This window comes from Polypterus senegalus, chromosome 4 (assembly GCF_016835505.1).
Source record: "Polypterus senegalus isolate Bchr_013 chromosome 4, ASM1683550v1, whole genome shotgun sequence".
NCBI lineage: Eukaryota > Metazoa > Chordata > Cladistia > Polypteriformes > Polypteridae > Polypterus > Polypterus senegalus.
This window is the reverse complement of record NC_053157.1, coordinates 16,151,976-16,296,154: the sequence shown is the minus strand read 5'-3', so window position 1 is coordinate 16,296,154 and position 144,179 is coordinate 16,151,976. Positions and strand designations below refer to the sequence as shown.

The 144,179-nt window shown below is 40.8% G+C and overlaps 2 protein-coding genes across 3 annotated transcripts; both read right to left on the bottom strand.

Moving 5' to 3' along the window:
- Window positions 1–4,042: 4,042 nt before the first annotated feature.
- LOC120527163 (tryptophan 2,3-dioxygenase-like) lies at window positions 4,043–38,711 on the bottom strand. Its single transcript, XM_039750294.1, has 12 exons — window positions 38,622–38,711; window positions 38,415–38,514; window positions 31,157–31,247; window positions 26,096–26,166; window positions 17,153–17,280; window positions 16,810–16,996; window positions 14,115–14,222; window positions 13,921–14,032; window positions 10,022–10,079; window positions 7,801–7,880; window positions 7,554–7,644; window positions 4,043–4,543 (listed from the first exon to the last, which is right to left on the bottom strand). The coding sequence occupies exons 1-12, from the start codon at window positions 38,654–38,656 to the stop codon at window positions 4,390–4,392; spliced, it is 1,215 nt and encodes a 404-aa protein (XP_039606228.1). The 5' UTR covers window positions 38,657–38,711; the 3' UTR covers window positions 4,043–4,389.
- A 31,595-nt stretch (window positions 38,712–70,306) lies between these two features.
- Window positions 70,307–130,624, bottom strand: gucy1b1 (guanylate cyclase 1 soluble subunit beta 1). 2 transcript variants are annotated; one of them, XM_039750291.1, is made up of 13 exons: window positions 130,490–130,623; window positions 130,275–130,348; window positions 124,985–125,085; window positions 123,042–123,160; window positions 118,137–118,334; window positions 112,962–113,192; window positions 106,260–106,376; window positions 104,852–104,985; window positions 96,323–96,520; window positions 91,159–91,396; window positions 80,684–80,824; window positions 76,717–76,871; window positions 70,307–72,258 (listed from the first exon to the last, which is right to left on the bottom strand). In XM_039750291.1, exons 1-13 carry the CDS (start codon window positions 130,490–130,492, stop codon window positions 72,126–72,128), a joined length of 1,842 nt encoding a protein of 613 aa, XP_039606225.1. In that variant the 5' UTR covers window positions 130,493–130,623; the 3' UTR covers window positions 70,307–72,125. The 2 variants fall into 2 exon arrangements, with proteins under 2 accessions (XP_039606225.1, XP_039606226.1); XM_039750292.1 differs by lacking the exon at window positions 96,323–96,520 and having other exon boundaries at window positions 130,490–130,624.
- Window positions 130,625–144,179: the final 13,555 nt, after the last annotated feature.

Here is a 144,179-nt window from a genome sequence, read left to right as displayed (position 1 = left end):
GTTTTTGTTTGTTCTCCCTTAATGTTTCTTAGTGTTCTTGGTGTTAAATGAGGTTCACTGGGAGACCCCAACCCTTTACTTTGTAGTGTCTTCTTCTATATCTTCACACCATATACCATGTATAATGGTAAATCTGCACCTCCTTCTCAAAACGCTGTGGTAATAATGATATTGCACACAACATCAACGCAAATCCTTCCATCCATCCATTATCCAACTCGCTATATCCTAACCACAGGGTCATGGGGGTCTGCTGGAGCCAATCCCAGCCAACACAGGAAACAAACTCTGGGCAGGGCACCAGCCCACCACAGGGCACATACACACACACCCACACACCACAGACAATATAGGAACGCCAATGCACCTAACCTGCATATCTTTGCACTGTGATAGGAAACCGGAGCAAACCCACTCAGACACGGGGAGAACATGCAAACTCCATGCAGGGAGGACCCGGGAAGCAAACCTGGGTGTCCTAACTGCGAGGCAGCAGCGCTACCCACTGCGCCACCATTCCCCCCGTCAACGCAAATCCTGTTCCCCATAAAAAAATCTCATGAGAATAACATGAACACACAATGGTGGCACAATAACAACATCAACATTTATTTCTATAGCACATTTTCAACTCAATTTCATGTTGCTCAAAGTGCTTTACAAGATGTCAAAGAGAAAGTTACAAGAAAAAGAAAAAAGATTATAATAACAATATTACAAGAACACCATGAAAGTTATGACAACCACTTTTACCCTAAAGAAAAATTAAATAAACATGAAAACAACAAAATTTGATTCAGGAAGGCGGGACAAGGGACAAAAACTAAGATTTACAACAATTACCCGAAAACGTAGGTAGGGATTTACACCGATCAGCCACAGAATTCAAAGCACAGTCAGGTGAAGTGAATCCCATTGATTATCTCGTTACAATGGCATCTGTCGAGGGCTGAGATATACAGTATGGGGCAGCAAGTGAACAGTCAGTTCTTGAAGGTCATGTGTTGGACTCAGGAAAAATGGGCAAGTGTAAGGATCTTTAAGGACTTTGACAAAGGCCTAAAATTGTGATAGCTAGACAACTTGGACTGAGCATTTCCAAAATGGCATATCTGGTACGGTGTTCCTAGTATGCAATGGTCAGTACCAAGGAAGTGCAGTGGTTAGTACCTACCAAAGTGGTCCAAGGAAGGAAAACCAGTAAACTGGCAACAGGGTCTTGGACACCCAAGACTCATTGATGCACCGGTGGCATACAGGCTAGCCTGTCTGGTCCAATCCCACAGAAGAGACACTGTAGCACAAATTGATGAAAATCTTAATGCTGGTCATGAAAGAAAGGTGTCATAACACACAGCGCATCACAGCTTGCTGCGTATGGGGCAGCAAAGCCACAGACTGGTCAGAGTGCCCACGCCTACCCCTGATCATTGGTGAAAGCACCAACAATGGGCACATGAGCATCAGAACTGGACCATGGAGCAATGAAAGAAGGTGTCCCGGTCTGATGAATTCAGATTTCTCTTAGATCATGTGGATCATTTACCTTTGGAAGAGATGACACCAGGATGCAGTATGGGACAAAGCTTAAAAAAAATTACTATTCATCCATTTAGAAACACAAGTAAGACATAGCTTACATTATGCCCCGAGATAATCTGACCTAATGGAAGCATGTAGATCGAAAAGAGCAGCGGGCCCAAGATAGACCCTTGTGGAACACCGTATAGGATATGTGTCTTTGAAGTATAATTACCACAACTAACAAAGAATTTTCTACCTGCCAGGTAGGATTCAAACCAATTTAAGACCCTGCCAGAGAGGCCCACCCATTGACTAAGGCGATTTCTAAGAATGTTGTGATCAATGGTGTCAAATGCGGCACTCAGATCTAAGAGGATGAGAACAGATAAATGGCCTCTGTCTACATTTACCCGCAAGTCATTTACTACTTTAACAAGTGCAGTTTCTGTGCTGTGATTTGTTGTGAAACCTGACTGAAATTTATCAAGAATAGCAGGTTTATTGAGGTGGTCATTTAGCTGCATAATGACTGCCTTCTCTAGAATTTTACTTAAGAAGGGCAGGTTAGAAATGGGTCTAAAATTTTCAAAAGCAGAGGGGTCAAGTTTATTTTTCTTGAGTAGGGGTTTAACTACAGACAGTCTGGGAAGACCCCCGTATCTAATGACGAGTTTACTACGTCAAGAATACCATCAATTAGCATGCCCGATACTTCTTTAAAAAAAGTTTTTGGTATTGGTTTGAGGACACAGGTGAAGGGTCTCGGTTGAGAAATTATTTTATGTAAATCGGGTAAATCTATCTTGATGAAAGAATTTAATTTGTTTATAATGCAGTACTGGGGCTCAGGAGGATCTGCAGTGTTGGGGAAGATATATTATTTCTAATATCATTAATTTTTTGATTGAAGAATACAGCAATAGCCTCACAGGTTTCACTGTAAGTATTTTGGAGACATTCCTTTGTGTTACCTGGGTTTAGCAGACGATCAATCGTCGAGAATAAGATTCTGGGATTACTAGCATTGACTAGCAAGAGAAGGCAAACTGGTGGCCACAGCATGCAGCAACAGAAGTTTTTTTTTTATTATTTATGTATGAAACCATTCCTTTGTGTGCTTTTCAGAAAACTGTTTTTTGGAAAAAATATTCAGCCCCCAAAGAGTTCAGGATATCTTTCTACTTTGCTCCATTCAGCTTTGCCTCAGCCCTGTCTAGTCTCCCAGTCCTTTGTACTTTGCTCCATTCAGCTTTCCCTGCGTCACTGTCAGAATGGTAGGGCGTAGGTGATGAGTGGTGTCTGGTATTCTCTAAACGTGATGTTAAACTTGATTTAATCCAACCAGAAGCTTATTTCTCTCAGTCTGGGGTCCTTTAGGTGCCTTTTTTGAAAAGTTCAAGTGGGCTTCCATGTGTCTTTTTAAGAATCTGGCTACTCTATTATAAAGCACAGATCGCTGTAGTGTTATGGTGATGGTTGTCCTTCTGGAAGTTACTTCCATCTCTACCCAGGTTCTCTACAGCCTAGCCAGAGTGACCATCACGTTCTTGGTCACCTTTCTTATCAGGGCTCGTCTCCAATGATTGCACAGTTGAGGTGTAGAAACATCTCAATGATTATCAATAGAATGGGATGCAACTGAGCCAAAGGAAAAGGTCTGAATAGTTGTGTCAATGTCAGTCATTTTCCAACCTTTTTAGGTTTCAGGGGTCTGCTGGAGTCTATCCGAGCTAGCACAGGGCAGAAACAAACCGCTAACACACACACACACACACACACACCCATAGCCAATCCACCTAACCTGCATGTTTTTGGACTGTGGGAGAAAACCAGCACACTGTGAGGAAAACCACACAGACATAGGGAGAACATGAAAACTCCACAAAGGGAGGACCCGGGACATGAACCATCACTGCTCCATCGTGCCATCCCTTGTGTCAATGTGATATTCCTATTTTTAATAAATTTAGCAAAAATTCCTAAAATCCTGTTTTCACTTTGTCATTCTGGGGTATTGAGTGTTTCTTAATGAGGGAAGAATGAATTTAAATGATTTTAGCATAAGGATGCAACATAACAAAATGTAAGAAAAAAGTGAAGGTATCTGAATATTTTCTGAATCCACTATAATGTAATCCATCCATCCATTCTCCAACCCGCTATATCCCAACTACAGGGTCACGGGGGTCTGCTGGAACCGATCCCAGCCAACTCAGAGCACAAGGCAGGAAACAAACCCTGGGCAGGGCGCCAGCCCACAGCAGAGCACACACACACGGGACAATTTAAAATTGCCAATGCACCTAACCTGCACGTCTTTGGACTGTGGGAGGAAACCCACGCAGACACGGGGAGAACATGCAAACTCCATGCAGGGAGGACCCAGGAAGTGAACCCAGGCTTCTGTGAGGCGGCAGCGCTACCGACTGAGCCACTGTGCCACCCCTATAATGTAATATATTGTGTTAATATATTTTACAACTATTATATCATTTTATTCAGAAAAATGTACAAGTACAGTACAAATGTATAAATACATCCTTACATATTGCATAGAAGACAAGAAATGACGATTATACTGTTTTATAATAAATGTGCAGTTACTATTTATATTTATACAAATGCCAGCGCAGAAAATAATTTAATGCAAAAGATTAGTATTTATACATTGCAGCCAAATTGTTAGAAAAATATTACATTATATATATTCAATCACTTTTAATGTTTGCAGTATAAATACTTTGTTACCTACATATACAGATTTACAAGTATATTAGATTGGTAATGCAGGTGCGCTCTCCTGATCTCCTGGTTGAACAAATTCCACTCTGGACATCTGGACAGTGCGCTGGCTTCCCAGACGCCTTAATCCGAGTCTTCACTGCTGCAGTAAGAGCTGTCGCAGCACTCCGCCGTGTACAGGACCTTGTGGACGTTGGGGTTGAGCTTCGGTATCCAGTGACGGGGGACTAAGTAATTTGCAAGGTTGAACAAATCCACAAACACTTTGTATCGGTCACTGCAAAGAAAAAGAGAAGCATTTCAAGGCTCATGTTGGCAGCATGGTGCAGGGGCTAAAACAGGGGTGACCAACTCAGTCCCTAGAGGGCCATGGTGGCTTTGGGTTTTCTGCTGCTAACTGAACTAACTTTTCACTGCCGGGCTGTATCTACAGTGCACTCCATAATGTTTGGGACAAACTTCATGAACAGAAATACAGAGGCCACACTGCAAGATGCAAACCACAAAAACAAGATGGTCAGATTACAGCTTGATAAAAAGGACTTAAAAGAGCCTGCAGAATTCTGGGAAAAGGTCTTGTGGACAAACAAGACCAAGATGAACCTGCAGCAGAGTGATGGCAAGAGCGAAGTGTGCAGACAAAAAGGAACTGCCCGAGATCAAAGCAGACCACTTCATCTGTTACACATGGTGCTTAAGGGTTTTAAGGCTTGGGCATGTACCGCTGCCATAGGTACTGGCACACTTCTCTTCATTGATGTTGGAACTGCTGACAGCAGGGGCATAAAGAATATGCAGATGTACAGAAACATCTGATCTGCTCAAGTTCCAGTAAAGGCCTTCAAATTCACTGGACAGCTGCTGCGATGACACAGGAATCTTTCGAAGCTAAAAAACAGAAAATTTTGGAATGGCCAAGCCAGTCACATGATTTAAATCCAATTGACCAGGCCTTCCATATGCTGAAGAGAAAACTGAAGGGAACAAGTCAACGAAACAATCAGGAGCTGAAGATGGCTACATTAGAGGCACGACAGAGCATCACTAGAGAAGACCCTCGGCACCTGGTGATGTCTAGGAATTACAGACTTCAAGCAGTCATTGCATGCAAAGGATATGCGACAAACGACTAAACATGACTGCTTTAGTATTAGTAGACCTGTGTGCCAAACATTATGGTGCTCTGAAATAGGTGGACTGTGTAAAAAAGTGTTCTCATTTCTACATGCTGTGATCAAAACGTATACACATCCCTTTAAAGGAATTTCTACAATGTGCACTTTAATCATGTCCAAATTGTTTGATTTATAATTCTAAACTGTGGAGCAGAGGGTTGCATAAATCGGCTTTGTCCCAAACATTATGGTGGGTACTGCATGGATATGCATCATATAATGTCCATTCAGACAACATCTGCAGTATGCCTATGTGGTCCCAAATGGTTACAACAGAATTCAGCAATACCAATTTGAGAACTGGACATAGCAGACAAAACTGGACATTGTAAACACAACAGCTTCCTATACACTACAACAGATGTAGCAATAACGGGAGTTTTACTGAACAGTCAGCATGGGGTCAGAAGATGGACTAACATGCTGGAATTCAATGAGGAAGCAACAAAAGGATACAATCAGAGTAGGTCATATGATCTTGTTTATCTTGACATTCAGAAAGCATCTTAAATGGTGCCACATGAGAGGGTGGGCATCAAAATAAAAGAAGTGAGAGTTTAGGATGTCTTGTGTAGATGGGTGCAGCATTGGCTCAGACACAGGAAGCAGAGGGTGATGGTTTGAGGAACCTCATCAGAATTGGCTGATATTAAGATTGGTGTCCAGCAGGGGTCAGTGCTGGGGTCACTGACATTTTTTTATATATACTGTATATGGAAATGATTTGGATAGGAATATAAGTAACAAGCTTATTAAGTTTGCAGATGATACCAAGCAGATAGTCTTGAATCTGTTCAATCTTTACAGAGAGACTTGGACAGCAGACAGGCTTGGGCAGCTTTGTGGCACATGAAATTTAACATAAGAATATAAAGCATTACAGGTAGGAAGTAAAAATGTTAAATTTGAATACACAATGGGAGGTCTGAAAATCAAAAGTACGCCTTATGAGAAGGACTTAGGAGTCACAGTGGACTCATCACTATCAACTTCCAGACAGTGTTTAGAAGCCATTAAGAAGGATAACAGAATGTCAGGTTATATAGCGCCTTGATGTGTGGAGTACAAGTCACAGGAGGTTCTGCTCAAGCTTTATAACACACTGGTGAGGCCTCATCTGGAGTCCTGTGTGCAGTTTTGGTCTCCAGGCTACAAAAAGGACATAGCAGCAGTAGAAAAGGTCCAGAGAAGAGCGACTCGGCTGATTCAGGGCTACAGGGGATGAGTTATGAGGAAAGATTAAAAGAGCTGAGCCTTTACAGTTTAAGGAAAAAAAGACTAAGAGGAGACCTGATTGAAGTGTGTAAAATTATGAAGTGAATTAGTCCAGTGGATCAACACTGTTACTTTAAAATGAGTTCATCACGAACACAGGGACACAGTTGGAAACTTGTTAAGGGTAAATTTTGCACAAACAAATTAGGCCGAGTCCAGGGCTACAGGGGATGAGTTATGAAGAAAATTTACAGTTTAAGGTCTTTGGAGTCTGCTGGTGCCAATCGCAGCCAACACAGGGCAAAAAACAAACCCCGGGCAGGGCACCCACACACCAAGCACAATTTAGGATCATCAATGCACCTAACCTGCATGTCTTTGGACTGTAGGAGGAAACCCACACAGACACAGGGAGAACATGCAAACTCCATGCAGGGAGGACTCGGGAAGTGAACCCAGGTCCCCTAACTGCGAGGCAGCAGTGCTACCCACTGCACCACCATGTACACTACAGGTACCCATATAACTTTGTTAAGTACTTTATATTACATGGTGTTCACACAACATCAAATCATATAACATTGCGCTTCACAGAACATATCATATACATTAAGTGATGCATACCTGTACAGAAAAATAATAACACTGTGGAAGTGATATCACAAATCCAAAATTATTTGTCTGTATAAAATGGTCTCATCATAGAAAAAATATTATGTCATGTTGTTCTGAAAAAAAATTAAATATTCATATAGTACAGACTTTACTAAAGGTTATAAAATGGCGTTTGTGTTTTTAAAGAGTGTTGAAATGGCATTAGCTGGAGAAAAGGCCAAGTTGGTTGATTGCAAACACATTGAGATGAATGGGTGGGTGGATGAAAGCGAAGGTTTTTACCTGACAGTAGAACGAAGGTAGTGGTACCCTGAAGAGCCACCTGTACCAGACTTGCTGCCAATCATCCGGTGCACCATACAGGTATGATTGTCTGCAATGAAAAACATTAGCATTCTTCTATTATTTTTTGTTTTCATTTCAGTTATTTGTCTAAATAATGAAATATTATTTTTAGCTCTGCTAAAGCAGAGAAAATGTATAGATGACTGCTAAACTGTATACAGTACTATATGGTGGTAAGTCTTACATCTCCACTTGGTGATTAGGGTGTCAATATCCATTAGAGATGTCAACAGCTGGAATGGGACGTGGAAACGGGGCACCTCTCTAAGAAAAATAAAATCAACTCTGAGTTGTCTGTTGTAAGATAAAGTCATAATATTAGTCATAATAAAATGCAACCATGAAATGATCTTGATACCATGCAGTTTCAGATTATCAAGATGATGTCAATGAATATGAAAGAGCTAATTACAAGCAGACAGTGAAATAAAAAATGCTCTAATTTTCATTGTTCTGGACTTCACGTGTGTGGAAGTGGATAACCTCACAATGGTAACAGGGACTACTAAGGAAGTACTGAGTGATTTGGAAATTGTAGGGGGAGAAGTGTTGTTGAGATTAAGTAGGCTGAAATCTAACAAAGCACCAGCGCCAAACAATGTTTATCATTGACGGTTTAATGCATATTTTTAGGGGGTCACTGCTTAGTGGGAAATTCTGAAGGACTGGAAATATTATCCTGTTATATAAAAGGGTGATTGGGCAGATCCAAGGAACTATAGGCCAGTCACGAGTAAATTAATGGAAGGAAGAATTAAGGAAATAATAAGCAACACGTGGCAAGAACAGGAGGCATGACTGAACAGTCAACATGGGTTCAGACGAGGGAGGCTGTGTTTTACCAACATGCTGGAACTCTATTAGGAAGCAACACATGGTTATGACGAAAGTGGATCTAATGATATTATTTACGTTGACGTTCAGAAAGCATTCGATAAGGTGCCACATGAGAGGTTGGGCATCAAACTAAAAGAACTGGGACTTTAGGGTGTTTTGTGTAGATGGGCACAGAAACGGAGCAGACACCAGAAGCAGAGGGTGATGGTGTGAGGAACTTCATCAGAATTGTTAAGAGTGGTGTCCAGCAGGGGTCAATGCAATGTTCTTTTTAATATATATAAATGATTTGGATAGGAATATAAGGAACAAGCTGGTTAAATTTGCGGATGATACCAAACCAGGTGGATTGGAAGATAATCGAGAATCTGTTGAAGGTACACCTTATGAGAAGGATTTAGGAGAGGTAGTGGACTCATCACTATCAACTTCCAGACAGTGTTCAGAAGCCATTAAGAAAGCTAACAGAATGTCAGGTTATATAGCGCCTTGATGTGTGAAGTACAAGTCACAGGAGGTTCTGCCCAAGCTTTATAACATACTGGTGAGGCCTCATCTGGAGTACTGGGTGCAGCTTTGGTCTCCAGGTTACACAAAGACATAGCTGTGATGGAAAAAGTCCAGAGAAGAGCAACTAGGCTGATTTCAGGACCACAGCACATGAATTATGAGGAAAGAATAAAAGAGCCGAGGCTTTTCAGTTGAAGAAGAAGGAGATTAAGCGGAGACTTGACTGAAGTTTTTTAAAATTATGAAGGATATTAGTGCAGTGGATCTAGACTGTGTGTCTCAATGGAAGGGCCGAGGGTGTAGATGTGAACATGGCACTGCCTCCTACTTAGGCTGCAAAGGTATGGCTTGCCAGTATTCACATTGCATTCTGCTTCCTGAATATCTTTGGGCATTTTATCAATAACACATAATTAAACATGTAACTTAACTCCTGACTCTTTCTTTACTCTGTCTAATTGTCTGACATTACAAATGTAGAAGGTAAGTGGGGAGTAAGTGCTAAAGGACCTGACCACAAAGTGGTAAGTGGATGGGATTTTAGACATTTTATTAAGGTCTATACAATAAAGAGTATAAAGAGGAAAACAGGGTCACAATAGACCTCACATGATAAAACAGCCTCAAAGTGAGTATGTCTCAGGAAAAGTGGCTGTCCTGTGTGATGCTGGTCAAAAAATGGAGTGTTCAGCAAACACTGTTGTATTAACAGGATCCCCTGATTACAATGACGATTTCTTTCACTGCATTCAACCTTAAAATTAGGTTACGCAAGTTCACTAAATTACCAGATTCACAAAAATGAAAATACAGCGAAATACAACTAAACATAGTAGAACTACAAACAGCCTTACAAGGTAATATTAGATATCCACAATTATTATAAGGAATGCAAATACAATCATAGTTTTTATTTTTCTGCACAATTTCATATGCCCAAGGTCTTCATTTTTGACAAATTAGACTAAACACTTTAAAAGACATTGTGTCTCCATACCAGTGGGGTGTGACCCCTAATTTTAAACTATAGCAGCTATCGATTGTTAAACGAGTTTTACCTGTAGAAGTAGATCATGAGAGCACCCTTCAAAGCTGTATATGAAATCCGTCTTTCTCCTACAAAAGAAATCATGAGTTTATTTATTTATCATTACATGCGTTGGAGTGGCTCTGTGATAATATAGAAAGTAAGAAAGGCTAGGGCAGATTTGTGGCAGATGAAATTTAATGTCAGTAAATGTAAAGTATTACATATAGGAAGTAAAAATGTGAGGTTTCAATACACAATGGGCGGTCAGATAATCAAGAGTACACCATACGAGAAGGATTTAGGAGTCATAGTGGACTCTAAGCTATCGACTTCCCAACAGCGTTCAGAAGCCATTAAGAAGGCTAACAGGTTATATAGCGCCTTGATGTGTGGAGTACAAGTCACAGGAGGTTCTGCCCAAGCTTTATAACACACCGGTGAAGCCTCATCTGGAGTCCTGTGTGCAGTTTTGGTCTACAGGCTACAAAAAAGGACATAGCAGCACAAGAAAAGGTCCAGAGAAGAGCGATTAGGTTGATTCAGAGCTACAGGGGATGAGTTATGAGGAAAGGTTGAAGTGTTTAAAATTATGAAGGGAATTAGTACAGTGGATCAAGACTGTTATTTTAAAATGAGTTTGTCAAGAACACGGGGACACAGTTGGAAACTTGTTCAGGGCAAATTTCGCACAAACATTAGGAAGTTTTTCTTTACACAAAGAACAATAGACAATTGGAATAAACTTCGAAATAGTGTGGTAGACAGTTAAGACTTTAGGGACTTTCAAAACTCGACTTAATTTTTTTTGGAAGAAATAAGTGGATAGGACTGGCGAGCTTTGTTGGGCTGAATGGCCTGTTCTCGTCTACAGGGTTCTAATGCTCTAAAGTAAAACAGAAAAGCCTGGAAAAGGAAACTATAACCAACAATGTGAAGATAAAACAGGGAACAATCTGGTTTAAATGGACTCTAGAGTATCACTCACCTTCAGCCAATCTAAGAGCCTTGAGCATGCGAAAGGCGGTATATAAATAAAATATATATATTTTTTTATTATTACTTTTAAACTTTGCCTCATGTCCTCATAAACCAGGAAGTGCCAAAAAAATGACTCATAATCCTCCATCAGAAGGCCACTTTTTCTGATCACAAAAACATGTGGAGAATCCTATGAGGTTGGACAAAAAATCCACATTTCAATTTCTAAGGCAACCCTGTTTTTTTTTAATATATTTTTTTTAAAAATGTGAAAATCAGTGATGTCAGCATCAAACTTTAAAGGTAATCAGTTAAGGGTCAATGACAGTCCCAGAACAACAACTTTACTATGTGAATGAGAATATATAAATCAGTTCATAAGGTATTTAACCTCCTGTGCGTTAAGCCCGAACATCACTTGTGCTCAGAATTCTGTATAAAAATGGTTAACCCTGAACCCAGGAGCCTTGTTTTGATGGCATGTACAGTTTGAAGCCTGAATAATGCTTGGACAGTATTTTGCTGCCACCTTGTGAATGAAATAACAATGTTCTGAAAAAAAAAACCATACAGGCTTCTGTGTGTTCTACCACAATATACTAACTCATCAACATTCATGAGTTGAGTGGAGCCTTCAACCCAAAGGATGTGTAAATGAGAAGCTGCAAAGGCAGTTTCAGAACAAACTGAAATTGAACCAGTAGTTAAATCCACTGCCAGTGATGATAATGTGAATTGATCATCAGAGGTTGACAACAAATAGTAAAACCAGTACAGGCATACCACACCGTATGAACAAGCTGCCACGATATGCCTGGTGAATTTGCTCACATGAAGCTTCTCTGTGGTGCAAGTAGTAGCAAGAAGGCAAAAGGATTGTGATCAAGTGGTAGGAAAAGAAAGGGATGAGCGTCCTAAGTGCTGTTCACAATGCAGCAACTGTCAATGTTTGTGTAAGGGGTAAACGAGGAAGTCACCATGCCTTACATTGCAGTAGCCTACAATAACACATTGGGCAGTATGGATTGTGCAGATCGGGCACTGACATTCTATTGTCTCATTCACAAGCAACAGAACAAAAAATAAGCAACTCGTTGCTACTGTCCTAATTGTGACATTGAGCTGAGTGATGGTATCTGTTTTAAAAACAAATCATACAAAGGATGTTTACAAAATCTGCATCAGTGCAGCAATGGACACTCAACATAACTTTCCTACTGTACGAGGTGTGATCAAAAAGAACGGTGAATGTTGATGCAGATCACCATCCACGAACAATGCAAAACATTTCAATGCAGGTTCTGACATGTCCATCCTAGAGCCGAGTTTGTGACAAGTTTCAACTTGTTTGATCCTGTCAGTCGTTTGTGAGCCACTGTTTAGTTCAAGTGTGTTTTTAAGTTTGTCGTTAATAATGGATATCGAGCAACGCATTAACATGAAATTTTGTTTCAAATTGCAAAAAGCTCAGGAAACCCATCAGATGTTAAAATCGGTTTATGGTGACACTGCACTGACAATTACAGTAAGACTGTTTACAAGTGGTTTGATCGATTTCATAATGTACCGTATTTACTCGTGTACCACGCGCCCTCGTGTAAGATGCACACCCTAATTTTTACAAAGAAAATCGCGAAAATCATTTTGCCCCGTGTACGATGTGCGTTGTGATTGTATGGGAAGTGTTTAGAGAAAGAGAGAGCATGAGTGCGCGAGGAAGCGGACGAAAGAGTGAGAGAGCACGAGTGCACAAGCAAGCGAGCGAGAGAGAGCGCGAGTGTGTGAGCAAGTGAGTGAGAGAGAGAGCGTGCGAGTGCGCGAGCAAGCGAGCGAGATAGAGAGCATGAGCAAGCCCAAGCAGAAGAAGTAAACATTACAGAATTACATTTCCTCGTGTATGACGTGCACCTGATTTTCTAATGCTAATTTTCAGGAAAAAATGTGCACGTGGTACATGCGTAAATACGGTATCTGACTCGATTGAAGATGAGAAAAGATCAGGACGTCCTTCAACATCAATAACCGAGGAAAATGTTGAAATGGTTTCATTCTTTATCATGACAATGCTCCTTGTCACACATCCCTTCTAGTAAGACAATTTCTGTTGAATAAAAACATTACGCTGTGTCCGCATACACCTTAATCGCCAGATCTGGTACCGTGTGACTTCTGCCGGTTCCCTAAATTGAAAATGACCATGAAAGGCAAACGAATTTACTCCACTGAGGACATCCAGGCAACCATGACAGCCCAACTGAAGACACTCTTGAAAAAGAAAACTTCCAGAACTGCTTTGAAAAGTGGCAGGAGCATTGGGATAAGTGCAATCGAAGTGGAGGAGAGTATTTTGAGGGTGACTAGTAGTTGTACATCTTTTACTGCAATAAACATTTCTTTTTTAAAACATTCACTGTATTTTTGATCACACCTTGTATTTATGGCAACATGTCAGTCATTTCCCAACCCTCTATATCCTAACACAGGGTCACGGGGGTCTGCTGGAGCCAATCCGAGGCAGCACAGGGCACAAGGCAGGAACACATCCCTGGGCAGGGTGCCATCCCACCGCAGCATGGTGACATGTGCCTGTCACATATAATATTTCTTCTTGTTGTAACAAATTCAGCATTTTGGCTCATTTATCTGGGGTGAACATAACGATAAGGAGGCTAAACTACCAGATTGCAAACAAAATGTTATATATGTAATACCTTAGGAACAGGTAGAATAGGAATAATCCTACATATATGACACTCTTTATGTTATATAAGGAGTCAAATGTCTGGTGTATGGGGTTGCCATTTACAGCTGCAAAAATAACACTCACATAAAGACAAACTTCTCTCCCTAAAGGCGAATTGAAACATCGGCCTTTCCCATTTTTGAACAATCAACAAAAGTAAAAGCATCTTTTCCATCCATCGATAAGCGTTTCAAGTGCAAGCGTACCTTTACACAGCAGGTGCTCGTGACGTTTTTCATCAAACAGTGACAATAACACCTCCTTCTGCTTTAGGAGTTCGGCTAGGGCTTCCTCCTTCTTCTCAGAATGTGGCTGGGCCTGGTGAGAGTCCAACATGTTTAAATCTCTGATATCATTAACGAAGTGAACCCTACAGGCGAGAAACACTCTGGAAGCCCACCTGAGTTGTTTGCATTTTTTCTTGCAGTCCCCTCTCAATGTTTTCTTGCAGTCTTCCCCAGAAGTTGAAATCTTCTTCTGTGAGTCCAGGGGTTCTTTCAAGCCATTTCTGAAAAGTAAAGAAATCCACTCACTGATCAAGTTGTTAGGCACACCTGACTATCCATGCAGTTATTTAATCAGCTAGTCATGTGGCAGCTGCACAATGCAAAACAATCCAGCCGATACCGGTCAGGAGCTTCAATTAACATTCACATCAAACACCAGAATGGGGAAACAATTTGGACTGGTTTGGACTGTGGCGTGACTATTGGTGCCAGTTGGGCTAGTTTGAGTATTTCTGTAATGCTGATCCCTTGGAATTTTCACACACCACAATCACTACAGAGTTTAATTAGAATGGTGGGAAAAACACAAAACATCCAGTCAATGGCAGGTCTGTGGACAGTGTCACACACGTGTGCTTGGGGGAGACCGTTTACGGCCTCAAATAAATGCATTTACCCGCCGAACCAGGGGTTGGCGCAGCCCTCTAACTCTTTCTCCTCTCTCTCTGCAGAACATCCGTCGAATCCACAACTTAACCAGCACTTCCAGTCCTCAAACAACAACATCACTTCTGGCTCCAGTCCTCAATATTCTGCCTTCTCCTGATGTCATTCACTTGCTTCCATCGACTATATATACAGCCTGCATTTTGTCATTTTCTCCGTTTTGAACTCAAGTCTGAATTTTTCAACTGCCCTACAATATACAGGGGTGGATCCCCCAACCTTTGATAGTGTTTGTGTCGTTATCTTGCAACAGAAACACCTTGTTGATGAGACAGGTCAGAGGAGAATGACCAGAATGGTTTGAGCTGAAATGTTCAGATAACCACTCTGTACAACTGTCGTAAGCAGAAAAGCATCTCAGAATTCACAACATGTCTTTGAGGCAGGTGGGCTACAACAGCAGAAGATTGTGTTGGGTTACACTCAGCCAAGAACAGAAAGCTAAGGCTGCTGTGGGCACAGGGTCACCAAAACTTGTTCAAAAAAGTGTAGTCTGGTTTAATGATTCTCGATTTCTACTGAGGCACACAGATGGTAGGCTCAGAATTTGGCTACAACAACATGAATCCATGCACCCAAACTGCCTTGTGTTAGCAGAGGTTACTGGTGGTGGTGGTGGTAGTGTAACAGTGTGGGGAATTTAACTTGTCTCACTTTATATCAATCAATCAACAGTTGAATGCTGTGGCCTATCTAAGTATTAATGCTGACCACAGGCATCCCTTCATAGCCTCTGTTTAACAATCATCTAATGGCTACTTCCAGCATAATGCACCATGTCACAAAGCAAAAGTCATCTCAAACTGGTCTTATCAACAACATGATGAGTTCAGTGTTCTTCAGTGACCATTCCAGCCACCAGATCTGAATCTAGTAGAACATAATTGGGATGTGGAAGGATGGGAGATTTGCAACATGAAGGTGCAGCTGACAAATCTTCAGAAATCATGTGATGTAGTCATGTCAACATGAACCATCATCTCAAAGCAATAATTCCAATATCTTATGGAATCCATGCCATGAAGAACCGAGGTGGTTTGGAGAGTATAAGGAGGCCCAATATCAGTATAGTGGTTCTAAGAATTTGTTCATGCTCATGATTAGTCCATCTAATCATCCATTATTAAATCAACTCTATCCAATGTTCAGCAACAGGGTTGTGGAGCTCCATTCCACTACCATTAGGTCCTAGACAGGAACCAGCCCTGGACTGACACATTCATGCACTTAATCATACAAGGTCAATTTCTAGTCACCAGCTGACCCCACTGGAATATGTCTACTTAAGAAAATTGTAAAATATGTACAGCATTGTATTTTTGAAGTGCCTTTCACTTGAGTTATAAAGGTGTTGCATAAATTATAAATGAAGATGGTTCACACAGCAGCCTCATGGATCCAGACTGAGCAGGAACCAGTCCAGCACCAGACCCTGACTGGTTATGCGCCCTCACACCTCAACAATCCAATAACTGACAGCATGACTTTTTTGTGAAATGTAGAGAACATTTTAAAGATTTGCAAATTAAGCAACCTTAGCAAAGACACAAGCCCCGTAATCATCCCCTCAGCCATTTTGATCCACTCATTTAATTTATGGTATCCACGTTCTACTCTTTGAAGTCATGGGGGCCAAAGGATTCTTAAAGAAATGGTATTACTTTACTGGTATTAAATCATGGTGGAGCTCACCATCTACACCAGTTCGAGCTTCTTGAGACTGTGGTGTCAGATGAAATGAGGATGTTTACCAGTCAAGTCAAGTTGGGGAGCATGTACTGGTACAGTGCGTTGCCGCACCCACCACATGACAAAATAGCTCGAGATCCCGGTTGGCAACCCCCCAGGCAGACACACTATCCAGTCCCACCATCCGGAAATGACCTTCTATCTGCTGCAACCAAGTGTTACGTGGGCGATCCCTTGGCCTGCTCCAGCTACTTGGGTCCCCAACAATGAGGATCCTATGAGTTGGATCACCCTCGGGGAATTGCACCACTTGGCCGTAGTGCCGTAACTGACGCTCCCTCACAATGCAGGTAATGTGCCTCTTTCGTTGCTCCATGAGCAGACATGCTATAATTTCTCTAGAGTGCAGTCTACCAGAAGGTCTTGTGAACTTCAACTTTTCTGCAGACGTACCTCCACCAGCTGCAGCAAGGTCGGCTCCTGCTCGGAGCGCAGCAGGACCTCACTTTCACCTCCTTTAAAATTATCCCGGTAATGTTTTTTGTTGTAGGGAACTCTCAAGCTGTCCAGGACCCCAATTTTATTCTCCAGCAAGCGAAACTGAAGGCTTTGGAATCCCGAGGCGGTGGACAAGTAATCCCTACAAAGACCAAGAAGCATTAAAGTTAAAGTGGTGTCTACATGGAAGAGTGAAACACCGAAATATTTGTAAAGGAAAACATTCTTCTGTAGAAGGTCATGTGTTTATTGTTAATTCCAATTTTTTTAAATTTAAGAATAAATATATTATTATTACCGAAACTCAAAGAAGTCCAGTGATGACATTGTCTCGAGAACAGAAAACTGTTCCACTAGCAATTTCAGAATGATTGAAATTCTATGGATCCGGGAGATAATCTTTAGCATGTTCCGCTCATCTCGCACCTGTCATGAGAAAGGAATTTCTTTATTGTGATGAAATAAAAAATATATTAGAAAAAAATCATCAGTTAGGAAAAAGATATTGCACAAGATTAGTAGAGCCTGTAAGAAAACAGAAAAACGTAATGAAGAAAAAGAATAAGGCATGGCTGACCTGTAGGAGAGGGAATTGGAAATATTCTCATGTTTCACAATATCTCACAATGCAACTTATTGATTTTGATTTTATTTGAAATTGACTTTCATTTTAAAAGGACTTCTGTTTATCCGTACAAATAAGTGAGGACAGTAGTTTTAGATAGATAGATAGATAGATAGATAGATAGATAGATAGATAGATAGATAGATAGATAGATAGATAGATAGATAGATAGATAGATAGATAGATAGATAGATAGATAGATAGATAGATAGATACTTTATTAATCCCAAGGGGAAATTCACATAATCCAGCAGCAGTATACTGATACAAAGAAACAATGTTAAATTAATAGTAATAAAAATGAAAAGAATTAAAATAAAATTAATGTTAGCATTTACTCCCCTGGGTGGAATTGAAGAGTCGCATAGTGTGGGGGAGGAACGATCTCCTCAGTCTGTCAGTGGAGCAGGACAGTGACAAAAGTCTGTCACTGAAGCTACTCCTCTGCCTGGAGATGATCCTGTTAAGTGGATGCAGTGGATTCTTTATGATTGACAGGAGTTTGCTTAGTGCCCATCGCTCTGCCACAGATGTTAAACTGTCCAACTTTAATCCTACAATAGAGCCTGCCTTCTTAACAAGTTTGTCCAGGCGTGAGGCGTCTTTCATCTTTTTGCTGCCACCCCAGCACACCACCGCGTAGAAGAGGGCACTCGCCACAACCGTCTGGTGGAACATCTGCAGCATCTTACTGCAGATGTTGAAGGATGCCAACCTTCTCATAAAGTATAGTCTGCTCTGAGCTTTCTTACATAGAGCATCAGTATTGGCAGTCCAGTCCAATTTGTCATCCAGCTGCACTCCCAGATATTTATAGGTCTGTACCCTCTACACACAGTCACCTCTGATGATCACAGGGTCCATGAGGGGCCTGGGCCTCCTAAAATCCACCACCAGCTCCTTGGTCTTGCTGGTGTTAAGGTGTAAATGGTTTGAGTCGCACCATTTAACAAAGTCTTTGATTAGCTTCCCGTACTCCTCCTCCTGCCCACTCCTAATGCAGCCCACAATAGCAGTGTCATCAGCGAACTTTTGCACGTGGCAGGACTCCGAGTCATATTTATTAGATATAAATGCGGCATTTGACATGGTGGACCATGGGGTTTTGTTCAAATGGTTTGAGGATGAAGTCAGCATTCAAGGCTGTGCATTGAAATAGTTTTGAGTCCAACCTTAAAGGCTGCTCTATGTCTGCTACCATAGACGGGACCTTATCTCAGCCAGCTCCTCTCACACAAGGCATTCCACATAGTTCTGTTTAGGCTCCACTTTTATTTTCCGTTTGTCTGCTCCTTCTAAGGACCGTCTTTCAAAAGCATGATGTCATTTATTATTGTTATTCTGATAATATGCAGCTATACCTCAAAGTCAGTCCTGATGTCATTTCATCAGTAAAAAAGCTGAGGGAGTGCTTAGAGGATATTAAATATCGGATGGCGCCAAATTTCTCACAATTAAATGAAAAGAAAGCACAGGTCATTATTTTCAGTTCTACTACATCTGCAGTTGAAATCGGCACTCAGTAAGGCTCCTCGTCAGAAATGATTCATGATGATGTCAGGAGTCTGGGTATCATATCGTATGCAGATGACACCCAGTTATACCTTTCTTTTAGATCAAATGAAGTTTCTCCGATGTTGTCTTTAATTAGTTGTGTTAGTCAATTAAAGGAGTGGATGAGAACTACTTGTCTTTAAACACAGATAAAACAGAGATATTGACAGATAATTGTTGGAGGGAATGACGCTGATCACAACAATATTCTGTCATCATTTAAATCAGCTGGAATCACCATTAATTTTACTGAATCAGCCCGCAATCTAGGAGTTATCTTTGACTCTAGCATGTCATTTACAGCACATACTACAAAGTTGTCCAAATCAGGTTTCTTCCATCTTAAAAATGTTGGGAAATTAAGGCGCTTTCTAAATAAACAGGAGTCTGAGAAATTAATTCATGCATTTATTTCTCGTAGGATTGACTACTTCAATGTGGTGTTCACTGGCTTTTCAAACTGTTCTTTATACAGCCTCCAGTTAATCCAAAATGCTGCTGCAAGAATTATTACAAGAACAAGAAAATACGAACACATAACTCCAGTTCTTAAATCCTTACACTGACTCCCGTTTAAGTTAAGGGCAGATATCAAAATCCTTGTTTAACATATAAAGCATTAAATGGCCGAGGTCCCTAATTACTGGTCTGAATTTATTGTGACTTACAAACCAGAGCGCACATTATGATCTCAAGATGTCGATCTGCTTATGATTCCAAGAATGAATAAAATAACAGTGGGAGGTCGAGCTTTTAGTTTACAGGGCCCCTAAACTGTGGAGTGGTCTGCCCGCTACTATAAGAGATGCCCCTTTGGTCTCAGCATTCACATCCCGGCTGAAGACTCACCACTTCAGTTTAGCACACCCTGACTAGAGTTGCTGATTAACTGTGCAGACTGTATCTCTGTTGTTAGTCATTAGCACTAAAACATAAGTAACATGATCGTTATAATTTGTTACTAACCCTCACCTATTCTGTTTCTCTTCTCGGTACTCAAATGTGGCACTTGGTGCCACGGCCCAACTGCCAAGTTGTTTTGCCTGCCTAAGGTAAAGTCCTCCCTGATGGAGGATCGCAGGAATTGTCTGATGGAGGATCGCAGAAATTGTGGGAAAGAGGGGTCCTTTCATTGGATTAGCGCTATTTCAGCTGTGGAATGGCCAAATGGGGGAGGCAGCTTGATGAATGAGGTCTCCAGGACTCTAAACAAATCCAAATCATATTACGTGATGTCATCTACTGTTAAATTCTAATCCACTCTTCTAAAGTTTTTATTTTTATGCTGTATTGAGGATTTGTTCCGTTCTGTGTGGAAAGGGGTCTCTCTTTGAACTGCCTTTCCCAAGGTTTCTTCCATTTTTTCCCTACTGGGGTTTTTTTGTGAGTTGTTCCTTGTCTTCTTAGAGAGTCAAGGCTGGGGGGCTGTCAAGAGGAAGCGCCTGTTAAAGCCCTTTGCGGCACTTCTTATGTGATTTTGGGCTATACAAATAAATGAATTATATTGTATTGTATTGCATGTTTGACTCATCACTAAGCTTTGATAAACCAATTTCTTTGGTAGTAAAGGCCAACTCTCCCAAATCTGCTCTGTCACACCTTCATGTGGTTCAAAAGGCAGCAGCTAGATTTTTAATTGGGTCTAGAAAGATGTATCATATCTCCACCCATATTAGCCTCTCCCCACTAGCTACCAGTGAGATGTCTCATTGATTTCACAATGTTGTTATTTGACTCCAAGACCAGGCTGTTTCTAATGAGTTTGCATGCAGTTTGTGTGAGGAACTTTCAGATTTGGGTACGACTGCTGATCCTAATGTGATGTGGGAGACCTTCTGTGACAAGACCCTGAAGGTTGCTGAGGGTTGTGTTGGTGTTATTGGTGTTACCAGAAGGAGGTGTTTCATCTCACAGGGCACCCTGGATATCATCGAGAGGAGTCGCAGCGCATGGCTCAATGGCAACTCTGGCCTATACTGGGAACTGAGAAGGATGGCTGCGAGGGCTCTGAGGGCAGATAAAGAGGCGTTTGTTAGAGGAATCTGTGAGCAAGTGACACACCATCTGTGGTCTAGTGACCCACCTCCTGCTTATAGAGGAATCAAAGCATTACGCACATCTCAATCTGTTCCTCGGAGAGTCGCAGTCAGGGCAGCTGATGGAATGGTCCTTACAAATGACACTACAGTTGTGAGCCGCTGGGCTGGCTACTTTGAGCAGTTGTTCAAAGCTGATCCTCCAGCTCGGATTTTGGATATCTTGACTTGACTTGTTATTTGCTTTTTAAAGCCTTGCATGGTCTCGCTCCAAAATACATCTGTGACCTCCTTCAACCCTACTCAGCATCGACACCATTAAGGAACAAGAATGTAATACTGGGAGTTGAAGTCTGGCAGGACAGTCCTGCTGGGGTCTGTGGGTGCCACAAGGGGGCGCTGCAGGGAGATGTGCTCCCCAATTCATGGGACTTCCCGGAAGTACTCCTGGGAAGTAGCCCTGGCACCGGAAGTACTCCCAGATCCTCAATGACTGTGAGCGCATTGCACTCCCTTATCCAGGCGAGTCAGAGCTGGGAGTAAGGAAGGTAGCACTCAGATGGATGAGGAGGGCAGTGTGGTGGAGAGATGAGACGAATTGTGGGGCGATTGTAAGAGAGATTACTTGTACTTTGTCACTTTTGAAGGGAATTTTGGTTAATAAACCATCCATTATTTGAACCCGGGATTGTGTTCGTGTTGGGGTTTAGGGCACAGTGACAGCCTGGTTCCATCAATATATATGAGGGGGTGTCAAGCTAAAGTTAGAAAATGGGATTTATCAGAAAATGGAATGAACCTTAACATAACTGATCATGTCATTTCTCAATGTCGTCTCCACTCTTCTGAATGCACTTGCGCCACCTAACTGGATGCCAGCAGAATAAAAGGTTTTGTCTTGCCCTCGCCACCACTCATGCACCCGAGTTATTGTCGAACACTACATGCCGAGGGTACTCCAGTCACTAGTCCAAGTTACTGTGACTTGCTGGAGACCAATGTGAAGCCTGCTATTTGATCCAAGCAGCAGGGCCTGCTGTCTCAAGGAGTTCTTTTACAGTAAGGCAATGACACACTGCTAAGAACACCAAGGCCTATCTGGAGAAACCGTAGTTTGAGGTTTTGCCACATCCTCCTTATTTGCCAGATTTAGCACTGTGTGATTTCCATCTTTTTTGGACTGCTAAAAAAAAATCTGGGAGGTCGTTGATTCAAGACAGATGGCAACGTGAAGAAAGCGGTGCATAAGTGGTTGCGAGAAAAAGACAAAACCTTTTATTCTGCTGGCATCTGGGTAATGCCAGGCAGGTGGCGCAAGTGCATTGAGAAGGGTGGAGAGCACACTGAGAAATAACATGATAAGTTTTGTGAAGGTTCATTCCATTTTTCTGATAAATCCCATTTTTTAACTTTAACTTGATTCCCCCTCGTATATAATGGTAATGATGGTGACCAGCATCTTTAGTCTCAAGGAGAAGAAACAGCTCTGGATGAAGCAGCAGACCATTCTCAGAGCACACCAATCAACACACCCACCCTTGTTCACAAGGTGCCAACTGAACTTAGCCAATCAGCCTTACAGCTTGCGTTTGGACTGTGGCAGAAAAGCCCATCATCCTCAGATTAAAGCCATCGTGGATCTGGGAAGAACATTCACACTTCACATTGATGCGGTTCCACTAAGATACTTAAATGGGCTTCCACTTCTGTTGGCGTCCTTCGCTACCATTACTATTTTAATTATTTTAAAATCTGTACTTTTTATGCTAATTCTAATATTAATTCATTCATGTGTCCTTGTTAAGCTGAAGAAGAATTAGACTTAGGAATCACACATAGTGTTTTGCCATGTTAGAAGTAAAAAGAGTTCATGCATGTCGGAAACCTGCTCAGCCATAAAAAAGGTATGCAAAAAAAGGAAAGCAAAGGTCAAGTGAACAACAAAGACAAGAATGTACCAGGAGCAGGTCTGATGTAATACAACAAATGTACGATTGAGAGATCAGCAGATGTCCTGTAAACAATAAATCTGGACAGTTGTCACATTTACGGAGATTTCAAGGGTAATGTCTAAACTAAGAAATATTGAGGAACAAGGATATAATGGGAAAAGACTTTTTATTTAGGCTGGTTGTGCCCTGTGCTAAACACCTCATGCCTTTTAACCAATCAGAGTATAATAAGTAAGCATTAATCAGCACTGTTATGTAAATTCAGTTATCAATAAATTAGCTTCTGTGTTTATTCTCTGATCATTCTGACATGATGTCACAGACCGTTTCTGCAGAATGCTCCCTCTAAGGCACTTTACCAAGGAGTAATTAAAAGATACAATGAACAGCTTGTCTCCTGCCTGATTACTGATTTGTCCCGTTAGGGGATAAGTTGCTTTCTTTAATTAAGATGTTGATTTCTAGCACCATTTATATCTACAGTTGACATTGTATACTGTATTGAGGATTTGTTCTGTTCTGTTCTGTGTATTGTATTGTATTGACCCCCTTCTTTTTGACACCCACTGCACGCTCAACCTACCTGGAAAGGGGTCTATCTTTGAACTGCCTTTCCCCAGGTTTCTTCCATTTTTTCCCTATTGGGGTCTTTTATTGGGAGTTTTTCCTTGTCCTTCTTAGAGCAGGGGTGCCCACACTTTTTCGGCTTGCAAGCTACTTTTAAAATGACCAGGTTGAAATGATCTACCTACATTAAAAATGCTTTATATATATATACTCAGCAAAAAAAGAAATGTCCCTTTTTTAGGACGGAGTATTTCAACAATAATGTTTTAAAAATCCAAATAACTTTCCAGATCTTCATTGTAAAGGGTTTAAACAATGTTTTCCATGCATGTTCAATTAACCATAATCAATTAATTAACATGCACCTGTGGAATGGTCGTTAAGACCTTAACAGCTTACAGAAAGTAGGCATTTAAGGTCACAGTTCTAAAAACGCAGGACACTAAAGAGACTTGTCTACCGACTGTGAAAAACACCCAAAGAAAGATGCCCAGGGTCCCTGCTCATCTGCGTGAACGTGCATTAGGCATGCTGCAGGGAGGCATGAGGACTGCTGAATAAATTGCCATGTCCGCACTGTGAGACGCCTAAGACAGCGCTACAGGGAGACAGGAAGGACAGCTGATCATCCTCGCAGTGGAAGACCACGTGTAACAACACCTGCACAGGATCGGTACATCCGAATATCACACCTGCGTGACAGGTACAGGATGGCCACAACAACTGCCCGAGTCACACCAGGAACACACAATCCCTCCATCAGTGCTCAGACTGTCCGCAATAGGCTGAGAGAGGCTGGACTGAGGGCTTGTAGGCCTGTTGTAAGGCAGGTCCTTACCAGACATCACCAGCAACAACGCCGCCTATGGGCACAAACCCACCTTCGCTGGACCAGACAGGAGTGGCAAAAAGTGCTCTTCACTGATGAGTCACGGTTTTGTCTCACCAGGGGTGATGGACGGATTCGTGTTTATCGTCGAAGGAATGAGCGTTACACCGAGGCCTGTACCCTGGAGCGGGATCGATTTGGATCGATGGCTAGGGCCATTCCCCCCAGAAATGTCCAGAAACTTGCAGGTGCCTTGGTGGAAGAGTGGGGTAACATCTCACAGCAAGAACTGACAAATCTGGTCCAGTCCATGAGGAGGAGATGCACTGCAGTACTTCAAGCAGCTGGTGGCCACACCAGATACTGACTGGTACTTTGGATTTTGAGCCTCCCTTCATTCAGGGACACATTGTGAAACATTTTTAGTTTATGTCTTATGGTGTTGACTCTTTTAGTGTTCATACAAATATTTACACATTAAGTTTACTGAAAGTAAAAACAGTTGAAAGTTAGAGGACGTTTCTTTTTTTTGCTGAGTATATATATATATAATAAAATGTATGTTGTTGTACCTTGCATAACTGAATAACCTTTATGGCACAATAACAATTCAATACATTTATGGTCACTACAGTATTTGGATTTAATAATCTTCATGTGGGAAAAGGCTGAATCGCATAAACAAGTAGAGCTGAATAATGCAGTCTGGGAGCTTTTGAATTAAGCTGAGTGAAAAATGACGGCTGTCTGATTAACTGCGATTTTAATTCCCTCTCCTTTCTCTTTCTCAGATCGCTGTTTGGAAGGACGTCAGTTTCATAGTTTTTATGAACAGTTCGAAAGTGCCTTTCCACATTTTCCTTCTTTGAAAAGATCAGACAAATGCACTTCGATTGTGACATTGTGAGAAAAAAATCATCTTCCAATTCCACATCCAGCCCATAACCTCCCCAAACATTTTTTTTTAAATCCCTGAGATGAGATCTCAGACTGGCCTGTATGTCAATCAAGTGGCAAATGCCATAGGGAAGATACTGTATATGATAAGACTAATGTTTAAAAATCATTTTTTTTTAATGCAACGTGATCTACCTGCACTACCTTTGCGATCTACCGGTTGATCGTGATCGACGCATTGGGCACCCTTTTCTTAGAGAGTCAAGGCTGGGGGGCTGTCAAGTAGCAGGGCCTGTTAAAGCCCATTGCGGCACTTCTTGTGTGATTTTGGGCTATACAAAAATAAACTGTATTGTATTGTACTCCACCTGTAATTTGCACACAAGATTCAGTCCTAGAATGGATCATGTGAAATGCTCCCATGCTGACTCACACAGATCCAGATTAAGATCCCTTGATTGACCTCACAGAACTGTAATAATTTATCCTTTTTTTCAGTTCACTGTTATGAGAAGCCGCATCTTATTGCAGCACCAGGTGACATAATGTAGGAATTGACTTCGGATGGAATGCCAAACTACTGGAGGACACGGAGACTTAGAGGCAGCAAGCTGCCAGTCTTCGAAGTGGGACAGCAAACCAGAACATCCATACATAGATAGAACATGTAAACACCACGTGGATGGCGGGCCAGGTCATAAACTCATCCCAAGTCCCTTAAAATCTGCAGCCTTGAAAGTAATAATAAAGGTATTACTAAAAATACAGCAGATATACTTACATGATCATTTGAGAATATTTCTCTCACAGAATCAAGTTCCCAGAGAATCTGCTTAAACCACAGTTCATAAGCTGAAACACAAATATATATATAAATTTAGAGCATGTATGATTTTCAAACCTTAATTCAAGTGAGATTCACGGCGAGGAGGAGTCCATCCTAGAAGAATTGGACACAATGCAGGATAAAGTCATGGACAGAGTGCAAGTCTGTCACATGACACGCCCACACTCACTTAGTGTCACCAATCACAGCGTTTTCATCTCCCACATGACAATGAAGGCCCTCAAAGCCACACCCCACTCGGTCACAGCAGAATAGCATTTCTCATTGTTTTTCACTAAGTTCTACAAATGACTATGTTCAATTGGCACATTTATCACTTGTATTAGTCATGTTTTTTTTGTTCTTTATTTCACCTTATCCAGTTTCTTGTATTAGGAATTTGTTAGTTTTTGCATACCCCTTGGGGTCAGAGCGCAGGGTCAGCCAATTGCAGGTTAAGGGCCTTGCTCAAGGATCTCCTTTGGCAGTGACAGGGATTCGAAACAGCAACCTTCAGGATAACAGCACAGATCCTTAGCCTCAGAGCCACCACTCCACCCCATAAATTGTTACAATTAGAAGAACCATTTGTTATACAATTATGGTCATGTTAAACTGATAGAAGTGTTTTCTTAGTTATGTTAAAATGTTTGCTTATATATTAATGCCGTCCATGGGAGACTCTATTAAAACCCCCTCAAGCTGAATTAAAATGGAATATTCTCATTATTTCTTGTCCCTCTGACTACAGATTAGTCCCAGTTTATGATATGCCTTGCAGTTGGTAAGTCATGGAGGGCAAACAGTTTTTGTATTGCATACTCTAACACAGTGGTTCCCAAACTCGATCCTGGGGACCCCCTGTGGATGCAGGTTTTTGTTCCAACCAGATTCACAATCGGTGATAATAATCGATAACAACTGATCTCATTTAATTAGCTCATCTCTTTTACTCTTCTCTTATTCTGCATTCAGAAATCTTTTCCTGTGTAGTTTGCTCCCTTCTAACGGTGACAATTAACAACCGGCACAGCAGACACCCAGGATGATGAAAGTAGCAACCACTTCAGTGTCAGACCCGCTAATTAGTAAATAATAAATGAAATAACCTGAACACCTGGAAAAGCAGAATGAAAATTAGCTTAAAAATACTGTTAACGACTTAAAAAACTACATATTCCCTATATAACTTGCTTATTACATTTTAATAAAAATCTACCAAACTTAGTTTGTAATTTCTACATTGACCCCAAAACACAGAAACTGGGAAATAACGACTTACTTAATTAGGCTAAGAGTCCAAAGAACAACAGAAGTTGGCTGGAATAAAAACCTGCAGCCACAGGGGGTCCCCCAGGATCGAGTTTGGGAAGCACTGCTGTAACATATTGTATTGGCCATACTGAATACGCCATACATATAAAACATACTAAATGTATTAAGTAAAGCCTAAGTAAGTTTGCCACAGAGAAATAACACAGCCTTTAAGTATAGAAAGTAACTGCAGTTTAACAAGAAAATTTAAGTGTGTGGCTTTTATCCTGCAGGTGTAATTACTTTTTTCTCTATTTCAGCATGAACTGTTTTGCTTTGAATTTTCACTAAATCTTTTAAAAACTTGCTTTATTGGACTGAGAAATTTCTTTTGCTACGCATTTAACTCATGCTGGATCCTACTTTGTCAATTCAGTAGCAGCTGGATTTTGGGAAGCTGGGAAGTACACAGCTATGACAATGGATTACATTTTTTCTCAGAAGAACAATTTTAATTTGACTCTGAAATTTTTTTAGGTGTCTCCACTCTTAAAAATCGGGCAGCACGGTGGCACAGTGGTAGCGCTGCTGCCTCACAGTAAGGAGACCCGGGTTCTCTTCCTGGATCCTTCCTGTGTGGAGTTTGCATGTTCTCCCCGTGTCTGCGTGGGTTTCCTCCCATAGTCCAAAGACATGCAGGTTAGGTGCATTGGTGAACCTAAATTGTCCCTAGTGTGTGTGTGTGTGCCCTGCGGTGGGCTGGCACCCTGCCCAGGATTTGTTCCTGCCTCGTGCCCTGTGCTGGCTGGCATTGGCTCCAGCAGACCCTCATGACCCTGTGTTAGGATATAGCAGGTTGGAAAATGACTGACTCTTAAAAATCCTGGCTTTAATGGCACTTTATGGTTCTTTACAGGGTGGTGTGGTTCCTATTACTTGACCAAACACCATTTCAATCTGGGTGGGGTTTTTAACATATGAATTGGGTTCTTTATGCTTTGGTAAACTTCCTAATATATAGACCAAAAGATAAAAACTTAAATCTCACTCTAACAGATTAAGAAAACTTGGATTTGGCCTGTGGTATTGCAAACAGCCAGCGTCCTTTTACAATCACAAGCTCCTAGCATTTCAAAAATCTGTTGCCATCTAGTGATGGTTATTTCCTGTAGAAGCCTGTTATACTGTAGATCTAAATAAATAATGAATCTTACAGACAGACAGACAGACAGACAGACAGACAGACAGACAGATAGATAGATAGATAGATAGATAGATAGATAGATAGATAGATACTTTATTAATCCTAAGGGGAAATTCACATGACAATTCACAAATTTGGTCGGCATGGAGGCGCAGTGGGTAGCGCTGCTGCCTCAGCAGTAAGGATTTTGCATGTTCTCCCCGTGTCTCCGTGGGTTTCCTCCTACAGTTCACAGACATGTAGGTTAGGTGCTTTGGCGCTCCTAAATTGTCCTTGGTGTGTGGGTTTTGTGTGTGTGTGTGTGTGTGTGTGTGTGCTCTGTGGTGGACTGGCGCCCTGCCCGAGGTTTGTTTCCTGCCTTGCACCCTGTACTGGCTGGGATTGGCTCCGGCAGACCCCGTTAGGATATAGCGGGTTGGACGATTAATGATTGACTGACATTTCCTTTGCCATTGTCTTTTTAGTTTGCTCTTTTTCGTAGGATGGTTAGGAGGTCTTTTGGCCTTGGAACCACTAGAAGTTTATTTTTTGATTTTCTTCTTCTCTCTGGCCATCTGACCATAGCAACAAATCAAATCTAATAACCATTAGATGAGTTTAATTAAAAGTAATTTATTCCACACTTAAGAACTCATTCATCATTTCTTTGTCTGTATTGTGTATTTCTATTTAATTTTTATTACAGTGGATTCAGTACGTATTCAGACCCTTTCACTTTCTTGTATTATAGATGTCATTTTAAAAGGATAAATTAGCCATTTTTTTCCCTTCAAGCTATATATCCCATATAATTTTATAACCCGCTTAAACCAGACTAGTGGTGCGTGAGAAGCTGCAGCATTGAGTTCAAGGCAGGAACAAACCCTGGACAGGGTGCCAGTCCATCACATGGACATCACATGATGTTCTTTGGACAGTAAGATGAAACTGGAGCAATGGAAGGAAACCCACACAGACACGGGGAGAACATGCAAACTTCGTGCAGTAACAACCCAGGATGTGAACCCTTGTCTCCTTACTGCAAGGCAGCAGCGCTACCCACTCAAAAAACAGTCAGTCAGTCAGTCAGTCATTGTCCAACCTGCTACATCCTAACACAGGGTCACAAGGGTCTGCTGGAGCCAATCCCAGCCAACACAGGGTGCAAGGCAGGAACAAATCCCCGGGCAGGGTGCCAGCCCACCGCAGGGCACACACACACCCAAACCAAGCACACATTAGGGACAATTCAGGATCACCAATGCACCTAACCTGCATGTCTCTGGACTGTGGGAGGAAACCAGAGTACCAGGAGGAAACTCACGCAGACATGGAGAGACCTTAAAAAAAAGGATTTATCTAATAAACCTCATTGAATTCTGGACAGTGGTTCCATACAATTACTTTAAGAATTTTTAAATGAAACATTATTTTTAGGTTGATGCAGGTAACTTTGTGTTTAGAAAAAAAATAGTATAAGCGAAGTAAATTAAATGAATGGCTTTGTGTGGAATTAAAGTAACTGAAAGTAAAGTAACCGCCATTGTGCTGCCCCTCATTAGAACACTCTAGATGAGAACAGGCCATTCAGCCCAACAAAGCTCGCCAGTCCTATCCATTTATTTCTTCCAAAATAACATCAAGTCAAGCTTTGAAAGTCCCTAATGTCTTAATGTCTACCACACTACTTGGTCGCTTATTCCAAGTGTCTATCGTTCTTTGTGTAAAGAGAAATGTCCTAATGTTTGCGTGAAATTTCCCCTTAACAATTTTCCAACTGTGTTCTTGACGAACTAATTTTAAAATAAGAGTCTCGATCAACTGGACTAATTACCTTCATAAATTTAAACACTTCAGACATTCAGGTCTCCTCTTAAATCTTCTTTTCCTTAAGCTGTAAAGGCTCAGCTCTTTTAATCTTTCCTCATAACCCATCCCCTGTAGCCCTGAATCAGCCTAGTCGCTCTTCTCTGGACCTTTTCTTGTGCTGCTATGTCCTTTTTGTAGCCTGAAGACCAAAACTGCACACAGGACTCCAGGTGAGGCCTCACCAGTGCGTTATAAAGCTTGAGCAGAACCTCGTGTGACTTGTACTCCACACGTCAAGGCGCTATATAACCTGTTAGCCTTCTTAATGGCTTCTGAACACTGATGGGAATTCGATAGCTTAGAGTCCACTATGACTCCTAAATCCTTCTCATAAGGTGTGCTCTCGATTTTCAGACCTATCATTGTGTCTTCAAACCTCACATTTTTACTTCCTATGTGTAATACTTTACATTTACTGACATTAAATTTCATCTGCCACAAATCTGCCCAAGCCTGTCTGCTATCCAAGTCCTTCTGTAATGATATAACGGATTCCAAATTATCTGCTAATCTACCTATCTTGGTATCATCTGCAAACGTAACCAGCTTGTTACTTATATTCCTATCTAAATCATCTATTTTGATATATAAAACAGAATGGCCATTTGTCTGTCTGTTTCCTATACACTCCTACACCCTTGATTTTGTGAGGCTCTGCCATTAATAATGCAGGGGTTTTAATTAGCAAACGGCGGAAAAAGTCCCCTTACCTTGATGAGTGACGATGAAGAGGTGCTCATCATGGATCTTGTTCCCCTTTGCCTCACTTTGAAGTACTTGGGCATTGATGATCTTGTCCAGCTTAATTCAAAGATGGACACATGTAGAGGTTAACTTCAAAGAATGAGATCAGCACATTAGTTGTTAAAAATGCTCAAGTCCTAAATCTCCCCTTTCAACTTGTACTGGTTCCATTTTGATTTACATTCTACTACTTGTTACATTTCACCATGTGTTGAGTAATAGCCAGGAGATCCATAAGGATTGTCTGCCAGCCAGTTGTTCTAGCTCTTTAGAGTTACACAGACTCTTAATGGCATCTTACTCGGGGGTGAGGTTCTTTGCAGACCCATTGCTTGACAAAGAGCCATTGAAATCTGGGAAGAGTTCTTTACATATGCAACTGATTCTTTGGGATTTGGAAGGGTTCCTAATATGTGGAAAAACAGAAATCTTTGATGTATAGTAAGCTACAGGGCAGCACGGTGGTGCAGTGGTAGTGCTGCTGCCTCGCAATAAGAAGACCTGGGTTCGCTTCCCGGGTCCTCCCTGCGTGGAGTTTGCATGTTCTCTGCGTGGGTTTCCAAAGACATGCAGGTTAGGTGCATTGGCGATCCTAAATTGGCTCGTGTGTGCCTTGCAGTGGGCTGGTGCCCTGCCCAGGATTTGTTCTTGCCTTCCACCCTGTGGTGGCTGGGACTGGCTCCAGCAGACCCTCGTGACCCTGTTTTAGGATATAATGGATATATATATATATATATATATAGATCAATATTAACAGATCAGGAATATCTGATCTTAGATGAAGTGAGAGTCCTTCTAAAACCATAAACTAACTGGTATTTCACAAGTCTGTTATCATCTATTTCCTATGTTACAGATCTAAATATGTGAAAATGTTTTTTTTTGTTGTTTGTGATAAAGTTAACTTTTTATACTAATAAAGCTCTTTGCAATGAATTAATGTACATCTGCTTGCTCTGCACAACAGTCTAAAAATGATGTGAATTGCCACCACAAAATCTGAAACTGCAAATTTTGCAAAGCACAACATTTGTGTCACTGCCAAAACTTTTTGCCAACACTGTAGACCAATACATCTGTGTGTTGCCCACCACATTGTGGCAACCCTCCCAGTTACCAAACTTGAGCTAATCACAAAATACTGTATACTTGAGGTCATCCATGGGAGCTTGTATCATCAGCATCAGCGCAGACCTGCACAGAGGCCGTCGTGAGATGACCTCATAGGGGACTTTGCCTTCAGAAAATGTAGATGTGTGCTGTTGTGATAAGCAATGGAGAGAACTGAAGAAACCCCTAAATATCCACTTTCAAGTTTTAAAAACAAAAGTATTTGTGTTAGACGCTAAAAGTTATAATTAAGTTTGTGATGCATGCTCCTTTATTTATATATGTATTGTTCAAATTAAAGTTATTACAAGAAATAGTAATGTAGTGGATTCAGGGAAGGGTGAGGGTGGTGGGGGCTCCAAGTAGATTCTGCTTGGGACCCCAATTTGGCACTGAGTATAGGCTATTGATTGCATTTTATGTGTAATCTGATAATTAGGGTGGCGCAGTGGGTAGCGATGCTGCCTCGCAGTTAGGAGACCCGGGTTCACTTCCCGGGTCCTCCTTGCATGGAGTTTGCATGTTCTCCCCGTGTCTGCATGGGTTTCCTCCCACAGTCCAAAGACATGCAGGTTAGGTGGATTGGTGATTCTAAATTGTCCTGTGTGTTGGCGCCCTGTCTGGGGTTTGTTTCCTGCCTTGTGCCCTGGGATTGGCTCCTGTGACCCTGTAGTTAGGATTCAGCAGGTTCGATAATGGATGGATCTGATAATTAACTGTTGTATTGAAACAGAAAAAAAGAATGCTTTTGTGATGTAGCCCATTGATGCATTCCATGCGTGACTTTGGGTTAAACAAGAAATAAATTGTTCTTGTTCATGATGTATGTTGGGTATGAAATTTGCCAGCACACTTGGGTTTGCTGCCAGCACTACTCCAGAGTATTCATCTATCCATCCATTATCCTACCCGCTATATCCTAACTACAGGGTCACGGGAGTCTGCTGGAGCCAATCCCAGCCAACACAGGGCGCAAGGCAGGAAACAAACCTCGGGCAGGGCGCCAGCCCACCACAGTATATACTATATAATGGAAAATCTACAACCACTCTGCTGCCAAATGCCGAAGGATTACCCAGGCCACCGATGTGTCTGATATTTACTTACCCCCAAAACAAGCGGCACTAAAGTTTCCAACTTCCGTTATAGCAGGTGAGACGCCTTGCTTTGTGGCAGATGCTCGGATTAGGCTTTGGGAAAAAGAATTGGTGCGTGTGTGGATGAAGGGATGGTGCTACTGATAGGCGGAGTTTGACATTGAGGCTGGCCGGGGCAAACGAACCATAAAAAATATTTACTGTTTCTGCCGTACGCGCATATTTTTACATCACAGCACAAGTCACACAGTGGCGTAGTCAGAGTTTTTGTCACCCCGGGAGGTCTTTGAGGTTGCCGCAACTTACAAAATAAAACATAATACAGATCATACAAAAAAAAAATTAAAACTGAAAAATGTGATTGCCTTGAAATGATTAATAACAATTACAATTTAATTTCAATGTACACCTGTTCAAAAAAAAAAATATACAATACTACTTTGCTTTCTTTTATTTTGGCCAAATCGTCGATACATTATCGAAGTCGATTTCGTTTATCTTTGCTGCTCTATAGAAAGTATGTCAAAGTTTCTTAAACGCAAAGTACCCATTGAAGATCTTAAATATTTTTTTACAAGTTTCAGCTTGGAGAAACTTCTCTCACTGCTACCAACACTAATAATAGCAATTGTGAGGAAATTTCACAGATGTCTTACGGTATTTTGAACTGAATGTTGGCGCACATATCCGTGTGTCATCGTTAATTTTGCTTGGCCAAAGACTGCTATCTGTTAGGTTAACAGCCGGAATGTTTGTCGTCATACATTTCATTGCTTGAAGATGAAGAACTGCTTGAACTTGAATATGGCTTTAGTTCCAAAACATCTTCACGTACAGTAACAGTAGTTTATTCATGAATGAGGTATTACGATGATGCCCCTTCATTCTTTTTTTAATGCTTCTTCTCCTCGTCTTTTTATTATTATTACCACGCTTCTTTTAACTTCACCTGCTTGTTGCCTGGTAGAAATCTTGTAATCGATATTTAACCCACTTCCTATTGTCCAAATGACTTGACATTTTGCACACTTACTCACTTCCGGTGACAATACATGAATCAATAATCAGTTTTATTAATTGATCAATTATTCCATGCTAATTAAGAAATGAAATTTTTATATGAAAACTAGTTAAAGATTTCACCAATAGATCGATATTGAAATGACAAAAAGATTGCGCCCGCTGCTTGCTGGGTTAAGCCCCAACTTCCTTGAGCCCCTGCTGTGGATTAACTGGTTTATAAATCTGATAGAAAGTTGGAGCAGTTTCAGTTTTTGATTAACCTAATCAAAGAGCGCGGACACGTGCGCGCGACTTTGCGCTCATTTCATTTGCTGTACATGTGAGTTTGTTTTGCTGACAGCAGCGTTACGTGACCTGTAAAAGAGGAAGATATGGCGTAAAAAATATAAATATCGAAGTGACCTCACTCAAGCTAAATATGAAACAGCGAACTAATCCAGGAAATGTGTGTATTTAAAGGTATGTGACGTTAAATTATCTTATTCGTTGAATATTAATATATTTATATTTGTTGGAACGTTAAAAGAAAAAAAATCTTTGGAGGAAATAATAAACAACCCTTTATTGCAGATTTATTTTAATAACATACTGCATCTGTTGGGTTGGGGGAAAACCTCAACCCACCCCCCTTAAAATACGCCTAAAAGTATTAGCGGCTGGAATGCAGGACATCCAAAGGTGCGATTTTGGCATTTTGGTGACCGAATAATGGAGGACACATTACGCATGCGTCAGGCGCAGGGACGGATTAACATCTTTAAAGACCCTAAACGCTTCAAAGCTCTTTGGTGCCCACCCCTCCCCCCACATATATATCTAATTTAAAATATAAACAACGACGTCCAAAGTTCATGCGAAAAGACAATTTCTCCTAGGAGATTAATACAGTGTACCAAATACCAAAATACCATGTAAAATAAACTTTCGAAATGAAACAAAATGTACAGTAAGATGGAAAATATTTATTTTTGTATACTTCCACTTTATTTAGACTGTATTTAAAAGGATTTATGTTACTGTCCTAATTTCAAAGCCTTCGATCAGATCCTGAAATCAAATCTTATGTAACATGCCTGCTTCTATACGTAGTAGCGCTAAGTCATCCAGGCCGCCTCTATTATATTTTATTATTCTACATATACCGCATGTTTGTGGCACAGTGGATAACGCTGCTGCCTCGCAGTTAGGAGACCCGGGTCCTCCCTGCGTGGAGTTTGCATGTACTCCCCGTGTCTGCGTGGGTTTCCTCCCACAGTCCAAAGACATGCAGGTTAGGTGCAAGCGATTCTAAATTGTCTGGGATTGGCTCCAGCAGACCCTCGTGACCCTGTAGTTAGGATATAGCGGGTTGGATAATGGATGGATGGATACCGTATGTATTTTGCTATTCATTTAATGTGAGAACCCCTTTTTGGGGAACGGGATTCAGCTGCACCATTTGCAGTTTTGTACCATATGGTCCCAGGTAAATCCGGCAATGGGAATTGTCTGTGGTACCCCCCTTCCCTTGATGCCCTAAACACGTGCTGATTTTTCTTAATTGTTAATCCAGTCCTGATCAGGTGTGAATCATTTTGATCGAAACATCGAGGCTCGTAAAATTCAGATCGGGCAGCGCTTTGTAAATACACAAACTACAAGGAATGCCAACAACGGTAAAGTGACCGGTCAAAATTATTTGGCCGTTGGGCTGGGATTTCAGAAGTTTCGATAAAAGGTAGGTATAGTCAATTTTTTTGCACCATTTTTAAGTGGAGTTAAAATTAGTCATGTCATGTTCTGACTCACTTAGTGCTGAAGAAAGTCGCGGGGAGGGGTGCTGTTGCCAGTTCCAGTTAGCTTAGGGTGTCGCAGGAGTAAACCCAGGACAGGGCGCCAGTCCACCTCAGGGCAAACACACACCAAACATACACATGGCCAATTTAGTATCGCAAATCCACCTCACCTGCTTGCCTGTGGGAGGAAACCCACCAAGACATGGGGAGAGCATGCAAACATCATGTACAGAGGATGTGGGATGTGAACCCTGCTTTAATTACTTACTGAGAGGCTTGCATTGGCGGTCCTAAATTGTCCCTAGCGTGTGCCATGCGGTGGGCTGGCGCTCTGCCCGTGGTTTGTTTCCTGCCTTCCGCCCTAAATTGGCTGGGATTGGCTCCAGCAGACCCCCGTGACCCTGTGTTAGGATATAGCGGGTTGGATAATGACTGAGAAATAAATCAATAAAAGAAGAAAGACAGATGACCCCCTTGTGCGTTTGAACTTATAAAGTGCTTATATATTTATTTTTGAAAATGTACATTTAACAAAAATAAAAATAGCATTAAACTCACTCATAACAAACTGAGGACCTAAGCTGCGTTCTTAAAAATAAGGAATCGCTTTTGGTTCCAAACAACCCATCCACATGAAGGCTCCGGAAAGACCGTTTTATTTATTTAGATCCATAATAGGCTCCTTACAGTGAATAACCATGAATGGATGAGAACAGATTTGTGAAATACAAGTGGCTCATGATTTTAAAAAGACTCTTGCTGAATTCAGTACCACAAGATAAATCCAAGATTGTCTTAATTTACTAGTATCCTGCTATAGGTACCTATTATACTTGGAAGATTTCAGTTTTGTATACATATATTAGGACTTTTTTTTTTTTAAACCACAAAGGACCAATTCCATATGCAAAGAATAAAATGGTGTTTTGTCAAGCAGTCAGTCATTGTCCAGCCCACTATATCCTAACACAGGGTCAAAGGGCGTCTGCTGGAGCAAATCCCAGCCAACACAGGACGCAAGGAAGGATCAAATCCCGGGCAGGGCGCCAGACACACACACAAACACACACACGGAACAATTTAGGATCGCCTGCATGTCTTTGGACTGTGGGAGGAAACCCACGTAAACACGAGGAGAACATGCAAACTCCACGCAGGGCGAATCCAGGTCTCCTAACTGCGAGGCAGCAGAGCTACCACTGCGCCACCGTGCCGCCCTTTTGTCAAGCAATAGTTTCTTTTATTGTACAGAGCTTTGTGACCTCTTGTCTGCGAAAGGCGCTTTATAAATAAAATTTATTTACTTACATACTTACTTATTTAGTTACTAAAGAACCATAAAGTGCCAGGAGTTTTAAGACTGGTTTGGATTCTCTAAATGGCAGCGTATTTCCCACTAATTAGGAGCTCCGGTATCCTTAGCTTTATCGGCTCAGATGTTTTTTTTTTCTTTTTTCAATGAATATCAGGCTGTCTGAGCTATCTGTGGGAATTCTTCTACAGCCAAGACATAGTGTTTGTTAACCCTTAAATAAACCGTGTTTAAATCACATGGACAGACCACCGGGAACAGAACTAGATGGAGTTGTCGGTGGAAGGACCCAACAAAATAAAAAAAAAAAAACAAACGAACGCGCGATTTATTTGCCCACTCGTTTGCTTTGTATCGCTTTCCGCAAGAACTTTACTATTAAATACACTATACAAAGTCGGTCATCACAAAATTGATATTGGGACACATAGATACACTCGATTTATCAAGAAAACAATTTTTACTGTTTTCTTAAGAATATAATACAATCACTACAAACGGCAATATTCAAGTTACACCATTCGTTGCTCCCGATCCCGAGACTTGTACACCAGGCAGCATTATTTAGTAGTGGTGGGCAAACTCAACCAAACCCCTTTAAACTTCAATAAAACACTTCGATTGCCAAAATCTATAAATCAACATTTAACACAACTGTTTGAAACCCAACATTAAAGAAAAGAAAATGTAACAAGTCACATTTTAGGTAGGCTACAGCGCCGCAGAGCCAACTGGGATGTCAGTTCGTCCATCACAATATATTTGAGTTCTTATGTTTTTAAACATAATCCATAACTAGTTCACTGCATTTTGACACCTGTGTTTTTGACCAGTTCCTCTTTCTATATAACTCCTCAACCACCGCGGGAGATGCGAACAAAACCGCACAGCAGATAAAGCAACTTACTTGCAGATATTCCCCATACAGCAAACCTCCCTTGGATGCTTTGTTAGTTCCCTCTTGAGACTGGTCTTCGTTTTCTTTTGACTTAATGTTAAAAGTCAATCTGTGTAAAAATAAATAAAATAAAAAAAATAATTAAAACCAGTGATAAACTTTGCATTCCTGACTCCGAGAGCGATCTCCACTAGCGACAAGGACGATGACACCTACGAGTAACTACTTCCAGTGTACGGACAACCACTCATATTTCCTCGGTACTCGTTTTTCTTTCTTTCTTTCTTTGAAGTATTTAGAATCCCCTTTAGCTGCTGTCGCGCGGTAGTCCCTTTATAAGAACGTCCACTTTCAATTATATCCAATCACAGTGCTATCTTTAGACTCTGCCCACCTAACCGCCTCAAGGGAAAACAGGTTGATCAAAAAAAAAACTTTTAACATCTTCATGTGCCATCCTCTTGTCATGTAGATATCTCAAATAAATAAATACACAAAGTGAGAACCATCAATTGTTCATGCTAGCATGATTGAAACACACAAATAATGGAGTTCATCCATTTGCCCTTTAGAATTAACCCCACCATTAACTCTGGCAAACAAATGGGATTCTGGCTTCTCTTACATTTCTTCCTTGTTGCTGAGGTTGTGAGATGGCAGCATTTGTGTCTGTAGGAAGTGGTTGGTGGCAGAATGTAAAGGGCCGGGGATGAATCACTTGAAATCACTAGTGCACATTCACACACAAGGTACACAACACATTGTAAGTTTGAGAACATCGCAAAGACATTAACTTTTGTTTTCCAATTCATGAAGCCTCTTAAACAAACTGCAGCAGCAAGGGGCAACAGCATAATACGTTGAGCAAGGATTTTCTGAGAATTTGACTTCACGTTGAAAGCAAATTTTTCCACTTAAACACACACAGACACACAACAGACACAGCGTTCTTCTTGTGTAATCCACAGCGGGTCACAGCTGGCATGTGTTGACAGTCAGCGTCCTCTGTGTCCAGTCTATTATATATATATATTTATATATATAACCCCAGTTAAAATGCTGGGGTTTTTCTAGTCACATTATACTACTAGGAATTCATTTCTCTAATACATAAAACATAATTTATACCTAATTTCTCCAAAAATATTTCTAATTGATTTATTAGTTTATAATATGCAAATTCAAGTTTTACTCGTCTAATAAGAAAAAGAATAAACATGACAGACAGACAGATAGATATAGATAGGCACTTATCAGATACATAGAAATGAATGGCACTACATAACTAGATAGAGAGACAGATGTTGAAAGGCACTATATACTAGATAAATATGAAAAGCACTATTTTACTAAATAGATAGATGTGAAAGGCACTATAAAATTAATAGATAGTCAGATACATAAATAATAATAATATATGAAAAGCACTCCTAAAATTAATAGTTCAGTAGATAGATATGAAAGGCACTATAAGATTTCTATATACAGTATATATTTATAAATAGATACCAGAGGCCCTGTATAAATATAGATGTGAAAGGCACTAGATAGACAAATAGATAGAATCATATGAAAAAGTTTGGGAACCCCTCTCAGCCTGCATAATAATTGACTCTACTTTAAACAAAAAAGATAACAGTGGTATGTCTTTCATTTCCTAGGAACATCCGAGTACTGGGGTGTTTTCTGAACAAAGATTTTTAGTGAAGCAGTATTTAGTTGTATGAAATTAAATCAAATGTGAAAAACTGGCTGTGCACAAATGTGGGTCTCCTTGTAATTTTGCTCAGTTGAATGCCTGTCACTGATCAATGCTGATTACTTGCAACACCAAATCGGTTGGATTAGCTCGTTAAGCCTTGAACTTCATAGACAGGTGTGTCCAATCACGAGAAAAGGTATTTAAGGTGGTCAATTACAAGTTGTGCTTCCTTCCCTTTGACTCTCCTCTGAAGAGTGACAGATAGCATGGGATTCTCAAATAACTCTCGAAAGATCTGAAAATAAAGATTGTTTAGTCTTATGGTTTAGGGGAAGGCTACAAAAAGCGATCTCAGAGGTTTAAACTGTCAGTATCAAGTGTAAGGAATGGAATCAGGAAATGGAAGGCCACAGGCACAGTTGCTGTTAAACCCAACAGGTCTGACAGGCCAAGAAAAATACAGGAGCGGCATATGGGCAGGATTGTGAGAATGGTTACAGACAACCACAGATCACCTCCAAAGACCTGCAAGAACATCTCGCTGCAGATGGTGTATCTGTACATCGTTTTACAATTCAGCGCAATATGCACAAATTACATCTGTATGGCAGGGTGATGAGAAAGAAGCCCTTTCTGCACTCACACCACAAACAGAATTGCTTGTTGTATGCAAATGTTCATTTAGACAAGCCAGATTCATTTTGGAGCAAAGTGCTTTGGACTGATGAGACAAAAATGTAGTTATTTGGTCATAACAAAAAGCACTTTGCATGACGGAAGAAGAACACCACATTACAAGAAAAACACCTGCTACCTACTGTCACATTTGGTGGAGGTTCCATCATGCTGTGGGGCTGTGTGGCTAGTTCAGGGACAGGGGACCTTGTTAAAGTCGAGGGTCGGATGAATTCAACAGAATATCAACAAATTCTTCAGAATAATGTTCAAGCTTCAGTCACAAAGTTGAAATTACACAGGGGTTGGATATTCCAACAAGACAATGAGCCAAAACACAGTTCGAAATCTACAAAGGCATTCATGCAAAGGTAGAAGTACAATGTTCTGGAATGGCCATCACAGTCCCCTGACTTGAATATCATCGAAAATCTATGGAATGATTTGAAGCAGGCTATCCATGCTCGGCAGTCATCAAATTGAACTGAACTGGAGAGATTTTGTATGGAAGGACGTCAAAAATACCTCCATCCAAAATCCATACACTCTTCAAAAGCTATAGGAGTCATCTCGAGGCTGTTATATTTGCAAAAGGAGGCTCAACTAAATATTGATGTCTTAACTCTGTTGGGGTACCCAAATTTATGCACCTATCTAATTTTGTTATGATGCATATTGCATATTTTCTATTACTCCATCCATCCATCCATCCTCTTCCGCTTATCCGAGGTCAGGTCGTGGGGGCAGCAGCTTAAGCAGAGAAGTCCAGACTTCCCTCTCCCCGGCCACTTCTTCCAGCTCTTCTGGGAGAATCCCGAGGCATTCCCAGGCCAGCCGGGAGACATAGTCCCTCCAGCATGTCCTGGGTCTTCCCCGGGGCCTCCTCCCGGTTGGACGTGCCCGGAGCACCTCACCAGAGAGGCGTCCAGGAGACATCCTGATCAAGTGCCCGAGCCACCTTATCTGACTCCTTTCGATGCGGAGGAGCAGTGGCTCTACTCTGAGCTCCTCCCGGATGACTGAGCCTCTCCCCCTGTCTTTAAGGTAAAGCCCAGACACCCTGCGAAGGAAACTCATTTCAGCCGCTTGTATTCGTGATCTCGTTCTTTCGGTCACTGCCTATAGCTCATGACCATAGGTGAGGGTAGGAACGTAGATCGACTGGTAAATTGAGAGCTTTGCTTTATGGCTCAGCTCCTTTTTCACCACGACAGACCGATGCAGAGCCCGCATCACTTCGGACACCACACTGATCCGCCTGTCGATCTTATGCTCCATTCTTCCCTCACTCGTGAACAAGACCCCGAGATACTTGAACTCTTCCACTTGAGGCAGGATCTCTACCCAACCCTGAGAGGGCACTCCACCCTTTTCCGGCTGAGGACCATGGTCTCGAATTTGGAGGTGCTGATTCTCATCCCAGCCTCTTCACACTCAGCTGCCAACCGATTCACAGAGAGCTGAAGATCATGATGAAGCAAACAGGACAACATCATCTGCAAAAAGCAGTGACCCAATCCTGAGTCCACCAAACCGGACCCCTTCAACACCCTGGCTGTGCCTAGAAATTCTGTCTATAAAAGTTATGAACAGAATCGGTGACAAAGGGCAGCCCTGGCAGAGTCCAGCTCTCACTGGAAACGGGTTTGACTTACTGCCGGCAATGCAGACCAAGCTCTGACACCGGTTGTACAGGGACCAAACAGCCCTTATCAGGGGGTCCGGTACCCCATACACCCGGAGCACCCACCTCAGGATTCCCAGAGGAACACGATCGAACGCCTTTTCCAAGTCCACAAAACACATGTATTCTGTTAATCTAATAAACTTAATGTCACTGCTGAAATACTACTGTTTCCATAAGGCATGTCATATAGTAAAAGGAAGTTGCTACTTTGAAAGCTCAGCCAATGATAAACAAAAATCCAAAGAATTAAGAGGGGTTCCCAAACTTTTTCATATGACTGTATAGACCAGGGGTCTCCAACACGTCGCCCGTGAGCTACCGGTAGTTCGCAACCCCTTTCCAAGTAGATCACCAAAGGGTTAATTCGTTTCTCTTCTCGATATTCAAATGTGGCCCTCCTGCCAAGTTGTTTTGCCTGCCTAAGGTAAAGTCATTTCTGATGGAGGATCGCAGGAATCGTGGGAAAGTGGGGTCCTTTCATCAGATTGGCTGGCCCAGCACTGTTTCAGCCGTGGAATGGCCAAAGGGGTGGGGGGGGTAGCAGCTTGATGGATGAGGTCTCCAGGACTCAAAACAAATCCAAATCATATTATGGGATATAATCTACTGTTAAATTCTACTCCGTACTTCTAAAATGTTTATTTTTATACTGCATTGAGGATTTGTTCTGTTCTGTGTATTACAGTATATTGTATTGACCCCCTTCTTTTTGACACCCACTACACGCCCAACCTACCTGGACAGGAGTCTCTCTTTGAACTGCTTTTCCCAAGGTTTCTTCCATTTTTTTCCCTACAAGGTTTTTCTTTGGGAGTTGTTCCTTGTCTTCTTAGAGAGTCAAGGCTGGGGGGCTGTCAAGAGGCAGGGCCTGTTAAAGCCCATTGCGGCACTTCTTGTGTGATTTTGGGCTATACAAGAAAATAAATTTTGTTGTATTGTATTGTATTAATGAATCCTACATAAATTTGAAAACTTGGTTAGTCAAATTGGCGGTGGGCGATCTTTCCAAAAAATCATATCGCAATCCTTTTAATACAAAATCACGATCCACAATCTGAATCGCAATCTATCTTTTCATTGTGGCATACACTTAAGAGGATATCCGGACTCAAACGTATCAAGAGCTAAGTAAAACTTTATTTTAAATATCAAACAAAGTTGAATTCAATTGTTCTCTCGTTCACTAGCTAAGCGGATGTAAGATACACCTCGAGGCTGGTGCGTGAGTGACCGCCCCCTCCTCTCACCCACTGCATGTCTCTTGGATTTGTGCAAATAAATCAGTACTATAAGCGAACTGTGATACATAGCAAAATGAGAGAACTCAAAAATTATAGAAAAAAAAAAACAATCTAAATCTGTTAAGTAGTTCTCTCGTGAAAAGCTGACAGACGTACAGTCAGACAGACACTGTATTTTATTAATTATATATTAGTAAACCTTCAAAATCATGTGCAGTTAAAGTCTCAACAGCAGTCTCCGCATTTCTGGAGCTTAGTAGAGCCACATAACTTTAAGAATCTTCACCAAGCAACTCTGAAACTCGGTCTGCTTTGTTTGGGTCTCCATAGCTCTGTGAGTCTGACGTGAATGTCATGAAATCAAAGTTCAGAACAAAACTGACAGACGGACATTTAAATGACTCTACGGTCAACCCTTGTTTATCACGGTTAATCCGTTCTAGACTCTGCCGCGATAAATGAATTTCTGCGAAGTAGGATTCTTTATTTATGAATTGAATATTTTTGCAGTTAGAGCATAGAAAATCTGTTTACCTTCTAAATACATTTTCTAACATTATTAGAGCCTTCTAGACATGAAATAACACCCTTTAGTCAAAAGTTTAAACTCTGCTCCATGACAAGACAGAGATGACAGTTCCATCTCACAATTAAAAGAATGCAAACATATCTTCCTCTTCAAAGGAATGCGCGTCAGGAGCAGAGAATGTCAGAGAGAGAGAGAGACAGAGAGAGAAAAGCAAACAATCAAAAATCAATAGGTGCTGTTTGGTCTTTTAAGTATGCGAGGCACCGCCGGACAAAGCAGCTACAAGGAAGGCAGCAATGTGAAGGTAGTCTTTCAGCATTTTTTACAGGAGCGTCCGTATCCTCTAGGCCAGTGTGCGAACACCCTCTCTGCTCACACCCCCTCCGTCAGAAGCAGAGAATGTCAGAGAGAAACAGAGACAGAGACAAGCAAACAATCAAAAATCAATAGGTGCTGTTTGGGCTTTCAAGTATGCAAGGTACCGCCGGACAAAGCAGCTATAAGGAAGGCAGCAATGTGAAGGTAGTCTTTCAGCATTTTTTAGAGGAGCATCCGTATCCTCTGGGCCAGTGTGCGAACACCCCGTCTGCTCACACCCCCTCCGTCAGGAGCAGAGAATATCAGAGAGAAACAGAGACAGAGACAAGCAAACAGTCAAAAATCAATACGTGCTGTTTGGGCTTTCAAGTATGCGAAGCACCACACGGGAAGCATATCGTATATCATTGAGGAGTTTTATTTAATACGTAATACGTGCTCTGATTGGGTAGCTTCTCAGCCATCTGCAAATAGTGTCCCTTGTATGAAATCAACTGGGCAAAGCAACTGAGGAAGCATGTACCATAAATTAAAAGACCCATTGTCCGCAGAAATCCACGAACCAGTAAAAAATCTGTGATATATATTTAGATATGCTTACATTTAAAATCTGTGATATAGTGAAGCCGCGAAAGTCGAAGCGTGATATAGCGAGGGATCACTCTATAAGAATGAACCTAAGTGGCTCCACTCCACGATACACCTCAGTGCCAGTCATCTGACTAAATAAAAAACACATCACACATGCAACTGGACATGTGAATAAAGTGACACAGTGACATGTGACAAAATGACAAATGAATAAGGAAGATCTGTGTGTATTTGGAATTGCATTGTTTTGCTTTGACAGCATTCATGTTTTAATTCAACAGTGTGAGATACGCTAGAAAATGCATACAGACATACAAAATGTACTTTGAGGTGAACTAAATATTTTTTTGTGATGTTTTAATGTAAAATGTGAGTTGTGGACACCGTCATTTTGTAAATGTTCAGGCAAAACAAGCTTATTCAGTTTGTTTCGGTTGAAATAAGCTATGAGAATAAACGTTAGAAAACATGAGGAGCTCTCGGCCATTTTCATTTTGTAAAAGTAGCTCTCAAGGGAAGAAAGTTTGGAGACCCCTGCTAAGACGTATGTAATGCCAGTTCATTCTTTGTGTGACTCATCCCTGGCTGATGTAACTTTTTCAGTGCTGTTGCAATAGTGAAGAGTGGAACATGCTTAATGTAGCAGTGAGGACACAATGTACAATGAGCCCCTTCAGAACAATGACGTATTTTCATAGCATTCTCATTATGGCCAATTAACCCTATAAAGCCTGCTATTTAAATGAATAGTCCGAAAATTCAGTTTTTTCAGGATTGAACTGTTTATTGGATCCTTTTGAGAGTTCAAAAAAAAATTTTCAAAGGAATATGTTTTTTTTTTAGTATCACATTTGGAACACCAGGTGTTTCAAGTCAACAAAAAACTTTAGAAAAACCTTAGCACACACAAATATGTTTTACAACATTTAACAACTTTTTACAACAGGTTTAGTATATTTGGCAACTTGTTTATGTTTCGTGAAATGCCAAAAAACAGTTTCTGTCTTTGTTTAGACAAAGGTAGATTTTGCACTTCTCACAGTAGACATGTGAGAAGTGACTTCCTGGGCAGAGCTTGCACCTCTGTCTTGTTTTCCAAGTTGGTAAATTGTCAGTGCCATCCTTTCTCACATCAGGGGGTACAGCAACAACTCGTCTTTTATGTGGGGGTAATTTCTCATGTTCTGGAGAGGACAGTGGTCTGCCATACTGGATCTTACCTTTTCCTGCGTTTGTGAGAGAAGTCCCAACAGAAGCTTGAAATCTTCGCAATGGCATTGGTTTCTTCCTAGGTTCCAGTTCTTTCCGGTCTCTCTTGTAAAGATTCCATGCAATTATCACTGTCACAGTGACTGAGTGCCACCAAATGTACTGATACCATCTTCTGGATCTAAAGGAGAACTTGTAAAGAGCAGACAACATGTCAAGAAGGTCAATGCCACCCATAAGTTTGTTGTATGTCTCCACAATAGTGGGTCTTGGCACCATTATGTACATTTTGGATTTTCGATCCCAGCGTTTCACATTTGTCACTGGTTCAACTCCAACAAATGAGGAGAGTAGATTCACAGCCTTGTTGTCACACCATCTCACAATGATAGTGTTTTCCTGATTCACTCTGAAATCCCATGACCCTCTTCAAATCATTTTCTTTCATCATACTGCAGTTCTTTACCCTGTTCATTCGAATTGTTTCCAAATAGTAGAGTCCTCGTTCTTTCAGGTGATCCACCAGAGGTACTGATCTAAAATACTTGTCAGCAAAAACCTTGTGATTTTGTCCTGCTGGAAGGGTTGAGGTCAATTTCAGGATAACATCTCCCGAAACACCAACATCAGATTTCTCCTTATCTGGATTTTCCGCACCTTGGCAGACAGCAAAATTATACAGGAACCCACTTTGTCCAGCACGTGCCCACATCTTGAACCCCCATTTGTGAGGTTTTGGTGGCATGTAAACACGCAGGTTAGACTTGCCTTTGAAAGGCACCATTACTTCATCCACCGTATGAAATTCTTCAGGGGGTATGAGAAGAAACTGTTGGCACAGTTTTTCTAACCATGGTCTGATTTTCACGTTTGTCTTTCTTCTGGTCGTCAGACACACTGAGGTTGTCTTGAAAATGAATCAGTGTCAGCAATTTAAGGAATCGTTCTCGAGAGATCACATCACACACTGTGGGGTACCTTGTCTCCATCTCCCAATAGGCTCTAACATTGGGCATCTGTACTCATCCCATGTGCATGTACATGCCAAGAACCTGTTCAATTTCTTTGGCTGTTTACTGATGTTCCCAGTTTCTGTACACTGTACAAGTTAGTTTGTTGTGCAATATCCTGAATCATTTCATCAGTAACAAACTGCTTGAAATACATGTATGGTGTCTGTCGCTACCCGATCTGCGGTGCCTACCCAATTTGTGCGTGCATGCGCACACATGCGCAGAACTTTACTATTACAACCCTACCCAATCTGCGTTTTTTTACTTTGCGACACGAGTCCCCATCTGATTTGTCTCGCGCACGCGCTGTCTGCTTAATTAAAATTAATTTCACAACGCTGCCCGATTTGTTCTGCGCATGTCTAATGTTTTACGACACACGTCACTCGTCAGGTTTGACTTGTACTTGTGAGTCATTTTTGTGTTGTCGTTTATCTCTGTTTGTAAGTGGACTTGTTACTGGAAAAGATGGCAACTTTTGAATTTTATAACGTCTTGGAAGATGTGTCGCCTGAAAAATTTAACTCCAGTCAAATGAAGAGGGAGCGAAATGAAATGCGACGTGTGTCTGTGAACTTTATAATGGACATGTACAGGTTTTTGTAAGTACATCAGTACTTCGTAATCTCGTGGTTTAATCGTAAAAATCACAGCATTTTCCGTGTTTGGGTTAATGGATTAATAGATGTATGTCATTTATTTCGTAACACCCTATTAGCATTTGGTGGCGTGTTTCTTTTAACATTTGTCCACATTTTTTATCTTAAAGAGCAAACGGCATGCTAATAATTAAGCAAAACAATGTAATCGAGGTGTCGAATTAGGAACATAACTAGGAGTGCACGACTGACACTCGACCGGTGTAAAGTGTGCCCTCCATAGCCATTGGTATTTTTTTATTATGTTGATATCAGATTACATCAATGCAATAGTTCTCCATAATAAAGTTAACAAAATACAATGATGAAGGCTATATTACATACAAGAGTAGCAACAACTAAGTTATTACAAGAAAGCAGGATGCAGATAATAGCATTACAAATTGTTAATGGATTTCTTTAACCTTATTTAGTAGAAAAAAATTCCATGGTTGAAAACAGGCAATTTTAAAATTTATATCCAAAGCCATCAGAGAAGTGTGGTGTGCGTCTGATGTGGCACAGTGACCTGCTGTTGACATGTGTTTATAAGCTTATAGAAGTACACATACATACATTTAACTGAATATAATGGAGAAGGCTTGCTCCTTAGAAATAAATGTTCTTATTCCTGCAGTTAGAAAGACAATGCCCTTTTATTGTATTTTTTTTCTAGACCCTACAGGATGCCCGGTGGTAACCAGCCTTCAATGTGGCTGAACAGATGCCAGTGTACCGAATTCTGAGACACAACTGGATGTTCTTTTCTTCTGCTTTTAAGATTTCCAGTTCAAGATGATGTGCAGTTCATGTTAAATTTGCTATTTCTACAGGTAAGACTACTGAGGCTTTCTGTTTCAAAAATAATGTGTGCACAATTCCTGCAAAGCCTCCCCATATTTATTACTTGATCTGTAATATTTTGCTGCCTTGAATACTGTACTGTATGTCTGCTCACTCTGTCCAGTAACTAACACGGCTTTTTAATTTTAGACAGAAAGCCTCAGAGTGTGAATCCTCACAAACACAGAGACTGAGGAGCATCAGTCCCAGCAGTCACTAAACAGGGATATTGTTCTGTTTTGCAAAATAACATTTATTTCTTAAGTTAATGTGCTTTGTTGTTGGAAATTTAAAAGAGCTGAGACTTAATTTTAAATTAAAACAAAACGATGGCAGGAGAGAAAAACGAAGATGTTTTCATGTAAGTACTGACACCTGAGCACATCACATTAGAAGTTCAGATATACAGAGATTGTAACACAATGTCTACTGTATGCGTAATGTAAAAGGAAAAAAATGATGCTACATATAATGACAGTTAAGTTGGGGTTCTTTCAAAATCCAACAAAAAACCACAGTAATTTAAAAAAAAAATATTATTAGTTAGACTTTACTCTAAGCAGACCTTTATCTATTGTGATGGTTTACTTTGGTAATAATTGATCTACAGGTGAACCAAGAAAGGAGGCAGAACAAGAAGTAAGAGTACACTTTATTAATGTTTGAACTCTGTGAGTGAACATCGTGTATCTACTGTGTTTGTGTTTTTAACAGTTACAGTGAAGTAGAAGAGTCTGGTCATGTTATGGGGCAGCAGTTAAAGAAGAAGGATGGAGAGATGTGTGCCATGTTGAAGTAGCGGCTGCCCCTCCTGCCCGGCACTTCTAGAATCCTCCATCTCAATCCATGCTTTGATCTGCTGTGCCTTTGCCAAATGATCACGAGGTATTGGCCTTTTTGGTTTTTCTTCTGAAAACTGTCTCGGTCTCATTACACTGGCTGTCTGTCTCACTTAGAATTGATTTCAAGGTTCTATTAAATAATTAGAAAGCTTTGAGTATTTTAGACCCTGCCTGTATTTTGGAGTGTCTGCTCCCAACATTTCTTTTCTCAAACGTTGCTTTGCTTTTTATTCCAAGATCAACCATAAAAACTGGCAGCTTTCTGTACTCTGGAATGCTTTGCCAATAGAGAAGTGCCAGGCTACAAATGTCAAGCATTTCAAAAAACTTCAACAAGCCCACTTTTCTAATTTGGCTTTTTCTTAATTACTTGCATTGGTTGTAATAGATTAGAAATGGTACTGTGTACACTTTGTAAGCTCTGCACTGGGCACTAACCTCTACGGTTTTTCTCTGTTGTTTTTTTCTAGTTTATTGCAATGAGGACCCCCTGCGTCTCCACCATCTGTTAAATCAACTCCAACTGCCTGTGATAGAAGAAAAGTTCACAAGACGTCCTGAAATGGAATTGTGATTGGACTGAGACGGCCACAATTATGTATGCTGGGATGTGCAGAGGGGCTGTGTGGGCTTTGGCTTGGGACCCCCAGAGGTTTATTATCTCCAGTATCCTTGAAGGCTGCAAGTTTGTCTTTGTCCCCGGCCATTTGACCAGGCAGTGTATTTATTACAAAGGACAAGGACCCCTCCATTTGCTTCTTATTTACTTTTATAATGCCTTCAATTTTCTTTGTAACTGTATATTTTTGTAGAGCAATTTGAGCTACACTTGTAAGCAAAGGTGATAATAAGGTAAAATATTATTAGTGAATAAATATTAAGGGACAGATCAGGAAAAATATCAGTTTAAATAGAACACATTTTTAGGAATATTGCTGGATAATAACTCTTTGACTCTGAGTAGCATCTTGTTCATAAAGCTAAAATAGCATTTTTTCTTTTTTGACAAATTTAATGATTCATTTTTATTTTCTTCGAAACCTTGGCTAACATTTTTTTTAAATACTGAGGTAAAAATCTGTAAATATATTTGTGTTCTCCTTCCTAATAGTTTTAACACCTCCCTTGTTGGCCATTTTCATTGTAGTTGTGTTCTAGTTAAATGCATTTACCATTTATACATCTTTATGATATTTTCTAGTAATAATATATATACAGTATATATACATATAAATATGGGTATGTGTATAATTTTTTTTGAGAAACATTGTTCACAGATCTTTCACTTTTATTTTTAAACATACCATTTATTTCTTCAATAAAAAAAGGTATGATAAGTGTATTGTATTTCCTTTTTTTAAAGTTATAAAAATGAACTGACTCTGTGTCAGTATGGGTGGATAAAATCATTGACATGAGACGAGTCAGCACACAAAGTATGGAGGAATATTTCGGACAAAATGAAATAAATAAATAAATGCGTAAATAAATAAAAGTACTGTGAAATCTGAGCATAAATAAATAAATGTGTCATGAAATGACAGCCTTAATAAATAAATATGTCATGAAATGAGAGCATAAATAAATAAATGTGTCACGAAATATGTTTTTCGTTGCTTATTTATTTATTTCATTTTGTCCGTAACATTCCTGCAAACCGTCATGAAATACGCTTGAAATAAAACTGTCACTTTCACTCATCAAAGTTGAGAGGGTGGGCTCTAACACGCCCTCTAGTTACTGATTGGTGAATCGATAGCACAAGAATTAATTAGAAAAATGCTTACTACTGCCGATGAAATGGATTCTGCCGAAGATATTACGTATTTCAGAGAGAATTGAAGATTTATCGGAAGAAATTACAATGTTGGCGGCCCTTTTAGAACTGAGTATTTGACCCTTGTTTACGAGTAGAAAGTCAGTTGCATATTCGCAGCTACTTTTTCAAACAACTGTACAGCTCTGATCAGTGGTAAAGTTGTTCAGTTCAAAATATTAGGTGGAGCTGCTTTGGGCATTCCATGTCAAAGTACCTAAACTAATACAGCCGTTGCAGCTTACCGTATATCAAACTGGCTCATTCGTCTTGTGATCGTCTTCTCTGATACATCATACAGATCTGCAATCTGTTGTACTTTTTAAACCGCATAACAGAAGGTGTTCTATTGACTCAGCTGGAATGTCAAAGGATGGACATCCAGAGCAGGGTACTGCATCACCTGAACTGCAGTGTAGTAGAGTCCGTTCCACCTGTTCTTCGATAATTTCAAAACAGTTTCATCTATATCGGAGTCTAAAAGGGCCGCCAACATTGTAATTTCTTCCGATAAATCTTCAGTTCTCTCTCTGAAATACGTAATATCTTCGGCAGAATCCATTTCATCGGCAGTAGTAAGCATTTTTCTGATTAATTCTTGTGCTATCGATTCACCAATCAGTAACTAGAGGGCGTGTTAGAGCCCACCCTCTCAACTTTGATGAGTGAAAGTGACAGTTTTATTTCAAGCCGTATTTCATGACGGTTTGCAGGAATGTTACGGACAAATGAAATAAATAAATAAGCAACGAAAAACATATTTCATGACGCATTTATTTATTTATGCTCTCATTTCATGACATATTTATTTATTAAGGCTGTCATTTCATGACACATTTATTTATTTATGCTCACATTTCACAGTACTTTTATTTATTTACGCATTTATTTATTTATTTCATTTTGTCCGAAATATTCCTCCATAACAAAGAGCAGTGTGTTATGTTGATTAAACTTGTAAGAAAGAATATCACTGCCCTCTGTCCACATGCTGTTTATCATAAACTGAACTATTTCATGCTGTTTAAATTCTGCTCAGTTAGTGAAGAATATTTTATTTCACAGCTGTTAAATTCAGTTAAGTTTTACTATATTAATAGGTAAGTTGGTTTCTCAGGGGGATTTACAGAGACACCTTGAAATAAAATTAAAAACACATCACTAAAAATAAACGTATTACAAATATGAACTATAGCAGCAAGCAGTTACTGTAAAGAAAAATAGATCAAATAGGTTGATTCAAATGATAACAGCTCACTTCCTTAATTTAAGTCTGTGGATATAAAGTTAAACGTCTTTGTAAGATTAATAGCCATTGGAATAAATGAGGATTTTAACCAGTGGCTTTATGCTCTTCATTTCTTCAGCATCTGACCTGATTGCACAACTGAGAATGAATTAAAGAATTTTAACAAGTGGACAGTCACAGTTGATACTAAGGGGGGCAGTCGGCACAATGCAATGCAACACAGGGTTAATTCCTTTCTTTTTTTGAAAAAGGACCATATACAGTATTTGTATAAAACATTAGGTTTTGTAAACCTGATGCCTTAAGACAAATGGCAATTTTATTAATAATAATTGATGTGTAAACATATTTTTAAACAAACACAATTTGCTCATAAGAGGGAAATTGCAACAATAGATCAAAACGGAAAGGAAACTTTATATGATTCATTACGTGAGTGGGAAAATAAAAAGACTACATACTTTATATAACATATATATAGTACCTGCCAAATAATACAAAGAGTACACCGCATGTGTTTCGCCCTAATTGGGGCTTATCAGGTGTGCACACCTAAGCTTCCTCTTACGGTGATCGAACATTGGACATTAACGTTACGCCACAAAGGCTGCTTCGTTTATTTTGCAGGATGAATATTTTCATTATGGTCAACTAATGTGGAACTAAAATGAATAAACCGTAATGTCAAGTTGTACTGCATGCACAGTTCCGATCGGGCCGTGCTGTAAAGTGGATGTTTTTGTTTTTAATGTTTTTTTCATTAAGCGCATGCGGTGTGTGTGTCACTACCTGGTCCCCGTTGCCGGCCCGATCTGTGTGCGCGTGCGTATTGAAAGGCTACGTCATCACACACTTTACGGTGCTGCCCAATCTGTTTAACACATGTGTGAACACTTTACGGCATCTTAGGCTTTTAATACACCTGCGTGCGCAAATCGGGTAGGCACACAGATCAGGTAGCGACAGCGTCCATTCTGACCTTTCTGTAGAGACTTCTTCAACATGTCTATCAAAATCAACACTTGGACTTTTAAATGGCACTTTTCTCCATCTGTACTTTTTCTTTTTTACTTTGCAATTTGCTGACTGCTTTGTTGTGCTCTGTTTCATGTACAGGTTCATCTTCTTCACCACTACTATCTGATCCCTCTATAGCAGCCATTCCCTTAGGAGCAATTCCTCATCACTACCATCGTCATCTTCATCCCCTAACTGTTCTATGTCGCTTGAATTTCCACAAATTATCATATATAAGACATCTTCTACACTGTACTTCTTTGCCATCTAAATATTCAAATTATAATCATAAAAACAATACATTGTTACATTTACAGATTATATACTGACTATTTACAACTGACATAAACATAAAATTATACTCAAAATATATACTGAAAGAAATATTCAAGCTTAAATTGAATAATATATTTAGTGCAGTTTGAATTACTGTACATATAATACTAATTTAATCAATAAATGCACTAAAACAACAACTGATGCACTGACTCATGAAATACATTTATATACCCATAGTATCATATTTGATTCACACCTTTTCCTGACGGTTTTTCTTTAAAATATTTAATGAAAAATTAAGTTATTATGAGCTTTTTCACCCTAGTAAAGACTTATTTTGAAATATAATCACATTTTTTTTTTTCATTTCACTTACCGTAACTGTTTTAAAATTAGAGCATCTTATCATTTGAAAACAAAGCTAACTTCCACCTTGCCTGCAGCCATCTTGAAAAAAAAGTTGCGTTTGCCACCTGTGATGCATAGATCATCCACCAGGGGGAGAAGACATATATATTATTGTATACAACTGGTTTTTGAGGAAAATGGTAATCCTGTTACTAAGGAACAGGCCTTAGAAATACCTGTATCCAATATGATACATATGGCGTTATAGGGTTTTAATATACCCCTTAAATGACAATATGGGTTTTTTTTTTGTTGTTGTTTTTTTTTAACACAACCAATTGGGTAGTGACATCACACATGAACTTATATGCCATAAATCATTCACACACATGCAAAGCAGATAGCAGATTGGGCAGCTCCATTAAGTGTGGTGGTGTTAACACTCAAAGTACACACGTGTGAAAGTTCTGTGCATGCACATTGTAAAATGAGTGGGTAGTGCAGACTGGGTAAAGATATCCCCATCAAACATGGCTGAAACAGGTCTGTAATATCATGCATGCCTGGCAAAGCATCATGGGGTGCTGTGAAGTTAAAAAAAAAATAAGCCTAGGCAGGCCACACATTGAGTTTTCAGGAACAAAATCAGTGAACAAGGTAATCAAAAAACTGAGAAAATTTGCTGTAAAAAACACTTAGGCCAATTTCACTGATTGCCATTGATCACAATATTTACCGAAATGTTGAACTTGATAAGCCTGGCCTTGTTTTATACTCCACACTACTTTTTTAGATCTAACTATCCACCACCAAATAGGACTCTCTCCATAACAACCAGAATTATTCAAAGTGTTCATTCATCTAGGTCCTGAAAAAATTCCTTTGGAATTTTGGTTTGATTTGATAGCATGACCTCCATCCTACAAATTGTGTTTTGGTCGGTGCTTTAAACCTTTCATCTCATCTCAAAGGTGCTCTAGCAGAGTAAGATCTTGACCTAGGTAGGTCACTGCCATGTTCACAGAACCAGTCTGAATGACATGTGACGTGTCTCATAAACTGTTTGAGAAGGAAGGACTGAGGTGATAAAGTGATGCACATGGTTAGTCACAGGTATTTTGTAGGCTTTTGAATTCGATTGATAATGGAGGTTTGAAGAAAACATTCCAAAGACACAACCGTCACCAGTCTAATTAACCCAAGCAGGATGGACTCCTACATTCCTGAGGTTCTCTTCAAATTCTTATCTTTATGCTGCAGATACAAATTAAAATTTGTCAGACCAAGTGACAGTTGACAACTCTTCAATCATGCAGTTTGGTCAATCACGTTCCCACTGTAGTCACATATTCTTGTTTTTACCTGACTCTAGTGGAGCCCGGCATGGTCTTTTGGAGGTGTAGCCCATCTGCTTCAAGGGTCCACCATATTGTGTCTTCAGACATGTCCTTCTGCTCACCATTGTTGTTAAGAGCTGCTATTTCAGGATTTGTGACCTTTCTTTTAGCTTGAACGAGTTTGTGACTTTTCTAATGATCTCAGTTCTCCCAAACTCCAACTCACTGGATGTCTTTTGTTCATCTCTCCATTTTCTTTGTACTACCTGAAAATCTTAGAAAGGTAGATGTTTGGGAGGGGATGGACCATCAAGTCTAGCATTGCCAATCATCAAACAGTCAGTGTTACCTTCTGTCCCACTCTAATATTTGGTGTAATGGCAACAAAAGAGTCTGATTGTGTCTTCAGTGTGTTTTTATTTACAGGCAGCCTCATAATTGGCTGTTTAGAAGAGCAGACGTTTTGCATTAATTGATGGGTGGATTGAGTAAAGTGGCCACTTGATATACAGAATATGAACTGGATAAGATTCCAGTTCTTTTGAGGGTCAAATTAGAATTAAAAAAAAAAAAAGAAAAATGGCACTGGGATGTTTGTGTTCGGACACAGGGATTAAAGGCAAACTGGCAACAGGGACAAGAAATGAACCTGGATTAATAGAGCAGTGCCAGCTATGATCAAGAAATCCAAGAGATAAAGAAAACACTAGAAGTCCGACATGCCTGCCCGTTACCTAATACCTAATGTAACATGACATTGAGCGGTAACCTCGGGGTCAATGTTCTTTCAATGTTTGATTATTTTGTGTTTTGTTAGCAGTGCTCCAACTGTGGCTCACGTTGCATAATCCCAAATTTACATTTGTAGCATGTGAGGTTTAGTGTCTGCCACATAGGGAATATCAAATTAAAGTAAAGAAAGGGGTTAATAATCATAATACATATGCTACTGTAAAACTCAGAATATTCTGCCATGAATATGCGGAGAGTCATACAGTACACTTATAAAAAGTATTCTCCACCTTGGAAGATTTCACATTTTATTGTTATGCAACAGTGGATTTAACTGTGCTTATTTCACACTGGTCAACAGAATAAGACTCTTTAATGTCACCATGAAAAGAGATCTCTGCAAAGTGGTCTAAATAAATGACAAATATAAAACATAAAGTCATTGATTACATAAGTTTCCACCCTTTTAATATGACACCCCTAAATCATCACCAGTGCAGTCAGCTGCTTCTAGAAGAATGGGTTCAATGGCGGTCACCTGTCTGGGGGTTCAGCTTACCTGAAGGTGAAAGGGCCTACTTGTGGTGAGGCAGTATGGTGAGCTAACCTTCATCTTGAAGACACAATAACACAATGAACAACTCCAGGTTAAGGTGATTGAAAAGCACAAGTCAGAGGATGGAAACGAACAAATATCGAAGTCACTGAATATTGGATCAGATTAGATTAGGTAAACCTTATTGATCCAAAAAGGAAATTCAGGTGCATACAGCAGCAGAAACATAATATAGCAATCAATCAATAGTAGTATATTATGCAGATTTTTCAAATTAAATGTAACAATTAAATTGGGGGGAAGCATTGAATTGCCTGATAGCAGCAGACCCTCAGAGGCCTTCTTAGTACTCTGTTTTGGAATACGCCTCTGGCTAAAAAGGTGATTTATTTCATATAATCATTTCTTATCATCTTGACCTCGTTTGTAACAATGCCTTTGCTGTCTATTCTGACTCACTGCTCCAGCTGGCTTCTCACGTGCCTACCATGGCCATCAGCATTTTCTGTATTTTGTCATTGGTATCATTCCTTGCTTCCTGGCCTTCAAACAACAGGTTTTCTCCTTATCCCCCCTTCTTTTGTCCTTGGATAGTTTCTGTACGTCATTCTCTTCCTGCTCTATCTTTCCAAGTTACCCAATATTGGTAATTTTGCTTTGAGTTTAACTGATGAAATATGATTAATGCCTTTATTTAACTATTTGCTTGACATATCTAATTTACACTAAATTTAATTCTTCAGAAGCTGTTAATTACTTTTATGTCTATTTATGCTAATACATAAAATTTTATTTTCCATAGTATTGAGAAGAATTTATATTGATAGCTTTCGTATCTGAGGGCCTCTTGATATACAATATTTTTGGTTTTGCTGTCAGGGAAGAGAATGTAGCTGTGATCTCTTTGGCAAAAATGTAAAAAGTTGACAAGGTATCTCTGGCCAAGCAGAAGGTCGGTACGCTCTAACGTCAACCATTGGCACTGTATCTGGTCGTGCTCAGCTCTGATGGGACAGAGTCCCCCGTGTGGGGAGAAGAACATGGGGCCATGATATCTCTGCCAATGAGCAGGGGCCCTCTAAACACACGTAGCTGTGATCTCTCTCTCTCAAAAACGTCAAACATTACTCTTTAACAAACTGTAGATGATTATATCTGGTGAACAAACAGGTATCACTAGCTAAGCAGAGGCAAGGTACACTCCAACACATGGCGAGAGGTAAAGTGACTCAAACAGAGGCGGCGCATGAATGAGGAGGAGTCTGCCCGGCTCCCTACTCTTGAAGTCCCGCCACCCCCTTCCCTCAGCCTGCAGCCTTTCTCTCTCGGATTCACACAAATAAATCGGTGCTGTAAGTGAACTATGATAGCATGATGAGAGAAGTCACAAAATCACCGGAATGTTCAAGCAAATTATAGAAAAATACCCAATCTAAATTTGTTAAGTAGTTCTGAATGAATATGTTTGTCACGTCAATGCACATAATAATAACAACTTGGAGATTTTAATTATTATACACGTGAGATGTCATTTAGCCGGTTTGGCTGCATTTACTTGATTGATTGAGGGTGTCGTCACTTCCCAATTTCTCCAAAATTTTGAATAAACATGGCTCAGAGTTGCCATAAATAACTTTCGAGTGGAAAGTTGCGGGCCACTTTTTGTGCATATGCAAATTTTAGAAATCGGAACCCTGGTCACCATCTTTGTGAAGTTTGCATATTCTCAGACACAATCAAGTCTCCATGGGCTTTGGGACTCTGGCACAGACCACTGCACTCTCTCTCTCCCTAAGTGATGCTTTTATTTTACTTCTTTCTTCCCTGAGAAGTGAAATACAAAATGTCCAAAAAGTTGCCATTGGCCTCTCTGATGTGCTTCTGTGTTTAGATTTTTTTGAATTGAACAACATGTGACCTGAACAGATTGTAAATATTTAAAATGTCACATCAGCCCAAATATTTTGGTCTCATATGAACCAAATGAACTTTAGTTCATGGACTTGGAATGAGATCAAAGCAGCATCTTTGTTTTTATTTGATAGTTTCTTAAATGAGGGTGGCACAGTGGTTAGTGCTGCTGCTGCTGTCTCATGGATCCAGTGCTGTGGGTTCTGATTCTGTTCATAATTGTTGCCTGTATGGAGTTTCATGTTCTCTCCATGCCTGTTAATGTTAATTGGAAATAAGAAACTGGACCTGAATGATCATCTGAGTGTCCCCAGACTTGGTGTCCAAAATACACACCAAAGATCCAAAAAATCCAGAAGACTGTCTGCCAATCACAGCTCCATATTCCACTATCGGCCACAGTATATAGATAGATAGATAGATAGATAGATAGATAGATAGATAGATAGATAGATAGATAGATAGATAGATAGGTAGATATGAAGGCACTATAAAATAGATAGATAGATAGATAGATAGATAGATAGATAGATAGATAGATAGATAGATAGATAGATAGATAGATAGATAGATAGATAGATAGATAGATAGATAGATAGATAGATAGATAGATAGATAGATAGATAGATAGATACTTTATTAATCCCAAGGGGAAAATCACATACTCCAGCAGCAGCATACTGATAAAAACCAATATTAAATTAAAGAGTGATAAAAATGCAGGTATAATAGACTATAACTTTGTATAATGTTAACATTTAGACAGGGTGGAACTGAATAGTTGCAGAGTGTGGTGGAGGAACGATCTCCTCAGTCTGTCAATGGAGCAGGATGGTGACAGCAGTCTGTCACTGAAGCTGCTCCTCTGTCTGGAGATGATCCTGTTCAGTGGATGCGGTGGATTCTCCATGATTGACAGGCGCATGCTCAGCGCCCGTCGCTCTGCCACGGATGTCAGACTGTCCAGCTCTGTGCCTACAATAGAGCCTGCCTTCCTCACCAGTTTGTCCAGGCGTGAGGCATCCCTCTTCTTTATGCTGCCTCCCCAGCACACCACCGCGTAGAAGAGGGCGCTCACCACAACCGTCTGATAGAACATCTGCAGCATCTTATTGCAGATGTTGAAGGATGCCAGCCTTCTAAGGAAGTGTAGTCAGCTCTGTCCTCTCTTACACAGAGCATCAGTATTGGCAGTCCAGTCCAAGTCCCAGGTATTTATAAGTCTGTACCCTCTGCACACAGTCGCCTCTGATAATCACGGGGTCCAGGAGGGTCCTGGGCATCCTAAAATCCACCACCAGCTCCTTGGTTTTGCTGGTGTTCGGTTGTAGGTGGTTTGAGTCGCACCATTTAACAAAGTCCTTGATTAGGTTCCTATACTCCTCTTCCTGCCCAGTCCTGATGCAGCCCACGATAGCAGTGTCGTCAGCAAACCTTTGCACGTGGCAGGACTCCAGGTTGTATTGGAAGTCCGATGTATAGTCTATAGTATATATATAGTCCAGTATGCCCACTAACACTTCGAGACTTTGCCCAACTTGAAGCTGAAATGTTAACTCTTGGGTGTTTTACACTCTATGGCCAAAGGTACTGGATGTGGACACCCCTCAAAATGATTGAGCTCAGGTGTTTCTTTGAAACCAGGTGCATAAAATCAAGCACCAAGTCCTATAATCTCCATTGACAATAGAACGGGTCGAACCGAAAAGCTCAGTGACTTTAAATGTGGCACTGTCATAGGATGCCACCTTTGCCACCCTTTTGCCAAACTTTTACCATAAAATTGAAAGACTACAATGATCTAAAATGTCTTTGCATGTCGTATCATTAACATGACCCCTTGCTGGAATCAAGAGTCCTAGCGCAAACCTTGCCGTTATCCCTCCTCCTCCAAACTTTATAATGGGTACCATTGACCACACAAGGTAGCGTTCTCTTGCCAAACCCATATACTGTAATAATAATAATAATAATAATAATAATAATAATAATGATACAGTCCAAAGACATGCAGATTAGGTGCATTGACGATTCTAAATTCTCCCTAGTGTGTGCTTGGTATGTGGGTGTGTGTGTGTGCCCTGCGGTGGGCTGGCGCTCTGCCTGGGGTTTGTTTCCTGCCTTGTGCCCTGTGTTGGCTGGGATTGACTCCAGCAGACCCCCGCGACCCTGTAGTTAGGATAAAGCGGGTTGGATAATGGATGGATAGAACATTGTAGATAAGAACAGGCCATTCAGCCCAGTAAATCTCGTCAGTCCTATCCACTTAATTCTTCTACAAAAACACCAAGTCTGCTTTGAAAATCCCTAAAGTCTTATTGACTTGCCACACTACTTGGTGCCTTATTCCACATGTCTGTGGTTCTTTGTTTAATGAAAAACTTCCTAATGTTTGTGTAAAATCTACCCTTAACAAGTTTCCAACTGTGTTCTTCAATTCAGAGGGATTTGCCATCTGTCAATAACTATAGACGGGAGGCATGGTGGCGCAGTGCTAGTGCTGCTGCCTTGCAGTATGGAGACCTGCGTTCGCTTCTCGGGTCCTCCCTGCGTGGAGTTTGCATGTGTCTGCGTGGGTTTCCTCCCACAGTCCAGACATTCAGGTTAGGTTGGGTGTGTGTGTGTCTGCCCTGCGGTGGGCTGGCGCCCTGCCGGGGGATTTGTTCCTGCCTTACAACCTGTGCTGGCTGGGATTGGCTCCAGCAGATATAGTGGGTTGGATAATGACTGTAAACAGACATTACATTAGCACTGGGATTACTGCCGTCTGCTGTGAATGTCTTCCATGGTAAACGTGTGTAGCGATTTGGAAGTTTCCTTCATGTTTAGAAATATTTGTGGACTTTCATTATACTTGGTTTTAGTTTGTTCGGATCATTTTTCAGCTTCTTTTTTGCTGTTTTGCCAGCAGCATAAGCCAGATCTTTGCTGTCATGTTTTCTAGGATCGATCATTTTAAATGAAGTTAATGTTTCAGAAAGGACACCGATTTAGAAAACAAAATGAGTGTTTAGCAACAGTGAAAGCTGGAATAGGGTAACTATTTAGTCAGAGATGTATTTACTGTCAGTTAACCTTCGGCTCATAAAAGTTGAGGATGGCCTCTCCACACCCATTTGCTTATCCTGTAATTCCTCCATTGACCTCTGCACCTCATCCTACCCCCTCAGCGGAGAGGGATTTTATAGAAAAATGTTCAAATACGCCTACTGCACATAGTCCATGTTAGGTCAGACAGTTCTTGCTGAACTCTTTTAAAGTCACCGTCTCGATCCACTGGACTAATTCCCTTCATAATTTTAAACACTTCACTTAGGTCTCCTCTTAATCTCCTTTTGTTTAAACTGTAAAGGCTCAGCTCTTTTAATCTTTCCTCATAACTCATCCCCTGTATCCCTGAATCAGCCGAGTTGCTCTTCTCTGGACCTTTTCTAGTGCTGCTCTGTCTTTAAGGAGATCAAAACTGCACCCAGTACTCCAGATGAGGCCTCACCAGTGTGTTATAAAGCTCGAGCAGAACCTCCTGTGACTTGTACTCCACACATCAAGGCGCTATATAACCTGACATTCTGTTAGCCTTCTTTATGGCTTCTGAACACTGATGGGAATTTGATAGTGATGAGTCTTGCGATGACTCCTAAATTCTTCTCATAAGATGTACTTTTTGATTTTCAGACCTCCCATTGTGTATTCACTCAAAACACATTTTTTTATGTAAAGAAAAGGTCTTAAAAGTACAGTTTTATAGGCTTATATTATCATTATTGTCCATAACAGAATTTCTTAAACTATGGGTCACGTAAGGTTGCCCGTCATCATTGTGTTAAAGGGTCACTAATGACTTGTGAGGTGTGTTGCAATATGTCACCACGGTTTATTCAATGTCATTACTCCACTGGGACGATCGGCGGTGATTCTCCAAGGGGGATACTGCTCTGGCGATCAATGCTGATTATCAATGGCAAGCACTTTTAATGATAGCCATGGCTCTTAAAGACACAAAGATTGGGTTTGTGGGAAAAAAACCTTTAGAAATCTCCTGGTATAGAGTACAAAGAAATTCTTGTTTTCATGTGTAATGTAGCATTTGTGTGGAGTTTGCATGTACTCCTCATGTCTGGATGCTCAGGTTTCCTCCCACAGCCCAAAAAACAGGCGAATTGGCGAAACTAAATTGGCCCAAATGTGTGTTAGGTTTGTGTTGACACATTCACCCTGCAATGGACTGGAGCCCTGTCATGGATTTGATCCTGCCTTGTGCCCTCATGCTACCTGGGATAGATTCCAGCACCCACGTGCAGTGACCCTGGTCTGGATTAGCTGGGTTAAAAAATGACATGACATGTAATGTAAAAGTTGGCACTGTCCTCTTATTACCTTACTGCCCAATGCGCTGTAGAGAGCAGGAGGACCTAAGTCTAAGTCTTATTGTCTTCATCAAAACTTTAGGTTATTTTGTGAGTTTTGTTACGACCAGTCATGAAATGAAACGACCTGCATTCTCAAAGACATTCTGTATGCTTATAAAGTTAAAATACACAACTCACATCACCATGTCCATCCATCCATTCATTTTCCAACCCGCTGAATCTAAACACTGGGTCACGGGGGTCTGCTGGAGCCAATCCCAGCCAACACAGGGCACAAGGCAGGAACCAATCCTGGGCAGGGTGCCAACCCACCGCAGATCACCATGTTTAAAATGTATTTAATATCAGTATGTATAATATGAAAGAAATGTAGTTCTAGTCATGTTATTATTTATTATTAAAGGTATTTATTACACAGGGTAGCACCAAGGAGATCGGTGTTCATGTCCTGGATCCTTTCTGCATGGAGTTTGCATGATCTCCCTGTGTCTGCATCGGTTTCTTCATGCAGGTTAGGTGGATTGGCGATGCTAAGTTGGCTGTGTGTGTATGTGTTAACGCTATGGTGGCCTGGCACCCTATCCAGATATTGCTTTCCTAGATAGTGTCTAGTTTCCCCACGACCCTGAAAAATGGATGTACTGTATTTATTCCTACCTATTAAATGTATTTATTATTAACTATGAAATATTAATATTACTTGAATATTTTCATATTTCAAATTACCAAAAGTTTTCAATTAAATCGTTACTAGCATTTCTTTTTCACTTATAGAAAACTGAGTTTTTACCCCCACCCAAGATAAAACTTGTTTGTCCAGGAGTGGCCTTAGGGGTGTGCAGAGCCTAGGGCTGACCAACCCCACACGGAGCCGGTTACGTCAAACTCTATTACCGGTATGTGTGGACTGTATAAACTTGCATGCAAATTTAGTAAAAATAATGTTTACATACACCGGATTTTCTCATTATAGTATTCAGCTAAATTTTTGCAAGATAACACGCGGACTTTATCAAAATATAACAATATTATCTATTAAAAAAGTGCAATTCATAATTCATGACAATACCATGACAGTGTGAAATGCGATGCAGTGTGGCATGCAGAAATTAGCAGGGCCTCTTCTAGAAAAGTACCCAAATTGCAAGTATACTCTGAGTCTTGATATGCAGGATGTCACAGTCATAACTCACGTTGATGTCATGTCAGCTGGTTATCATGTTTTTGTGCATTAATATTCGGACATGTTCATGGCCTACAAATAAAATGTGTTTCAACAGGAAGTGTGAAATTAACGTAGAGGTATCATCATTAAATCTCCTACCGGTTTACATTTTCAGAGACGAAAATCCACTTTTCTTGTATTCCGATTGGAAAAGTTGTTGACGACATCTTAGTATTCTAATCTGGATTTGCAGTGTCTTTCTCTGCAGATAGGAGAAGCCAACCCAGTGACTAATGGGCTATACCTATTTTGGGAAGGGATTATACTGGCAACCCTTTTCGGGCGATGAAGGTGGACTATGAAATGTTTTCAAAAACGTTGTGGTGGATGGCTGGGGGTTTTGCCCAGCTGGGTCACTTGGAGGGCCCGGGAGAGGAGCAATACCTTCCCTGGGCCATCAGAGGGCAGCCACCCTGGTCTGCGTTGGGGCCATGGGAGCCGAGCTTGGAAGCTCATCCCAGTTTGGGCCCGTGGTCACCGCCAGGGGGAGCCCGGATACTTATGGAGCCCTGAAAATTCCAGGTACACCCGGAGTGCTTCCAGGTGCAAGAGCAGCATTTCCGCCACACCAGGAAGTGTTGCTGGGAGAAGATCAGGAAGCACCTGGAGCACATCTGCGGGATGTATAAAAGAGGCCGACTCACTCCAGCAAGGGAGCCGGAGTCGGGTGGAAGTGGACAGAGTTGCCTGGAAGGAGTTGGAGGCAATAGAGACAAGAAGAAGAAGAAGAAGAAGGAAGTCTAAAGGACTGTGTGTTGGTGATTACTGCACTGATTGGATTTGTAAGTATGGGTTGCAATTAAATGCGTGTGTTTTAAGACATTCTGTGTCTGTCTGTGTGTTTCGGGTCCAAGCATTTCCACAACGTACATATACAGAATTTGACCTTGAAGAGGGATTTTAAAAGGGTTCCTATTAGGAGCATCTCAAATAAATATAAATATAAATATATATACACTGTGGAGCCGACCTGGACACAGACAGGCGGACATATTGTTAAATACCACCACACGTTTATTATTTACACTATTTACAAAGATTATGTCACTCAGACACAGTCCCGTGCACACCACAAACCCCAATATACAGTCCTGGCCACTCAATGCATTTCTTCGGGCCGCCTCCACTCTCCTCTCTGCCTTGTCCTTCTTCCACCCGACTCTAGCGCTGAATGAATGGAGACAGCCCCTTTTAAACAGTCCCCGGGTGAGCCCCAGGTGTTCCTGGCATTCCTCCTCTGGCCACATCCCAACGTGGCGGAAGTGCCGGCTGTCCTCCCGGCAGCTCTCCGGGTGCCATCCTAAATCTTCCCCCCAGCACTTCTGCCACACCAGGAAGTGCTGGGGGGAAGATTTAGGATGGCACCCAGAGAGCTGCCGGTAACAGGTCCCCAAGGCATTGGGGCGCCTCCTGGTGGTGACCACGGGCCTCTACAGGGTGAAGCTTCCATGCCCTGTACCCGTGGCCCCCAGAGCAACCAGGAAGGTGGCCCCCACGTGATCCAGGGTGGGCTTTGACCCTCTTCCGGTCCCTCACGGCGTCCTGGCCGGGTCGTTGCCCTGGCATCCCTGATATATATATATATATATATATATATATATATATATATATACAGTATATATATACACTGGAGAATATAACTTGACAAATCCACTGAAACGGGACATGTGGACCTCAAAAGCGGGGCCCCCTTACACATGGGGCCTGCTGTGGTTGCCTCACTTACAACCCCCAAATGCTGCTTTTGTGTTACTTTTTAAATGCTTTAATAAATTTGTAAAGGTACCCTAAAAACAGAAATATTCCCCAACATCCCAACCACACACACCCACTTCTGGTGCAGTTAACAGAGTGGAGCAATAAGCAGCCTGCCCTGATTTGGGCAGTAGAAGTAGTCAGGAGGACGTCCTCATGCACAATGTGTTTCATTTTGTTAGTGCTGTTGGAGAAAAAAGAGAGAGGATAACGTCTTCACTGGAACAGCGTGATTTGACCATGGAGCTGAACGTTCATACATTCAACGGGATGGATTCGTGACACAGAATCCTGCTGTGTGAGCTCCTGTGAGATTCACAGTGCAGCAACTGGTGAGGAAGAGGGAGACATCTGGGTCTTAAGAAACTCTGTCAACTGTCCCCCTGACAGCTCAGTGATCCCCTGGTGATCACACCAAATGAACGTGTCATAAAGGTGACGTCAATGCACTTCAAGTTAGTTATACATTTACGTTGTAAGATAAATTGTGTCCAATACGTACATATGACTACCCTATGCATACCCTATATACAGTATATACTTTAGGTATAAATACACCGTTATTAGAAAAATGACTGCTAAAATATTTTAAAGACTGAAATGGACTGTGATGCACAACTACATGCAAAAGGCATGCATGACTTTCTTGCCTTGGGGGTTATTTACAGTTTGGCAGATAACAGCATTTGTGATCGCAGCAATACACTCTTATTAACACATTAATAGAAACAAAAATAAACCACGTACAGCTTTATAGTGTATAAACAGATATATACAGTCCCATCCGTATCTTTTTCATTGTCATTTATGTTTTGTAAACAAAAATGTATGAAGAATAAAGCCACACGTCGCTAAATAACTGACTAACTGACATGATGTTCTTGGCTATTTACAGACAACCTAAGGGAAGACGACTTTTACAGGTGGACCAACTTCAGGGCCTTGAGGCCAAGGAAAACCTCATTAAAAAATTGACTTAACAGTGAAAAAATCCAGATAGTTGGGAAAAGACATTTTACTGCTGGTGTTCATTATATGCAGAATAGCACAGAGGGCTGCTTGTCAGACTGCAAAGTAGTGGCACTGTGGCTCAAGTCTTGCCTGTTTCTCTTTTGTACAGAATATTATCTGTTAAATTTCTCTGTTCCAATTTCCATTAGAAAAATTAAACAGCCAACATTCTGCATGAGGTGAGGTGATGATTAGTGATCAGCAGTATCGTTTCATGCCAAGAAAGAGCACCACAGATGTGATGTTTGCTCTGAGGGTGTTGATGGAGAAGTATAGAGAAGGCCAGAAGGAGTTGCATTGCGTCTTTGTGGACCTGGAGAAAGCACATGACAGTGCCTCGAGAGGAACTGTGGTATTGTATGAGGAAGTCGGGAGTGGCAGAGAAGTATGTAAGAGTTGTACAGGATATGTACGAGGGAATTGTGACAGTGGTGAGGTCTGCAGTAGGAGTTACGGATGCATTCAAGGTGGAGGTGGGATTACATCAGGGATCGGCTTTGAGCCCTTTCTTATTTGCAATGGTGATGGACAGGTTGACAGACGAAATTAGACAGGAGTCCTTATGGACTATGATGTTTGCTGATAACATTGTGATCTGTAGTGATAGTAGGGAGCAGGTTGAGGAGACCCTGGAGAAGTGGAGATATGCTCTGGACAGAAGAGGAATGAAGGTCAGTAGGACCACCAAGACAGAATACATGTGTGTAAATGACAGGACGGTCAGTGGAATGGTGAGGATGCAGGGAGTAGAGTTGGCAAAGGTGGAGGAGTTTAAATACTTGGGATCAACAGTACAGAGTAATGGGGATTGTGGAAGAGAGCTGAAAAAGAGAGTGCAGGCAGGGTGGAATGGGTGGAGAAGAGTGTCAGGAGTGATTTGTGACAGACGGGTATCAGCAAGAGTGAAAGGGAAGGTCTACAGGATGGTAGTGAGACCAGCTATGTTATATGGGCTGGAGACAGTGGCACTGACCAGAAAGCAGGAGAAAGAGATGGAGGTGGCAGAGTTAAAGATGCTAAGATTTGTATTGGGGGTGACAAGGATGGACAAGATTAGAAATGAGGACATTAGAGGGTCAGCTCAAGGTGGACGATTGGGAGACAAAGTCAGAGAGGCCAGATTGTGTTGGTTTAGACATGTGCAGAGGAGAGATGCTGGGTATATTGGGAGATGGATGCTGAGGATAGAGCTGTCAGGAAAGAGGAGTAGAGGAAGGCCTAAGAGAAGATTTATGGATGTGGTGAGAGAGGACATGCAGGTGATGGGTGTAACAGAACAAGATGACGAGGACAGGAAAAGATGGAAGAAGATGATCCGCTGTGGCGACCCCTAACGGAAGCAGCCAAAAGAAGAAGAAGAATTCTGCAAGCCTTACAAATACTACAAGTATACATTATAGGTTTATTATGGTCCTTGTTGTCACACATTCAGAGTGCATATACATGTTGCGCATTCCTGGGTGGTTCTGGGGTAGCCCAAAATAACAAACAAATACAGGTATGGTGTTGTGGCAAATGGCAGATATTTTCTACTTTTCACTTTACCATAAAAAGAAAAAAAAAAGTTATTTTTAGCATCCCTTAAGTTCAAATCCTCTATCTGGGTTTATACTTACTAAAAATCTATCCAGGAAAAGCGAAACAAATGTAAAAAGACTGCTAATCATACCAAGAGCTCTCATCTTTTATATCCCAGGCTGTGTGATTGTTAGTCGTAGTGATAGGAGCTCAGAAGACACAGGGAGAGTATTATACATACTCTTGTTCCTGCTTTATTAATTAAAGTTATTATAAAATATTACCTTATTGATTGATTTGACTTCATATATTCAGACTTTGACTTTTTAACTATGATAAACGAAACCACAGTAATACAGCAGTTAAAAAGTCAAAGTCTGAATATATGAAGTCAAATCAATACTTATATGGTAACACTTTATAATAACTTGAATTAATAAAGCAGAAACAAGCATAATGTAATGTTTAACAGATCATGTAGTTATAAATGCCATTAAATAATAATTCATACATTAGGTGATGTATTTTTAAACATTTACAAATTATTTAAGAAATGCAGGTTAAGAGCACACACTGATACAGCGCATTGCCGCACCCACCACATGACAAACTAACTCAGGAACCCAGATTAGGGCCCAAGTACAGCCATGTGACGGGTGACACCTCAGCACCACACTAGTTCAGACGGAGTGGAACCAGTATAAGGGTTTTTTATGGTGGCTGGAGTGCCAATTCTGCCACCAACTCCTTGGTTTTTCCCTTCAGGTTGGAGGGCCTACATGCAGGGCTGAATGCAGATTAACGTCATACCCAGGACGGAGCAGTTGCAGGTTAAGGGCCTTGCTCAAAGGCCCAATAAAGTAGAGTCACTTTTGGCGTTTAAAGGATTCAAATCGGCACCCATCCAATTGCCAGTGCAAATCCCTAGCCTCAGAGCCACCATTCTACCTCAACAAATGGCTAGTAAGGTATTCTTTACCACTTGTTAGCACATTACTCATGTTGAGACTGCATTCACTAATGTCTAGCTGAATACTGATCTTTAAATATTAGTTACACGTGTTTTATTTATCATATGCCAGTGTGTTGTTCATGAGATGTACAGTCTGTAAAACTGGATATTTCACAATCTGACCTACCGGCAACGCTGCAAGAATTTTTGCCGGCTTCCACACTTGTTTTTAAATAATGTTTTCTTTAGTTGTAAATGTTTTCCAGCACTCAGTCTAAAGTTGAGACTCTTTATGCATTATACAGGACTGCACATGTTTATAAACCATTTATTCATTAGTTGTGGAGGTTTTTGCAGTACTGGTTGCAAATATTCATGACTTATAAAGGTGTATAAATGGGTAGTTAATACATTAATGGGCACTGGGCTGCCACATGATTAGGTCTGTGCCCTGCTCAAGATAGCAATGTGATGTAAGGAGCTGTTGGTTGAACAGTTTATTTTTATACTACAAAATTAACGGCAGGAACAACTCAGTTTGAATCGAAACATCATGTTTATTGCCTAAATAACAGATTTATGATAAAACATTACACTACTGTGTTATCAACAAGCAATTATGTTTTTAGCAATGGTATTTTACAGCTTTTCCTCAATCTTAATTTATTTTTTTAATTTATCAAAATTGCAAGGAACAGCAAATACAATTGAAAAAATATTCCAATGTTTTATTTTTCCTAAACATATGTAACATTAATACTAACACACAAACACATGCATACACAAATAGAAAATACAAACTTATTAGTTAAAAAGAAGTGGTATTTATCAGTCAACGTTACATCAAATTTTACTACTCTATGAAATACTATTACTTTGGTGAAAATAGGCAAAAGAAATTTTTATCAAAAAATGTATAGTATATGTTATTTTAAGTATGAACAAGCTAATCCTTAGACAATTAGAACATAGAAATTGGTGCATTTAATCCTTATTTGTATTGTCTTGAAATAGACTGCACAATGCTCAATTATAATACATAATATATTAGCTAATATATGAATTATCATTTAATGACATTTATAAGTATTTGAATGAACATGAACTCATGATCTTATAAACATTATACAATGCTTGTTAATGCTTTATTAATGAAAGTTATTATAAAGTGTTACCGAATACGTGTGTGTATAAACTACTTGTTGATGCCCGTGATCTCTGATCCCTCAGACATCCCTGTCTAAAAACCATCATGCTTCTGTAATGGACACAAAGACATGGAATTGCTAAGCCTTTGTCAATCAACACCATTCACCACTGCACCCACAGGTACACGTTAAGGCTTTAAAAATGTAGAGCAGAAGCCCTACATCAACACTCTCCATAAGATTCACCTACTTCTCTGAACTCAGGCTCATCTAAGATGCAAAATAGCATAGAGCAGTTGTGTTCTGTGGTCCAACAAGTCAACATTTCAAATAACAGTCAGAAAAAACACAAAAACAGGGGTCTGGGCCAAAGGGTGAAAGGACCATCCAAGCTTTTATTAGAGTCAGGTCCGAAAGCAAGCATCTATCATGGTATGGGAGGGTGGTCAAGGCCCATGGTATCTGTAAGGGCAACGTTATGGGAAATTTTGGAATAACACATGCTGCCATTCAGACGTTGTCTTTTCCTACATCTTCCAGTAGGACAATAGCAAACTACATTCTGCACGGATTAAAAGTGCATGGCTGCATATGTATGAGAGTGGCCTGCCTGCTGTCCTGACCCATGTGGTAAAATTACTAAGAGAAAAATATGGCAATGAACACCCGAATCAATTGTGCAGCTGAAGACCTACATAAAGGGGAGATGGGAGAACATTTGGCTTGCTAAACTCAACCAACTTGTGTCTTCGGAGCGCAGACACTTAATAAGTGCTATTAAAAGAAACAGCGATGTTAACAGCAGTAGACACTCGACCGTCCCCGCTCTTGTGGAGCGTGTTGCAGTCATCACATTTCAAATGAGTGTCTAATAAAAGGAAAATTATATTCTGAAGGTAAAATATCAAATATTGTGTTGCTTTAGTGCTTTCAGTATAGCACAGAGTGAAAACAATTTACAAATTGCACCTGTTTGTTTTTATCGGAATTTCACATGCTATCCCAACAATTTTTTTGGAGTTGGAGTTGGTATACTGCATATGCAACATATTTGAATTTATTTGAAGAATAACTATCTTCAGCACATTAGTTAAAATTTATAACATTTTACATGAGTCTCTCCAATGAAATATTAGCACACGTCTCTTTCTTGTGTAGTTAACCTGCCCACCACACTGCCATACAGAAGACTGTCAAAGGGCTACAGATCAGATCTCTTCCTCACTTGATTTTCTGGTTAAGAACCAGACTTTCATGGGTTCTTTTCTTCCTTTCATAGCTACTGGTCCTCTGTATTCAAGATGAAACTGAGGGTCTGCATTCTCAGCAGATAGTAAACACCTGAAAGACAGAGTTAAAAAAAAAACAGAGGTGACTATTTTATTTTACAATCAAAACATATAATGTATGTTCTGTAAGCTTAGTAAATATAGTTGGCCCTCAGTATACACAGGGGACTGGTTCCAGGACCCTCCACAGATACCAAAATCCATGGATGCTCATGTCCCCTGTATGCAATGTCATAGTATTTCCATATAACCTATGCACATCCTCCTGTATACTTTAAATAATTTCTAGATTACTTATTGAATAGTGTGGTGCCGAGGTGTCATCCGCCATATGGTTGTTCTTGGGTCCTAATCTGGGTTCCTGAGTTGGCTTGTCATGTGGTGGATGTGGCAATGCACTGTATCAGCGTGTGCTCCTAATCTGCATTATAATACCGATACAATGTAAATGCTATATATTAGATAGATAGATAGATAGATAGATAGATAGATAGATAGATAGATAGATAGATAGATAGATTCCAACACAATTATAATGCTAGTCTACAGACCACCAGAGCCATATTCATTGTTCATGACTGAATTTAGCAACCTTTTATCTGATTTGGTTATAAATTCTGATCACGTAGTACTGATGGGGGATTTTAATGTATACTGACACTTTTAGCAAATGTTTTACTTATTTGTTAAATTCAGTAGGATTTTGTCTGAATGTCAAAGGTCCAACTCATAACCACACATTAGATTTAATTATAACTTACAAAGTTGAAATTCAAAATTTAAATATTACTCCATTAAATGAAGTTATATTCCGATCACTACTTAATTACATTTGATTTAGTCCTGCCCTTGCCAACGCACTCACAGATTAAAATAAAGACAGTGTGACATCTAGATTGTAATTCTGTTTCAAAATATATAGATACTTTGAGTAAGTCGATTTGTGGAAAACCATTTACAGTAGATCAGCTAACATCACATTATAATGTGACCTTGAGAGATGCTCTGAACACAGTGGCTCCCCTTAAAACAAAAGTGATCAAAGCACATAGAAACTCTCCCTGGTTTAATGAAAACACTCGAGCTCTTAAATTAGAGTGTCGAAAACTGGAGCACAGATGGAGAACAACAAAGCTACATGTCTTTCAAATTGCATGGACAGAGAGTGTTAAAATATATAAAAAAGCTCTCTTTAAAGCTCGCTCAGAATACTATTCTACAATAATAGATAGCAATAATAAAAATCCTTGGGTACTGTTTAGAACAGTGGCTAAATTAACAAATGGAAATTCAGATCGACAGTGCAAAATACCAACAGATATTATCAGTACAGATTTTATGAACTTCTTCAATGAGAAAATTAAAAATATAAGATCTCAGATCTCAGCATCACAGTACAAACCAAATACTAGCTTAACAGACCCTGCCTCACATTGCATTCAGCACTTTAGTAATTTTAATCCTGTTACTGAGCAGGAAGTCTTAACTTTAATTTCTAAAATGAAGCCCACTACTTGTTCTCTAGATCCAGTGCCAACAAAACTAGTAAAAAGTGCAATGGATGTTCTTGCAGTGCCTATTCTAAACATTATCAGTAGTTCATTATTGCATGGCACAGTACCTGATGCACTAAAAGTGTCAGCCATTAAACCATTACTTAAAAAGTCAGACCTAGAACCACACATACTAAATAATTATAGGCCTATTTCAAATTTACCTTTTCTCTCTAAAATACTAGAGAAAGTAGTCGCCAGTCAGCTTCAGTTACACCTTACGCATTACAATTTATTTGAGAAATTCCAGTATGGTTTCCACACTGGTCATAGTACAGAAACGGCACTAACACGGGTTATAAACGACATTCTGATATCCTCTGATGAAGGAAACTCCACTGTAATTATGTTGTTATGCTTTCTAAATAAACAGGATTCTGAGAAATTAATTTATGCATTTATTTCTAGTAGGATTGACTACTGCAATGCAGTGTTCAATGGATGTTCAAACTGTTATTTATACAGCCTCCAGTTAATCCAAAATGCTGCTGGAAGAATTATTACAAGAACAAGGAAATATGAACACACACTGGCTCCCTGTTAAGTTTAGGGCAGATTTCAAAATCCTCCTTTTAACATATAAAGCATTAAATGGCTAAACCAGAGCGCACATTAAGATCCCAAGATGCCGGTCTGCTTATGATTCCAAGAATTAATAAAATAACAGTGTGAGGTCGAGCTTTTAGTTACAGGGCCCCTGAAATGTGGAATGGTCTGCCTGCTACTATAAAAGATGCCCCTTTGGTCTCAGCTTTTAAATCCCAGCTGAAGACTCACGACTTCAGTTTAGCACACCCTGACTAGAGCTGCTGACTAACTGTGCAGACCGCATCTCTGTTGTTAGTCATTAGCACTAAAAATTGCTAGTTATAATTTGTTACTAACCTTAACTTATTCTGTTTCTCTTCTCAATACTCAAATGTGGCACTTGGTGCCACGGCCCACCTGCCAAGTTGTTTTGCCTGCCTAAGGTAAAGTCATCCCTGATGGAGGATCGTAGGAATTGTGGGAAAGAGGGATCCTTTCATTCGATTAGCGCTATTTCAGCTGTGGAATGGCCAAATGGGCAGCTTGATGAATGAGGTCTCCAGGACTCTAAACAAATTCAAATCATATTATGGGATATCATCTACTGTTAAATTCTACTCCGTACTTCTAAAATTTTTATTTTTATACTGTATTGAGGATTTGTTTTGTTCTGTGTATTGTACTGTATTGTATTGGCCCCCTTCTTTTTGACCCCCACTGCACGCCCAACCTACCTGGAAAGGGGTCTCTTTTTGAACTGCCTTTCCCAAGGCTGGGGGGCTTTCAAGAGACAAGGCCCGTTAAAGCCCATTGCGGCACTTCTTGTGTGGTTTTGGGCTATACAAAAAATACATTGTATTGTATTGTATTGTATTGTATTGTATTGTATTGTATAGATAGATAGATAGATAGATAGATAGATAGATAGATAGATAGATAGATAGATAGATAGATAGATAGATAATGAGAGGCGCATAGCACCATAGACTTGGGATTACTTTTGTATAAAGCAACTCAGGAAAGACCAATACCAATCCCGGCAGCACTGGGCACAATGCAGGAAAGCACCCTGGATGGCACACCAGTCTGTCACAAGGTCCATTCACTCACAAACTAACACTGACAATCACAGAGGGACAGATTTGGAATCATCAGTTCACTTCCATGACTTTGTGGATATGGGAGAAAAATCCATAGTGACGTGGAGGGAATGTGGAAACAGCTTCCAACCAGACATGAGATTCCAGCTGAAAATGCTTGTTCTGTGAACCAATGGTCCAGTGGTAACAGTGAGTGATGTATTGCTGCAGGTGCTGTGTTTGCTCCCCCCTTTGTCTGCAGTTAAAATACAACATAATACAATATGACGTATTGTGTAACACTCATCACTAAGTGCAGGCACAAAGCACTGTGAACAAAAATGCAAGTATATATTAAACTAATTATTAAATACAGTTATGATGCTAGTGTCAGAGTCAATGTAAGGTTGAAAGAATTAGCAGCTATGTATAAAAATATGAATTCCGAAATAGGCATTCAAAGAAAGTGCTGTGTCACACCCCATCAAACGGACTGCCATCAAGAGAGCTGATGACGAAGAGCCACAGGAGATGCAGATTTCAGTACTCAAAACACCCAATTCAACAAATCTGCCAAACAACACCAGCAGAAGAACAACAAGGCTGCATAGAATTTGCATTCTGACTGGATATCTAAAGAAATAAGTAAGATAAGTTTACATTATGGATTAAATGCAAATGTGCCATTCCAGAATATAGTCACAGTGTTTTAACATGCAGTATATACGTAGACCACAATGCATCTCTAAACTCTATTTGTGGTTATTATGAAATAGTGATACAACAGCCAAAATGACAAAAAGATATCGTAGCAGAGAGAAATGGGCCAGGTACCTGCAGTGGTGTGTCTACGTGTGTGTGCGTCTCTTCTCTTGTCTCTCTTATTATAATACATGGTACAAACTAATCATTAAGCTTTGGTTACCCTGTGCTCCAGCATTGATAACTGCAATATTAACTTTCTATTTTCTGTTAGTGTGAAGACTTTTGCTCATTTTCTTTTTTTCTTTTTTCTCTTATATTTTTCTAATATATGAGTAGAAATCTGGCACTGCAACCCTGGACATTTAAAGTGCACAGACTGGAAGAAAATGTAGGTGAGTTTTCAGAAAGTAATCCTGTTGGCGGAGCTTTTCAGAGGTGAAATTCATCACTAAGCAACTCACAACGGTGAGTGGTCCCTTTGAACAAGTACACACGTATGGCCTCACAAGACTGGTCCTTATCTGGCACCCTTTAGAACCATTAAACAGGCATACAGGCTTAACATACATTGGTGACATTGTATTTTTCATAATTAAGAGGTCTTTAATCTCTCCTGAACCTCAAATAAGACACCACCATTCTTACCTGTATGTGTACTCTGAAACATTAATCCTTCCCTTTTCCCCTGTGGTTTCTGTCCGACTCGTGAGGTTGACGGTGTTTCCAAACAAGCAGTAGCGGGGCATTCTTTGTCCTATCACCCCAGTCACCACTTCTCCTGTGTGGATCCCAATAGTTATCTGTGAAAGCAAAAGAAGCCAATAAAGATGAGGTTTGTTTGTCTGAATTGATTTATTCCAAGGACATTTTGGGCTGGATAAAACATTATTGACTCTGTGACCACTAGCACCTCAAGCCCCCTGAGACGCAACTACACAACACAGTCTTCTTTATTTTTTTACCTCTACTGTTCTCCAAATTCTCTACTGCAATAACACAATACTATCTATCCATCCATCCATTATCCAACCAGCTATATCCAAACTACAGGGTCACGCTGGAGCCAATCCCAGCCAACACAGGACGCAAGGCAGGAAACAAACCCCAGGCAGGGCGCCAGCCCACCGCAGGGCACACAAACACACCAGGGACAATTTAGGATCACCAAACCTACCTGTCTTTGGACCGTGGAAGGAAACCAGAGCACCTGGAGGAAACCCACACAGACACTGGGAGAACATGCAAACTCCACACAGGGAGGACCCAGGAAGCGAACCCGGGTCTCCTAACTGCAAGGCAGGAGCGCTACCACTGCGCCACCACTACACATTACTAAAATACATAAATAAAATAAATGAAATTCTAAATAAATAATACTACTAATAATACATCCATCCATCCATCCATTATCCAACTCGCTATAACCTAACTACAGGGTCACGGGGGTCTGCTGAAATAAATAAAATAAAATAAATACATAGAATAAAATGCATAAAATATGTAAATCTCTTTCCTCCTTCCATACCTCACTTGAAGCCCCCTGCCTCTGACTATCCTTGCAGGAAACTTAGTTTCTTTAATGCCAGACTTGGAAATATTCAAGGTGCCACAGCATTACACATTGGGGACACTTCTGGCTGAGGCGGAGATTTATTAAAGAGGGGGTAACGATCAACTACAGCTCTACCTGGCAGCATGCAAGAACTACAACAGTGCAATCCCATGGGACAGTAATTCTCAGCTTGCCCTGCGGATATTCTTATGGCTGTCCCACCAGTGGGATACGGTGACCATGTGTACGGAGGAAGAATATATCTAAGGGTGGCAGACACCCCCTCTCCTTCTGTTGTGGCCTGCCACCTTCCATCTCGTCCGTCCAACATGGCTCTCGCAACTGAAAATATCCTTATTTTTAAACAATCGAATCGACATCACAGAACTGTATACTGTACTATACAGAAGCTCTCTAATTCCTTCCAGGATCTTAAAGTTGCCCGCTATAGCTGCTTGTTTTGTTTTGGCCAGTGTTAGTTCCCTGGCTTACTTATATTTCCCTTTTATTTGTCTTTTGTGATGATTAGAAATGCAGTAAGACCTCTGTATTCAAGGAGTTCACATGTCAATACCACCCACAAAACATGAAATTCACAAATATTTTGGCTCTCAATTAAATATGCAATTTTAAATGTTTTCACTTAAGGGAATCCAACTAGTGTACAGTACTTAAAAGAGATAAACAAGGTCTTTAATGTTACTAGGGGGCTTCGCCCTCTGCTCGCTTTGCTTGCCAACCCCCCGCCTGCGCTATGCGCCAGTAACTTTGCGTCTCTGCCGCTCGCGTATGTGGATTTCACTTTTACCAAACAACAAATCTTTAAATTCTCAGAGATAGGCCTCTTCATTGGGAAGAAGCACTACTTTTCCCTGATGGCAACACCAATTAGACGATCTACAAGTCTCCGGCATAAAGTTTAAAGACAAACAATATCTACATACTTCTGTCATATCACCTATGTCCATAGATTCAATCTCTTTTCGCTATTACCTATTCGTCAATATCACATTGAATTTTGATTCCGTGTTTGGAATTTCATCGTGACAACGCAACGTATAACTGCCCGTGAGTGAATATCGTTTCTTTTTCTCTACACAAACTGTGTCTGACAATAGCATTCACACAAATGAGAAATGATTGGACCGTTTGTGTGGTTGTAAATGTTTTAGATGTGGGTAGGACTTTTCCAAATCTCTTTGCATAAAGTCTTGTTTCGCGGGGGTTGATATTTTCTCTCACGGGATTTCACTTTCAACAAATCTTTTAATTCTCGTGGATACGCCTGATGGCAACACGAATTAGACAATCTGCAAGTCTCCGACTTAAAGTTTAAATCCAAACAATATATTCAATCTCTTTTAGCTGTTCTGTTATTTCACCAAGTAATAATTTCTGTTTATGTTAATGTGATCTTAACTATCATTTTTTTGAAACTGTTGAATTTTCATACTTCCATTATCTCTATCCTGCTCTGCCTGTGTATCGCGCCAATGTTTTTGAATTCTTTACGATGTTCTACTTTGTCATCTACTCTTTGTCGTTTATTTCCGGCCAAATCTCTTGGCACAAAGTCTCATCTCGCGGGACATGAAAGTGTCTCTCTGAGAAAGTCACGTCTCTCTTCCTAAGATTTTTTTTATTATAATAGAGAGATGTAAAAATAGATATAGACCCATGAGAACACTAAGAGGCTTGGACAAGCTGGTGAAGAAGGCTGGCATAGTAGCCAGGGTGGTGTTCTACACTGCAGTCTGATGGGGAAGCAATCTGAGCACAAAAGAAGCACAATGCCTGATCAAATGTATTGAGAATGCCTACTCCATCACAGAGTGAACACTGGACACACTGGTAAAGAGGGTGGTGGCAAAGTTGGATGTCATTATTAAAAATCCCATTTAGAGGGTGCTGTCTTGGAGCTCTTTTTTAGCCAAAGGCTCATTCCACCACTGTGTACTAAGAAATGCCTCTGTGAGTCTTTTCTGCCCACTGCTACAAAGCAATTCAAACCTTCCACCTGATGTACTTATTAAGTTTATTTTATTTATTTATTTAGTAGCCATCCCCCGCAGCACTGCCTGCGTAGTAGTGAAACAGGACAAGCTTTAAATATAATAAACAAACGGGTATCGCTAGCTAAGCGAAGGCAAGAAACACTCCAAAATGCAGAGGTTAAAACAACTTGAACGGAGACTGGCACGTGAATGAGGAGGGCTCAACCTGGCTCCCCACTCCTGACGTCACGCTTCCCCCTCCCCTCAGCCCACAGCCTCTGTCTCGGATTAGCGTGAATATATCACTCTAGCAAGTGAACTATGATTCTAAGCGTGATGAGAGAATGTTCAAGCAAATTATAGAAAAAAAAACGATCTAAATCTGTTAAGTAGTTCTCGCGATTGCTAGCTAAGCAGAGGTAAGGTACACACCCTGAGGTGGGCGTGTGAGTGAGGGGGTCCCCACGCCCCTCAGCCTGCTACATCTCTCTCGGATAAGCGCAACTAAATATGAACCACAAGCAAACTATGATACTTAGCGCGATGAGAGAACTCGCAAAATCAACCGTAATGTTCAAGCAAATTACAGAAGAAAAACAATCTAAATCTGTTAAGTAGTTCTCTCGTGAAAAGCAGGAAGACATACAGATAGACGCTGCATTTTATATATACAGAGATAGTTACATGTCAACTTCCTAATCAGCCGACAAATGGCGCTTCAGTAAATGTTCCGAGCGTCAACTGGATGATAACATACATACAAGACCGCAAGATTGTTACAGTCTGCTTTATATATAAGATTGATTTATTGGCTATATTATCTGTCCTGTGAGTCTGTATTCTTGTTATTAATGTTTCTACTGCTGTATGTATCTGAATTTCCCCATGTGTTTAATAAATTTTATCTAATCTAATATCTAATCTATTTACAATGGCCCTTGCCAATGTTTCAAGGACTTCCTTATGACCGTTTTAAGAAATTATCAAGGATTAACATTTTAAATCCACCACTGCAAAATTTCAGAAATGAAACAATATAAAATAAAGACATTTTGCACATTTGTACCTGTACTGGTTCATTGTCAACTTTCACTTGTCCTGCTATTTCCATCATGTCCAGGGCGAGGTGGCATATAGATTGTGCATGATGGACACAGGGTTCTGGCAGGCCACTCACTGTCATGTATTTATCACCAACAGTCTCCACCTGCCAAAGAAATATTAAATAAGATCAGATAGGGCAGAAATACAGAAAATGTAACTTTGATAAATAAACCTATCATCCATCTTTTTTCCAGATCACCTTAGGCCAGATTTACACTGCACGACTCTTTCTACAATTTTTTAGTCAAATCACAACAAGCTTTAGATAATCGCAGCATTTGTCTGTTACAGGCCATTATGTAGTGTAGCATCTATTAAAGGAATACTCTACCCAAAAATGTTACTTGCCCCATGTACCGTATATACTCACGTATAAGTCGGGTCTTGAAACCCGAAAAATTGATCATAAAATCAGACCCTGACTTATACGCCCATTCAAAAATTGTGTTGCAGCAGAGCAGTTACTAATTTCTTTCGCCACTTCAACGACTTTTAATTTAAAACCAGCTTCATATTTTTTTCTGATCGAGCGCTCCATCATAGATAAGGGATGCTCTTACGATAAAGGTGTATGAGGGTGTGAGATACAAAATACACAAAACAGTGCAAACGTCACTTCAGAATACTTTGGGTATTACTGTGTGGTCACATAGGCACAACATATAGAAAAAAAGGCCGTGTACTCCGCGGTTACTCTCTCAGGTGGGCGTTAGCAAATTATAATCTCTTGAACCAATAGCGGGAGTTTTTCGCATTCGACTCATACGACCGACATTATAAAATACCGGAAATTATATGGTAAAATCAAGCCCTGACTTATATGTGGGAGAACTTAAACTTGAGTATATATGGTAGTTTGTAGAGATGGCTTAAGAAAAATTTTTAATCTCACATTTTCATGCAGACTGAGTAAAAAATATTAATGATATACCAAAACAAAAAGGTAAGCAATGCTGTACAATGGCAAATAATGTTAGAAATATCCAGGGCAAAAAGAAAAAAAAAATTCTCACATTACTCATATTGCATTAAGCACATGTTCATTATCCAGTCTTATGCTCAAAACGTGTGAAAAATTTTTTATGTAAAAACGGTTAATCCTGAGTGTTTCTCAGGCCTGTTATAATCTGATATACTGTGTTGAGCCCAAATAACACTGGGGATGATATTCTGCTGCCATCTACTGGATAACATAACATCATGCTGCAAAAAAAATCATGAAAGTTGTGATTCCTCAATATTTACGAGTGGCATGGAGCTTTCAACCAAAACTCGCATTAGCATTGTGACATGTGAGTTGCTGTCTTGCACCCCAAAAATGAGGCTGAATCTCAGTACTTTAGCAAAACCATCTTTATTCAACTTGAAACAGGAACAGCACAGTTATTTATTTTAGCGGGATCTACCACACTCCTATACACAGGCACAGCAAATGGGCATAGTTGGGGCCAGGACAGTGGCCAAGTTCTACTGCTCCCTGCATTTATAATATTCTTTGCATCACCCATCGGCGACAGGTACTTATATCACGACTGTGATCGATTTATAGTTGCCTCTGTGACAGACAAGCAGCCCACCGATTGTGCTTCGGTGTGTTGTCCCATTGGGGGGTGATCCCAAAAGAGTTTAGAAACCTCACAGCATGTAAACAAGAAGCTGTAAAGCCAGCTTTAGATCAAACTGAGAATGAACCATTAGCTGAATCGTGTGATACTGGTGACAATGTGAATTGGTTGTCAGACGTTGACAGAGATAATGAAACTGATGCATACAGTGCTGTACAACTGCACCACTGTGATATGCCTGGTGAACTTGGTTGCATAAAGCTTTAGCATGGTACAAGTAGCTGCATGGCAAAAAGGTTAAAATGATTTCAATTAAATAGAAAGGCAAGAAGACATCAACCCCCAAGCACTGTTCAAGATATGGTGTGAGGGATGCCCGGGAGGTCAAGAGGAGATAACATGTACAGGGTTTTGTCTCCCCTGGAACAGTAGATGGCCGCCACCCTGGGTTACGGCACTGCCATGGATTCCCACAGGGCACCATGGGAAATGGAGTTTGTCGACTCAGCCCTGATAGGTTGTTACAGAGTGTGGGGACTGGTGAGCTCTACTTTGTTGGGCTCCCATCTCATCTGGAAATGCTTCCAAACCACAGCTTCTGTACACTGGATGTGATTCTGGATGTTACATGAAAGGAGCTGCCTGCCACAACTCCGAGGGCCAGAGTCGGGAGGAGAAGGAGGAGGACGAAGAAGCTTGCTGTGAGAAGCAGAGAAGGAAGAGAAAGAGAGGGACAGAGAAAGAAAGTGTTTATTACTGAGGAACAGAGTTGTGGAGAATTGTGGTGGTGTCATGGGAAACTCTTACTATGAAGAGTTTAACACAAATAAAAATCCCTTTATTCACTGGCAACTAGTGTCCGAGCCTGTGAGTCGGGTGTTTAGAGAGCTGCAAATGTTCACGTCAGGGGTAATAAGGAAGTCACTAAGCCTTTGCGTTGTGGTAACCTATAGTTACACAATGGGCATCGCTGATCATGTGGATTAAGTGTTGACATTCTACCCTGTAGATGCACAAACAGAAAAAATATAAGAAAAATGCACAAAGAAACCTGCTTCTGCTGTTGTGATCGTACTGTCAGTTTCAAGTCAGTTTCCTATACATTGGCGACTGTTTAGAAATGTGTCTTAAATCTGCATCAGTACATCAGTGGACACTGGACAGATCTTTCCAACTTTATCTACATTGACATTTTTTTTTATATATTATTGTTACACGTAATAACACTTTTTCTTGTTAAAAAATATCAGAATTTTTTGGCTTGTTTTTCCGGGGATACACATAACTGTAAGGAGGCACTTTTCACATCTGGAAAAACCATAAAATAGGAAAGGCATTTCTGTAATATTCAGCTATTGAATTGAAGATCTGTCTCTCCCCCTCATTCACTGGTCAAGAGTCCTGTGTCTACGCCGCGCCGCCGGCATGCAGGATGATGGAGGCCTGTTTGTGTGCATCCTGGAGGATGCCATTTGAGTCAAGCAGGGAGAGATGGATGTCTCCACCAGTTGGAAGATGCTGTGGTGTTATGGGTCCACAGCTTGTTGAGCAAAGGCCATTCATTTTAAATAAATAATCACCGCACCCGAGGCGGCCGTGAGGCGTTGTTGTAGCGAGCCGCGGGGCAGTCGTCGATGTGGGCGTTTCTCACCGTGTGCACAGGTGAGGAACTGCCCACATTCGTGATTGCTCCCGTGGCTAATGCTACAGCTGTGATGGCCCCTCACGTTATAAAAAAGCGCGAGTCGGTTGTGGAGAGGTGGTGTGTAAAAAAAAAAAAGGAGATGAGGAAAGAGGACGGAGGTTACAGAGAGCGAGGAAGCAGGCGGTGCGTGAGTGTGGTGAGCGCGCGATCGAGCGCTCGTGGGCAGCTGCAAGGAAGCTGGGTGTTAGGCCGACACCCAGGCGTTTGAGTTGAGGTTGCTCCCGCTGAGTGACCAGGTAGCGGGAGTGCCTAGAGGAAAGCGACGAGCCGCAGAAGGTCGTGGAAAGGCAGCGGAAGTCGGGAGGCTTGGTGGAGGAGTACTCAATGTGTGCGTCCTGGTCATTGGTGGACATCAAGTCTCGGGGACTGGGATGAGTGCCAGACCGAAGCCAGGGATCGGGAGGTCTCCAGTCTCGCGTGTATTGTAGGAGGGCAGCTGCAGAGAGCGTCTTGCCTGCTGCTAAGCCCATACGGGATAAGCAGGTGAGACGCATACAGAAAAGAAGCACCAGAGTTATTGTCGTTTTAAGACTGCTTCCTGATCATTTTACCTCTCGTTTTAAAGGATTGTTTTTTTTCTATTGATTTTTAACCTCCACGTGTTCTTTTAATAGATTATTTATTTATTGAATGAACTCCACTATTTATGAAACACTGTTTTTGTTGACTGTTTTTAATAAAAGCACTGTTTTCACTTTTAACCATCCCCTTGCTAAGATGCTCAATTATTGCCTTCACTGACTAGCTCACTAGGTAACATTATCGACGGTGTTGGGTTCAAGGGTTCCCAAACATCAAAGGGAGTGTGGAGCCAGAACTCACATCGTCACAGATGCTCTGGGGTGAGCTGGGCAGATGTGTGTTGAAGAGGACATGCTGGTGGCTGGTTGAGGAAGAACTTACTGCCAATATGGTTTATCCTGGAATTGAGGGACTGTTTTTTCTGGATTTTAGAATTGTTGTTTTTATCCTCCACGAGTTCCTCTGGATTTTATGGATTATGTATTGATGTAGAGTATGTTTTGGACACTGTTTATTGTTTTAAATAAAAGCACGGATTCACTTTACACCAACCCCTTGCTGACTGTGTGTTATCGAATGTTCCGGATTCAACCAGGAAATGTGGCGCCGATTCAGACTATCACAAATTCACAAAACAATTCAAGTCAGTTTCCTGAATATCTGTATTACTGGTATGCAAAAATACACTCCAGCATGTTTTTAAGTCTTCAGTTTAACAAAGTTTAGTTCAGTTTCCTATAAAGTGAAATCACACAAAGGGCAGCACAAGTCTCGTGTTCTCGACTTGTGCTCCACACTTGTGCAACTCCACCGTACAGCTGATTGCTGAATTCCGCAGCTGTGAGTTCTGGTCAAGAGGAATGGCAACAGGACGGTGACATCCAATGCATAAAAACAATGAAAAAAAGAACAAATTTGGCAAATTATAAAGTAGTGATTTGAAAAATGATGTTGACTATTCTTGCAACAACACAAAAAGAGGGCCTACCACATATATATGTGGGGGAAATTTGCCCATTAAAAATGAGAATTTGCGGAAATTGCGAAGTTTATGTCTGGGATATGCGCAATGCCTGATATTAGCCATTTATCATAACCATTGCTAAAAGAACATTACAGATGCCTATTATAGAAAATTTCAACCCAAATGAAAAGGAAAAAAGAAAAAAGTGTGTGTGCCTGGAACTTGTTTCCTGCTTCTGTCTGTGTCGGGTCTGGGCGATGGTGTGCCATCTGCAGGTCACAGAATGAAAACTCAAAAATGAGATCTCAATATGTTTTTGGTTTCTCTTTGAAAAACAATGAGATGATACAGAAATAAAATGGAGACATTATCTTTTGTCTCATGCTTCTCAGATTTTTCTCCTGAGAAAAAAAATCCCCCAGGGATCTCTGAGGGGTCTCCTCTTGAGTTTCAGCAAAGATCTCGGCAAAGTCAAAGAATAGGCTCAGATCTTCCAAGTAGCGTCTTGATATTTTTTTGGCAGTTTGAAAATGTTTGCAGTGTGTGCTCAGTAATATATGGTGTATCCGGAAAGTATTCACTGCGCATCACAATTTTCCACATTTTGTTATGTTACAGCCTTATTCCAAAATGGATTAAATTCATTTTTTTACTCAGAATTCTACACACAACACTCCATAATGACAACGTGAAAAATGTTTACTTGAGGTTTTTGCAAATTTATTAAAAATAAAAAAACTGAGTATTCACAGCCTTTGTTCAATACTTTGTCGATGCACCTTTGTCAGAAACTACAGCCTCAAGTCTTTTTGAATATGATGCCACAAGCTTGGCACAGAGTGACCATCAGGTTCTTGGTCACCTCCCTGACTAAGGCCCTTGTCCTCCAATCGCTCAGTTCAGATGGCCGGCCAGCTCTAGGAAGAGTCCCAGTGGTTTCGAACTTCTTCCACTTACGGATGATGGAGGCCACTGTGCTCATTGGGACCTTCAAATCAGCAGAAATCCCCAGATTTGTGCCTCGAGACAATCCTGTCTCGGAGGTCTACAGACAATTCCTTTGACTTCATGCTTGGTTTGTGCTCTGACATGAACTGTCAACTGTGGGACCTTATATAGACAGGTGTGTGCCTTTCCAAATCATGTCCAGTCAACTGAATTGACCACAGGTGGACTCCAATTAAGCTGCAGAAACATCTCAAGGATGATCAGGGGAAACAGGATGCACCTGAGCTCAATTTTGAGCTTCATGGCAAAGGCTGTGAATACTTATGTAAATGTGCTTTCTCAATTTTTTTATTTTTAATAAATTTGCAAAAATCTCGAGTAAACTTTTTTCACATTGTCATTATGGGGTGTTGTGTGTGAATTCTGAGGAAAAAATTAATTTAATCCATATTGGAATAAGGCTGTAACATAACAAAATGTGGAAAAAGTGATGCGTGATGGTGAAATATATGGATGGTAGTAATAACACTTTACTATGATTACAAAACTGTAGTCCTTGATTCTGAATAATAATATTAGTTGCTCTCAGTTGTACTGCTGTGCTCCAGTTAGATCAGTCATTCTGGTAGAAAAGGCTGGCAGTGTGGCATAGTGGTTAAGGGAATTTAAAATCTTGAAGTTGTGGATTCAAATCCCACTACTGACACCACTGTGTGACAACAAACAAGTTATTTCACCTGCCTGTAGTTTAATTAGCAAGAAGTCTCAGATGTTGTCAGGAACCTGGATAAAGGCATCTGTCCAATAATAAGTAACAAAAATGGGAGTGGTGTCTCCTAGACTTTCTCATATACTCAGGGATGGGGGATGGATATTTGAGGAGTAAACCTCAAGACAATGATTATATTTTTTATATTATGTACATTAAAGAACCATCAACAACAAATCAAAAAAATTAATAATATATTGAATTACAGTAATCCCTCGCTATATCGCGCTTCGACTTTTGTGGCTTTACTCTATCGCGGATTTTATATGTAAGCATATCTAAATATATAAAGCGGATTTTTCGCTGCTTTGCGGGTTTCTGCTTGGACAATGTGTCTTTTTACTTCTGGTACATGCTTCCTCAGTTGGTTTGCCCAGTTGATTTCATACAAGGGACGGTATTGGTGGATGGCTGAGAAGCTATCCAATCAGAGCAAGCAGTTAAGTTCCTGTGTGCTGATTGGCTTAGCAACAGAGCGCTGAATTCGATTCCGCTGCGTTAACCAAGAAGTCTTGTCTCGCTCATTCAGCATCAACGGTTTTGCTGTGTAAAGAGTTAACTTTTGTGCTCTTTTGTGTTTATCTTTGTGCACAGTCAAGCCCTTCATTATGACACAAAACGATCTGCTCCTGCTACTGCTTCAGGGGCCGAGCCCAAGCGCCAACGGAAGATGCTAACGATTGCCGAAAAGGTAAAAGTTTTGGATATGTTGAAGGAAGGGAACAGCTACACCGCTGTAGGACGCCATTACAGCATCAATGAGTCCACGGTTCTTTTTATTTAAAAAGGAGGAAAAGAATATAAGGCCACAGTGTCCTTTAACCAGGGCGCTAAACGAGTTGTAAGTGGACGTAATAAGGCGGTAGTCTGGATGGAATCTGCTTTAGGGATTTGGATTGAAGACTGCCGGAAGAAGAACAATGGTGGTGCTACACAGTCACCTGAAGAGGCTCATTTAGAAGAGCTGTAACGCTCTCCTTTGTTGTGCAGTAAAATTAAACTCATCGTTATCGGACAAGTCGTCATGTCATTGTTGGTGAGTAATCATAATTAATTTTCTACGTACAGTACTTAGTACATGTACGTACGTTTAGTGTCACTGTACACACATTTTACTGTATACAATTTTTCTTGCATTGTACGTATTTATTGTTGGTGGCCTGTCTATCGTAATGGCTGTAACATATGTGATATCGGAGACGCTTGATATCTTATCTATAATATTTAGGTTTTACTGTATATAAACAGTGTGTTTACATACATAATTTCAACAAATCTTACTAATATCTAAGAGAATACAAAGGGTTTATGCTGTATAACTGTGCGGGAAATGTTTATAAGAGTGTGGGAGAGTTTATAAGGGCTTAAAATATATAAAAAATAACCATATAAACGTATGGTTTTTACTTTGCAGATTTTCACCTTTCGCTATAGGTGAGGGATGACTATTATTATAAACGTAAAGTTGAATAAATCAGACTCTGCAGCTGCATGAATAAAAGAGTACTACTTCCAGTTAGCAGAAATAGCTGAAAAGTTGATAGAAATCTATGTTTTGTACCTAGTACTTGTATTACAAAATTTGGTTGACCTAAGTGATCGTGTTTACAGACACACAGATACTCATACAGAGGCACACAGACATAATTCCAAAATGGTATTTTTGGACTCAGGGAGCTCCAAATCATCAAGATTCATCAAAATCTCGAAATTGAATTTTTGGAGGATTCCAATATTTTCCCTATACTTTGTATACGAAAGTAAAAAAAAAAAAAAAGTGAAGTCTTGAAAGATTAAAACAAGGCCAGAAAGATCTCGTAAAATATAGCATGCTTTTCAAACCAAATTCTCAATTTTTACTCCTTTTATACCTCAGGTGTTTCTCAACTCTTCTTTGATTTAAAGCTATTTCTCCTGAAGAATTCTAGGGGAAACATCTGTGACAATGTTAATTGTTAAATGAAACATAAATAAAAGTTTCGTAAGCCATCAAAGATCAACCTTTGAGAAGTAAAAATTTTCCTATGGGTCCCCTGCTGCCCACACCATGTGACTTCTTTATTAGTAGGCATGCAGCATCACAGACTCTCCTAAATCCTGATGACGTTTGGAGCAGTGCACTGCACTCGTTAAAGTAGTAAATGACTTGCGGGTAAATGCAGACAGAGGCCATTTATCTGTTTGTCATCCTCTTTGATCTGAGTGCCGCATTTGACACCATTGATCACAACATTCTTAGAAATCGCCTTAGTCAATGGGTGGGCCTCTCTGGCAGTGTCTTAAATTGGTTTGAATCCTACCTGGCAGGTAGAAAATTCTTTGTTAGTTGTGGTAATTACAACTCAAAGACACATGATATTCAATATGGTGTTCCACAAGGCTCTATCCTGGGTCCGCTGCTCTTCTCAATCTACATGCTTCCGTTAGGTCAGATTATCTCAGGGCACAACGTGAGCTACCACAGCTATGCTGATGACACACAGCTGTACTTATCAATAGGACCTGATGACCCAGACGCTGTTAATTCGATAACACAATGTCTTACTTGTGTTTCTAATTGGATGAATAGCAATTTTCTTAAGCTAAATAAAAAGAAAACAGAAATCTTAGTGACTGGCAATAATGGAGACAATGAGATCATTAGAAATAAACTTAATGTATTAGGATTAAAAGTCAAGACAGAGGTAAAGAACTTAGGGATAACTGTTGACTGTAACCTAAATTTTAAATTGCATATTAATCAGATCACTAGGACATTATTCACTTAAGAAACACAGCAAAAGTTAGACCTCTTATATCATTGAAAGATGCTGAGAAATTAGTTTACGCTTTTGCTTTCAGTCATCTAGATTACTGTTTACCTGTGTCATTCAGAATTGACTTTAAAATACTGCTTATGGTTTACAAAGCCTTAAATCATCTCGCTCCTTCTTATATATCGGAATGTCTGACACCATATATACCAAATCGTAACCATCGATCCTCAAATGATTGTCTGCTTAGAATTCCAAGAGCAAAACTTAAAAGAAGTGGTGAGGCGGCCTTCTGCTGTTATGCACCTAAAATCTGGAATAGCCTGCCAATAGGAATTCGCCAGGCTGATACAGTGGAGCACTTTAAAACACTGCTGAAAACACATTACTTTAACATGGTTTTCTGATAACTTCACCTTCATTTAATCCTGATACCCTGTATTTTCAATTCATCATAATAACTATTTTCATGGTGGCTTTAAAATCCGTACTGACCCCTACTCTCTCTTCTGTTTCTTTTCCCGGTTTTCTGTGGTGGCGATCTGCGCCATCACCACCTAATCAAAGTACCGCGATGTCCTACATTGATGGATTAAAAGCCAGAAGTCTACATGACCACCATCATCAAGTCCTTCCAAGGGAACCCTAAATACAAAGAGGACTATTTCATTTATGTTAGGTACAATGCCCAGAGGGGACTGGGCGGTCCCGTGGCCTGGAACCCCTGCAGATTTTACTTTTTCTCTCCAGCCATCTGGAGTTTTTTTTTCTGTCTTCCCTGGCCATCAGACCTTACTCTTATTCTATGTTAATTCTTGCTTTGTCTTTTATTTCGCTTTTCTTCATCATGTAAAGCACTTTGAGCTACATTATTTGTATGAAAATGTGCTATATAAATAAATGTTGTTGTTGTTGTAGTGTCCTAAATTAGGACAATCAATACAATAATTTTACTCCTACTTCTAAGCATAGAACCAAATTTGCATCACAATTTTGTGCCAGTTAGGACCATCTTCCTCCACCAACACACTTGATAAATACAGGCACTGATCTTTAGGTGCATCGACAAGTTTACGTATTTTGGCTATTATCTTTACTTCAGCATGGTGTTTGAAGCCCTCATTTTTAAAAGTTAATAATCCCTGAGTAACGACTCCTCCATTCTGCATTTTTACCAATTGAAAGAGCAGTAAACAGTTGCATTCTTTTACCTTGTAAACATAAGGATTTTTCCTTGAGTCTGTCAAGATGTCAAACCTCGTGTATAGGTCGTTTAACAGGTTGACAATTTTGATGGCTCCTTCCGCTGAAGCATGTTTGCTGCAAAATGCATTGAATCCCACAATTCCACTGAAGAGGATCGTCACATTGTCATAACGCTTTGCTGGGACAGGTCGTTTGTGTCTCAGTTCATTAGCTACAGAGGGTGGAAGAACGGAATACAACAACCTATGAGAGAAGAGAGCAAGGTAAAACAGAGAATGAGGGAAAGCTCATGTGAACAGCATTATCAGCTGGAAACCAAGGACCTATCCACTTTTGTAGTAAGTTTTTATAATGAAAACGGAAAGAAAACCAAATACCAAAACCAATACAGTCGATTTCCGGTTAATTGGACCACTGGTTAATCGGACCAGCCGCTTATTTGGACCGAATCCTAAAGAACCGAAACAGATCATATTACATAAGCCTAATATTGTTCGCTTATTTGGACCAAAATTCTGTTTAATCGGACCAAAGAACGTGACAGAGAATAAGAAAAAGAAGCCACAAGTCGCCCGCAGAAAGCGGATGTAAAGTGAGTCAGCGACATTGGGAGGATCCCTGGGCTCCCCGTTAGATATTTGTGGTGATTTTGTTCAAGTGCAGTGCGTCAACAGAATGTGTCAGATCACACTAGACAAGTTCTTCAAACGTTGACTGGAATTTGGTAATGTAACCTTTTTTATTGTGCTTCGCATGCTGAGTGTCATTTAGATTGTTTTGAAGAATTTGTAGATTTCTTTTTCAATAAACAAAGTTGTAAGCAACCGTACATGTACATAGTTCTTGTTTGTACGTTCGCGTGTACAGCACAATAAAAGTCATAACGACATTTTAATATGTTACTTATAGCACGTCCCATCTTGGTTGCACATGTATAGGGCATGTTTGTGTAATTGGACCAGCCGGTTATTAGGACCAAAATGATCGCATCCTGATGTGGTCCGATTAACAGGAATCGACTGTATTGTATTGTTTTTTTCTTAGTCTGATCCCATTTTTTATAAAATTGAAAACCTTTTATGGTCTTACCTTAATTTGTTAATGAAGTCCATGCACCTATCCTTCTCTAAGAAAATCACCGTCACTTTCTTGTAAAAGTCATCCTTATTTTCCTTTAGTTTTAGAAGTCTTAATCTTCCAATTTTTTCAGTCAGTTGGAACAAAAAAATTAAAATAAACGGAGCACTGCAGTGCACTTGACTTTCTGATATCGCTAACTTATTGGCGCCTCTACGTAGAAGAACAACAACAACAAGCACCTGTTGGGCTCACATGCGCCCCCTCCAGTGCGGCACGGTGCTGTCTGCCTCACCTTGTGCCTTTTCACTGTGGTTTTATTTCTGATTATTAAGAATAAATATGTCACACACATTCATTAAAGATATTAGCCAGACTGTGGAAAGTCAGGGTGTGTAATAAACGAGTCTTCAAACATTATATTTGTGACATACAGCAACAGGCACACGCCAATCACACGCATCAACGCCGTGTGTGAGGGACAGCGCAGTCTGAGGTGAGGTGAGGCTCCCCTGCTTTTTCCCTGTATTTGATCAGGAAATACGCAAATTCAGCGATTTTGACTATACAGTAAAACCATACTGGATGCCCGTGATCTCCGGGCCCTTAAACGACACTGCACCACAAACAGGAATGGTACTGTAAAGGAAATCATAGAATGGGATGAGGAATACTTCCAGAAACCATTGTCAGTGAACACAATCCACCGTGCCATCCGCCGTTGCCAGCTGAAACTCTACAGTGCAAAGAAGAAGCCATTTCTAAGCAAGATCCACAAGCTCAGGCGTTTTCACTGGGCCAGGGATCATTTAAAATGGAGTGTGGCAAAATGGAAGACTGTTCTGTGGTCTGACGAGTCACGATTCGAAGTTCTTTTTGGAAATCTGGGACGCCATGTCATCCGGATTAAAGAGGACAAGGACAACCCAAGTTGTTATCAACGCTCAGTTCAGAAGCCTGCATCTCTGATGGTATGGGGTTGCATGAGTGCGTGTGGCATGGGCAGCTTGCATGTCTGGAAAGGCACCATCAATGCAGAAAAATATATTCAGGTTCTAGAACAACATATGCTCCCATCCAGACGTCATCTCTTTCAGGGAAGACCCTGCATTTTTCAACAAAATAATGCCAGACCACATTCTGCATCAATCACAACATCATGGCTGCGTAGGAGAAGGATCCGGGTACTGAAATGGCCAGTCTGCAGTCCAGATCTTTCACCTATAGAGAACATTTGGCGCATCATAAAGAGGAAGGTGCGACAAAGAAGGCTCAAGACGATTGAACAGTTAGAGGCCTGTATTAGACAAGAATGGGAGAGCATTCCTATTTCTAAACTTGAGAAACTGGTCTCCTCGGTCCCCAGACGTCTGTTGAGTGTTGTAAGAAGAAGGGGAGATGCCACACAGTGGTGAAAATGGCCTTGTCCCAACTTTTTTGGGATTTGTTGACACCATGAAATTCTGAATCAACATATTTTTCCCTTAAAATGATACATTTTCTCAGTTTAAACTTTTGTTCCGTGATTTATGTTCTATTCTGAATAAAATATTAGAAGTTGGCACCTCCACATCATTGCATTCAGTTTTTATTCACGATTTGTATAGTGTCCCAACTTTTTTGGAATCCGGTTTGTAATTAATCACCAGAACAAGGGGTTAGGCACTGTGCTTTAATGCCTTCTCTCTCCCTCCCTCTGCTGAGCAGAAGACTAACAGCCCCTCCACTACTGACGTTTCTGCCATTTTCTGCCCTCCTGGACCTGCCCCTTCCTGCCAAGTCACCACATAACCCGGAACCAGTGTGAGAGAATAATTTAGAGGTAACAACAGTTAAGTAATTTGGTTTGAAGTGCACAATGAAATATATAAGCATTTACGTATGAAATGTCATGAAGAGATGGCTATGTGAATAAAAGACAAGAATGTATTAGAAGGAAGGTTGACGTAATAAACAAAATGTACTAAGAGATGATTAAGCAGATGTCCTGTAAACAACAAGACTGGACAGTTGTCACATAAACAGAGATGTCAAGGGTAAATGATGGGGAGAACAAGAGTGTGATTTATTTCAAGAAATTATTTGGGTGTAAACCAATGAACCAATCAGAGTAAAATGTATGCATAAATCAGCACTGTTATGCAAATTCAGTTATTTATAAAATTGACCTCTGCCCTTAATTCTTTGACCATTTTGTAACAGACTGTTGTGAAGGATTCTCCATCTTTGGCATTTGCTGAGGAGTGAATGTAAGACACAGAGAACAGGTTCCTCCTGCCTGGCTTCTGACTCAAAGATGTTCTGTCAAACTTGTCCTAGTAGAAGAAAAGTTTCTTTCTTTAATTAACGTGTTCTAATTTCTTCCACACCAGCCATATTGGCTTCATTTCTAACTTGACCTCTTGTCTGAAAAAGACGCGTTTGCAACTTATTGCATGTGTTTTTGTGTTTTCAACTCCTGCAATTGTATGCCACAGCTCTTTAATGTTCTTGTGTGTTCTCTTTACAATATTTATATATTGTAAGGGACGGCCGGCAGCTAAACCCGTCCAGGACACCCAAAAGATGTAAGGACAGGGAAAGGCGGCTGCTTTAGGGCACTGCCTCCTATACAGGGCACCATGGGACTTGGAGTTTGATACCTCAGCCCTGTCAGGTACCGTGGGCGCCACCAGGAGGTGCTATGGAAGAGACCCAGAAGTGCTTTCATTATAATCTGTGCTGTTGGCACTGGCCAATATCAAAAGACCGGACCAATCTTATGAGCCAGAGTCGGGTGGTAGGTGGACGAAGCATGCTATGAGGAGTGGAAGGAGTAAAAAGACAAAGAAACAAGAAGAATTGTGCATGCTGCCTATTATTTACTTGTGGCTGTGGTGGTGGGAAACTATTGTGAAGAGTTTCTCTGAATAAAACAAGATCCTTGTGTTTCTAACTTGTGCGCTGTGTCTGTTGTGTTGGGTTTGAGGAAGAACTGTACCCTCCACAATATATATATATTGTCACAGGTGGCTGGGGGGGCGACCCGGTCAGGACACCCCGGAGGACCGGAGGAGGGCTTACACCTCCCCCAGACAACGTGGGGGCTATGGGGACCACGGGTACAGAGCTTTGAAGCTCAACCCTGTAGGGGCCCGTCGTCATTGCCAGGGGGTGCCCCGATGCCTTGGGAGGCCTGGACCTCAGCACTTCTGCCACACCCGGAAGTGCTGGGGGGAAGAGGATCGGGGACACCCCGAGTGCTTCCGGGTGCACAGCCGGCACTTCCGCCACATGGGGGAGTGCCAGAGAAAGATTGTCGGAATGCACCTGGAGCAAATCCGGATGATTATAAAAGGGTCCGCCTCCCTCCATATGATGGCTGGAGTCGGGAGAGAAGGAAGGACAAGGTCTTGGAGGAGGCAAGGAGGTGGTCTGAAGAAGGAAAAGGCGATTGAAGAGTTGGCCTGGACTTTGGGGACTTTTCGGGTTTGTGCACTTGTGTAAATATGGAATTGTATAATAAATGTGTGTTGGGTGATTTGAACGTGTCCTCCTGTCTGTGTCCAGGTCATCTTCCACAATATATATATTGGGGTTAAGGTTAGGGTTATACAAAGTATATATCATTAGGTTTTCCATTTAGTGTTGTGAACAACTCTCACATGTGGGTCAGAGGAAATTTATAAATGGAAATGTTAACTGACAAACTGCTTCACTTTGTAAAAACTTTCCTCCTACACTTTCCATTTTGTGTCATCCACTTTTTGCCTCATTCAAATGCTATATATTCTTTATCTCTCCTCAAGATAACATCCTCATCTGACCTACTCATTCTCTCTGACATAACATGGGCGTTTCTGGGTTGCAGAGGAGCCTTCTCTGCCAGTGTACTACAGGACTTCTCCATTAGTGCACCTGGCTAAGCTAAACTGCCGCTTACAGAACTGGAGGTCCTTTTCACAGTCAGCCTCTCCATGTGAAGAAGTGAAATGGAAAAGAACGGAGCTCTGAGCAATGCCTAGCCAGTAACAGCCATCATTTTGAATATTCACAGTATTCAAAGGTAAAAACGTATTGATCTTGTTTTACATTTTGTCATACATACTGTACCTGTCTGTCTTCTTCTTTTCATCCTCTAAAGCCCTCAGTGTGTGCTGTAGTCTGTCAGTCAGAATTTCCAGCTCCTGTGTGAGTTTGTATTCTTCTCTGAACTGCTCCCCTAACAAGACGAGGTCACGAGTGGCATCGTGTAATGGGATGTCACTTAGGTATAGTCCACGTCTGGTGAGGTCATCAAGGTTCATCACACTGCAGAAAATTCAGACAGTGAGAAATGTACAATTAGCACTGAGATGGATGAGCATGGATTACACAAATAGCTTTTTTGTGGACTGTGGCTTTGTGTCATGACATCAGTGTTGTGTTGCATGCTGTCTCTGTACAGGAGACAATAATGACTAAAAACCTATAAATGTAAAAACAACATACTGGTTACTGCTTATCTTTACTGCAGTTCATACAAATGACAGCTACTAAGGAAAAAATCGGGAGTGGTCTCTCTTTAACTTTCTCATTTACTCAGATATGGGGATGGATATTTGAGGAGTAAACCGCAAGACAATGATTATATTTTTATATTAAAGAAACATCAACAATTAATAAAATGAAATGAATAATACTGTATATTGAGCAATTATTATGAAAGTAAAGTTGAATAAATCAAACACTGCAGCTGCATGAATTAAAGGTCAAGTACCACTTCCGGTTGATAGAAATTTACATTTCGTGCCTAATACTTGTATGCAAAATTTGGTTGACCAAAGTGAAAGTGTCCTCAAGTTATAGTGTTTACACACAGAGACAGACAGATACACAGACATAATTCCAAAAATGGTATTTTCAGACTCAGAGAAGTCTAAAAAGTCGAGAGTCATCAAAACCTCGAAGTGGAATTTTTGGAGGATTCCAATACTTTCCCTATACTTCGTACATGAGAAAATCAGAGAGATCTAAAACATCGAGACTCATCAAAATCCATCCATTATCCAACCCACCGTATCCTAACTACAGGGTCACGGGGGTCTGCTGGAGCCAATCCCAGGGTGCAAGGCAGGAAACAAACCCCGGGCAGGGCACACACACACACCAAGCACACACTAGGGACAATTTAGAATCGTCAATGCACCTAACCTGTCTTTGGACTGTGGAACCCACACAGACACAGGGAGAACATGCAAATTCCACGCAGGGAGGACCCGGGAGGCGAAGCAACGTTACCCACTGCGCCACTGTGCCGCCCCTCATCAAAATCTCAACATCAAATCTTTGGACGATTACAATATTTTGCCTATATGAGAAAGTAAAAATACTATGCACTAAAAGTTCTTAAAAGTATTTCAACAAGATGGCAGATTTATTCTTTCAATTAAAACTAAAGATTTTTCGGTGACTATTTTACAATATCTTTTTAATATAAATCCCACTTGGTGAGTGGCATAAACACTACCTAATAAGAATTTTTTTCTTTCATTTTCTATACTTTGTTTTTTCTTCTTTTGTGAGTTAATTGTGCCCTTGAGATGTTTTATTATTTTACAAGCTTTTAATTTTCTTTCCTGTTTTCTGCTGACCTGCAAGTACACCGACTATACCACTTGCTACATTGAGTGAAGTTTAGATGTCCGTGACCTGCCTGATTAGGTTAAGGACCCAAAACCTCACCAGCAATTGACTGAATGGGCTTTGCAATGGATTTCCAGTCCATCCATCCATCCATTTCCTAACCCGCTGAATCCGAACACAGGGTCACGAGGGTCTGCTGGATCCAATCCCAGCCAACACCGGGCACAAGGCAGGAACCAATCCTGGGCAGGGTGCCAACCCACCGCAGGACACACACAAACACACCCACACATCAAGCACACAATAGGGCCAATTTAGAATCGCCAATCCACCTAACCGGCATGTCTTTGGATTGTGGGAGGAAACCGGAGCGTCCGGAGGAAACCCACGCAGACACGGGGAGAACATGCAAACTCCACGCAGGGAGGACCCGGGAAGTGAACCACCCGGGTCTCCTAACTGCGAGGCGGATTTCCAGTCCTTTCTTGCAATTTCATCCCTAAAACATGTAACATTAAGCTATCGTAACCACATTACTATTTTATATTCCTATCCAAACAATTTATATATATTAAAAAGAGCAGTGGCTGCAGCACCTACCCTGCTGGACTCTTGACAGCAGACAATTGTGATCGGGTTCCTCAAACCATCACCCTCTGCTTATCGAGTTTTAGCCAATTCTGCACCCATCTAAACACCACACCCTGAGCTCGCACTTCTTTAAGTTATCAAATGCTTTCTGAAAATCAAGATAAATAATATCATATGCTCTACTCTTCCTCATAGAATTCCAGTGTGTTAGTAAAACACAACCTCCTTCATCTGAACCCATGCTGACTGGAAAATAAAACTCCTGTTCTTGCCATGGGTTGCTCAATCTTTTCTTTAACAAAAATCCTTCAATTAACTCTTTGAGGGTTGAATATTTTCTCCGGCTGCCAGCAGGAATGCACAGCACAGCATCTGCCGGGTGCCCAAGCTGTCTTCACGTGGACGCCAGAGCTAAAGCAGGCAGGCGAGCAGAGTGGTGGCTCTGAGACTAAGGATCTGTGCTGGCATCCCTTAAGGTTGCCGGATCGAATCCCCGTCACTGCCAAAAGTGATGCTACTCTGCTGGGCCCTTGAGCAAGGCCCTTAGCCTTCAATTGCTCCAGGGCCGCTGTACAATGGCTGACCCTGTGCTCTGACCCCAAGGCGTATGCGAAAAGTTGTGTTGTCCTGTATTACTATGTATGTGACGAATTAAGAATTATTAAAGGCAGATCTGGTGAGAGAGCAAAGCGAAGGTGTAAAGCAATATACTCCATAGACAACGTTTTGCGTATTATTGCTTAATTAGGCTCCGATTTTGATGGAAGCAATCTGGAGATCGAAAATACAAGTGAGGTGCCAGCATCAGCTGATCGGTCCCCAGCTGACTGAGGTGCTGAATGCGTTTGTGAAGTGGCCGGCAGCTACGTGAAGACACTTCTACATGTCGTTATATGATATGTTGACATATACCTCAAAAGTGTTAATGTACCTGTTTACCTTATTTTACTCCAGATATAAATACGATTCAGTAAATAACAGGAGACAAATGCCCTCTATTGGAAACAGAATTATTTAGTATTGCAAAGTGCCTAAAACTTGGGGAATGACAAAAACTGTGAGGCAGTGTAATATAGAGGCTAAGTCATGGAGTTTAAATAGACTAGATTAGATTAGATAAACTTTATTAAAACCAATGGGAAATTCAGATGCATAGAGCAGCAGAAACATAAAAAACAAGAATACAGACTCATAGGACAAATAATAAAGCCAATCAGTCATCAACTGATAAATAAATAAATGTATATTATGCACATATTTCAAAATAAATTTAAAAAGTACATCAGGAGGTAGCTTTGAATTGCTTCATAGCAGTGTGCAGAAATGTTGGATAATGGATGGATGGACTTGCAGGCAGTTTATGTTGTGCTGTGCTGGAGCAGAATGAATGGCGGAATGAATGGCGGCCTGAGGGAGGGGCTTCTGTTCTGTGAGGGGTGGCCACGCCTCTTGGGAAATGAGTGACAGGAGAAGTAGGAAAGTGCGGCAGAAGGAAGTTTTGAGTAGAGAGCCAGGAGGCAATAAGCAGGAGTGTTCACGGTATAGAAAAAGGCAGAATGTGACTGGCAGGAGATAATTATTGATAGGGAAAGCTTTCTTTTATTGTTTGAAGGTGTGCTCTGTAACCAAGATAACAGAGTATAAGACAGGGCACCCATAGTTTTCTATGGAATGAAAACTTCAAGTAAAAATCCAAAAAACTCCAATACCTCTGAGTTTTTTTTGCTTATTACACTTATATACAATACTATACCTGTAATATACTATACTTAGCCTTGGGGTCTAAGTTTTTGTTACAACCAGTCTCTGTAAAAGAGGAGGATTATTTGATATAAATTAATAACTTGCTCACATAGCCAACCTTTGTTTTAAAATGTATGTCTTGATACTATCACATAGTGCCTTATTATTAAATGGATATAATATGCAGTAATACCTCGATTATCCATCAGGGGTCGGGACCGTGGCTGTGACAGATTAGAGAAAAAATGAATAACAGAACGGCTACTTTAAAAATGATATACAATAGAATAGTGAGTAGTCAGATTTATTTACAAAATATATATATATATATTAACAGAATATAATATAGTATTAACAACATTAATTAATTTACAGTTGTGCTTGAAAGTTTGTGAACCCTTTAGAATTTTCTATATTTCTGTATAAATATGACCTAAAACATCATCAGATTTTCACTCAAGTCCTAAAAGTAGATAAAGAGAAACCAGTTAAACAAATGAGACAAAAATATTATACTTGGTCATTTATTTATTGAGGAAAATGATCGAATATTACATATTTGTGAGTGGCAAAGTATGTGAACCTCTAGGATTAGCAGTTAGTTTGAAGGTGAAATTCGAGTCCGGTGTTTTCAATCAATGGGATGACAATCAGGTGTGAGTGGGCACCCTGTGTTATTTAAAGAACAGGATCTATCAAAGTCTGCTCTTCACAACACATATTTGTGGAAGTGTATCATGGCACGAACAAAGGAGATTGCTGAGGACCTCACAAAAAGAGTTGTTGATGCTCATCAGGCTGGAAAAGGTTACAAAACCATCTCTAAAGAGTTTGGACTCCTTCAATCCACAGTCAGACAGATTGTGTACAAATTGAGGAAATTCAAGACCATTGTTACCCTCCCAGGAGTGGTGACCAACAAAGATCACTCCAAGAGCAAGGTGTGTAATAGTCGGCGCGGTCACAAAGGACCCCAGGGTAACTTCTAAGCAACTGAAGGCCTCTCTCACATTGGCTGATGTTCATGTTCATGAGTCCACCATCAGGAGAACACTGAACAACAATGGTGTGCATGGCAGGGTTGCAAGGAGAAAGCCACTGCTCTCCAAAAAACCATTGCTGCTCGTCTGCAGTTTGCTAAAGATCACGTGGACAAACCAGAAGGCTATTGGAAGAATGTTTTGTGGACGGATGAGACCAAAATAGAACTTTTTGGTTTAAATGAAAAGCGTTATGTTTGGAGAAAAGAAAACACTGCATTCCAGCATAAGAACCTTATCCCATCTGTGAAACATGGCGGTGGTAGTATCATGGTTTGGGCCTGTTTTGCTGCATCTGGGCCAGGACGGCTTGCCTTCATTGATGGAACAATGAATTCTGAATTATATCAGAGAATTCTAAAGGAAAATGTCAGGACATCTGTCCATGAACTGAATCTCAAGAGAAGGTGGGTCATGCAGCAAGACAGCGACCCTAAGCACACAAGTCATTCTACCAAAGAATGGTTAAAGAAGAATAAAGTTAATGTTTTGGAATGGCCAAGTGAAAGTCCTGACCTTAATCCAATCGAAATGTTGTGGAAAGACATGAAGCGAGCAGTTCATGTGAGGAAACCCACCAACATCCCAGAGTCGGAGGAATGGGCTAAAATTCCTCCAAGCCGGTGTGCAGGAATGATCCAAAGTTACGGAAACGTTCAGTTGCAGTTATTGCTGCAAAGGGGGGTCACACCAGATACTGAAAACAAAGGTTCACATACTTTTGCCACTCACAAATATGTAATATTCGATCATTTTCCTTAATAAATAAATGACCAAGTATAATATTTTTGTCTCATTTGTTTAACTGGTTTCTCTTTATCTACTTTTAGGACTTGAGTGAAAATCTGATGATGTTTTAGGTCATATTTATACAGAAATATAGAAAATTCTAAAGGGTTCACAAACTTTCAAGCACAACTGTAAATTAATTAATGTTAATACTATATTATATTCTGTTAATATATATATATATATATTTTGTAAATAAATCTGACTACTCACTATTCTATTGTATATCATTTTTAAAGTAGCCGTTCTGTTATTCGTTTTTTCTCTAATCTGTCACAGCCACGGTCCCGACCCCTGATGGATAATCGAGGTATTACTGTATATTATATCTGTTTAATAATAAGGCACTATGTGATAGTATCAAGACATACATTTTAAAACAAAGGTTGGCTATGTGAGCAAGTTATTAATTTATATCAAATAATCCTCCTCTTTTACAGAGACTGGTTGTAACAAAAACTTAGACCCCAAGGCTAAGTGTGTGAGTGACCTCTGTAGGTAACGTGTAAAGGGTACATAGAAAACAAAACCAACAAGTGACACAAAGTTTAGTATGTGTTATTTAGAGAGACGCCTGAATCCGTGATATCATCTATTGTTGAATTCTGCTCTGTACTTGTAATATTGCACTATTGTATTGTACTGAGGATTACTTGTGTTCTGTTCTGCGTACTGTATTGTATTGTATTTACTATACTCAGCAAAAAAAGAAACGTCCCTTTTTCAGGACTGTGTATTTCAACAATAATGTTTTAAAAATCCAAATAACTTTCCAGATCTTCATTGTAAAGGGTTTAAACAATGTTTTCCATGCATGTTCAATTAACCATAATCAATTAATTAACATGCACCTGTGGAATGGTCGTTAAGACCTTAACAGCTTACAGAAAGTAGGCATTTAAGGTCACAGTTCTAAAAACGCAGGACACTAAAGAGACTTGTCTACCGACTGTGAAAAACACCCAAAGAAAGATGCCCAGGGTCCCTGCTCATCTGCGTGAACGTGCATTAGGCATGCTGCAGGGAGGCATGAGGACTGCTGAATAAATTGCCATGTCCGCACTGTGAGACGCCTAAGACAGCGCTACAGGGAGACAGGAAGGACAGCTGATCATCCTCGCAGTAAAAGACCACGTGTAACAACACCTGCACAGGATCGGTACATCCGAATATCACACCTGCGTGACAGGTACAGGATGGCCACAACAACTGCCCGAGTCACACCAGGAACACACAATCCCTCCATCAGTGCTCAGACTGTCCGCAATAGGCTGAGAGAGGCTGGACTGAGGGCTTGTAGGCCTGTTGTAAGGCAGGTCCTTACCAGATATCACCAGCAACAACGCCGCCTATGGGCACAAACCCACCTTCGCTGGACCAGACAGGAGTGGCAAAAAGTGCTCTTCACTGATGAGTCACGGTTTTGTCTCACCAGGGGTGATGGACGGATTCGTGTTTATCGTCGAAGGAAATGAGCACGTCTGGGACCTGTTGGATCGCAGGGTGAGGGCTAGGGCCATTCCCCCCAGAAATGTCCAGGAACTTGCAGGTGCCTTGGTGGAAGAGTGGGGTAACATCTCACAGCAAGAACTGACAAATCTGGTCCAGTCCATGAGGAGGAGATGCACTGCATTACTTCAAGCAGCTGGTGGCCACACCAGATACTGACTGGTACTTTTGATTTTGAGCCTCCCTTCATTCAGGGACACATTGTGAAACATTTTTAGTTTATGTCTTATGGTGTTGACTCTTTTAGTGTTCATACAAATATTTACACATTAAGTTTACTGAAAGTAAAAACAGTTGAAAGTCAGAGGACGTTTCTTTTTTTGCTGAGTATATTATTTTTTGTCACCCACTGTCCGCCCAACCTATCTGTAAAAGGGTCTCTCTTTGAACTGCCTTTCCCATGGTTTCAACCATTTGTTTTCCCTACTAGGGTTTTATTTGGAGAGTTTTTCCTTGTCTTCTTAGAGAGTTAAGGCTGGGGGGCTGTCAAAAGGCAGGGTCTGTTAAAACCTATTGCAGCCCTTCTTGTGTGATTTTGGGTTATCTTTATATTTAATACGCTACCGTGACTGTTCATTTGTCTGTCCAGGATTTTAAATCACTGGTAGATAGCAAACCGATTTGGTACCCATATACTACGTGACATCTACTATCCATTTTCTGGGTGATGGTTGAACTCCAAGGTTATTCCTCTTTTTATTTGTATTTTATTTAACTCTCGGCAGCATCCATCAGGGCGGCCGTACAGTGCATGTGTATGGGTGCCGTTCTCATCCCTACCACCTTCGGCATCACTTACCCTACCTCTTCATATCTTAAATCATTCTTGAGGCAGATTGAAGACTTAAGTGCAAGCTTAAGTGAACAATTAAGAAAAATGCACTAAGTAATTGCAACACAAACACTGACTTAATCAGTTTTAATGCAAAAAGATACTGATGAAAGAAGAGAAGAAGCAGACCTTTAGGGTGGAGAAAAGAAAACTGCATCAACTTCTGAGCAAACGAATGGCAAACGTACAGAGAAAGAGGATGAAAACTAGGAATGATCAAGTCAAGTGTATTCACTGCACGTTATCGCCGTTTCTGGTACAAAAATAAATTGTATTGTATTGTACTTCACCAAAGAGACCACTTGAAGGCAGCTTAGCAATCCAGTGATTGTGCCAAATTTGTTATTAATGCATTATAATGGAGGCTCTGCATACAAAATGCTGCGTAAATGTTAAAAATGAACCTTAATATTTTTATTCCGAGGAAAAAAATGTTTAATAAAATTATGTATAAGTTCAGATACCATGGCAAGACACCTTTTCATCACTTTGTGCAGCATAAAAACAACATACCTTGGGGAGCACAGGAAGAGAATGCTGTCAGCTTCTGGCAAGTAGATCATCTGTCCTTTGAGACGCAAGCAGCTAATTTCTGTGCCGGTTAATTCGTCTTCACATTCAGGCTTTTCTACATTGAGCAGGCCTTCCTATTAAACAGAAACATTTGCTGATCACCACTCAAGAAGAGCAAATGGCCTATTATTGTCTCTGTTTAACCCTTAACTACTCGCACTATTTCTCATCTCATAAGCACTCGCATGGTGTACTTTATGCACCAGTGTTAAAATCGCTGTATATATGCATGCTGTGAGGTTGTAATATAAGATATTGTAATAATTTTAAATTCTTCATGTTTTTAATGTAACCCAGTCTTGGACTAACTGAAAATAAACCTGATCCATTTCTCCAGCGCTCATTCGTCACCCGTCACACTTTCCTGAACTGCAGGATTTGCACATGGATCACATTTCACTTCAGTTGTTGAATGTTCTTTGCAGACAAAGTCATCGAAAGAACTACATCTTATCATTGTCATACCTTCATTAGTACCTGCACGGTGTACCAAATGCACCATGTGGAATTGGCAACCTTGCATCCACTCATAAAACTGGCTGGGGGCACACTGCTGGGAAACCATTGTGACACGGTACTTGTAGTGAATCAAGCTGAGGACAGATGCCGGATGCTGCCGGGAAGTTCAAGTAAAAAGACACTGGACAAAAATAACAGATTGGTGAACAAAATACATCAGTGTGAGTAGTTAAGGGTTAATTAATTAAGATTAACCACCAAATATTTATTAATTTATAAAAAACAAAAATTGGAAATTGAAATTGGATTATGCAGGTCCAGAAAACTCATGGATGGATGTTTGCATACAGACGTTCAGATATTTGAACACATTTTAGATTAATTTTGTTAGCAGGACTCGCACACAAAAGTACTTGTGGAGAATTCACTTAAGTAAAGATGGGGCAGACTCAATCCTCCTTTTTGTTGTCTTCATTTTGTTCATAATTATAATTTCTACTCTTAAACAATTTCTTATGATAAAGAAATACCCACAATGAGACAAAATGATGTACTCTAAGACAAACGCTGTAATCCAGAAAGACAATAAAATTGCCATCTAGATTAGTTGAGAAGAAAATGCCACACCTCCAGCCTTAGATGAGATCTTACTTTGGTTGGTAAAAAACTTTGTGCACGCTGATAATATGGTTTTCTTCTATCAATTCCACTATTCTTCTTGAGCCTGATGGGAATTGTAGTCCCTTTTCTCCCTCTTCCATTGCAACCCTGCTATCCAATACACCCCACAGCTTGTATTTAAAGTTGGACCAACAGCCACACATATGACAGATTTCATGAAAATCAATTCAGCTGTTTGTGCATGATTGTTATTTATACAAATGTTTACCTTGCTTCTCAGAACAAACACAGTGTTGATGTGAGAGAGAATCCCATGGAAACTGAAGTCGATGTGTGGACGAACCAGCGAGAAAACAGACTGCAGGTTGCAGTTTCCAGGCTGCAGCTGCAACAAAGAGAACCAGAGACATGTCATACTGGGGTAAAACAGTCAGATATTCGTTTCTACATGCTGGTGTCATACACGTGCACATGAGAGACAGATTACAGGCTCAAATAGTGATATGTTTGTTAGCCATACCAGATGTTGGAGCTATCATCTGCTCTTATTCCTCTGCAGCCCAGCCGAAGACCCTGACTCTTAATGACTTCACCATTGATCCACCCACTGCTGACATCACTTCCGCCAACCCTGATGACATCATTTCCACTACCCAGAATTCCCTTTCCATGTCACATCAGTTCCTGTTCCAGTTGTCCTGACTCCACCTCTTCCTACTACCGACCATATTTATAGAGCAGTCTCAGTTTGTTAGCCTGTTCAACTGTGAACTCCACTTTGTAAAACATGTTTTCTTTGCTCAGTATACGGGGTGGTCATCCCCAAATCCTTTTCAGTCTGCTGCATGATATGTGATCACATTACTAATAAAGTTACATTTTAAAAAGGTTATATTTTTGATGTCCTTGGCTCCCTAATAAGGCCACGTTTCATTTGATAGTACTAAACTTCCATCCATCCATCCATTATCCAACCCGCTATATATCCTAACTACAGGGTCACGGGGGTCTGCTGGAGCCAATCCCAGCCAACACAGGGCACAACTCAGGAAACAAACCCCGGGCAGGGCGACAGCCCACTGCAGTCTTCTTTTTATTCTTTTTTTTTTTTTGCATTAAAATCAAATAACATTCCATACAAGCAAGTCAAGTTTAACAAAACTATCCATCCATCCATTTTCCAACCCGCTGAATCCGAACACAGGGTCACGGGGGTCTGCTGGAGCCAATCCCAGCCAACACAGGGCACAAGGCTGGAACCAATCCTGGGTAAAGATTCGAAACAAATCAAACCACACCCTTGCGTTCTTCATTTTTTCAAATTATTTTTTCTCTGTCTTTGGCAATGTCCTCTACAGAACCCCCAAAGGGAAATGCGCAACAAAAGAAAAAACGTAATTCTTGTGTGTACGTGAAACTATCTTGTGCGCACCAGATCTTTTTCTATTTTTTTAACTTTTATTGAATTTATGTAAAGCATGTAACATTCCATACAATCAAATCAAACTTAACAAAACTAGATCTTTTTTACATGTGCAGTACACAGTACAAAGCCCCCAACGGGACGAGCAAATTAAAAAAACTAAATCTTCTTTTTCGTGTGTATGTGAATCTGACTCGTGCACATACTTTTTTTTCACGTGCACATGAGAAAATTTCTCGTCCTCACAAGAACTTTCTAAATCCGCACGCCGTAGTGTTTCAGGAATACACATGTCCCTTCAGAGGTTCCGTACTTTACAGGCCATAAATATTTCTGGTAGACCTTCCCTACTTCTGTAGCTACAACTGTTTTATTGTGTAGCCTATTGGAAAGTTGACATGGACAAGGAATTCATATCTTGGTTTTTCCCATAAAGGCATCAAGATGCTCAAAGTCTTCCTCTGGAACATTTCTTGACTTCAAAAGATCTAGAAAATCATCTTTCTCCATCCTACATGTAGTAGGAACCCGTATCCTAACACCAGCCTTCAGGGGTTGACAGATGTGGCCATAAATCAAAAACATTTCTGTTCTTTCTTTCCAGCACGTGCGCATACAACAATATCTCGTGGGCAAGCAAAATTTTCTCCAGCACAAGCAAAACAATTTCGTGCGAATGCAGAAAGATCTTGTAGACATACAAAATGCTCTCATGCAAAAAGATCTCGTGAGTATGTAAAACTTTACAAAGATTTCATTGAACACGAGAATTTTTCTCGTGCGCACACTTTACTCTTATGAGCACATGGAACCTTCTTGTGCGCATGTAAAAAATCTCGTGAGTATGTGAAAATTTCCATGTGCACGCAAAAAGATCTCATGAGCACGCACAACTTTCTAATGCGCACGCAAAAAGATTTTGAGCATGTGAAAAATGATCTCATGGACATGTGAAACTTTCTTATGTGTGTGTAAAAAAATCTCGTGAGCTTGCGCAATAAAAGCTTTTTATGTTCATGTCCCTTTAGGGCAGTGGTTGTGAAACTTTCGTATTTCGGCCCCACACCCACCTCCCGTTTGTCTCGCTTTTCTACCTACCTAGAATAATTCTGCACCCCCTGCATAATATAGGATAGAGAGAGAATAACCCATGATACAACTAACAAAGGTATGATACTCGTGCAGTGTTGCGGTATCCTATCATTTTTACTTCCATAAGATTTGCATGTGTTCGGCTACCTTTGATGAAATATTTGCAATTTATTTTTTTTAAAGTGCTTTAATAACTGTTAAAAATGCCTTGTGTGGTTTTTGGTAGTAATTCTAATCCCAAAAACAACGAATAAATTATTTATTCTTATTTAATTACTTTTTTATGTAAAGAAACGATTAAATATGCCTTAATTTTTTAAAATCTCGTAAACGAGGACACCGATCAAGTCAATCTGCGCGAGACAAACGTATTTTCGTCCGACAAATATTATACCGCTGTTAGTTGTATCATGAAAATAACCCAATACGCAGTAAATTATTTAACTCAATTTGGCAATATTGGCTACGCTGCCAAAGTGGTGCAGTCGCGCTGCATCATCACCTGATCTACTGTTACCCGAATGTTCACGACAGATACCGATACGTCTCGAACATTCTGGATTGAAAATACGCGACTATAAAAGCAGCAGCAGCGGCGCCGCTTGCCAGTTAGTCATTAGATCTATGCCTTAGAAATGTTTTATTTTAATTTTAGTTATAATACATTCGTTGAGATTATATGCTTGCAAATTTAAATTTGAAATAAAAGTGTAAAAAATTCATTCTGATGTCTTGTTCATTTATTTGACGCCACCTTGTACAGCTTCAGCACCCCCCAGTTTGAGAACCGCTGCTTTAGGGGATTCATAATCTTCCAACGCTACTGTCACTTTACATTTTCTGCTGCAACATTTCCAAAAATATGGATCAGCTGATTACGTTAGACGCCATCTTATTTAGGATTTCCTTATCTGTATTTGAAAAAATAAAGGAGTCTCCATCTTGGGAAAAGAAATTAAAAAGAATAAAGTTTTCTTACAATTTCAGGTTCTCTAATTTAGTTTTGCCTTTTTATAAAAGTTTGCTCAATCAATTCATTTCCTGTTAACACACAGATAACAATAAAATGACCAATCATGAGAGAGTTGTGCATGTAGATCACACTGTTTTATGTTATAACCGTTATGCAAGCAATGTTTCCTTTCTCATTACTGACAATAGAAAATATCTCCCATATTTCCGAATTTATTTTTCTTATTATGGCAGTGTTAAAATCACTATGTTAATGAGACTTTTCAGTGTCAGCAGTATTTGTTTAGTTACCTCTGACAGCAAGTATTTTCACACACAGTCAGTCCTCTGCTAACGTGATACATGTTGAGTACAGCAATAAGGCGTCATTTAAAAAAGAAGTTATTGTTACTTGCATTATATGGCTATAAAACTGAAAAAAGAAAAACTGAATTTAGTTTAGCTTAGTTGTATATGCTAGTGTCCTTAGCGTCATATTTACGCCCCCCCACCCCCAAGAAGAATGAGCCAAAAACGTTGAATTTTTTTCTCAACAAGAAAAAAATGTTATTATATGTAACAGAAACACATAAATACCAAAGGAAAAGATATGTCTAGTGTCCACTGCTGTATAGATGCAGATTATTATGCGTCCTTCGTGTGACACGTTTTGAAACAGTCACCATTGGACATAGGCACATGAGCCGATGTTGAAAGATTTATTTTTTTAATATATTTTTTATTATTTTGCTGTTGCTTGCACATGACAGGGTAGAATGTCAGTGTCTGCCCCACACGATCGATGTGCCCATTGTGTTATTGTAGCCTACCACAGTGCCAGGCATAGTGACTTCCACATTTCCCCTGACACAAGCATTGACACAACGTAAACCGTGCTTAGGAGGTAGATGTCTTTCCACTTGATTGCAATCATTTTGCCTTTTCGCCACATGGCTACTGCACCTCACAGGTTGATGCATTCACACGATTGGAGTCACCAGGCACATCATGGCGGTTTGGGTGTGCAGTGCTGCATGCATCAGTTCTCCTTTGAAGTAAAATCTCAAGCAGTGTAAGTGAGGTATGGAAACTGTGCACCGGTCATGCAAAGTGTTCGCCAGTAACAGCACAGATAATGTAGTAATGCTGCATTGACTGTACTCGCCATCCCACTTGCTCTCGCTACCATTATAAAGTATTGAATGTAATACACATGCGCACGTGAGAAGGTTGGTAGGCACAAATAATGTGATTAGTCAGAAGGACCAAGGCTTGGCTCTGTCACTTAACCATCCCTCCTTTTGTCCCTCTGCATACCAGCCGAAGAACCAACCAAATAGTGATGTCACCATAAACCCACCCTCTGATGACGTAACTTCCGGCCTTCTCCGATGAAAACTTCCTCCAGAACCCACTTACCTACCTTTCCTCTCCCAGCCACCTTGGACCATCCCGTTCCTGTCTCTACCATTTACAAGCCTCTGTCCACCTGCCGTATTCAGTTCCGTCTTGAGCTTGTTTGTAAAACTGTGTTTGCTTTAACAGTTTTTCAGTATACGGGGTGGCCATCTGCCAAACCTATGTGAGTCTCCTGCTCTCATTTATTTACACGAGTTCCAGATGTACTCAGAGATAGAACTTCATACCAAACCATTTGTATGCAATGAGCGACATCCGTGACAGCTTTCCCTTGTAACTCATGAGACTTTCGTCGATGCTTATGTCACGATCGAGAACCTTAGATCTTCTGCATGTGTTTGATAATCACCTGATACACATTGCACAGTTTGTAAAGTTTTGGTGTTAGGTGATTATCTTCATCATAGTCATCGTTATTAGTGAAATGCAGGTACTTCATAGTGAGTGAAAAATGACACTCACTCATAATTTCAACAAAAATGGTTGTCTGCAACAACCGACTTATGGATCATTACCACTTCTAGGTTGGTTTACCCACTATACCTCGCAGAACTAGGAGACTGAAAAACACCCAAATGCCTACAAATGGTTTAATGTGCCTTTTCCAGAAATACTCAGCACAGCAGTTTGCTTCAACAAGTATTTTCTCCACCAGACTATCATCGATAATCATAAATAGTCCTGATCATGATCAACATACACCTTTAGACCGGGCTTACTCATAAATGGACAATAAGGTGGTACAGGATTGTGAGCAGTACTATGAAGCTGACACCAAACATGAGCATCGATGAAACTTGGTAGGTTGGAATCCACCAAAAAGGCAGCAGTCCGTGTCAACATCTGCTTACAGAGTCATATCGTCATTACTATCACCTGATCTGAGCAACAGTTCAGTTTCAGCTTGTTCTAAAACCTATTTTAAGGCTTTTTATTTGCCGTTGCATTTTTTGGTTGATGGGTTCCTCCCCACTGCATATTGATGAGTTACCATAAAGTGGCAGAACACATAGAAACATTAATGATTTGTTGAAGGATGATGTTATCTCATCCACTAGATGGCACTGGAATACTGTCCCGAGAGTTATTAGGGCTTAACACTGTAAAGTGGATCATCGAACATCACGTTGAATTTGATATAACCATATTTACATAAAATTCCATGCTCAGAGTTAATGTCAAGGAGTCTAACCACTGTGGACCACTAGGGCATTTCATCTTTTTTTTTTTTTGTTTAATCGCGGCATGTGTGCCACTGTGCTGCCACATGTGCAGCCTCATGCTGCTGTGTCGGGTCGCCACAAGAAAGTTATTTAACAAGGTCTCCTGCCTACCGATGGCCAGGAGGTCCCATCTGGGATGCCACTTGTGGACCACCAGGGTGCTACAGGACTTCATCCCACCTTAGCGAGTGCAATTATGTGCTTCATTTCAGTGCATAGCACGGTGCACCAGGGATGACTGGCTATGAAGAGTGATGCGGTGCAAAGTGCAGTGCTTAATCTTTGCAGATAGCTTTCCAAAAGCCAAACTACTCACAGGTTTGTAAGATGGCACCAGTGCTTATGGTCAACCAATCAGCACAATTCATCATGCAAGCCCCACCTACAATAGTTCCAGCTGGAACGAAAACTTTGTATCATGGAGGTGGAACAGTTCCTATAGGGCCTACATGCAGGGATGGATGCAGATTAACATCATATCCAGGATGGAGCAATTGCAGGTTAAGGGCCTTCCGATTGCCAGCGCAAATCCCTAGCCTCAGAGCCACTCCTCCACCTTAGAATAAGGTGGTATATAAAATAAAGGTTGCTTGTTTGTTCCTGGGAAAGGACTAAATGACTCTTAGATTCTTCTCATTTGAGGTACTTTTAAGTTTCAGACCTTCTATTGTGTTTGTTAAGGCTACTATACAACGAGAACAAAATGATATCTATATCTGAAACTACAGCACTCACACGTGTTTCACTGTAATAATAACTTCCACTTTGAATTGTGCCTGTCTCCCTTTATGATGAAAACTAAAGATTTACAAATGTAATTAAGGAAGGAAAAATGTGGATTACCATCACAGGAAGCCCTTACCTGAGGAAGCACTCGGTAGATGGCATTACCACACTGGGAGAGGGTCAAATCTCGATCAAACATGATGTGAAAAGGAAAAGCCTTACAGAAGGTGTGAGGGCTAATCCTTGTTTCCTGCATGCTGTTCTCCTCAAACCCATCCAGGTCTTCATAAAATGCCTCCTCTTCAGAGTCTTTCTCTTCAATTAAAAATTTGATATGGTCACATTCTTCACTTCTCTGCTCTATAACCTGAAACAACACCAGAGACAGCTAAAGAATGTAACATTTGGAGAAGCAAGTTATAACAGTACTTTATCTATTCATAAAATTCATATTTTGACATTGTGACGGCAGCCATTTTTGCACCAGTGCGCTCATCGCACATGAGCTGCTAGGTGGTGAAGTGGTGAGAGAAACAATTACATTCCAATTTTAACATTCCAGCTACACATTTCTTTCACTATTTTCAAATCAGAAACTTTGTTAAACAAAACCTTCCAGATTTTCCTCATCTTACACCCTCATCCACGCTGGAAAAAATATTGCTCAATCTCAAGGACTTAGACTCCCATCTATACAATATATAAAATCATTTTACAATCCCTCCCTTTCAAAGATCAAAGAGGGCACTGGGAAAAAAGATCTCTCAATTAATATATCAGAAAAGGAGTGGAAAGTAGCAATGCAGAGAATTCACTCGAGCTCCATATGCGCAAAGCATACAATTATACAACTCAAAATTATATATCGAGCACATCTGTCTTGACTAAAACTCTCCAAAATGTTTCCAGGGCATGATCCAACCTGCGAACGTTGCAACCAAGCCCCAGCCTCACTGGGTCACATGTTCTGGGCCTGCACCAAATTAACATTATTCTGGACAAAAATTTTTACTTACCTTTCAGACACCCTTGGACTCACAATCCCTCCTAACCCATTAACAGCTGTGTTTGGAGTTCTTCCAGAGGGGCTTAAAGTGGAGAAGGACAAACTGTGATTGCATTCACTACACTTTTGGCACGGAGACTCATTCTGATAAACTGGAAGAACACAAACTCTCCTCTTTTAAGTCAGTGGGAAACCGATGTGTTATATTATTTGAAGTTGGAAAAAATCAAATTCTCAGAGGATCCGTACAGACTTTTTTCAAAACATGGCAGGATCTAATCAGTAATATTTTAAAATAAGTTCATAAAGCACAGAGAATTTATTAATTTAGGTATGTTTACAAGCCTTAAATTTAACGCCGTTTGGCTTGCTCTCTCTCTCTCAGGGTGGGGATCGATCTGTTCTTAACTTAATTTTTCTTTTTGTAAAAACTTGATTGCTTTGTATGGATTGTAATAAAATTAATAAAAATAAAAAAAAAGAAACAGCCAATCAGAGACAGGGGATGAATATGGATCCAGAATGACTAGGCCACGGAGGGACAGGGGATGAATATGGATCCAGAATGACTAGGCCACGGAGGGAAATTTAACCTGAACATTGAGATACACCCCACTCTTTACGAAGGATGCTCAGAGATCTTTTATGACCACAGAGAGTTAGGACCTTAGTTTTATGTTTAATCAGAAGGACGGTGCCATTTTTTAGCACAGTCTCCCAGTCACTGCACTGAGGCCTTGGGAACCACACACAGACCACAGAGTAAGTGCCACCTGCTGGACTCATCAACACCTCTACCAGCAGCAAGCTAAGCTTTTCTTAGATGGTCTCCCATCTGAGTACTGGCCAGGCAGGCATCTTCTGAAGTGCATGTCTTAAGATCATCAATAAGTCATATAAAATTTAATAAAATTGTGGAACTGGTAAATTAATTGATTTTGAGTGATTTAAAGAGTCAACCTGCAGGTTCTGCCCAAAAGACAACACTCTGTAAAGGTGACAGCACCGGCTTGTTTACAAAATTATTAAACACTATAAACAAGTAAAGTAAGAAAAGAATTGACTTTTGCTGTTCTGGACTTTTTGAATATTGATTTAACATACAGTTGGGTGAAAATGTATATAGTATATCCCATGAAAAATTGTTGACTTTTTCAACATATTTCTACAGGCAAAAGGAAGATTTTCATGCAAACAGTGCCTACAGGTATACAAAATATACTTGAATAAAAGCACAATCCTTTATTCAACAAAAATAACAATAGATGTCATGGTCTGTTAGGGGGAAAAGTAAGTACACCCTTGGCCTCCTGTACCAGAAATGAACTCTTGTAGGCATTTTGCATAACTGTCTACCCATCTCTGATATGGGCATATCAATATACAATACAATACAATTTATTTTTGTATAGCACAAAAATCATACAAGAAGTGCCGCAATGGGCTTTAACGGGCCCTGCCTCTTGACAGCCCCCCAGCCTTGACTCTCTAAGAAGACAAGGAAAAACTCCCAAAAAAAAAATGGAAGAAACCTTGGGAAAGGCAGTTCAAGGAGAGACCCCTTCCCAGGTAGGCTGGGCATGCAGTGGGTGTCAAAAAGAAGGGGGTCAGTACAATACAATACAATATACAGAATAGAACACATCCTCAATACAGTATACAAATAAAAATTTTAGAAGTACGGAGTAGAATTTAACAGTAGATGATATCACATAATAATAGAGAGTTTGGACATGTCACTGTGGTTATTGTTTACATCCCTCCTCGCGCAGACGTGAAGATAACGGGTAACATCATCCAAGCTGCTGTTACTAAACTACAAACACAGCACCCCGAGGCACTTGTGCTAATCACTGGAGATTTTAACCAAGTGACGCTAGACAAAACATTAACTGCTTCTCCCAGTTATATGGATTGTAACACCCAGGGAAATAAAACTATTGACTATTGACCTACTGTATGCAAACGTTAAGGATGCACACAGCGCCACCCCGCTGCCTGCGCTTGGGAAAGCAGATCATAACCTGGTTCTGCTTCAGCCTCACTACAAACCAAGAGTGACCGCGCTACCTACAACCACACGCTCATTCAGGAAGTGGTCTCCTGAGGCAGAGCAGGCTCTGAGAGACTGCTTTGGAACTACAGACTGGGATATATTGCTGGGGTCACATAGTGAGAACATTGAAGAGGTTGTTGACTGCACAACTGATTACATTAACTTCTGTATGGACATTGTAGTTCCAGTAAGAACAGTACGCTGCTATGCTAACAACAAGCCATGGATTACAAGTGATATCAAAGGCCTTTTGAACCAGAAGAAAAGGGCTTTTAAAGGCAGTGATCAGCATGAGCTCAAGCGCGTGCAGAAGGAACTCCGAGTCCAGCTCAGGGCGGCAAAGGTGAAGTACAGGAGAAAGCTGGAGCAAAAGTTGCAGAATAACAACATGAAGGAAGTGTGGGATGGAATAAAGATCATCACTGGCTGCAGCTCAAAGCGGGGTGACACCATCGAGAGAGAAGTGGAGAGTGCAAACCAGATGAACAACTTCTTTAACAGGTTTGACCACCCTAACCCACTCTCACTTCAGAGTACTGCACCCTCCACCTATCCTTCTGCTGATACCAGCATAGGAGAGAGTTTTCCCCAACCCACAATTACAGTAGCCTAGGTAAGCAGAGAGCTAAGGAGACTTCGTGCCAGCAAAGCAGTGGGTCCAGAAGGAGTAACGCCACGACTGCTGAAGGCCTATGCATTGGAGCTGGGGAGTCCTCTACAGCTCAACTTTAACTTGAGCCTGGAACAGGGGAGAGTCCCAAAGCTTTGGAAAACATCTTGCATCACCCCAGTCCCAAAGGTATCACATCTTGGTGAGCTGAATGACTTCAGGCCTGTCGCCCTGACGTCACATGTGACATCAAGGAGCGGCTGCTGCTTCACCACCTGAGGCCACAGGTCCACCACACCCTCGACCCTCTGCATTGCGCATACCAGGAGAAGGTGGGAGTGGAGGATGCCATCATTTGTATGTTACATCGATCCTTCTCCCACTTGGACAGAGGCAGTAGTGCAGTAAGAATTATGCTTCTGGACTTCTCTAGCACCTTCAAGACCATCCAACCTCTGCTCCTTAGGGACAAAGTGACAGAGATGGGAGTAGATTCATACCTGGTGGCATGGATCGTGGAATATATTACAGACAGAACTCAGTATGTGTGTCTTGGGAACTGCAGGTCTGACATTGCGGTCAGCAACACAGGAGCGTCGCAGGGGACTGTACTTTCTCCGGTCCTGTTCAGCCAACATACATCAGACTTCTAATACAACTCGGAGTCCTGCCACATGCAAAAGTTTGCTGATGACACTGCTATTGTGGGCCGCATCAGGAGTGGGCAGGAGGAGGAGTATAGGAAGCTAATCAAGGACTTTGTTAAATGGTGCGACTCAAACCACTTACACCTGAACACCAGCAAAACCAAGCAGCTGGTGGTGGATTTTAGGAGGCCCAGGCCCCTCATGGACCCCATGATCATCAGAGGTGACTGTGTGCAGAGGGTACAGACCTATAAATACCTGGGAGTGCAGCTGGATGATAAACTGGATTGGACTGCCAATCCTGATGCTCTGTGCAAGAGAGGACAGAGCCGGCTATACTTTCTTAGAAGGCTGGCGTCCTTCAGTGTCTGCAATAAGATGCTGCAGATGTTCTATCAGACGGTTGTGGCGAGCGCCCTCTTCTACGCGGTGGTGTGCTGGGGAGGCAGCATAAAGAAGAAGGACACCTCACACCTGGACAAACTGGTGAGGAAGGCAGGCTCTATTGTAGGCACGGAGGTGGACAGTTTGACATCCGTGGCAGAGCGACGGGCGCTGAGCAGGCTCCTGTCAATCATGGAGAATCCACTGCATCCACTGAACAGGATCATCTCCTGACTGCTGTCACTGTCCTGCTCCACTGACAGACTAAGGAGATCATTCCTCCTCCACACTATGCGACTCTTCATTTCCACCCGGGGGGATAAACGTTAACACTACACAAGATTACAGACTGTTATACCTGCCTCACACTCTCTCCTTGCATTTTTTAACTTGCACTGCATTTTTATTTAATTAATATTGCTTTTATCCGTATGCTGCTGCTGAAGTATGTGAATTTCCCCTTGGGATTAATATAGTATCTATCTATCTATCTATCTATCTATCTATCTATCTATCTATCTATCATAATATGATTTGGATTTGATCCAATATCCTTGGGGTGCACTTACTTTTTCACAAGATTATAAGTACTCTGTTAAATAAGTTACCTTCATTTCTATTTCCGTGCCATGGATTTGTTGGGCAACTGTTTTGATGATGCCAATGACAATATCCTGCAGTCCATCTCTCTCAGAATAATAGTGTAAAATAAGGTTGTTCCCTTTTTCTGCATCCGTGCATCTGAAGGATGGAGCTCGCATCCCTGGGTATATTGTGGCCAGATGGTCATGAAGAGCATCTAAGTTCTAAAAAAGCAGAAGGAGATATTGCAAATTTTATCATTTCATGTCAAAAGTTTTAAAACATAGAAAATTCTAATTTCAGAGTACAATGAGACATTAAGCTGCTTAAACTTTGGCAAAAAGTGGAAAAATTGGGATTTTCTAGAACTTTCAACCATGTTAGAAATGTCATTCTTAACTGCCACTTCACCTGTCAAACCAGCAGCTCAAAGTTTTCTCTTCACAGTTAAAAATGACACTTGCTTACTTCGACCTGTCCTGTGACGCAAGCTGTTGACCCTCAAATGCTTGTTGTGGCTTTGGGTCGACCAGCCCTCTTCCTGTCAGAGTCTCTTCCAGTTTCCAAGTTCCTTCTGATGGTGTAGGAAACTGTACTTACTGATGCCCTGGATTTTTTTTTACAATTTCTCTATAGGAAAGACATACACTTTCACGAGTTATAACAGAGTGTCTGCCCCTCTGGTTTAATTACTAATATCTCGCCATTATGATATCAAAATACAGTGCAGTATTGTCCAAATTATGCTTCACAGGGTGTAGCAACACAGTTTGTTCCAACACTGCTTTTAAAGAGACAGATGGTGTGTAAGTAATCAACAATATTTGGGACACCTGTAGGAATTGCTTCCATCAACTTTCAAAGCTTACTTCACTTCCATTGCTGCAGAAAAGTGATAAGCTGTGTGACAGATAGGGGGCACTATCCCTCCCTTGAACCCTCAGACTATACGCCAAACACCAGGTAAAAGTCCAATAATTGACTTTATTTGAACTGCACAGTGTACAAAGCACCCTCCACTCCACAATGCTCATAAACACTATCAAATACACAATAAACCAAACCTCCACATTCCCAGACGCGTTGCCACCCTTCCACCCAGCCCAGCTTGACGTCTGGAATTTCCAATAGTCCTTTTATATTCCATGACCTGGAAGTGTTTTAAGCCCCCCACTCCATGTGATCTCCTGTCACTTCCGGGTCTGATAAAGTCTTCTTCTTAATCCCGGAAGTACATCATTCCTCTTGTCCATGTGACTCAGACATATTTCCAGGGCGTAGGGCAAATAGTCTTTGTTCCTCCCTGCAGTGTCCTCTAGCGGCCCCCATGGTATCCAGCAGGGCTGTGGATAAAAACTCCATTGTCCAGGATTCCCTGCTGGTCTTCGCGGCACCTCCATGCTGCAGGGAGGGCTTCATCTGGTGGCCTGGGGGTATTGGCCGGGATAAACGACCGGCCATATGCCACAGCTGTTAACTCATTATTTGTTCCCTAATAAAGGCCTGTTTATATAACTGTAAAACTGACATTATTTTTCAGTTTTTAGTAACCTAAACTTTTTTTTTTTAACTTCTGGCAGTTAATGCTTGCCTTTGTATCATTTCAGATTATTCAATGGACTTGAATTTCCACAGAAAATTTTCAACGAGAAAAATGGAGGTGTTCTAAAACTTTTGAATGATAGTCCTGGCAGGAACATCAAGCTGTTTGGGGATGGTGGTCTTCTAGCCATTGCCTTTAACATGCTTGTCTATCGTTTTTTTTTTTTTCTGATCTCCTCAGACGACTCTCTCCTTTGCTTTCTCTGGTCCATGTTCAATGTGGGACACACGATGATACCAAACAGAAGAGTTCTGACTTTTCTCCGTTTAAATTAGCTGAATGAGCGATTGCATGATGGGAGATATGAAATAAAAATTCAAAAGCACAGATTGCTTGAAAAATCACTCAATAATAATAATAATAATAATGATTCTTTGCATTTATATAGCGCTTTTCTAAATCCAGTTATTTCTTGGTGGTACCAACAAGTGTGTCTGTGCCATTTCAGAATTTCTTTGTAGAATAAGCAACACTCGATCTCTTGTCACACTTGCTTCACTTACAAATGGTCTGTAAGTAATCAACAAAAACTGGGACACCTATAGGAATTGCTTCCATCATCTTTCAAAGCTTACTTCACTTCAGTTGCTGCAAAAAAGCGATAAGCTGTTAACCCATTACTTGTTCACTAATAAAGGCCTGTTTATATACAGTAAATGTAATAATTACATTATTTTTCAGTTTTAAGTAACCTAAACTCTTTAAAAAAAAAAAACTGCTAACAGCTAATGCTTGCCTTTGTATCATTTCAGGTTATTCACTAGACTAAAATTTTAACAGAAATTTTTTAACTGGAAAAATGGGGATCTGCGGTGGGCTGGTGCCCTGCCTGGGGTTTTCTTCCTGCCTTGCGCCCTGTGTTGGCTGGGATTGGCTCCAGTAGACCCCCGTGACCCTGGAGTTAGGATATAGCGGGTTGGATAATGGATGGATGGATGGAAAATGGAGGTGTTCTAAAATTTTTGACTGATAGTCCTGGCAGGAACATCAAGCTGTTTGGAGATGGTGGTCTTCTAGCCTGTCTTTAACATGCTTGTCTATCATTTTCTTTCTGATCTCCTCAGACAACTTTCTCCTTTGCTTTCTCTAGTCCATGTTCAATGTGGGACACACGATGACATCAAACAGAAGGATTCCGACTTTTCTTTATTTAAATCAGCTAAATGACCAATTGCACGATGGGAGACATGAAATACAAATATAAAGAACACAGCTAGCTTGAATAATCACTCAAATACAGTTATTTCTGGGGATTCCAACAAATGTATCTGGGCCATTTCAGAATATCTTTGTAGAATAAGCAACACTTGATCTCTTATCTCACTTGCTTTACTTACAGATGGTCTGTAAGTAATCAACACAATTTGGAACACCTGCAGGAATTGCTTCCATCAACTTTTAAAGCTTACTTCAGTTCCATTGCTGCAGAAAAGCAATAAGCTGTTAACCCATTACTTGTTCACTAAAATGGCCTGTTTATATAACTGTAAAAATTACATTATTTTTCAGTTTTTAGTAGCCTAAACTTTTTTTTTTTAACTGCTGGCAGTTAATGCTTGCCTTTGTATTTTTCTCCGCATATTAATTTGGCAAAATTTTACACCGGATGCCCATTGAGCTTCCAGGGAAGAGGAAAAGAGGAAGGCTTAAGCAAAGGTTTATGGATGCAGTGAGAGAGGACATGCAGGTGATGGGTGTGACAGAACAAGATGCAGAGGACAGGAAGATATGGAAGAAGATGATCTGCTGTGGCGAACCCTAACGGGAGCAGTTGAAAGAAGAAGAAGTTAATGCTTGCCTCTTTATCACTTCAGGTTATTCATTGGACTTAAATTTCAATGGAAAGTAACACTGCAAAATAGTCACCGAAAAATCTTTAGTTTTAATTGAAAGAAAAAAATCTGCCATCTTGTTGAAATACTTTTAAGAACTTTTAGTGCATAGTATTTTTACTTTCTATCATATAGGGAAAATATTGTAATCGTCCAAAGATTTCATGTCGAAATTTTGATGAGGGGCAGCACGGTGGCTCAGTGGGTAGCGTTGCTGCCTCGCAGTTAGGGCATCTGGGTTCACTTCCCGGGTCCTCCCTGTGTGGAGTTTGCATGTTCTCCCCGTGTCTGTGTGGGTTTCCTCCTGGTGCTCCATTTTCCTCCCACAGTCCAAAGACTTGCAGGTTAGGTGCATTGACGATTCTAAATTCTCCCTAGTGTGTGCTTGGTATGTGGGTGTGTGTGTGTGCCCTGCGGTGGGCTGGCGCCCTGCCTGGGGTTTGTTTCCTGCCTTGCGCCCTGTCTTGGCTGGGATTGGCTCCAGCAGACCCCCGTGACCCTGTAGTTAGGATATAGAGGGTTGGATAATGGATGGGTGGAAAATGAGGGCGTTATTAAACACTTGACCAGTAGTGTGATTAAATAAACACATTGTAAAAATATCACATAGTCCAGAGTGCAGTTTATTATCCAAATAAAAAGGGGAGTGATGATCGCTGAGACTGTGCTTTCTGATTATCTGCTGTTATTCTCTTCCCTGACTTTTTTATCTCCTAGTCTTACTCTCAGATGTTTTACACACAATTCCTTTGTCTTGTTCACCAGGTACAACAGGGTGGCCTGTCGGCACACTGGTGGCGCATGCTGCCTTGCTGTAAGGAGACCAGTGTTTGCCTCCCAGGTTGCCCTTAAGTCCTGGGATTCACCTGATCATTCTCACAATGGACAACTTCCAGTGCTGCTATGTCTTTCTTGTAGCATGGTGACCGGAACTGCACACAACAATACTCCAGAGGTGGTCTCACTAGTACACGACATAGATTGAGCATAATATTCCTTAATTTATTAAGGACGGATTTAACGAATTAACCTAAAATTTTATTGGCCTTTTCATAGCTTCTGCACATTTCTTAGATGATGAAGATGTATCATGATGGTATAGTGGCAGCACTGCTGCCTCATAGTAAGGAGACCAGGACTTGCCTCCCTGGTGCTCTCTACATGGAGTCTGCATGTTCTCCCCGTGTCTGTGTGGGTTTCCTCAGGGTGCTGCGGCTTCCTCTCACAGTCCAAAGATATGCAGGTTAGGTGAATGGGTGACACTAAATTGGTCTGGGGGGTGTGTGTGTGGTGGCCCTGTGATGGATTGGCACCCTGTCCAGGGTTTGTTCCTGCCTTGTGCCCTATTCTAGTTGGGATGGGTGTGACCATATTCTCCCCATGGTCTGGATTAAATGGATTACAAAATGAAATGACATAAATGAAATAAGAATAAAAGCACTGTAAGCACATAACATGTATTGAACATTAAAGGCATTCCTTGATAATCTCTTTACCTGTAAAAATTCACGGACGTTTGATCCCAGAACACGCAGGATTGTGTCATAGCCAGACTCTTGGCAAAACTCAAAAAACATTTTCCCAAACATCTGTAGAATGTCACCAGCATTAATTTCTGTTGAAAGAAAAACATAAAATAGAGATGATCCAAATGACCCAGTGGTTTATATTTCAAAAGTGTTCCAGTAGTACACTCCCCTTGATTTTAAGCAGTATTATTCCATTCACTATGTCATCAATGGTCTCCGATATTCTGTTCTTAAAATGTTGTGGCCTACTAGCAGTAGACATGTGGACAAATTTGTTGGCACCCCTCCACAAAAAAACAAGAGCCCACAATTATGATATAACTTGAAACTGACAAAAGTAATTGGCACCCACCATTGCTAATGTTGTACTTAACAAAAATCAAACTTTGCTATTCAATAGAATATTTCAAATAGTAACAAAAATTAAAATGGCATGGACAAAAATGATGAGACTCTTAACCTCATATTTGGATGCCCAACCTTTAGAGTTTGCCATCACTGCACACAAGCGATTCCTGGAGCTCTCCATGAGACGTCTGCACCTGTCCACAGGTCTCTTAACCCACTTGTTCTGAACAAACTGATCCAGCTGTGTCAGCTTTGAACAGGGGTCTTCTCCAGACTGCATCTTTCAGTTCTTTCCATAAATGTTCCATAGATTTCAAATCAGGGCTCATAGAAGGCCACTTCAGAATAGTCCAATGTTTTGTTCTTAGCCATTCTTGGGTGCTTTTCACTGTGTGTTCTGGCTCATTATCTTGTTGGAGGACCCATGACTTTGACTGAGACAGAGCTTTCTGACACTGGATGGTACGTGCCATTCTAGAATGTCTTGATAGTCTTGAGATTTCATTGTTCACTGCACAGACTCAAGACACCCCGTGCCAGATGCAGCAAAGCAGCCCCAAAACATAAGAGATCCTCCTCCATGTTTCATAGTAGGTCTGGTGTTCTTTTCTTTAAAAGCTTCATTTTTTCATCTGTGGACACAGAGCTGATATGTTTTGCCAAAAAGCTCCAGTTTTGCCTCATCTGTCCAAAGGATGTTCTCCCAGGAGCATTGTGGCTTGTCAATATGCCTTTTAGCAAATTCCAGTCTGGTCTTTCAAAGTTTATCTTTCAACAGTGGAGTCCTCCTGGGTCTTCTTCTATTGAGCCCACTGTCACTAAAAAAGTGACAAATGCTGCAATGAGACACTGCTGGACCTTGATCTTGGAGTTCAGCTTGAATGTCTTTGGAAGTTGTCCTTGGCTTATTATATACCATTCTCACTGCCCATTCTGGGGTTGATTTTCCTCTTGAGGCCGCATCCAGGAAGGTTAGCTACAGTCCCATGAACCTTCAACTTATTAATAATATTTGCAACTGTTGTCACAGGAACATCAAGCTGCCTGGAGATGATGGTCTTCTAGCTGTTGTCATTTTCTTTCTGATCTCCTCAGACAGCTCTCTCCTTTGCTTTCACTCTGGTCCATGTTCAGTGTGGGACACACGATGACACCAACAGAGTTACGACATTTCTCCATTTAAATTGGCTGAATGACAGATTGCATGATTGGAGACATGAAATACAAATTCAAGAACACAGCTAACTTGAAAAATCACTCAAATCCAGTTGTTTCTGGGGCTCCCAATAAATGTTTTCAGGTCATTTTAGAATATCTTTGTATAATAAGCAATACTTGATCTCTTGTCACACTTGCTTTGCTTTACTCAATGACATATCAAAGGCATGTGGGTATAAAGGAGACACTTCCTTTTCATTTCATCACTTTTCAGGAGACATACAGCAGTTTTTGAATCCAATGAATTTGTCTGCATCTCTAGACATCAAATGCTATCATCTTCCTCACATCCCGTTGGCTCCTCCATTTTAATATTATGACCTTTATCACATCTTTATACTTACTGAGCACTTTACTTGCTGCAGCGACCAGGTCGTAGGTTTTGGCATCTTCATAAATGATTCGGACCAGAAACTGACCTTCCACATCCAGCTGGGCTTCCCTCCTGTCAACATATTTTATAGCAATTTACAAACTATTAACAAAACCAGGAAAGCACTTCAACAAATTGTATAAAGATCAGACTTGGCAAAGTGGCAAAGTGAGCAGAGGAATTGGCTCTGACATTTTGCACTGGGTTAGAACATCATCAGTTTATACTGCAGTTGGGGAACACCAGGGTGTTTATTACTGTTGTGTTGATGGAAGGAGTATTAATCAGTGCTTTGATCAATCGGACCATAACAGTACAGATAAAATACCTTGGTTTTTAAGACTCTTTAAAAGTTTGCATTTTATCAAAGCTAAAATGCCTCTGGTGCCAACCTCCTCTAAGCAAAGGTGACAAAAGCATAATTGTAAGTGCCAGGGTGATAAAATGAATACAATTCACACACACACCCCCAACTCTTATATGGCAGCTAATTGCAGAACCACCACACTGCTCTTCAGTTATCTAACTCTGCTTGCACAAAGCACTCTTGATCTACTCTGTAGATCGATAGACCCCATTCTCAGGCAATCATCTCATTTAAGAAAGGAAAGCTGCTTCTCACTCACCTACCCTACCTAAGCACTACTAATTGCCAATTTAGGAAGCGGTTTCCATTTTTACACTTCCCATGGTACCGCAGCCCATTAAACTAAACACAAAAGACATTATCAAATTATGGAACACAGAGACTTGCAAAGAAAAAAGGCAAAATGTTAAACTGAAATTGGAGTTTCATAAACTGTTAAGAAAGAAAGGGAAGGACAGGAATTGAAGGTTAGCACATTTGAAAGCGGCAGCACTGCTGCAGTAAATTATTTCATCGGAGGTCACGCACGGTGCAGTAAGCATCTTGCGGGAGGCAGGAACAATCTCTGGATGGGGCGCCAGCTCATCGCTACCACTGCGCCACTGTGTTCCCATGTTTAATACATGCTTTAGTTCCTATCATCATGAGAATGATACCAGGTATACATTTTAGTATTTAAATTCTGTAATATCATGAATATAATGTATTCTGTGTCCTGTCGGCATAAGAGAAAGCCCGTTTAAGAAGCATGTATTGATTCACACACAAAAAGCACTTAGAACACATACAATACAAAGCATTTAACTTTGTGCTACTTTAGTTATGATGGAATCTGAGAAACTCTACTAAATTTAGCATTGATTTTAAGTTTACTACATTCTACTTTAATGACAAAATAAAGTACGAGAATAAAGGGGACATTTCGACACTGTATTCGACTCTCAGACGGTGGGCTACGACTCGCCTTTTCTTGGAGACTTTGATATCTGACCACTTCTTTTTTATTTCGGGCTCTGCGTGACTTTCTAAACTTTAACTTTTCGAGTGTATCACTCAATCAACTTCCTTTTGTTGTTTATACCTCTGCTTAAGCCAACAAATAGTATGTTTTTCCTTGCCTCCACTTCACCTTCACTGAAATTCTTTTCTTCATGTGCTTTTGCAATTGTCTTTTACCAAACACTAAATGGGGAAAGTGATATTTATATTGATTTGCATATTAAAATATGCAAAATTCTGGGAGGAGTCGGGGTTGGATGGTAGGCACGAGCACATGCGTTACTTTTCACACTGACTGGGATTTATGTAGCTGAAGTGTGTGGAAGTTGGCTTACGCACAGTTTCATGCATCTGAATTGTTTTGTGCGTACGCACATTTCCACTTTCATCCGTACATCGTGTTTTATTGTGAATTCTATGCACAATGTTATAAACTAGGCCGCCTGGACTTTGATATCGCTATGGATACCCATAGGGAATATTGGGAAATGTAAGCCAACAGTGGACACTGAGGAAATTTACGAGTCCTACTTTAGTAGCGGAGTGGTGGCTCTGAGGCTAGGGATCTGCACTGACAATCGAAATGTTGCCGGTTCAAATCCTGTAAATGTCAAAAGGGACTCTGCTCTGTTGGGCCCTTGAGCAAGACCCTTAACCTGCAATTTCTCTGTCCTGGGTATGATGTTAATCTGCATCCATCCCTTGTTTCTGTGAAGACAATGGCTCCTAAACAGCAATAAAGTGCTCAAAGCAACCCATCAAAGGCTAAAAGGGAGCATAAAATGCTATCTCTTGATGAGAAAATTAAATTTTTTGATCTTTTGAAAAGTGGCATGTTGCTTGCTGAAATCATTATTCCGTAAACAATATAGTAAAATAGTTACATTGTACTTGGTACTAAAAGAAATCTAGAGATAACATAGGTATACGTAAATATTACATCATTTAATATGAGAGACTTGAGCATCTGCAGATTTTGGTATCTGTGTGGGGTCCTGGAACCAATCCCCCACGGATATGGAGGTCCGACTGTACAATTAAACAAAATGCTAGCCTAGTTTTGAACCAATAGATAAGGTCAGGTTAGGGAGCATGCACTGGTACCGCATCCACCACATGACGAAACAGCTTGGGATCCTGGTTGGCAAACCCCCCTAAGGCAAACACATGGTCCTGTCCAACCCTCCAGGAATGACCCTCTATCTGCCAGGTGTTACGTGGGTGTCCCCTTGGCCTGGTCCTGCCACACAGGTTCTCAACAATGAGGATCCTGTGAGCCGAATCACCCTCGGGAAATCAAGCCACATGGCTGTAGTGCCGTAACTGACGCTCGCTCACAATGTAGGTAATGTGCCTCATTTGGGACTCTATGAGCAACACAAAGTCGGACCAGCAGTACCTGAAGAGACACAGTACTCAAGGAGTCCAGTCTTCTTCTCAAGTCACTGCATAGCCTCCGTCTCTCACAACCATACAGCAAGATAGGAAACACCAGAACTCTGAAGACTTGTACCTTCGTCCTTTTGCGGAGATATCAGGATCACCACACACCCCTTTCCAGTCACCTCATGACCCCTCATGCTCTCCCAATTTGTCTACTGACTTCATAGGAAGAGTCACCAGAGACATGAATGTCACTGCCAAGGTAACTAAACCTCTCGACGAGGTCGACACTCTCTCTGCAGACAGACACACTGCTGATGGCCGTGCCCAAGAGGTCATTAAAGGCCTGTTTGTTGTTTTTTATCAAGACACTCGCAACCCCAGACACTCAGACTCCTCGCTCAGTCTCTCGATCCCGATCAGAGCCTCCATTGACTCCGCAAATAACACAGCATCGTCAGCAAAGTCAAAATCAGTGAGTCTCTCTATACCAACAGATACCCTACAACAACTGGACCCCACAACCTTGCCCAACACCCAGTCCATGCAAGCATTGAACAGAGTAGGAGCAAAAACACACCGCTGACGAACCCCAGAACCAAGTGGGTAAAACATAGAGGTTCTGCCTCCATATAAGAAACAGGAAATTTGACAAACAAGAGGAGGCCATCTAGTCTATCAGGTCCGATTGTTTAGCTAATAGCTAAGCTGCCCCAACATGCTTAAACAATGGGTACAAAAGCAAATCACAAAAGGACCCTCTGAGTAGAAAGCAGGATGTCGCCTAAATCCATATTACACACACCTCAGAACAGGTAATCCACCTGAAGCTAAACATATTTGGACCCGGCATGTACTTGGATGGGAAGACCATCTGGGAAAAACTTGGGTTTGCTGTTGGAAGAGGTGTTGGTTTAAGCCAGCAGGGGGCGTTTATCTTGTGGTATGTTAGTGGATCCCACTGCCCGAGTGCAGTGACAAGGACACTCTGATGTAAAAATTGGCTCCATCCTTCAGATGAGACTTAAAACTGAGGTTCTGACTCTGCGTGGTCATAAAAATATTCAAGGGCATTTTTCATAGAAAAGAGTAGGGTGTTTCCCGATGTTCACCACAGCCTGGTCATTGTGGCCCCCCTAATCATCCCCTGTCCCTAACTGGGTAACTATTTCTCCCACCACCTAATAACTTGTGTGTGTTGAAAGTACTGGTGCAAAAATGGCTGCCATTGCATCATCCAGATGGATGCTGCATATTAGTGGTGGTTCAAGTGGCTCCCCACTCATTATGTAAAACACTTTGAGTAGTGAGAAAAGCGCTATATAAATGTAAAGTCTTCTTCTTCTTAAAGGAATACATTTATCTCATATGTGACATTTTCCAGTGCATGTTCCCCAACCTGACCTGACCTGACCTGTATCTAGGACTGAAGCCATTTAACACTTGTGTTGTGGGAATCAAACAAACTACCAAGACATGGAGTTGAAGCAGTACCCCTTACATCCTTTAAGATGTATCTGCACTCTTAAACATTCTGGTTCAATGGCACTTAATGGTTTTTTATTGGGTTGCGTGGTTCCTCATAGCCCTATTGCTTAACAAAGCACCATTTAATTCTCCGATGGCTTCTTACAAATGAAGTTGGTACTTTGTGCCTGGAAAAACTTCCTAATGTGTAGAAAAATCCAGAAATCATTAATGTATAGTATGGCTACCTAGCAGGACACTAAAGGATTAAGAAAAACTGGATTTAGCCTGTGTTACCTATATATGCAGCAAAAGTCATTTTAAAATCAGAACCCGTTCATATTTCACAAATCTGTTATGATCTGTTGGTTATTTACTGAATGGAGACTGTTGTGGCTTCAAATAAATAAAGGTTCGCTCTGAAGAGCCACCCTGGCACCTTCACTTCACTGCACTTTAATAGTGCAGCTTCACTGCACTTTAATAGTGCAGATGAGATATTGGGGCAGCTTAGCTATTAGCTAAAGAAACGGACTGAATGGTCTCCTCTTGTTTACAGTATCTAATTTCTTATATTCTTACACTAATTTGCTCCAGTGATTCATTATTACTCTCATGAATCAAAAATGTCTGTTGAACTGGCTTCCGCCTTTTAAGGAGTGGAATCGTATCCAGTATTGGTTCCTGCCTTGTATCTAGTGCGGCTCGGATGCCTTCTGTCTCCTCAAAATGGTGCAATGTACACGAAATAAAATTGCGCACGGACTAATTACAACCAGCGGATCACGGAGACCTTTAGCCTAGTTATTCCCTATGTTGCTTTAATAAGAAGCCCCGCTGAACGACTACTGCTATTACTGAAATCTCCTCACAAGCTGTCAGTACAAGCCGGCGCTGCCCCATGTCTTGTCGTTTCAGTCCTCCAAAGCTGCGGTTTGAGACGCGCATTGCGTGCCTACAGTCAGGTTTGGCGGCATTTGTTTTGCCGAAATCAGTTCTGTTAAAAGTGTAAAGAGGGCATCGTTTGTTTTGTTTTTTTACTCACTTGATGTCTTCCCACACCTCAGGTCCATAATTTCGTAACACGAGGAGTTCAAGTGCGTGATTCACAAAGCCATACTGAAACGAAAAAATAAATAAATAAAGACATGTATAAATAAGATAAGAATACACGCATACACACTCGCTGAAATTTGCTTGCCTATCATGCACCTGACTATACACATATACAAAACAGTTCAGTGTTTGAGCATAACGTACCATCTTCGTTTGAAGCTGATCCTTAATTTCACTCGCAGTTACCTAAAACACCAGACCCCCCGATTTGAGGACAGTATTCACCGCCCCAGCTATGTGAAGCATCATTCTCTTTACCCAAGGTTGCCTTTTTGATTGCAAACTCTTCAGGACCAATACACGATCGCAGATCCGTCAACACGGTCGTCAGTCATCCAATAGGAACAAGGCAGGCGGGCACACTGTCTGCCTCTTCAGTAACCCGTTAATTTGTAATTGCGCTTTTCAAGCGAGGCTCAACTTTATTTATGTATGTATGTATGTATGTATGTATTTATTTATTTATTTTGCTTTCTAGGATTCACGAATTAATTCTTTCACGCTAATTGTGTGTTCGATGCTCGTCTTAAAAAAAATATTATGCAACGTTGTAGCGTCTATGATTTGTCACAAGGCGGCGCCGCGATCTCGTTCGTGTATTTGCTCCGCGTGTTATATATTAAGCTGCATGCTTGAATTCACAAGTCTCAGGCAAGATTTCTGCGATGACGTTTATAGCGCTTCCAAACAACCGTGAAAAAAAAACAGCTATGCAAATTGACGTCTTTTAATGATTAATGTATGTACTGTTTAAAACAATGACAAAAATAGCATAGAGTAATAATAATTCGGCATTGTTTTGCTATCTATCTATCTATCTATCTATCTATCTATCTATCTATCTATCTGGAGTTTGAACCTTAATAAACTGGTAGTGCCAATTAAAGGACAGCTTCTTTTCAATTTATTATCTCAAAGTAGTCTTCAGCAAACTCACAATAAGTGGGACAGGGCCGATGACCTCTACTTCAATGTTGCTCTAAAGGGAATACAAAGGTGATTTTTTTTTTACATTTCTCTCATGTTAGAAATGATAGATGAATATTAAAGAGAGTTAGCCAAATGCAGTATACAGCATAGGGCAAGGTTAAAGAAAAACTTCTTGTCTTCATGCTGAAAATATGTACACAGTTAATAATAAACTGTAGAAAACAGCGATTTTCACTCTGACAGATAATTGGATTGGAAAATTACTGAGCAGTTGGTGATGTTTGGCAAGGTCTATTGTGTTGGCTCTTTTTTAAGTTAGTTTGATAATGAAGACATAAGCCATTATTACAGGTCTGTGCGGTGAAAGGCACTGTTTAAAACTGATTGCTAAAATCCACCTCTGTGTTTTCTTTGTAGTTTTATGTATTTGTTTCTCTCAGCACATGACAGAAAGAATTGTAGAAATCCGAAACTGTAGAAAAGATGCAAACTGCCTTTTTAGCAGCATTGCTCTTTAAATTCTTCCTGACCCCACAGTACTATCTGTGCTACCCGTCTGAGATGGGCCGAAGTCTAGATAATCGTCCCAGACCTCAGCATAGTCAGTGTTAACCTTTGCAGTGCATCATCTATTGGAATGTATTTTGTAATGCATGTAGTAATAAACTACAATATGTTGCATTTGTCATTCCAGCGGATGGCATGTCATACACATTGGTGTCATACCAAATGACATATCACAGAGACACTTTCATTAAGGAGGATGCGTTTCCTCAATTGTACACTTCCATTGATTTCAGGTCTTGTTTTGAGGAACTTGCCTTTGGACAGGACAGCTTAAATTTGAGACTTGGCTGTATCCTTTTCTTATATTCATATTCTCTTTGGAGTGTTTATGAAGTGCTTTGAGCTCTTTGAAAAAAATGTATTATTGTTGTCCAGGACATTGGAGCAGTTGTTAGTACTTCTGCCTCAGTGGTCCAGGATCCTGGCTTTGAATTCAGTAACCTGGTTAATTTGGTGTGTGGAGTCTGCTTGCATGTTCTCCTGGTGTCTGTGTGGCTTTTTCTTAAGGTACACAAGATTTCTCTCCCATGCACAGATGGCAACCAAGTGCAGGATTCAAATTCAGGATGCTGGGTCTGTAAAGCATCAGTGCCAACCCCTGCTGTATTGGAAATGGGGACGTATGGCATAAAGAAATTATATCTGCAACAGCATTAAACAGTTCTTTAAGTTCAAGAAAGAAATGATTCCTTTTATCAAATGAGATCGGCTTTCCTTTAGGAAAAGATGGTCTCTTTTCTTCTTACAGAAGACAGCTTTTGAACGTCTTCCACCGCTCATCCAAATGGGTGTTCGTCCAGTTTTATGTCTTCATAGATCATTAGAATTAATTTAAGAGTTTCTATAACATGTGTAACATCATCATGAATGCTAATGTTATGGTGAATCTTTGGGGGCTAATTTCAGAAAAGTATGTTTATGTTATATAGTGCCCTCTATAATGTCTGGGACAAATACACATTTTTCTTTGCTTTACCACCTGGTGCCACAGTTTAAAATTGCAAACCAAACAATTCAGATGTGAATAAAGTGCACATTGCAGATTTTTATTTAAGGAGAATTGCACACGTTTCGGTCACACCATGTAGAAATGACAACACTTTGTCTACCTGGTCCCCCCCATTTCAGGGTACCATAATTTTAGGGACAATTGGTTTGTGATTCCTCAGGTGGGTTTCATTGCTTCCTAAGATACCTCGGCTTGCTTCTACCCTTTGGATTCTGTGTTTCGCATACTTACAACTGCAAACCTACTTCTGCCCACGCCAGTATTTGTCATATCCATCCATCATCCAACCCACTATATCTTAACTACAAGGTCACGGGGTCTGTAAGAGCCATTCCCAGGCAACACAGGGTGCAAGGCAGGAAACAAACCCCGGGCAGGGCGCCAGCCTACCACAGGGCGCACACACCAAGGACAATTTAGAATCGCCAATGCACCTAACCTGCATGTCTTTGGCCTGTGGGAGGAAACCAGAGCACCTGGAGGAAACCCACACAGACATGGGGAGAACATGCAAACTCCACACAGGGAGGACCCAGGAAGCGAACTCGGGTCTCCTAACTGTGAGACAGCAGCACTACCATGCCCTATTTGTCATATCAGCACACATTATAATAATCCATCCATCCATTCTCCAACCCGCTGAATCCAAACACAGGGTCACGGGGGTCTGCTGGAGCCAATCCCAGCCAACACAGGGCACAAGGCAGGAACCAATCCCGGGCAAGGTGCCAACCCACTACAGGACACACACAAACACACCAAGCACACATTAGGGCCAATTTAGAATCGCCAATTCACCTAACCTGCATGTCTTTGGACTGTGGGAGGAAACCGGAGCACCAGGAGGAAACCCACGCAGATAAGGGGAGAACATGCAAACTCCACGCAGGGAGGACGCGGGAAGCAAACCTGGGTCTCCTAACTGCGAGGCAGCAGCGCCACCATGCCACCCCATTATAATAATAGCTCCATTTTATTACTTTTTAACAGTGTGAGTCGCTATTTAGCTGGTTTGGCTGCATTTCCCCACTTGATTGAGGGTGTCGTAACTTTCTCCGAAATGTCGCATACACATGGGTCAGCTTTGTCGTAAATATAGGCCAGCTTTCTCATCAAGGTTTCTTTATAAATCTCGTCTTTTTGTGTATACACAAGTTTTATAAATGAAGCCCCTATTGACTGTAAGAATGTCGGTGTGACTCACTCACCCCTCCATATCTGCACCCCTCGGCTATCACTGAAAAAGGTATAACATTGATGTTGTTCATTCAACGTAAATGTTCTCTTTCAAACAACTTAAGAGTAGTCATTTAGTGTTGTAGCTTGAAATATTTGGTTTCAGATCTCAATCAAAGTAAAAAAAAAAAAATGTTTGTACCAAAGTAAGTTATGGTGGAGGGAATAAACATAAAAATCCTGTTTCAGTTAACCTAATATTTTAGGTGGGTGGCACGGTGGCACAGTGGGTAGCACTGCTGCCTCGCAGTTTGGAGACCTGGGTTTGCTTCCCAGGTCCATCAGTCCACATTACCTCAGACAATTAAAGTTCTGCTGTACTGAATTTGTTTGGAGATCAGAAAAAAATGAAGTGTTGTGAATAATAAAAAATAGAGGAAATCAAGAACTGGGCAAATACTTTTTTTGGCACTATACATAATGCAAAAGCAGGGCCTCACCTGGAGTACTGTGTTCGGTTTTGATCTTCAGGCTACAGAAAAGACATAGCAGCACTAGAGAAAGTCCAGAGAAGAGCAATCAGATTGATTCAAGATTGAGAAGTGTGAGCTCTGGGGAGAGATGGAAGAAGTTGAACATTTTCAGTTTAAGCAAATGGAGATCTATGATTTGAAATGTTTCTGCAGCCAGATGCCACATGAAGAGGTCCTCCACCTGAAGCTAAGCACGTTTAGGCCCACTCAATACTTTGATGGGAGACCAACCAAGAAAAGCGTGGGTTGCTGCTGGAAGGGAGGAGGTGTTGGCGAAGCCGGCAAGGTGGGTAACCCTGTGGTCTGTGTGTGGATCCCAATGCCCCAGTTGCTTGGTTGTCCCTTCCATGAAAACCCTAAATACAAAGAGGACTGTTTGACTTATGTTAGGTAGATTGCCCAGAGGGGACTGGGCGGTCTCTTGGTCTGGAACCCCTACAGATTTTATTTTTTTCTCCAGCCTTTGGAGTTTTTTGTTTTTTCTGTCCACCCTGGCCATCGGACCTTACTCTTATTCTATGGTAATTAATGTTGACTTATGTTTATCTTTTATTGTGTCTTCTATTTCTCTATTCATTTTGTAAAGCACTTTGAGCTACATTTTTTTGTATGAATATGTGCTATATAAATAAATGTTGATTGATTGATGTTGAGTTGCAGTGATGGGAACACTGTGCTGTGTCAAATGGTGCCATCCATCGAATGAGATGTAAAATCAAGGTCTTGACTCTCTGTGGTCATAAAAGACCCCTGGGCATCCTTTGTAAAGAGCAGGGTATATGCCAACATACTGGCTAAATTGCCCACCATGGCCTAGTTATTCCCTGTCTTTAATTGGCTAGCAGTCTTTCACTCCTTCACCATCTAATAGCTCATGTGTTGTGAGTGTACTTCTTCAAAAATGGCTGCCATCGCATGATCCAGGTGGGTGCTGCACATTAGTGGTGGTTGAAGTGGTTCCAATCTGATTATGTAAAGTGCCTTTATAGAAAATAAAATGAGTTTATTCATGTATTAGCATAAATAAATATAGGAAAATATGTAAGCTTTAACCTTAGTGCAAATATTAATGCAAGTTATGCTTGCTAAACAAATGGTTAAATAAAGGCCCATGCCATATTTCTTCTTTAATTGCAGCTTAGCTCTAGCTGCTAATAAAACCTAGCGAGAGGACCCAGGAAGGGAGAACGATGAGATAACGACAGCTCAAGGATGGAAGAAGGGAAAACACCTGTTGGCTCTCAGCCGACCTAAAATAAGCGAAGCAGATTTTTCTTTACAGAAAAATAAGAAAATAAGAAAAATTGGTAGTTCTAATAAAAGTTAGGCCAGCTGCAGAGAAAGGAGTCAGGGGAAGCAGTAAATAGGCTGCTTCTAGCGAGGTCAGAATAATAAGAAATGATAATAAGAAATATAAACTGTGAGTTTTGAACTGGTCAGGGCTCAGCCTGATTTGGCTGAATTGGGTTGAGTCCATGCTATTGTTTATTGCCCATCCTCTTGACTCCTGAGAGCCTTCATTCCGGGTGAAAACCTTTGGTGTGTCCTTGCGCCAACGATTTTCTCTTCGTCACCTTGAGTAATGAGAAAAGCGCTAAATAAATGCAAAGAACTATAAATATTTTCAATTATGAAAGGAATTATTACAGTGTTACTTTAAAATAAATTCTACAACAAGAGCACAGGAACACAGCTCAAATATTTTTAATGGTAAATTTTGCACGAATGTTAGAAGGTTTCTTCTTAATGCAAAGAACCATAGACACATGGAATAAATTACCAAGTGGATAGCAGGACTTTAGGGACCTTCAGATCGCAACTTGATGTTGAAGTGTTCATAATTATGAAGTGAATTCGTAGGTGGATTTCAGCAGAGCCTCTGTTGCACTGTGGTGTCTGAAGGAATATCTGTAATGGCAGAGGTGACCTGGAAGTGCTTACTGGAAAGCAGAAGTGGAGGTGATAATACTTATGGGAATCACCTGATAAGGGCATTGTGACGATGGCCATGGCCAATATCTGGCCGGGACGCCAATTGGATGGAACGACCGGCGGAGGGAACTCCTACGAGGCCCTGGGATGCTAGAGGGCAGCCCACCCGGGTGACTTGGCACCATGGGTTGTTGCAGCGCAGACTGGGAGTGAGAGTTTGATGTAGCCCTGTTGGTTTCCATGGGGGCAGCCAGGGGGAGCTGCAGAGTCTGGTAGTGGATTTCCATCACACCTGGGAGTGATTCCAGGTAATGCTGATGCAGCACCAGGAAAGCTCCCAGGATCTGTTTAAAGGGAGCCTGCCACTACTAATGAGAAGCAAGAGGACAGAGCTTGCCAGAGATGGAGTGGAGGCGGAAAGTGGCAGAAGATGACCTCTTGTGTGTTGAACTGTAATTTAGATCACTGTTGTAATGGTGGGAAGTGAAGTAGAGTGGTTCCTACGAAGAAGAGTAATGAAATCATGTGCTATATTGTAAAATCCTGTGTCTCTGCCTGTCTGTGTCAGGTTAGGGTGGCTCTTTGCGCCCCTGGTTTCCACAGCATCCACCTCTTCAGGTGAACAAGCATAGAGTAGGGCAAGCAGCAGAAGCAAGGACCCGTCTGCCAAGAAGAAAAAGTAGGCCAGCCAGTGAGCCAAGGAAGAGGAAAGTTGGGAGGCAGGAAGCCATGATGAGCTGTGTCAGTGAATTTCTTTGTTGAATAAAATACAACTATTGTCACGTGGATATGTATGGGAGGCAGCTTAAGGGCTTTGGTGACCCAGCTGAACCAGGGGTTGGCACTGTGCTCTAGTGCCTTCTCTTCTCCTCTCTCGGCAGAACAGAAGATTGATTGCCACTCCATTGCTGACATCACTTCTGCCTGGAAGCACCCCTTTCTGCTGCTTGATCATGTAAACCTGGAACTGGCCATCTTCTTCCTAGTTCTGCCTTGAAATCACGTCTCCATAATTACTGTGTGTGTTTTTCTTCTACAAAACCTTCAATTTTACGTGGTCTCCTTTTTACACCATTTATAGCTTGATTCTTTTTCTTTTTGTAGATACATTACCAGTCAAATGTTTCAGAATACCTCAGTTTTTCTTCAAATTTAATCAGTTGAAATGCAATGTATAACCCAAAATGGCGTAAAGGCAAGCAGTAAACTACCAGAGGTTTAAATTTAAAGTTTTGGTTAGCAAACTGAAATCAAAGGGACATTCCTGAATATTACAAATGGGCCTTCTTCAGGGAACAACTAATCAGTTACAGTTATATGAAAAAGTTTGGGAACTCATCTCAGCCTACATAATAATTTGCTCTACTTTCAACAAAAAATATAACAGTGGTATGTCCTTCATTTCCTAAGAACATCTGAGTATTGGGGTGTTTTCTGAACAAAGATTTTTAGTGAAGCAGTATTTAGTTGTATGAAATTAAATCAAATGTAAAAAACTGGCTTTGCACAAACGTGGGCCCCCTTGTAATGTTGCTGAATTGAATGCCTGTCACTGCTCAATGCTGATTACTTGCAACACCAAATTGGTTGGATTAGCTCGTTAAGCCTTGAAGTTCATAGACAGATGTGTCCAATCACGAGAAAAGGTATTTACAGTTGTGCTTGAAAGTTTGTGAACCCTTTAGAATTTTCTATATTTCTGCATAAATATGACCTAAAACATCATCAGATATTCACTCAAGTCCTAAAAGTAGATAAAGAGAAATCAGTTAAACAAATGAGACAGAAATATTATACTTGGTCATTTATTTATTGAGGAGAATGATTGAATATTACATATTTGTGATTGGCAAAAGTATGTGAACCTCTAGGATGATCAGTTAGTTTGAAGGTGAAATTCGAGTCCGGTGTTTTCAATCAATGGGATGCCAATCAGGTGTGGGTGGGCACCCTGTGTTATTTAAAGAACAGGATCTATCAAAGTCTGCTCTTCACAACACATATTTGTGGAAGTGTATCATGGCACGAACAAAGGAGATTTCTGAGGACCTCACAAAAAGAGTTGTTGATGCTCATCAGGCTGGAAAAGGTTACAAAACCATCTCTAAAGAGTTTGGACTCCTTCAATCCACAGTCAGACAGATTGTGTACAAATGGAGGAAATTCAAGACCATTGTTACCCTCCGCAGGAGTGGTCGACCAACAAAGATCACTCCAAGAGCAAGGTGTGTAATAGTCGGCGAGGTCACAAAGGACCCCAGGGTAACTTCTAAGCAACTGAAGGCCTCTCTCACATTGGCTAATGTTCATGTTCATGAGTCCACCATCAGGAGAACACTGAACAACAATGGTGTGCATGGAGAAAGCCACTGCTCTCCAAAAAAAACATTGCTGCTCATCTGCAGTTTGCTAAAGATCACGTGGACAAACCAGAAGGCTATTGGAAGAATATTTTGTGGACGGATGAGACCAAAATAGAACTTTTTGGTTTAAATGAAAAGCGTTATGTGTGAAGAAAGGAAAACACTGCATTCCAGCATAAGAACCTTATCCCATCTGTGAAACATGGTGGTGGTAGTATCATGGTTTGGGCCTGTTTTGCTGTATCTGGGCCAGGACGGCTTGCCTTCATTGATGGAACGATGAATTCTGAATTATATCAGAGAATTCTAAAGGAAAATGTCAGGACATCTGTCCGTGAACTGAACCTCAAGAGAAGGTGCAGCAAGACAACGACCCTACCCAGAAAATTCTGTGCCTGCATCTCTGAATAAAAGTGTACTCTTTCCGTGAATTCAAGCATATAATATTAGATTAGACACCCTTCCTTTTATCATTGCAGAACAGTTTAAATACCTCGGGTAAACATCACAAGTAAACATAAAGTGGAAAAAATTAAACAAGACTTGCATAGATGGTCAACCCTTCATCTCACACTAGCTGGAAGAATTAACACTGTTAAGATGAATATTCTTCCTAAGCTCCTTTTTATTTCAAAACATACCAATATACATTAATAAATCGTTCTTTAAGCAACTGGGGCAAATATACAGTCGATAAGAACCTGGACACAAATAGAAGAACATACACAGGCATGGACCGCAATAGAAGTAAAATCCTGCAGTACTTCTTTGTATTCCTTGCTTTGTGCTCCAATAAACACACGTTATCGGCAATACACTAATAACCCAATTGTGCTCCACTCACTTAGAATCTGGAACCAAAGAAAGCATTTTAACGACCCTAAGCACACAAGTCGTTCTACCAAAGAATGGTTAAAGAAGAATAAAGTTAATGTTTTGGAATGGCCAAGTCAAAGTCCTGACCTTAATCCAATCGAAATGTTGTGGAAGGATGTTCTGGGCCTGAAGTGAGCAGTTCAGATGTGACTGTGATTGAAACCCACCAACATCCCAGAGTTGAAGGATCTGTTCTGTATGGAGGAATGATTTAGGTATTTTTAAAAGCCTTAAATTTTAAAATTCCTCCAAGTTAAAACTTGATTGCGGTGTGCAGGAATGATGGCCAAAAGTTACGGAAATGTTTAGTTGCAGTTATTGCTGACCAAAAGTTACCGGAAATGTTTAGTTGCAGTTATTGCTGCAAAAGGGGTTCACACCAGATACTGAAAGCAAAGGTTCACACTCACAAATATATAATATTCGATCATTTTCCTTAATAAATAAATGACCAAGTATAATATTTTTGTCTCATTTGTTTCTCTTTATCTACTTTAAGGACTTGAGTGAAAATCTGATGATGTTTTAGGTCATATTTATGCAGAAATATAGAAAATTCTAAAGGGTTCACAATATTTCAAGCACAACTGTAAGGTGGTCAATTGCAAGTTGTGCTTCCCTTTGACTCTTCTCTGAAGAGTGACAGACAGCATGGGATCCTCAAAGCAACTCTCAAAAGATCTGAAAATAAAGATTGTTGAGTCTCATGGTTTACGGGAAAGCTACAAAAAGCTCTCTCAGAGGTTTAAACTGTCAGTTTCAACTGTACGGAATGGAATCAGGAAATGGAAGGCCACAGGCACAGTTGCTGTTAAACCCAGCAAGTCTGGCAGGCCAAGAAAAATACAGGAGCGGCATATGCACAGGATTATGAGAATGGTTACAGACAACCACAGATCACCTCCAAAGACCTGCAAGATCATCTTACTGCAGATGGTGTATTTGTACATCGTTCTACAATTCAGTGCAATTTGCACAAAGAACATCTGTATGGCAGGGTGATGAGAAAGAAGCCCTTTCTGCACTCACACCACAAACAGAGTCGCTTGTTGTATGCAAATGCTCATTTAGACAAGCCAGATTAATTTTGGAACAAAGTGCTTTGGACCGATGAGACAAAAATTGAGTTATTTGGTCATAACAAAAAGCGCTTTGCATGGAGGAAGAAGAACACCACATTCCAAGATAAACACCTGCTACCTACTGTCAAATGTGGTGGAGGTTCCATCATGATGTGGGGCTGTGTGGCTAGTTCAGGGACAGGAGCCCTTGTTAAAGTCGAGGGTCAGATGAATTCAACCCAATATCAACAAATTCTTCAGGATAATGTTCAAGCATCAGTCACAAAGTTGAAGTTAAGCAGGGGTTGGATATTCCAACAAGATAATGACCCAAAACACAGTTCGAAATCTACAAAGGCATTCATGCAGAGGGAGAAGTACAATGTTCTGGAATGGCCGTCACAGTCCCCTGACTTGAATGTCATTGAAAATCTATGGGATGATTTAAAGCAGGCTGTCCATGCTCGGCAGCCATCAAATTGAAATGAACTGGTAAGATTTTGTATGGAAGAAGGCCAAAAATACCTCCAGCCAGAATCCAGACACTCATCAAAGGCTATAGGAGGCATCTAGAATTAGAATTAGAATTAGAATTAGAATTAGAATTAGAACAATCTAGACGAGAACAGGCCATTCAGCCCAACAAAGCTCGCCAGTCCTATCCACTTGCTTCCTCCAAGAAAACATCAAGTTGAGTTTTGAAAGTCCCTAACGTCTTACTGTCTACCACACTACTTGGTAGCTTATTCCAAGTGTCTATCGTTCTTTGTGTAAAGAAAAACTTCCTAATGTTTGTGCGAAATTTACCCTTAACAAGTCTAGAGGCTGTTATATTTGTAAAAGGAGGCTCAACTAAGTATTGATGTCATATCTCTGTTGGGGTGCCCAAATTTATGCACCTGTCTAATTTTGCTATGATGCATATTGCATATTTTCTTAATGTCACTGCTGAAATACTACTGTTTCCATTAGGCATGTCATATATTACAAGGAAGTTGCTACTTTGAAAGCTCAGCCAATGATACACAAAAATCCAAAGAATTAAGTGGGGTTCCCAGCCTTTTTCATATGACTGTACATCCTAAAGGTGTTCTGCAGCAATTCAGGTAAATTAAGCTTTGCAAGTTGAAGCAGTTTGCACAACGACTTCAGTTGATTACTTAAAAACTCTCAGTCTATCTTAAAACAGAGTTGGGACAGACTTTGCTACTACACCCTCTGAAGTACGACTTGGACAATATTCCAGTGAAAATGGCAAGAAAATGGCAATTAACAAATGAAATGAGACATCATTAATACCTTTAGACATGTCAGTCTTTCATTTAGAGAAATTGCAAAAAAATAATAATAATCAAAGTTTTAGTGAGTACAGCGGTGTCTTACACAATCCAAAGGTAATTGATAGGAAGAGATCTTGCAGAGCCAAAGTCACATCCCAGTTTCTGAGGTTCACCAGCTTGCATAATTGGCACCTCACAGCACAACAGCTTCAAGCACAGCTTAAAAGTGGTTGAAAAAAAACAAGTTTCAGTTTCTACTGTGAAGAGGAGACTTTCTTCCAGTCTGCAGTAGTCCACAGGTGGTATTTCTAGGCCCTATTTTTTTTTCTTTAAGGAATGGCTTTCTTAGTGCCACTTGTCCTGTCAAACCTGCAACACAAAGTCTCCTCCTTTGATCATCACTGAGAGGTTTCTACATCTTGTTTGGAGTCCAACTGTGATCACTTCATTTGATTGGAATGATTAGGAAAGGCACCCACCTGGCTATAAAAGGTCCCACAGTTGAGCAGAAACCAGTCTCTGAAGTCAAAGGAATTGCCTGCAGAACTTACAAACTGGATTATGTGGATGCACAGATCTGGGGATGGCTACAAAAAAATCTTGAAGCATTGAAGGTTCCCAAGAGTATATTGACCTCCATAATTCTTAAATGGAAGAAGTCTGGAACAACCACAAGTCTTCCCAGAACTGGCTACCAGGCCTAACTGAGCAATGAGGGGAGAAGGGTGTTGGTAAGAAGGGTGACCAAGAACCTGGTGGTCCCTCTTGCTGAGCTCCAGAGAACCTGTGTGGGGATGGGAGAAACTTCCAGAAGAACAACCACTACTGCAACACTCCACTGATCAGGGATTTATGACAGGATGGCTAGACAAAAGCCTTTCCTTAGCAAAGCACACATGGAAGCTCATCTGAAGTTTCCAAAAAAGGCACCAACAGTACTCTCAGAGTGTGGGAAACAAGATTGTTTGGTCTGATGAGACCAAAAGTAGTGTTACGGTTGGAGGAAACCTGTGCAATAGCATAACAATAGTGAAGTATGATGGCGCCAACGCTGTTCTATGGACTTGGGTACTGGGAGACTAGAGGAAGTTGAGGGAACACTGAATGGAGAAATCCTGAATGAAAACCTGCTGCAAAGTGCTCTGAACCTCAGCCATGACTGTTGGTCCAGAGCACGACAATAACCTTACACACAAAGCAAAGACAACACAGGAGTGGCTTAGTGTTAACTCTAGGAATGATCATGAGTGGCCTAGACAGAGCCTGGACTTGAATCGCAACCTAATATCTCTGGAACGAACTGGAAATAGCTGTCCACTGATGATATCAATCCAACGCTTGCAGAGAAGAATGGCAGAAAATCCTCAAATCCGGGAGTGTGGCGCATGTTGTGTCAAACTCAAGAAGATGCTGGGCTGGAATCGCTGCCCAAACTAAATATGGAGTGAAGGGCCTTGTCTTGTGTTCCCATCCATCCATCCATTGTCTAACCTGCTGAATCCAAATAGGGTCACGGGGGTCTGCTGGAGCCAATCCCAGCCAACACAGGGCACAAGGCAGGAACCAATCCTGGGCAGGGTGCCAACCCACCGCAGGACACACACAAACACACCCACACACCAAGCACACACTAGGGCCAATTTAGAATCGCCAATCCACCTAACCTGCATGTCTTTGGATTGTGGGAGGAAACCCACGCAGACACGGGGAGAACATGCAAACTCCACGCAGGGAGGACCCAGGAAGCGAACCCAGGTCTCCTAACTGCGAGGCAGCAGCGCTACCACTGCGCCACCGTGCCGCCCCTTGTGTTCCCTCTGAGCTATTTAAATACGATGAATTATTATTATTATTTTATTATTAATTTGTTTTACTAATAAGTGTGAATAACATTGCAGTGCAGATTCAAAACAGGGACAGGTGGGTTCCTCTGAAGCATTGAGTGCCGCAAAGCGATGAATCATGGTTGAAGAGCCGGGGCTGTGTTGGGGGAACAGTTCTCCATGAAGTGATACGGTAACACATGTGCAGCAGTTCAAAAGTGCTGAGTGGTACCATGAAAACTGCTTTATAGCTGTGCAGTTTAGAGGATACATAGCTTGTGTTG

Coding starts and splice junctions, on each gene's coding strand:
- gucy1b1 (XM_039750291.1), bottom strand. Junction 125,086..130,274: donor GAGGTGTGGGAAGACATCAA/GTGAGTAAAAAA, acceptor ATATGTTGACAG/GAGGGAAGCCCAGCTGGATG. Junction 123,161..124,984: donor TGCAGCAAGTAAAGTGCTCA/GTAAGTATAAAG, acceptor TTCTTTCAACAG/AAATTAATGCTGGTGACATT.
- LOC120527163 (XM_039750294.1), bottom strand. CDS start 38,656: ATGAGTGGTTGTCCGTACACTGGAAGTAGTTACTC. Junction 14,033..14,114: donor AAAAAATGCAAACAACTCAG/GTGGGCTTCCAG, acceptor GACTCTCACCAG/GCCCAGCCACATTCTGAGAA. Junction 7,645..7,800: donor CCTAATCACCAAGTGGAGAT/GTAAGACTTACC, acceptor TTTTCATTGCAG/ACAATCATACCTGTATGGTG.